The 125,222-nt window shown below is 37.0% G+C and overlaps 5 protein-coding genes and 1 non-coding gene across 6 annotated transcripts; 3 read left to right on the top strand and 3 right to left on the bottom strand.

Moving 5' to 3' along the window:
- Nucleotides 1-28,135: 28,135 nt before the first annotated feature.
- On the bottom strand, nucleotides 28,136-28,242 carry LOC133301216 (small nucleolar RNA R71). Its single transcript, XR_009750153.1, has one exon. It is a non-coding gene; the product is annotated as a small nucleolar RNA R71 (small nucleolar RNA).
- Nucleotides 28,243-41,739: 13,497 nt separating this feature from the next.
- On the bottom strand, nucleotides 41,740-55,912 carry LOC133301214 (uncharacterized). Its single transcript, XM_061500836.1, has 10 exons — nucleotides 55,263-55,912; nucleotides 52,034-52,111; nucleotides 51,232-51,273; nucleotides 51,062-51,164; nucleotides 45,514-45,581; nucleotides 45,382-45,426; nucleotides 45,170-45,277; nucleotides 44,983-45,070; nucleotides 42,974-43,020; nucleotides 41,740-42,039 (listed from the first exon to the last, which is right to left on the bottom strand). Exons 1-10 carry the CDS (start codon nucleotides 55,866-55,868, stop codon nucleotides 41,962-41,964), a joined length of 1,263 nt encoding a protein of 420 aa, XP_061356820.1. The 5' UTR covers nucleotides 55,869-55,912; the 3' UTR covers nucleotides 41,740-41,961.
- Nucleotides 55,913-60,624: 4,712 nt separating this feature from the next.
- On the bottom strand, nucleotides 60,625-68,459 carry LOC133301210 (sec1 family domain-containing protein MIP3). Its single transcript, XM_061500831.1, has 7 exons — nucleotides 68,296-68,459; nucleotides 66,409-66,552; nucleotides 64,536-64,685; nucleotides 63,325-63,813; nucleotides 61,272-62,816; nucleotides 61,043-61,111; nucleotides 60,625-60,824 (listed from the first exon to the last, which is right to left on the bottom strand). The coding sequence occupies exons 1-7, from the start codon at nucleotides 68,341-68,343 to the stop codon at nucleotides 60,696-60,698; spliced, it is 2,574 nt and encodes an 857-aa protein (XP_061356815.1). The 5' UTR covers nucleotides 68,344-68,459; the 3' UTR covers nucleotides 60,625-60,695.
- Nucleotides 68,460-100,675: 32,216 nt separating this feature from the next.
- Nucleotides 100,676-105,690, top strand: LOC133301207 (uncharacterized). The gene is made up of 5 exons (XM_061500829.1): nucleotides 100,676-100,725; nucleotides 102,535-102,634; nucleotides 103,865-103,933; nucleotides 104,481-105,280; nucleotides 105,360-105,690. Exons 1-5 carry the CDS (start codon nucleotides 100,676-100,678, stop codon nucleotides 105,688-105,690), a joined length of 1,350 nt encoding a protein of 449 aa, XP_061356813.1.
- Nucleotides 105,691-105,706: 16 nt separating this feature from the next.
- Nucleotides 105,707-106,751, top strand: LOC133301208 (uncharacterized). The gene is made up of 2 exons (XM_061500830.1): nucleotides 105,707-106,058; nucleotides 106,198-106,751. Exons 1-2 carry the CDS (start codon nucleotides 105,707-105,709, stop codon nucleotides 106,749-106,751), a joined length of 906 nt encoding a protein of 301 aa, XP_061356814.1.
- A 7,149-nt stretch (nucleotides 106,752-113,900) lies between these two features.
- Nucleotides 113,901-115,362, top strand: LOC133301215 (phospholipase A1-IIdelta). The gene has a single exon (XM_061500837.1). The coding sequence runs from the start codon at nucleotides 113,929-113,931 to the stop codon at nucleotides 115,189-115,191; it is 1,263 nt and encodes a 420-aa protein (XP_061356821.1). The 5' UTR covers nucleotides 113,901-113,928; the 3' UTR covers nucleotides 115,192-115,362.
- Nucleotides 115,363-125,222: the final 9,860 nt, after the last annotated feature.

Consider the following 125,222-nt stretch of genomic DNA (forward strand, 5'->3'; position numbering starts at 1 on the left):
TTTATGGACCCTAGTTTAGTTAAGTTAAACCTCCGTAATAATTATCTAAGTCAGAATCAATGGGATTAAAGGCTTATGGCTTTGTGAGAAGCCTAAAGACATGAAACGTAAAGGATAACATGTCGTTGTATCTTGAATTATTAGGATATGAATATTGATATAATTGTTGGTCTAAAACATATTGTGAGTGTTGTTTGTGGACCTTGGACTTGGTTGGACTCTGATTGGATAATTAGCTTGCGAGGTAAGCTTTCGTATCCTCGGTATAGCCATTGTTGGTTCCACCATGCCCCATGGGGGAATAGTTTATATGCATGATGTGCTTTCATGTATCGATTTTTGAAATGTTGTTGAGCTATTTTGTGCAAGTTCCTTATGATATGCATGTGTTGTTCCACCTAGACGGTAAGCCTGTGTATGTAGGAGACATACCATAGGGTGATTCTGTGGGTGGGTTCAAGTGGTGTCTTGCACTGATTGTAGGTAATAGACGTATGTAAACCCTACATTTCTCTGGCCAGTAGATTATTTGACACATATGACATGATTATTCTGCTGCATTGCACTAATTTTGGAACTTATATTGTCTTACTATTTTTAGAACTTATATTGCACATGTAAGTGAGCTTAGGGTGGAGAAATCCTTGAGGACCTCTTGTCTTACTGAGATTTCTGTTTTGAGATCTCACCCCACGTTTGGGGCACATTTTCAGGTTCAGGTAACTCGGGGGTTGATACCTCGGGCGGCAGAAGGCCGGAGCTTAGTTTACTGTTGCATGCTGATTATACTGCTATGATTGGATGCCGATTATGTTTAATTGCCTTTATATGATTATTGAGCTGAGACTTTGTTGGGCTTTGTTGCCTTATTTAGTGAGCATGGGGGTTGTCCATGCCACATTTTTTTGACTTTGTTGATTTAGTTCGAGTTGTATAATTGTATCAGGATTATGGTCCGGACTATGTGTTGTAGCTCCGTGATTTAGATACTCACAATTATTTATATATTGAGGTATTTCAGTTAGTTGTTTTATTGCAATTTACATACAGGCAATGTTTTGAAAACGGATTAAGTAATCAACTTGGTTAATAATGATGACGTCATAATTAAAAAGAAAAAGTTATTTTCGCATTTTAATTAAGCGTAGCTTAATACGATGATATGATAACAAATCGGGTATACACGGGTTGTTACAATTTATGGTATCAAAGCACTTTCTAGGGAAAAGCCTGTATTTATTGCAATGACTTAGGATGTATTTCTGTGTGTCTTGTCTTGTGTGTTTTCTCTGTTGGGTTTTGCTATGATGATGCATTTGTGACCACATTGTGTGGGCCTGATCAACTCATTCTTTGTGTAACTTGTGCAGAGTCATGGTAATGCCAAGGAGAAACCGTGAGACGACTGAAGGTCAACCCGACTCGGTCCAGACTGCATTAGCTGAGATGCAAGCGGCTAGACTAGCCGATCAGGAGGCCGCAAGATTGGGCAACCTGGCAATGATGGACGTCGTTCGAGAGGCGAACCGGAAAGCCACAGAAGATGTTCTTGAGGCGAACCGGCTGGCAAACATGACCATGATGAGGGTCATGTTGGAGGAGATGAAGGCTGGCCGCAATGAGGGTCAGTTCCCTCTGCCACCTCCTCCTCCACCACTGTCACCGCCTTCACCCAGTCATCAGGACGATAGTCAGAGTCACATTAAGGGTACCCGTCATCTTACTGGGATGATGCAACCCTACCTTGAGCATGTTGAGGACCGTGACGTGATTGACCGCCGGCTGAATGCTTTCCGCAAGCATAAGTCACCTTCTTTTGATGGATCTTATGATCTTATTGCTGCTGCGAGATGGCTCCAGTCATTGGATTAGATCTTCCGAGTTATGCAGTGCACCGATCCGCAGAAGCTGATGTTTGCCACCTAAATACTGGAGGGCGGCGCTAATGAGTGGTGGACGAACACCTCTCACGTCTATGATATGCAGGGTCATGTGATTACATGGCCATTCTTTGAGGATTGCTTTCTGGGTAGATACTTTCCCTATGATGCGCAGGAGAGGAAGCAGGGAGAGTTTGACCGTCTGGTGCAAGGATCGATGTTAATTAACGAGTACTTGACCAAGTTCAATGAACTGGTCAAGTTTGCACATTTTCAGATTGCTATGTCGACCCCTACATTCTTGGCTTCTAAGTTCCGCAGGGGACTTAATGAGGAGATTGCAGATCGTATTGTTGGTGCTGCGTCTAGAGACTTTGGTACACTAGTACAGCAGTGTAGGGACATTGAGGGTGTCTGTATCGTGAGCAAGGCCAAAAGGGCCAAAGTTGATGAGGTTAAGGGAACTGGTAGTTCCACTTCCTGGAAGGAAAGGTAGTTTGCTGGTAAAGGGAAATGGAAGCAGTTAGCTGCTAGGCAGGCGCCTAGCCAGTTCAAGAGGACTTCTACTCAGGGGAGTTCAGCTAGACCTCCTACTCCCAGATGCTCGGGATGCGGGAAATTCCATGTGGGGCCGTGTGCTTCCTGCGAGTTGATCTGTTTTCAGTATGGCAAGGTGGGCCACTACTCCAGAGATTGTCCGTCATCGACGGCGAGAGCTGTAGCAGTTCAGGCAGCGCCACTGTAGATGATACCTACTGCACCTACAGCGGCACCTATAGTGCCACCTACCACCGGTCGTGTTTACACCTTGGATCGGCAGCAGTCGGATAGAGCTCCGAACCTTGTCAGAGGTACTGTGTCTATTGGTGGTTCTACTGTTGTTGTATTATTTGATTTTGGGGCTACGCATTCTTTCATTGCAATCTCGATTGCTGTGGGGCTTGAGTTGCCCAGTGCTGTGCTTTCTCCACCGTTGCGGGTGACTACCGCCACCGGAGAAAGGTGTGATACCTCCACTATACATCGAGATGTCGTGTTTCAGTGGGATGGCCGTGATTTTTCGGTGGATTTGATAGGATTGCCGATGGCTAATTTGGAGATCATCCTTGGTATGGATTGGTTGTCTAAGAATTGTGTGATGATTGATTGTTGTGCAAAGCGCGTGGTGATGTCTCCGTGTGATTTCACAGCCAGTTCCTCGCCTTATATTTCAGTGCTGCAGGCTGGGAGAGCCTTGAGAGCAGGGGCATTCAGATATGTCATGTTGGGAGGTTTGGTGAGTGGGACACAGAAGGACATTACTGGCATTCCTGTGGTGAAGAAATTCCTCGAGGTGTTTCCTTAGGAGATTCCTGAGTTTCCACCACAGCGGGAGATAGAGTTCTCCATTGATTTGTTGCCTGGTGTGGGGCTTATTTCATTAGCTCCATATCGGATGTCTCCATCGGAGTTGGCAGAGCTGAAGAAGCATATTGAGGATCTTTCAGCGAAAGACTTCATCCGACCAAGTGTGTCTCCATGGGGAGCACCGGTCATCTTTGTGAAAAAGAAAGATGAGACTATGCGGTTGTGCACCGACTACAAACAGCTGAACAAGGTGACAATCAAGAACAAGTATCCCCTTCCTCGTATTGATGATCTGTTGGATCAACTTAAGGGTGCTTGGTGTACTCGAAGATTGATCTCTGGTCCGGATACCATCAGATTCGGGTGAAGCCGAAGAATGTCCCTAAGACCGCGTTTGGTTCGAGATACGGTCATTATAAGTATTTGGTGATCCCGTTTGGACTCACCAATGCACCCGTAGTGTTCATGGATTACATGAATCGGATTTTCCAACCGTATTTGGATCAGTTTGTGATCGTCTTCATTGATGATATTTTGATTTACTCCAAGATGGAGGAGGAGCATGCGGAGCACTTGAGCACTTGAGGATGGTGTTGCAAGTGCTGAAGGAGAAAAAGATTTATGCTAAGCCTTCGAAATGTGAGTTTTGGCTCAAGTCAGTAAAGTTTCTTGGGCATGTGATTTATGTTGAAGGAGTTGCAGTGGACCCGAACAAGATTGAGGCAGTGTTAGATTGGGAGAGGCCCAAGACGGTTACTGAAGTAAGGAGTTTCTTGGGTTTGGCTGGGTACTACAGGAGGTTCATTAAGGGATTCTCCACACTGGTTCTACCATTGACTCGCCTAACCCGGAAGGAGACTCCGTTTGTGTGGACTCACGACTGTGAGGAGTGCTTCCAGGAGTTTAAGAGAGACTGACGACTGCACCTGTGTTGGTCCTTCCTGATCCTGCTGAGGAGGTTAAGCTATATTGCGACGCCTCCGGAAAGGGGCTGGGTTGTGTGTTGATGCAGTTGGGCAAAGTGATTGCTTATGCTTCGAGGCAGTTGAAGCCTCATGAGGAGAACTACCCGACTCATGATTTGGAGTTGGCTGCGATTGTTTTCACTTTCAAGATTTGGAGGCATTATCTGTATGGCATGAAGTTTGCCGTGTTCAGTGAACACAAGAGTCTGAAGTACCTTTTCGATTAGAAGGAGATGAACATGAGATAAAGGAGATGGATGGAGTTTCTGAAGGATTACGACTTTGAGTTGAAGTACCATCCTGGCAAGGCCAATGTGGTAGCTGATGCTTTGAGTCAGAAATCTGTGAGTCTATCCACTTTGACGATGGGTGACTATGATATAATTGAGAAGTTTCGAGATCTGATGGTGACCTCTTTGTTTGGGGGTGCACTTGAGTGTCGAGAATGAGCTTATGGAAAAGATCAAGGAGGCACAAGTGCAGAGAGAGTGCCTTGATGATGTGAAGAACCAGGACGGTGTGTATTGGAACGAGGATGGTTTGTTGACTTTCCAGAAGAGGATTTTGATTCCTCGAGGTCCTTTAACTGATGAGGTGATGACAGAGGCTCATAAGGGCCAGTTTACTGTCCACCCTGGTGCTACCAAGATGTATCAAGACTTGAAAAGAAATTACTGGTGGCCGAGCAGGAAGAAGGACATAGTTGTTTTTGTGTCCAAGTGTTTGATTTGCCATAAGGTGAAGATTGAACACCAGAAGTCGTCTGGTAAGCTTCGACCTCTTGAGATACCACAGTGGAAGTGGGAGAGCATTTCCATGGACTTCGTAGTGGGATTGCCTAAGATTCAGGTTGGGTCATTATGGACAGATTGACGAAGTCTGCCCATTTTTTCTGATAAAGGTGAGCTTCACTACAGAGCAGTTGGCCAAGCTTTATGTTCGCGAGATCGTGAGACTTCACGAGGAGCCCGAGAGTATCATCAGTGATAGGGACCCGAAGTTCATATCTCGGTTCTGGGAGGCGCTGCAGGGAGATTTTGGTACTCATAGTAGATTGAGTACAACCTATCACCTTCAGACTGACGGACAGACTGAGCGAACCATCCAGACCTTAGAGGACATGTTGAGGGCTTGCACTTTGGAGCAGGGTTCAGCATGAGATAGATACCTGCCATTGGTTGAGTTTTCGTACAACAACAGTTTCCATGCTAGCCTGGGCATGGCATCCTACGAGGCGTTGTATGGTAGGAGGTGTCGGACTCCTACCTGTTGGTCTGAGGTTGGAGAAAAGGAGTTGTTTGGCCTGGATTTCGTCCAAGATACCACCCAGCAGATCCAGTTGATCAGAGAAAAGCTGAAGCAGGCGCAGAATCGCCAGAAGAGTTACTATGATGTTAAGCATCGACCCCTGGAGTTCAGTGAGGGTGAGTACGTGTTTGTGAGACTATCACCTGTCACCGGTGTTGGTCGGGTCCTCAGAGTGAGGAAGCTTAGCTCGAGATTCATTGGGCCATACCAGATCCTTGGTAGAGTAGGACCTGTTGCCTACCGGCTTGCCTTACCTCCGAAATTGGCCAACATCCACGACGTGTTTCACGTCTCTCAGCTTCGAAAGTGTATAGCAGATCCTTCGCACGTAGAGCAACCGAATGATGTGAAAGTTCGAGAGAACTTGAAAACTCTCGTTGAACCACTCAAGATTCTCGATCGAGACGAGAAGAAACTTAGGAGTAAGATCATTCTGATGGTCAAAGTGCAATGGATAGGAAGAACTCCTGAGGAGTGTACTTGGGAGGGAGAGGACGAGCTTCTCCGGCAATACCCCGAGTTTTAGGACATGTATGTTTCTAATTTTTCGAACAAAATTCTTAAAAGGTGGGGTGAATGTAAGAACCTGCACCGTTAATTTAGGAAAATAATTAATTAATTATGAGATTAATAAGATAATTTTATAATTGACCCTAATAATTATGAGAAGGCTTAATTAATTATAGTAAGTGATTAATACTGTTGAAAGTCTCCTTTCTGATGAAAAGTGCAGATATCAGTTCTGCTTCACGGTATAAATGCGTACCGATGAAGTATCCTGAAAAATTATGAAAAGTGTGTATATGTTACTAGAATAATATATAGGACTAGTATAACAAGTTTCAAGTCAAAATAATGAGAATTGGTGTCAGAACTGATACTGGCTACGTAAAAGCGCATACCGGAAAAGTGCTACGAAAAATAAGATAAAAATATGACAAATCTTAGAAAAATGGCTAGGTTCAGAATCCAAAGTTTTGGATTAAAAAGATAAGCGTAGCTATTAGAGCTAATACAGTGTTATTAAAATTAATACACCTATAAATAGAGGTGGCATATGATCCTGTTAGTATATGGATGTCCTAGAGACAATCTTTTAATTAGATTAGGACATATGTGGACCTTTGTATTGTCGTAAATAAATAAAAGCACTATTTATCCTGTTTCATATTTTGTCTCAATATTACTGTTAATATTTTATATTAGTAACTGGATAAACCCCTTAGAATAAAATAGGTATCTCTTGAGCATCTGTGAAGAGATCACGATCATGAGGATTCAAGAAAACTGGATATTTATTCCTAATTTTATGTTCCTAGTCTAGAGACACTGAGAATGGGGATCAGTGATCTCGCGTAAGACTAGCACGACTTATCTACTTGTATTCGGATGCAAGGTAAAGACCTCATGAGCTACAGATATGGAGATGTATTTGCTAAAGTCGTGCGTGGATCTATAAGGGTATAGCTCGCACAGAACAGACCCACAAAAGAGACTCTATGAGGAAATCTCACAGAGAGTATCATTAGAGTAGTCTCTTTATATTTGGGTATGTCTTTCCTTATATCAGAAGTTATTACCTAGACTGTGTTCTAGAAGGTATGCTTTGACTGTATACCTCGTCTGCCTGAAACATGGAGACTCATAGGTATATTGTTGGGCTTGTCCTGAAAGAGCACAGGGCTAGGGTGATAAGCTGAAGGAATTCGTCAAATCTCTGTGAGAGATTAGGTTATCTGTAAATCGGAGAAATTGGGATGACATTTATAAGGACTCAGGAATCTATGCATAGTAAAAGAGATCATGAGATGATCTGCCTTTAGAGTCAGTAAATTGAAGATTCCCTATTTCGAATAAAGCTTACCCTAAACCGCAAGGGTTGATACGCTTCCTTACCCTAGGTTTTGTGGGAAGGTAATCGAGACGAAAAGAAATACATACGACAACCAAATATGTGTAATAGGATGATCAAGTCATTAATCTAACTAGCTCTGGGGCAACAAAGCATTGCTAGTGCTCTGTGTTGTCATTAAATGGGTTGTGGGCTTGTTGGGCCCGAGCTCATTTATGTCAGTGGCTATGTTGGACCTAATAGGTCACACACTAACACCTTATTGTCATGATGATCTAGCATTAAAGGTATTGGGCCTAATAATGGTTGTTAGCCCAAGATGAAGTTTGGAAGCCCACCTAAGAGGGAGAGGGCGCATGGTATGGTTAATGGGCTTGGATGGTCCAAGACATTACTAATCAATTTAATTGGTTAAATTAATTATCAAATATTTAAATTTTGAATTTGAAATTTGAATTTTGAAATTTAAATTTTGAATTTGAATTTTGAATTTTGAAATTCGAATTTTGAATTTGAAATTTGAAATTTGAAATTTGAAATTTGAATTTTGAATTTTGAATTTGAATTTTGAATTTTGAATTTGAAATTTGAATTTGAATTTGAAATTTGAATTTTGAATTTGAATTTAGAATTTAAATGTTTGAACATTTGAATTTAAATGTTTGAATTCGAATTTGAATTGGCTATGAAAAGTTGTTTCATAATAAAAGGATAAGATGAGATCTTGTTGGAACAAATTCCTTGTATCAAGAGAAGATCTTTGGAGATCTCCAAAGGCTGATTTGGGGCGCCATTTTGGTGGGAGATGATTGTCATCTTGTCAAACCAACAAGCTCCAATCAAATTTGGATGTTGAGAGAATCAGTGAGCTAGTTGGTTCAAACTTGAATGCAACAACTCAAATGTATCTAGACCCTTTTTGGGCTGAATAGGGGCACATGAATTGGTGGTCATATGATGACCATTGGTTCAAAATTTTTGACTAGATAAAGACCTAGTCTTATGAGGATTCAAAGGGGAGGTTGTTGGGATTTTTGAATTGCAACAACTCCACCTTTGTCTCACTCACTTGTGCGCCACTTTCATTATAAGTAAAGTAAAAAATGTGATTTGATACACTAATTCTCTCCCTCTTGTGCGCCTAGTTGGTGAGTTCCTCCTTAAGGTTTTTCAAAAGAACCTAGTCAATTCTTCCATATACCATTCCCACTCTTGTGAAGTTTTCATGCTGGAGACTTCACTCTTCTAAACATATATACCTAGCCTCCTTCTTCACCTATTGAGCGCATAGCAAGCCTCTCTGTGGTGGTCAATGGGGGCTTTCAAGAAAGCATTCTTGTATCTTGACGTGGGTGGTGTGGATCAACGTTAGAGGGTTTGAACCCTTCAAACCTAACACTGATCGTCTTGGAGTTTGAACTCACAAACAAAGGTAACATCACATGCCATAAAGCATGATTCTTGATTGCATGTGTAATTCCGCATATGAAAAATTTTGTTTTTCCCTCTCACATGCTACGGCCTTCAAGGTCACTTTACTATCAAATCCTAGGTTTATTCTTGTGCCTTCTTCGTGAGAATTCTGACCCCCTTTGGCTGCTGAACCTCTCCTTCACCATTTCATATTTTTCATCTCCAAAGAAACCATTTTTCCTCTAGTTTCCTTCACCAAAATGCCTTGGGTGGTTGAGAGCAAGCTTTGTGTGCATGTGATGTCACTCCATTTATGAGTTTCAACCACTGTTTGGGAAGGGAGAAAGCTGACTTCTTGGCTAAGTGAAGAGGGAGTCATTCATTTGGTTGTGGGAGATCCAAGTGGTAACCTTTGTGAAGAAAACCAAGTCTTGTGTGCCATTTTTGTGTCCTTGTGTGGTCTGAACTTTGAGGCTGGTGAGAGAGCTCCAAGAACACCATTTGTTTGCGGTTTTGAACCTTGGGTATGTTCCTTACCTTGATCATGAGTTTTCCTTGCTTAAAGGTGGAGTCTTGGCATGTAAAATGAGTTGAATAGGTAACCAACATGAACATGAACCTAATAGGGTATAAAAATGCATGTTTGGACGTATTAATGGGTTAAAAATGCAACCTTGAAGTGTTATCTTAGCGAAATGCAGGAACTGCATTCTGTCGTAAAATATTCGGATATGGGATTTGTGATATCCGGATATGAATATCCAGATATGCTCCCGACAAATATCCGGATATTCTGGGAATTTCGAGACAGTGATTGTTCTGTTCATACAGAACTGTATTTGGGATTTGTGGACCCTAGTTTGGTTAAGTTAAACCTCTGTAATAATTATCTAAGTCAAAATCAATGGGATTAAGGGCTTATGGCTTTGTGAGAAGCCTAAAGACATGAAACGTAAAGGATAACGTGTCGTTGTGTCTTGAATTATTAGGATATGAATATTGATATAATTGTTGGTCTAAAACAGATTGTGAGTGCTGTTTGTGGACCTTAGACTTGGTTGGACTCTGATTGGATAGTTAGCTTGATAGGTAAGCTTTTGTGTCCTCGGTATAGCCATTGTTGGTTGCACCATGCCCCATTGGGGAATAGTTTATATGCATGATGTGTTTTCATGTATTGATTTTTGAAATGCTGTTGATGCAAGTGCCTTATGATATGCATGTGTTGTTCAACCTAGACGGTAAGCCTGTGTATGTAGGAGACATACCATAGGATGATTCTGTGGGTGGGTGCAAGTGGTTTCTTGCACTGATTGTAGGTAATAGACGTATGTAAACCCTGCATTTCTCTGGCCAGTAGAATATTTGACACACATGACATGATTATTCTGTTGCATTGCACTAATTTTGGAACTTATATTGTCTTACTGTTTTTAGAACTTATATTGCACATGTAAGTGAGCTTGGGATGGAGAAATCCTTGAGGACCTCTTGTCTTACTGATATTTCTGTTTAGAGATCTCACCCCACGTTTGGGGCACATTTTCAGGTTCAGGTAACTCGGGGGTTGATACCTCGGGCGGCAGGAGGCCGAAGCTTAGTTGACTGTTGCATGCTGATTATACTGCTCTGATTGGATGCTGATTATGTTTAATTGCCTTTATATGATTATTGAGCTGAGACTTTGTTGGGCTTTGTTTCCTTATTTGGTGAGCATGGGGTTTGTCCTTGTCACATTGTTTTGACTTTGTTAATTTAGATTTGAGTTGTATAATTGTATCAGGATTATGGTCCGAACTACGTGTTGTAGCTCCGTGATTTAGATACTCACAGTTATTTATATATTGAGGTAATTCAGTTAGTTGTTTTATTGCAATTTACATACAGGAAATATTTTGAAAACGAATTAAGTAATCAAATTGGTTAATAATGATGATGTAATAATTGAAAAGAAAACGTTATTTCCGTATTTTAATTAAGCGTAGCTTAATACGATGATATGATAACAAATCGGGTATACACGGGATGTTACAGAAGTGGTTGGAGGTGTATGTTGGTAATATAGTATAACATGTTCATGCATTATTGTATGTTTAGTGGTACATAGGATGTATCGTGTCTCTGACCAGTAGACTATTACCTTCGAGCATTATGGACTTCCACTGGATAGGTCTCTATGAGGGAGTTCCAGTTGACCTGGAGTCATGGTGTGTCATCCGTTGAGGAGCACACTAGGAAAATCTCGAATATATATGGATGGAGGGTGCCTTGGTTGATGTTCTGGGAACACTTCCTTGGATTGGAACCTGTACGCTATATGCCGAGGCCAATAGGTCGGATGTTGCGTGCGGGGTATTGGCATCGACCATTCCAGCTTCATCGTATTTTATTCCCTATGCTTCCCTACTTCACTAAATCCTTTGCTTTATCCTATTTTGAATGTTGTAGTGTATTATTGATATACATCTGAGTGAGCCATTGGGCGGAGTAATCTCTAGAACCTCTGGGTTACTGAGATATATTCGTATATCTCACCCCGTTTTGGGAAATTTATTTCAGGTAGTGGCAGTGGTACCGTAGCGGCGGGAAAGAGGCCCGTAGGATGAGTATGGTATCTGGAGTTTATTTTGCATTTTGTGGCCAATGGGCCTAGGCTAGACTTAGGACATGAACAATGTATGTGAGCTAGGATTATTCATTTTGTCCTCTCTTTTTATGTCACATTTTGTCTAAGTTTAGTCAACATTCTCATGATTTATTTTGGAGGTTATTATGTTGTATATTGGTTATGCTTTATTTGAGGTTATTGTAATATTTGTAATGAAGCATTGTTAATTTGTAATATTGAGATCTTGTGTAATATTGAAGCATGCTATATGATGAAAGGGCAATAGGCCTATTCTAGGAGATGATTTATGTTTTATGTCAAAAGAATGCAGCAGCGTCGTTCCTTGCTTCTTCAATCTTCCATGTCATCATTCCTTGCAGATTTTGACAGCAGTCAGGAAAGAACAACGAAATTGTGTCTTCTTCATCATTGTCTTCAAGCAGGCAGCAGGTGCTCTTGCTTCTTCACCTTCTTCGCTGACATCTCATATTCTCTCTCCCCAATGTTTCGAAAAAACAAGGTAACATTTTATTTATAGAGTTCTCTATTCTTTGTGCCTAACTGCCTATCGTCATTTAACCATTTTTTTTAATTTGGAACTAATGACTAAATGGAATTGCATTTTTATCTTGGGCATGAGCTATCGCATAATTTGTGTTGTTGTAATCTGCAATCGCAACTTGAAGTCAAAATAATTTTTTTAATTCGGCTTTAAACACACTTTAACTTTATTAATCGAAACTTTGTAGATTTTCTTTTCATAATATTTGTTAATTGCAATTACTGTAATAATTAACAGATTAGATTTTAAATTATCCTACTTCTACCTTTTTTATTTTATTTTCTTTAGTGTTTGGACTTAAATTTGTGATGACTAATGTATTGGTGTGTTTTGGATATATATATATATATATATATATATATATATATATATATATATATATATATATATATATATATATCCATTTTTTGTGCAGTTAATGCAGATAAGTTATCTGCTTTGAGCCCAAAATGACGTAGTTTTAGGACGAAAATCAAGGTATTTTTGTAATGTTAATTTATTTCAGGGTTATAATAGTCTTTTTAATTATAATTTTTTGATATTTCAACACCAAAACGACATCATTTTGCGAGTAAAAGCAGATAACTTATATGCAGTAACTGCAGAAATATTTTTTTGTGTGTGTGTGTGTGTGTGTGTGTATATATATATATATGAGATTGTGGTTTGTCCTTTAACATGACACCATCAAATTTCCTACACACACAATATTTTGTGGGACCAGCACTTTTAAAAACAAAAAAAAATTAAAAAAGTTAAGGCACGCAAAACGAATCTCTATAACATTACACAATCATTTTTCCTACAATATAACTCTTATAAAACCCTATATATATATTGGATTTTTTTTGGTAAGTAGTAAACTCTTACGTTTCGTTTACGTTTCATGATTTTACATTTTTGCTCACCGCTACCGTTTCTACGTAGACTCAGAATCCTGTATTTTTACTGAAAATTCTCTGTAATTGCACTTTATCTGAAAAGTGACTAAACCTCATTAATTAGATTTCTGATCTAATTAATCTCTTTTAAATATAACAAAAATCTTAATTTCTCATTTTATTGGTTCGGGTTGTTATAGGAGCCATCACCAGGTTTAGAGTAAATACTATTTTTAGTCCCTAACAAAAAATACGGTCCCCACTTTAGTCCCTTACAAAAATAAATTAGTCAGTTAGTCCCTAACAAATTCAAAGTGGACCCATTTAGTTGAAATCGTGGTCCCTCACAAATTCAAAAAAGACCCATATTAGTCCCTCAAAAGGACTAAAATGGGTCCACCTTGAATTCGTTAGGGACTAACTGACTAATTTTTTTTTGTAAGGGACTAAAGTGGAGACCGTATTTTTTTGTTAGGGATCAAAAATGGTCTTTACTCCCAGCTTTATTTTAGATTAGGAAAAATTGGAAAATCATTTGCTTTGTAAATTGGTTTTTGAAAATGATCAAGGTTTGGGAATCTCTTATGCATGAAGAGGGTGGAGAATAAACCCCACAACACCCTTAGCATATCCATCACAAGATGGTTACCTTAGATTAATTGCATGAATTTTATTTTACCTTTTAATTTAAACTGTAGTGTGAATTAACAAATAAAATACAAGATCAGGACACCAGAACTGAAAGATCCGCTCAATCTTTTTTCGTCACATCTCCATCAAAGGAGTATTGGCTTTATTTCGGAGATACGTTTGAAGATGGTCGGCCTCTGAAGCATCTATGCTCAAGTAAATCTCGGTATCCACATGGCAAAAAGAGAACCTTCCTTCTTTCTCCACAACATCATCTACCGCCGAAGGGAATACCAGAGTACAAAAAGCATAACATTATCATCCACCTCTGTTATCCAACAATCAACACTCATTAGTTAGAACACATTGGAGCAGGCAAGTAAGCTCACCCAGAAGACCAGCGACTTTGACAAAGTTGCATTACCACACTCCATACCGTGAAGAATGCTCCTCAAAACACTACCACTCATCTTACCTTACCGTCCTTCAGCAAGAACAAGAACCCATCGAATTGTGATGTTAACTTTCTACCCCTTCAGGAAAGAGAAAGTTCATGAGGTACCATGGTACAGCAAAAATACTGATAAGCTTTCATGCCGAGAAACTCTAGCCTTTCTGATTAGTTAGTCAACAGCCTTCAAGCCTTCAACCGATCAGCTTCTCAACACAAAGCCAACAATATCGAGCTAACTATGGAATGTGAATAACAGGTCCTCTAATGGTGTTTCTCTCAAACACTTCAAACACACAAGGAGTTCTCTGAATATACCTCTTTGTATATCTTTTTAACATTCAAGCCTTACTTTCAAATGATTTACATGGTGCTATTTAAAAGCAATAGCAAATAACTAGAAATACTAATGACTAACTTAGGAAATCTAAACACATTAATGACTACTTCTTAGAAACTTTAAACTCATTAATGTCCACTAACAAATTCCTAAGGGACACACCTCTTCACCACAAAACCTTTCATTTTCTATTTACTTTTATTCAAATAAAGTTTAAAACCCAACAAAACTCCTCCTTAAACTTTAATATCTCTACCATCCTTCATTCCCATCTTTTTCTTGCAATTTTCAAACAACAACGTCGGCAGGGGCTTTGTAAAAATATCTCCAACTTGATCTCGGCTTGCAACATGAGTGAGCTCTACTTTTCCTTCTTTGACTTGATCTCGGATGAAATGAAACCTGACATCAATATGCTTACTCCTCTCATGATTGACCGGGTTCTTCGCTAACTCGATTGCAGACTTGTTGTCAACTCGGATTTCGGTTGCGCCGACTTGCCCTTGCTCCAGCTTGCTTAGTAAATTCCTTAGCCATATTGCATGGCAAACACACCAAGATGCCGCAACATACTCAGCTTCACATGTAGACAGGGTCACAATGGGTTCCTTCTTTGACACCCACGTGAAAGCCGTGTTTCCCATGAAAAACACATAGCCAGCCGTGCTCTTTCTATCATCAACATCTCCGCACCAATCACTGTCTGAATAACCCGTCAACTTGTATTTGTCCGTCTTTGAGTAATGAAGTCCTTGAGAGATTGTTTCCTTCACATATCTCAGAATTCTCTCAGCCGCCTTCCAATGAGTGTACCCAGGGTCTTCCATAAATCGACTTATGATCCCAACACTCAGACACAGATCTGGCCTCGTACAAGTCAAGTACCTCAGACTTCCAACTAAACTCCGGTAGTAACTCGGATCAACTCTCTCTCCTCCATCATACTTCGAAAGTTTCAACCCGGGTTCCATTGGCGTTGAAACCGGGTTGCAGTCACTCATTTTAAACTTCTCTAAAATTCCTTTTGCATAGGCTTCCTGAGAGACGAAGATCCCGGATTTGTCTTGTCTGACCTCCAGACCAAGAAAATACCTCATCAGACCGAGATCCGTTATCTCGAATTCTTCCGTCATTTTCTTCTTAAAATCTTGAATCATCCCTTCATCATTACCCAAGAAAATCAGATCATCAACATATAGAGCAACAAGTAAAATTTTACCTTCCTTCTTCTTTACATAGAGAGCATGTTCATATGGACACTGCTCAAATCCATCCTTTTTGAAGTAATTGTCAATTCTTGTGTTCCAGGCTCTTGGGGCCTGCTTCAATCCATACAAGGCTTTCTTCAGTCTCAACACTTTTCTTTCTTCTCCGGCTTTCATGAATCCCGGAGGTTGTTCCAGATATACCTCCTCTTCGAGTACTCCATTTAAGAATGCCGACTTCACATCCATCTGATAGATCGGCCATCCGAATTGGGTTGCTTGAGAGATCAACAGCCTGATTGTCTCCATTCTTGCTACGGGTGCGAACACCTCGTCATAATCAATGCCAGCCTTCTGCCTATACCCTTTCGCCACTAGCCGGGCTTTGTATCTTTCGATCTCCCCCTTAGCGTTCATTTTCTTCTTGTAGACCCATTTCACACCATTGGGCCGACTTCCTCTGGGCAGCTCGGCTAACTCCCACGTCTTGTTCTTTTCTATCGCCTTTATTTCCTCCTCCATGGTTGATTGCCATTTCTCATCTCGGATTGCTTCTTCAAAACTTACTTCTTCAGAATCTGCCAACAGACATACCAAGTGTGCTTCACTGGTGGAATCATACAAATCTTGTAGACTCCTCAATCTCGGTTGTCTCTACTCTTCATCACTATCTGAGTCAATCGGATTCTCAGGAATCCGGGTCGAAGGTTGTCCGACCTCAATTGATTTTAATCCGGGTTCCACATTGACCCCGGATGGACTACTCCAGTCCCATCCATCTTCCTCATTCACTTTTACATCTCGGCTCACCAACACCTTTTTATTGACGGGGTCCAGCAACTTGTACCCCTTCGTCTTCTCATCATAGCCAATAAACACATACTTCTTACTTTTATCTTCTAGCTTTGTCCTCAATTGATCCGGTATGTGTGCATACGCAACACTACCAAAAATCTTGAAATGAGCCACTGATGGCTTTAGACCACTCCATGCTTCTTGTGGAGTTTTATCATTCACACTTGAGTGCGGACATCGGTTTTGCACGTACACAGCACATTGCACGGCTTCTCCCCAGAACTCCTTTGGCATGTTCTTCGTTTTCAGCATAGATCGGACCATATCCAGGATAGTCCGGTTCTTTCTCTCAGCTACTCCATTCTGCTGGGGCGAGTACGGAGCGGTCAGGAATCGCCTTATCCCATGTTCTTCACAATACTTCTTGAAAGCTGTTGACAAGTACTCCCCACCTCGGTCTGAGCGGACCGACTTGATGTATCTTTCGGTACCATTCTCTATCATTGTTTTAAAATTCCTGAATGCCTCTAGCACCTCGGATTTTTCCTTCAAAAAATACACCCAAGTCTTTCGACTGAAATCATCAATAAAGGTTACAAAATACTTCTTACCACTGAAAGACCCCGGAGTAATGGGTCCACACAGGTCGGTATGTATCAACTCCAGAGGCTGCCTAGCTCGGTATCTTGTCATCCTTTGGAACGGGCTTCTCGCATGTTTTCCCAATACGCAGTCCTCGCAAAATCTTCCTTCTGAATTAATCTTCGGTAGTCCCACTACCATGTCCTTCTTCATCATCTCGGTCAGACCACCATAATGAAGGTGTCCAAACCGTCTATGCCACAAGTCCATCTTATCTTCTACCCCGGCTTGAAGACAACCGACCTCCATGCTCCTTAGACTTAGCTTGTACATTCTGTTCTTTTCCATCTGAACTCGGGCTATCAGACGCCCTTGTTTGTCTTTCAACAGTAGAACTCGGTCTGTCATTAGAACCGAGTAACCCTTCTCCATCAGCTGTCCAATGCTCAATATGTTACTTTTGAGCTCGGGCACGTAATACACGTCCCGGATTGTACCAACTCGTCAATCCATTTGCAAGAAACAAATCGTACCTCGGCCCTTTACTTCAATTTTGGACGCGTCTCCAAAAGAGACATGTCCGGCTTCCACCGTCTTCAACTCCTTAAACAAGTGTTTGTAACCACACATGTGATTACTGGCACCGGTATCCAAATACCACTCCGTCTCATTCTTTGAACTGGTTTCACCATGGGCTAGCATAAGAACTCCTCCATCTCCTTCTACAGCGAGGTTTGAAACCTCGTCAACTCTTCTTTCATCTCGGCAATCCTTAGCGAAATGCCCAACTCGGCCACAGTTGTAACACTTGTCCGAGTTGCAATCTCTTGAGTAATGGCCATACTTGCCACACTTGTAACATTCCACATTTGTTTGATTTGACCACCGGCCTCTTCCACCTCGGCCACGTCCTCTTCCTCTCTGACTCGACTCAGCTCTTTCTTCATTTCTCACCTCATGACCTCGGCCACGACCACCTCGGCCATTTCCACGTCCAGCTCGTCCACAACCTCTACCTCAGACATTTTGAGAATAGAGCGCCTTCTCATCTTTAATGGTTGCTTTTGTCTGGAGTGCTTGCTCCAGCGACTCCTCCTTTTTCATCTTCTTGCGCTGCTCATGCGCCTCAAGGGAACCTGCTAGCTCTTCAACAGAAAGCGTAGCCAAGTCCTTCGACTCCTCAATTGCACATACCACGTTTTCGAAGTCGTCTGTCAACGACCGGAGAATCTTTTCAACAACTCTAGTCTCAGATAATTCCTCACCATTCTGCTTTAACTGATTCACCACGGCTTGAACGCGGGTGATGAACTCGGATACACCCTTTGAATCTTTCATCTTCATGCCTTCCAACTCACCACGTAGAGTTTGAAGTCGGGCCTGCTTTACTCGATCAGCACCTTTATAGACATTTTCCAAGATGTCCCATGCTTCCTTAGACGTCGTTGCTCCTGCTATCTTCTCAAATCCAGACTCGTCTACAGCTCGGAAAAGCGTGTATAAGGCTGACTTGTCCTTAGCACGCGTCTCTTTCAACGCCTTGGTTTGAGCTGCTGTAAATCCTGCAGTGGTTGCAGGTTCAGCAAAACCGTCCTGAACAACATCCCAAGCATCCTGGGATCCGAGCAACGCCTTCATCTGGATACTCCAATTCACGTAATTCGCCTTTGTCAGGCGGGGCAATGACATACTGGAAGTGCTCACACTCTCCATAACTCAAGCTCTGATACCAATTTGTGAATCACAGGTCCTCTAATGGTGTTTCTCTCAAACACTTCAAACACACAAGGAGTTCTCTGAATATACCTCTTTGTATATCTTTTTAACATTCAAGCCTTACTTTCAAATTATTTACATGGTGCTATTTAAAAGCAATAGCAAATAACTAGAAATACTAATGACTAACTTAGGAAATCTAAACACATTAATGACTACTTCTTAGAAACTTTAAACTCATTAATGTCCACTAACAAATTCCTAAGGGACACACTTCTTCACCACAAAATCTTTCATTTTCTATTTACTTTTATTCAAATAAAGTTTAAAACCCAACATGGAAGGCTTGGACCACCCAACATATGATCCCACGTGATTGTATTCCCCTTATGTCTCCAACATTTCACTGGTCGGCTACTGCAATAAGGAGCTGCATCAGCCAATATAGCTGCTCTTTGGGCAGCCACCAATCCACCATGGATCGAACTGAAGTCGAACAATCGTACAATCTCTTCGTAGAAACTGAGCGCCCTTTAGGGCACCAATATTTCTCCCTCCTCCTCGGCAATGGAATCCAGTTGCTTGTTATCAACATCCAAAGATAATTAATGACAAATCAGAAATCAGAGACACATTGCTTAAAGATTTCAACCACCTTAACTGCACAAGAGGCCAGATCTAACAACACACACGTCTTACCGGTCGGTCACAACGGTGAAGCTTTCCTCAAAGCATCATGCCAGTCACCTCTTAGATTGGAACATAATGTCGGTCGCCTCTCAAATCATAGTGCCATGACGTTCATCTTTTAGATGTACCTAGAAGAAGATGATCTCCAAGTCATACATGTCTGTCCAAAGAGAACCAACTCGCCAGTCAGATGAGAAGAAACCCAATGACAAAGTTGCATCCTACCTCCCTGTTTCTTTAATGTTTTCTTCACTCTTCGTTTTGCTTCAAAGTTTCCCGATCAAAGTTTCAATACTCCTCGTTCATTCAAACATTAAAGAATAACAAATAGAGCCCACTTCTTCAGTACCTTTTGAAGCACGTTGAACTTCTCTTACCTTGTGAAACATTATCAAGATAGAACATCCTTTTCTTTCTCCATTTAATGATGTGGGGTCGGCCACTTTTTGGTCTAAGAAGTTAATTTCAAGTCTTGAAATCCTAATAGAAAGCTACTCAAATTGGTGTCTTGAAATACATGCACATCTAAAGTTGATATTTCAAAGTTTAGAAATCAAAACTATTGGACAAGTGGTCTCAAACTGAAGAGGAGGGGTGAATTGAGTTTTAAATTCTTCACTTTCTTTCTTGAAAACGAATTTCTTGAGTTTATATGATTTGACACAAGTAAAGTTTGAAGAATAGAAATTAGTACAAGCAAATAATAAGCAAAGTATGAATTTAAATATGCTCAAGTATTCTAACAATGCTTATGTAAAGAGATAAGGAGTTAGAGAGATTGCAAACAAGATATATCCTGATTCGGTCACTACCACCGTGACCTACATCTAGATTGAAGCCACTCGATCAACTTTCGACTAATGGTCAAGCTTCAAGGGTGCTTGACAAACCACTACAACCTTGAGAAATTTTGGTTATTCTTACACTTTCACTCACTTTCTTAGGCTATGAGCGACATTTTCACTAGGGTCTCACTACTCTCAACTCAAATAAACAGAAGGAGATTGTTTAGAAATGGATTTGTACTCTTAAATTATAGATTATACAAGTTGAAGCTTATGGGTATTGATCAATGACACAAGAATGAAGCTCAAAGGAGTTTTATGATCAATATGAGTAAGAACAAGTAATGAATGTGTTTTATTCAATAAGAATAAACAAGAATGATTGCAAAATCAATGGAATAGTAATTCTTGGTGTTCTGAATCATAATAAATGAGTTTATATAGGTGTTGGCATGAAACTAGCCGTTTATAGCCGTTGGAATGTTTACTGCCCAGTAACTATTCGAATACTTTTCGTGAGGTATTCGAATATTTCATCAAGTAATCGAATACTTTTCTTAAGGTATTCGAATACTTTGTTCATAGTACAAGTATTCCAATACAGTCAAGAAAGTATTTGAATACTTTCTTGACAGAACTTAAGTATTACAGTTGTTTGAGTTGTAAAGCATCTTGACTTGCCTCTAATCACTTTTAGTGCAATTCCTTGACTTGTTGAAATTGTTTTGAGGTTACGAAATATGTCAAGGGTCTTTTTCATGAATTATTTAAAAACTTTCAAGTGATTAGTGTCATGGATAATGCATGCATAGATTTAAATATCCTTTGAGCTCATTTATGCATCATTAATCATTTACCTTTACATTTAGATCTAAGCCCCAAGGATATACTGCAATCTTGATCATGTGTGTTGAATGATTTGCTTCCTTGGACTTTTTTATTGTTGCAAGTTGTATTATCTTTTAAGTCGCTTATAAGCTTGTTTCTTATCTTCAAAACTCTTATATAATTGAACTCTTCATTTTGAGTTCATTGGTTTCACAAAAACAAATGTCATGTAGTCAAAGCAAATCAACATTTCAAGGTTCCTAGTATTTTTCGTGGGCTCTACCTCCAAACAAAGTAAACTTTAAAGAAAGTTCAATGTAGGACCCACCATCAATCAAACCGAATGTTAAAATCGTCAAAAGGATGGAGCTTCAGACAACATAGGCATGCATGTTTGACGAAAAATACTTTCACGCCTAACACATTTACTTCTAATTCAACTGGAAAGCTAAGCATGAGATAACTGAGGGCCCACTCAAGAATTAATGCTAATTGGATCTCCTATTGCGTATATGATCAATTGACTTATTTTTACTTCCAATCGCTACAACCATAACAGGTTACTTCCTAACTGAAAGACGACGCACTCGGCCTACTATTTAACATGTGCTCCGCCTTGAGCTCCCTGCGAATGAATTAAAATCTGAGTCCCCCTGTGAATCTCAGAATCCGCTGAATCAACCTCAACATTTTAAAGTTTACTTACAATGTCTTAGAGCTATGCCCGATACTCCTAACGATCGGTGATGCCCATATCTTCTTAGTAACATGATTCACAGAGTTCGACCGCACAGAAGTGATGATAGACCAAAGCATCAGTGGCAGTAGCTGCTAATCAGGAAAGATGTGTAAATTCCCCAGGCAATGTTTCCACATTTAATATCAATCAGAGGTGCAATCCTCGCCCAAGCAACATGAAGCATGCTGATCCTCAAAATAGAAATTCACTTTTTCATTTCATTTATAATAAGATAAAAGAACATGGATCCCAGTAAAAAAAATTAATATTTTCACTTCTTCAACATACCCACGCGACAGTCTGACAATCTACCCGAGAAACCAAACTAGGTCCTACAAACTTGTTGAAACGCTTACCACCGATCCGGAGAAAATATGTGTCACCATCGATTCGAGTGTTGAATTATCTAGTTCACGTGGAGCACAATCATTTAATGTCGGTCAACAAACTTTTACACGACCAGGAAGATAACAACCAACTAGAAATCGACCAGGAAGAGAATGAAGAGAGCAACCAACTAGCAACCGACCAGGAAGAGAGTAACCAACCAGCACCAACCAGCAAGAGAGCAATAGATAACAATCAATTAGAAATGACCAAGGAGAAACAACCAATCGGTCAACAATCGATCAGGAGGGGCCCACCAACAACCTTCTTCTTTAGCGTTCACATACAAAACTCTTTCATGCGTCAGAATACCCTTTGGCATTCACATACCAACTTTCTAAACATCTAATGGAAGAAAACTCTCTTTCACGCAACTCTCTGGCTTTCACATGCCCTCTTTGGCGTTCACGTACGCACTTCAAGAATCAACTGGCTAGAACCAGAAACAAGCACCCACCACTCCCAACAGAATAGAATCCTTCAGACAGTAGAGAATCAAAAAAAAAGGAGAATCTGAAGAACAACATACCCGGTCGAATTTATGTCAATCAGTCAGACTCTGCAAATTTCTCAATGATCGACTCATGCACAAGTTGCAGCTCGTGGAATGTCAAAAATTCTTATCGGTCGCAATTAGTTTCAAGTCTGCAATTGGTTGCCAACTTGCCGACCAGAAAAGCATCACCCTCGTCAACGCGTACAACTTCCATAGCTCTGCCATGACCAACGACATGAGAGCACAGGGCATCACTTCCTTAGGATATTCTTCAAAAGCCCACCTCTACCGATCAAAAAACTAGAAACACGTGCTACACAACCATCTTCCAGTTGGATGTCAGTTCAGACCGCCATGGACTTTTCGGTCATCAAGCCGCACAACCATGTTTCGATCATCTTTCAACCCAAAACACCATCTCCTGTTGCTTTTTGCTTCAGAACACCACCAGTACCGATCAGCATGGTTATGATTGACTCGTCATCTCCTCCCCTCTTGTCGTTTTTAATAAAATATTTAATGTCAAGTTCTATGGCATAAAGAAGGCTACAAAGGCTCCCCATTTTAAAACCATCAACAAGATTTAAAGTCACAAGGCACCTAAAGTGAATGACTGGCAATTTGCTTTTATTTCATCCACATACTTTTGGTGGTGGACCCCACGATGAGCACCTTCAAGCAGGCAGAATGATCAACATTTACCAAATTATTTAAATTTGTCCAACCAACATTTACACGCCACACTTCATGTAACATTCTAATTGTCGATGTTCATTTTTGACATTCAATGAGGATATTTCTTCACTAGCACATGCATGATTATCATTGAGTATTTTATACTTCATCCTTACTTACAACGCTTTTTTGAGCATCCTTACAATTAACGGACATAAAGTCCACTCGCAAGTTTGCTATTCCCATAATTCACAGGTGGCTGTATAAATCCCAAATGAAGGTCGGGACAGTTCTTATCCCCGGTAAACAATAAAGGCCAAGACGGTTCTCACCCCCGGTATACAATGAAGACTTAAATGGTTTCCACCCCCGATGTACAATGAAGGTCGTGCTGGTTCTCGCCCCCGGTAAAAGTCCTAGATGGTTGGCATCTGGCCAACGTCCCATCTAGGCACATTTTTATTATCATTTAAATGCTTATATATTAGTTATTGCAGGCTCAAAATTTGAGCAACTGGACATCAAAGACCCAAGAAAGACATCAGACTTGTAGTAGAGCCAATAAAGGAATTCCTCAAGAAAAATCTGACCAATCGGCATGCGTGATAACTTGATAGAGACCCATAAACCTTTCGCCTTGCAGACCCCTGAATTTTAAAGACTTGTGTGACTTCTCCAAATACACTTTGTTGGTAGGCCACCAAACATTATTGCATTCTCAGTGGTGGGCCCTTGAAATTTGAAGACAATACCACAGTAACTTCTCAAAATACTATAATATTATAGCTTGTGAAGTGGTGGGTCCGTAGAAATTGCCTTCATCTAAATGTATTCTAGTAAATTACTCTGACCTCTATTCATATGGTGGTGGGTCTGTGGTGAGCATTTTTTCTAAGAAATGAAATGGTAATATAGATTATCTAAGCACTTGGCGAGGGGTTTACGGCAAGACAACTTTACTCTAGTACCGTCGCCAAAATGAACTCCTGCTTCCATCATCTCTTCAAAAGTTATGTTCCAATATTTTTTTGTCATTTATCTCCACATTTTTTTGAAAAAAAAAAAAAAAAAAAGACCCATTTATTATATAGAAAATATATCACGATTTGCTATTATTTTTCATCGAATCACATGAATAGCTTTAGCAAAAATGGAATTTCTGTTCTTTTTACTGAATCACATGAAATTTTATCCAATAAACATAAGCTCTCCCTGAAAAGGAGGTGATCCAGCCACACCTCCCAGTACGGATTGGTCAAATCTAGTAAGTCTTTTCTTTCTTATAAAGAAAAGTGTCTCTCAAAAATTCTATAGAAATTGATATATCATATATAAATATAAAAGTATATATTCTGAGCACCATTATCGACGGGGGCAGTCCTCGCTTATTGTGATGGGCGATCAACTTTTCACAAAGCCAAAACAATTAAGGGCTTAGTCGGTCAACACAACAGCAAAGCCAATAATAGAAGTTCAAACTTAAAGCACTCAAATCTTGCAGACAAACTGGAAAATTCATACTTGAAAGCAACAAGATAAATAAAACATGAAGGCCGACGCATTATTGATCGGTTAAATTATTATATCTTGCTTGGAACACTACACACTACGAATAGCCGACCTAAGTTCTAGTACATCTTGGCACCCTGACTGCACAAGTTACCAAGCAGGGGGGCCTTATGTAACACCCCGTGTATACCCGGTTTGTTAACATGTCATCGTATTAAGCCACGCTTAATTAAAAATGCAGAATATCTTTTTTCTTTTCAATTATGACGTCATTATCATTACCAAGTTGAATTACTTAATTCATTTCAAAACATTGCCTATATGTAAATTGCAAAGTACAGCTAACTGAAACACCTCATTAATTAAATAACTGAAAGTGAGTCTCTAGTCACGGAACTACAACACGTAGACCGGACAGATCCTGATAGTTTGTACAACTCAAATAAACTTAAACATCGCCAAATCAATGTGGCATGAACAATCCTCATGCTCACCAAATAAATAGCATACACATCAAGTCTCAATACTGTTAGTATATAGGTGTCCTAGAGACAATCTGTTTTATCATATGAACACCTTTTTCTATTTAGTATTTCATGATTAATAAATATGAGCAAACTTTATCTTTATCATATTTATGTCTCACCAATATTTTATTGTTAATATGCGTTTAAAGATAAAGACCCTAGGAATAGAATAGGTGTTCACTCGGGGATCTATGATAGGGATCATGATCATGAGGACTCGAGGACACTGAATGTCTATTACCTAAAATATGTTCCTGGTCTTGAATCACTAAGAAAGGGTATTGGTGATTTCAATAAGACTAGTACAACATCATCTACTTGTATGGAGATACACGGTAGGGACCTCATGGAATGCAGGCATGGTGATGCCTTAGCTGATGTCGTGGGTGGATCTGTTGGAGAACAGATAGCACTAAACTGACCCGCTTAGAGACTCCACAAGGATTCATTATGGAGAGTATCATTGGATTTGTAAAGTCTCTGAACGTTTGGTAGTGCGGATCGTCCTAGACTTAAGGATGTCATCGAATACTATGTCCTAGAGTTATACTTTGACTGTACAACTCTATCCGCCTGAAAATGGGGAGAACAGTGTACTCTTGGGTATAACTCCAATACATAAGTATAGATGGACATGCCGAAAGGACTCACAATCCCCTATAAGGGATTAGTCGTTCACAAAGACCGGTAGGGCTGAGATGACTTCTAATTGACTCGGGAATCTATGCATAGTAAGAGATCATGAAGAGTCATGATCTGTCTTAGAGTCAATAGAAGAAGATTCCTAGTTCCTGTGAAATATTATATTTAGTCAATAAAGATAGATGATACTCTATCCTTGCTCTCGACTAAATGTGAATGACGATGTGAGGGATAATGTTGGCACGGTGATATGCGTTCAGCATATAAGGAAATCTAAACCAAAAAGAGAAAGAATGTTGATTAAATCTTAAGCAAAAAGGGCAATAATCACTGTTGATTTGTCAAAATCTTAATCAGAGATTGCATACTGATTTTGTGTTGATTTCGTAGCAAAAACAGACAAATTGGAGCTAAAGAGGAAAAGCTAAACTGAAGGTTCACGCTCACAACGTGGGTATGACGCTCATAGCGTGAAGGGAGCCCTTTCAGGCAGAAGTTACCACGCTACTGGCGTGGGAACCACGCGAGTTCCCACACCAGTAGTGCCAGAGATCAAATTCAGGCAGAAGCTAACACGCTAGTAGCGCCACTCAAAAAGCCCACGCTTGCAGCGTGGAAACCACGCTAGTTGCGCGGTGCTCCAGGATTATAAAGAAAAACTCCCACGCTCACAGCGTGGTAACCACGCTAGTGGCGTGGGAGGTGCGGACAATCAGCATTAAATCCTTTTTAAATCAGAGACAATATTACAGTGAGATGCGGAAAAGATTAGATCAAGATTCTCCACCAGGTCAAAGACTCTATAAATAGAGACTCGGACCTCAAGAGAAAAACACACTTTTGCACAGAGAGGAAGACGGAGGCAGAACGCAGAGCAAGCTTCTTCTCCAATTTTCTGGTTTTATTATTTTATTTTATGAATTCTTTTCAATTTTTAGAATTGTCAGACATGAATATGTCTGGCTAGTTTTTAATATTGTGGTAAGGGTCACAACCCTTGATGTGAACCCCTTGTAGTTTGGTTAAATTTATATTTAATTATTTCAAATTGCATTTATTTTATCCTGTTCTTCATCTTTTAATTCTTTTAAAATTGATCACTCTATTAGGATTGCGAGGGTTAGGGTTTTCAATAAGAATATTGGGATTTTAGTTCCTGACAAGGGTAAAATAACAGTTCATGTATGCACTAGGGATAGGCTACATGAACTGCAAACGTGGAAAATTCACTGGGCTAAAAGATTAACTTGAAAAAGGATTTCTAAGGGATTAGGATTCTAATAGGGTTAATAAGGTTAAGATCACTAAGGGATTAGGGCTTAACTAATTAATTATAGATGGTGAATTGTTTGATCAATTGGGTAATTAAATATAAATATTAATCAAGATTACAAGGTAGGGATCGGAAAGGTGTTGGAGTACTTTACTGCAATAGTTTTTTCTTTATATTTTTCTCAAACTCTCAACCTTTTACTTTAAGCTCTCAAACTTCTTTTTGAATTGTTCACGAAATATTGAATAGTTCACAATTGTCACAACACAATTACTTCACAAATCAACTTTTGTTCATCCAATTAAGAAAGGAATAGTTAAATTTAAATCTGGTGCCTCAATCCTCGTGGGATGATATTCTTACTCACTTTTTATTACTTGGTACGATCGGTGCACTTGCCGATTTTACGCAACAAGTTTTTGGCGCCGTTGCCGGGGATTGACTACGCCTAATTTATTTTTAACTTTTGAATTTCTTTATTGGATTTTATTTTGTTACTAATCTTTTTGCTACAATTTATGCGAGGTAAAGTAAATCGAGACACTTTACAGTTTGATCCAGAAATAGAGAAAACTGCAAAGAAGAACCGAAAGCTAGCCAAGCAAAGAAAGCAGGAAGAATTCTCGAGTTCAGAACCAAAAGCAGAACCCGAGATGGCCGCAAATAATCAACCACCTCCTACTGAGGAATTGATGGAGTCAATCTTGGCTCCCATGTTTACACGGCCGAATTCAAGCATCATCAGACCACCAGTCAACGCCAATAATTTTGACATTCAGCCAGCACTGATAAACTTGGTTGAGAAAAATCCATTTGGCGGAGAAGACTATGAAGACCCCCATGATTTCATGGACAGATTTCTGAGAATCTGTGATACAACCAAGCATAATAGGGTGTTCGACGATGCAATTAGACTCAGACTATTCCTTTTTGCTATAACAGGGAAAGCTCTGAGATGGTTGGATAGGCAAGCTCCCAATAGCATCACAACGTGGGATGATTTGGCTGCTAAATTCTTTGCAGAGCACTTCTCTAGGGAGAAATACAACAAGTTGGTGAATGAGATCACCAACTTCACTCAACATCCGGGAGAAACTTTATGTGCAGCTTGGACCAGGTTCCAAGAATTGATCAGGAAGTGTCCCCAGTACGACTTGCCGGACGGAAAGAAGGCCAGAGTTTTCTATAATGGAATGACGCCGGAATCCAGGATGGTGGTCAATGGTGCAGCTGGAGGAACCATAGCAAGGAAGACAGCAGCTGAAACTTTAGAGTTAATCGACAACATGGCAAGAGCTGATAATGCTTCAATGAAAGTTTAACCAGTTCAACCGAAGAAAGGACTTCTACAACTGGGGAGCAATGATGCTTCATTAGCGGAGCAAAAGGTGATTTTACAACAGTTGGCTAGTATGAATGCCAAGCTCGACAAGATGCAGATCTCAATATCCAAAGTTAATGCATTTAACTGTGAGCACTGCACGGAGCCACATGAGACTAATGAGTGCCCTACATTCAATGGAGCTGAACCATTCCAAGTCAATGGAGTGTGGTATGATCCAAGGCCACCACAGGATACCCAAAGTTACCAGAGAAATCAGAATGGAGGCCAAGGGAACAACTTTCAAAGGAGGAATCAAGGGAGCGGCTTGGATTATAAATCCAACAACTATCTGCAACCTCCTCCTCTGCCACAAAAAGAGCCATCCGAATTGGAGAAAGTGATGATACAACTGGCCAAAACTACTAATGATATCATAATTGAGACAAGAGCCTACCAAAAGAACCAGGATGCTTCCATCCGAAACTTGGAGAGTCAAATAGGCCAGTTGTCTAGGCAGTTGGCTGAGAGAAGTCAAGGAACAATCCCTAGTGATACCATTGTGAATCCAAGGGAGCACTGCAATGCCATCACTACTAAAAGTGAGAAGCTAGAAAAAGAGAAAGTTGAAGTTTCTACATACAAGAATGACCACATCCAAGAAGGCAAAGAAAAAGCAAAAGAGCAACCTCCTGCAGTTCAAAAGAAGCAATGAGATTTCTCTCATTTTGAGAAACCTCCATATCCTATGAAGCTCAAACAACATGAACAAAGGAAGCAATTTTCTACATTTTTAGATATTTTTAAGAAATTGCAAATTAACATTCCTTTTACAAAAGCTCTGGAGCAAATGCCTTCGTATACCAAATTCTTGAAGGAGATATTATCTAAGAAGCGAAAGCTCACAGAGGATGAACCTGTCACTTTAACAGAGAAGTGCAGTGTAATCCTGCAGAAAAACATGCCTCCAAAGTTGAAGGATCCAGGAAGCTTCAGTATTCCATGCACCATTGACAAGACAACTATAGAGAGAGTCTTATGTGATCTCGGTGCCAGCGTTAATGTGATGCCATTAACCCTGATGAAGAAGCTGGGAATTGATGAAGTCAAGCCAACTAGGATGAATGTTCAACTGGTTGACCGCTCAACAAAGCAAGCATATGGTATTGTGGAAGATGTGCTAGTCAAGGTAGACAAATTTCTAATTCCTGTTGATTTTGTCATCCTTGACATTGATGAAGATGCCAGTGTGCCTATGATCTTTGGGAGGCCATTCTTAGCAACCTCAGGAGCGTTAATCGATGTACCTAAGGGTGAATTAATAATGCGCGTGGATGGAGAGCAAGCAATATTCAAGGTATTCATAAATGAAGCTCTTCCATTGCCTTCTTCTCAACCTAAGAATCAAGTCAATTACATTGCGGAGAAAAAGGATGAGGAAGGGAAAAAGAAAGAAGTCCATCAGCAGCATAAAGAAAGCAAGCCAAAGGTTAAGATGGAAAAGCCCAAGAGTAAGGAAAAGCATGTGAACACTAAGTTCAAAGTTCCTGAGAACCCTCATCCTTATCCACATGCATATGATCATAAAAGGAAACAATACTGGAACAAGAAGATTGGGTCATCAATGGTAGCATGCTTCCAACCACCATAAATCAAAAGGGGTACATCAGGCTCGTGACGTTAAACAAGCGCTAATTGGGAGGCAACACAATAGTTGTTTTTATATTTTTATTTTATTTTCTTAGGATAGTTTAATTTTTAATAAGTCAAGTAAGTGGTGAATTAGTGACTATATGGAAAAATTTTAAATCTGGGAATTGACGCTGTCAGCGTCAACTTGGCGCTAGTGGCGCCACAAGACTGAAAAGAGACAATGAGTTTCGCGCTCACAGCGTGAACTCCACGCTGTCAGCTTCACTGATCAAAAAGTTCCAGTGAGCTCCGCGCTCACAGCGTGAACTCCACGCTTTCAGCGCCAATGTCCTCACTATTTATCTTGACTTTAGTATTTTCGTTTTGCTGTTTTGAGATTATGGTTTGATTATTTCCTCCTTTTACATACTGAGTTTATTCTGTTTTGACTGTTTAACATGTGTGTGTGTGTGTGTGTGTGTGTGTTCCATCTGGCAGATTTAGTCCTTCGACTAGTATAGTTTGTTGTTGAGGACAGCTACGTTCTAAATCTGGGAATTATCGCATACTGTATGCGAGGCTTGTTAAATACTGCGGAACTGCACCACGGAAAGGACGTCTAAACAGAAATTTTTCTGAAAAAGGGGAGATATTTTAACCTTCAATTTTTTTTTTATTTTTTTTTGCTGTTTTTAGTTAGATTCAATTTTTAAAGAAAAAGAGAAAATTTTTAGAAAATTCCTAAACAAGCAGTCCCAAAGTGTTCTAAGCTTACGCAGTAAGTAATTAGATTGAGTTAGATGAAGCATGATATCTGTGAGCAATTAATTGTTTTAATCTGAGAATGATGACTGCTCGTTTTTATAACTGTTTTGGTGAAATTTTTGATAATGCTTGATGTGAAACTTTGAATTGAGATTCTAGTTTGAATTATAACTGTGAGGATTTGAGCCTAAACAGAATTTTTTTTTAGAGAGGCCTCATTGTAGTAGTTTCTAGAACTTGAACTGTTTCTCTGGCTTGCATGCATTACTGATATGATAAGGGCATTCTTATTCTTGTTAACTTAGAGCCAAACAGCATACCCGTAAAAATTTCCATTGTTAAGCCCTTTTGAGCCTTAAACCAGTTCATTCAAACCTGATGAAAATTACTTAATCTTGTTCCTCTTGACACACCTTGAAGAGATTGAATGCTGATCAAAGAAGAAAAGTTAAAGTACTTCTCAAAGGAGAAGTTAAGTAGCTGAACAAGGAAAAGAAGAAAATTTGCAGCTCAAAAGAGAAAAGAAAGAAAACATCTGCAAACAAGGAAAGAAAAGGGTAGCGAAAAAAGGGAAAGAATCCCAAGTCTGTAAGATGAGGCAAAGCCCAGAAAAGAAGGAAGTATTGTTAAAATCAGTGTTTCAATCTCTCCAATCAGCTTCTGACCAAAAGATTCTCACCCCCAAACCAGGCCAAGTTACAACCTATCAAAGACCTTTTGATCAGTCTGTGCATGTCAAATGGATTCCTTAATCTTAGGAATTGAGAATAAGTTCAAGCCTATGGAATTACTACTACACTGATGGATAAGTGTGAAACCCTCAAACACTGAGCGTGATGAGAGTACATTTAAACTGTGAGGAATGTCAAGTTAGGATTTCAATTCTTGATATAACTGAAAAGCATTGTTGGAAGTTTTAAACAGAGAGTTATACATGCATAGCAGTCTCAATTCTTAAGATGTTGTGTTTCATGTTTTCACAGAATTATTTTTTGCTGATAACTTTAATCTATTACATTGCTGAGGACATCAAAGTTCAAATCTGGGAATTGTTTGATATGCATTCAGCATATGGGTAAATCTAAGCCAAAAAGAGAAAGAATATTGATTAAATCTTAAGCAAAAAGGCAATAATGACTGTTGATCTGTTAAAATCTCAATCAGAGATTGCACAACTGATTTTGTGTTTATTTTGTAGGAAAAACAAACAAACTGGAGCTAAAAAGGAAAATGCAAAAAAAAAACTGAAGCCCACGCTGAGAGCGTGGGAATGACGTTGATAGCTTGAAAGGAGATTTTCACACAAAAACTACCATGTTACTAGTGTGGGACTGACGCTAGTAGCGCCATACTTTCCATAAATCCACGCTTGCAGCGTGGTAACCACGCTAGTTGCGTGGTGCTCCGGTATTGTGAACAAAACTCCCTCGCTAGTAGCGTGGGAGGTGCGGAAATTCAATATTAAATCTGATCAGTATCAGCAAAAGATTAAAAGAAAGTTTTAAATGAAGATTCAATCAAGATTTCTACACTAGGTCAAAAACTCTATAAATAGAGATTCAGACCTCAAGAGGAGGAGAACTTTTGCACAGAGAGGAAGACGGAGGAAGAACGCAGAGCAAGCTTCTTCTTTAATTTTCTGGTTTTATTATTTTATTTTATGGATTCCTTTGAATATTTTAAATTGTCATACATGAATATGTCTGGCTAGTTCGTATTATTGTGGTAAGGGTCACAACCCTTGATGTGAACCCCTTGTAGTTTGGTTAAATTTATATTTAATTATTTCAAATTGCATTTATTTTATCATGTTCTTCATCTTTTAATTCTTTTAGAATTGATCACTCTATTAGAATTGCGAGGGTTAGGGTTTTCAATAGGAATATTGGGATTCTAGTTCCTGACAAGGGTAAAATAACAGTTCATGTATGCACTAGGGATAGGCTACATGAACTGCAAACGTGAAAAATTCACTGGGTTAAGAGATTAACTTGAAAAAGGATTTCTAAAGGATTAGGATTCTAATAGGGTTAATAAAGTTAAGATCACTAAGGGATTAGGGCTTAACTAATTAATTATATATGGTGAATTGTTTGATCAATTGGGTAATTAAATATAAATATTAATCAAGATTACAAGGTAGGGATCGAAAAGGTGTTGGCGTCCTTTACTGCAATAGCTTCTTTTAATATTTTTCTCAAATCTCAACCTTTTACTTTAAAGTTTTCAAACTTCTCTTTGAATTGTTCACGAAATATTGAATAGTTCATAATTGTCACAATACAATTATTTTAAAAACCTCTTTTTGTTAATCCAATAAGAAAAGAATAGTTAAATTAAATTTGGTGCCTCAATCCTCGTGAGACGATATTCTTACTCACTTTTTATTATTTAGTACGATCGGTGCACTTACCGAGTTCGCAACAATAAATAAGATTAAAAAGAAGTAACAACATATACATGTGACCGACAATAAACATCCCCAATTTTAGAGACCCGTAATTTATTTATCTCAACGCAACACAAACGCTTCAAGTGTTTGGTGCCTTCTTGCAAATAGAAAATGTTAAAAAATAAAATAAAATTTGATTTTAGCCTAAGATAATTTTATTAATTTAATCCATGAAAATTTCGTTGTATCTTTTTTCTTCGGCGGACATAACGAATCTAGTAGTGAACATGTTACGTGTATTAACCAAAGGTAACAAAGGCATCCTTTATGATTTGTTTCTTTCATGGTTTGAGGACCCTTGAGGTGATCTATTGAGCAAACATTTAAACGTTTAATAATTAATCTACAAGATAAAACTTAAAAGTACGTAAATATAATATTCTGCTACATATGATTTTAGACATTTTTGTTTAACTTTTTCCCCCTCTATTTATTTTATTGATTATTATTATTTTTTAATTAGAGTAATGATTGCTGCTACTTTACACGTCAGTACTATTCTAGTTTCATTGTCTGCCAAAACGTAGAGAGAGACCCTTAGCAGCCAAAAAAAACTTCTATAAACAAAGCGAAGAGTACTTTTAATAATACCCTTTTAGGGAGAACCCATGCCGTAAACAGTTTGACCAGCTTTTAATATGTGTATGCAAGTTGCATGTTAAGAGATGTGACAACTTTTTTTCGTATTTTTGTTTTTTTATAATGAGACTTTATTATGGTTTAGAGGCATTAATCGGTATTTAACTATTTTTTTTTTTAGGTGAGGAGTATTTAACTAATTTAAATTAGGAAGGGAAGATAAATAGGGGCAGAAAAGAAATTAAAAAAGCTTCATTAATAAATATTGAATACCCTATTAAAAACTTATAAACAAATAATTTAAAGGAAAAATATTTCTTCAATGAAAATAAAGTTATATTCAGTAAACCTAAAATAATATTATTTTTGAATAAAAAATAAAAAAATAAAAATTAATATAACATTGAAATAAATTAAAATTATAAAAATATATTTTTCTCAATCCAAAACGACATTATTTTAAATTCACTGAAAATAAGTTATCTTCATTGACTAAAAATATGCTAAACCCATAATTTAACTATAGAAAATAGGCTAAAGGATAACATACATTTAATTTCTTCCCTCGTGAATAAATACAATATTGATAAATTTATCAAAATTAGAATTTATACAGTTGAATCGAACCTTCGCCTTGGGTTCAATATTCAATTTTTCCTTTTTAATAAACGGTATAATATCATTTTAAATTCTTAATAAAATTATTGATATTCTCTGACTCTATATGAATATGTGCCTCACTAAATAAAAACTTTTACTTATTGAAAAAAATACATCCAAAAATCTCAATATTTAAATTGTACGTATATAGTATGTGGATCCAACTTGATCAGATTGAATTGGTTTAGTCAAACACGTATTTGTCTTAAACAGTTGGCTCTTTGATCATTTATTTGATGAGAAGTGACACTATCAAACTTCGTTGAAATTAGCCATGAGCCGACAAAGGTATGGATGGAAATTGAATTATTTGAACTTTGTGTCATGTATATGATTTGACAAATAATTGGTTGCAATGTTTTTTTCCAAAAAATAAATAAATAAATAATTTGCAACCCACGTTTTTAGTGGTATTTTTCTTTTGGGTACATTCGTTTTTAGTGGTATTAATAAAAAGGAGTAATTACTTGGATAAGGATTGCTCATGGTTGTGACTTCCATGCATGCCTGGGATAACGGGATTGGTTTGGCTAAGAGGATCTATTCGAATAGCAAAGTAATGCCTTCGAAAACTTGGTTTGATTGAAAAAAGAAAGTGAACCGTTAAAATCAGAGAACCGTGGATAATTCAGCATTGATGAATATGTTAAATAAAACATGTTCAAGAAATAATTAAACTCCATTTTTTGGGCGAACTTTTAACTTAGTTAACCTGAATTTTGTGGATCTCATTAATTATTAGAAGATTAAGTGCCTGTTTGGATCTCATTTAATTAAAAGCTCTTTTTTTTAAGCTCTTATCTGTTTTTCTTGAACTGTGTGCTTTTTTTTAAAATGAAGAGTGATAAAAATAGAGAGAGACAATTTTCTTGAAATATGTGTTTTTAAGTAATTTTTAAGCTAAATTTTTTTTATGTAATTTTCAAACAGCTTTTAGTTTCTTTTTTTAAGCTCTCTTTTTTAGCTTTAGCTTATAAGTAACTTCTAACTTAAAAATAAGAGAATTCAAACAGGCTCTAAATGTAAACTTAATATGTATTCTCTAATTCGAATTTTTTTTTTTTGATAAACACTAATTCGAATTGTGAATATATAACCCTGTTAAAATTTGTTGGAAGAATTTCATTGTCTTTATAATCTTGTCGGACTCAAATCAAATTAATTGAATAATCGATAGATTTATGAAAAAAATTAAAAATAAATAATAATTCATATCTAACATTTTTTTAGCAATTCATATCTAACATTTTTTTAGCATTTTGTGGGAAGTTTCAATTCTAACAACAAAGTTAACGGTTTATGAATAATATATAGCATGGTACATAGCCAAGTAAGCAGGTATTTGTTGTGCTAATTGTGAGTTTATAATAATAGATTGTCGACATTATTTAGGGCCTGTTTGGATCCTATTATTTTTAAGCTAGAAGCTACTTATAAGTTAAAGTTAAAAAAAGAGAGCTTAAAAAAAGAAGCTAAAAGCTGTTTGGAAATTACATAAAAAACTTAGCTTAAAAATTACTTAAAAACACATATTTCAAAAAAATTATCTCTCTCTTCATCTTTATCACTATTCATTTTAAAAAAAATCACACAATTCAAGAAAAACAAATAAGAGCTTAAAAAAAAGCTCCTCTTAGGAGCTTTTAATTTTCAGCTTTTTTCTTCATTATAAAAAGAAGAGCTTTTCATTATAAGAGCTTTTCTCAAAACCTGTTTGGCCTAGCTTATGCTTATAAGTAACTTCTAACTTAAAAAAAAGAGGATCCAAACATGCACTTAATTTTACTCATTTATAAAGGGTTTCAAGTGTTTGCACTGGAAACAAAAATTTCAATTTTATGAACAAAGGAATATAGTAAAAGGACAATTTTTTTTTTTTATATAGCTAACTAATTTTTCGTATTTCTCTCTCTCTTTTGTGGGGCAATTGAGTGTTTAAATATACTTTTCTCATTTGTGACCACTTTGATTTTGTAAACGAATCAGTATAATGCATTTCTAGAGTTTGGTATAGCAACTTGCTCCAATCATGTTAGACAGTAACATCTTATAGAATATATAGTCTTTCTTTGAGAAAAACGACATAATATTCATTCTTGTTTGAAGTTGTTAAAATGATTTAAACTTCTATATCATGCCATGACAATGACTTGGGCCAAACAAATATGAAGTTGTCGGTGGCCGAATGTGAGAAAAAGTAATATATAGTTGAAACTTGAAACATGGATTCCCAATTACTTCCTTGAATTAGAAGTGGGGTTCAATATTTAAGATTCTCATATATTTTCATGAAATTTCATCGCTCATATTTGCATATATTTATCCAAACATTGTAGTTATTACCCCCATGGTCATGATATGTTAAGTACGAAGGTGTAATAGTCTCCTTCAGTTTTTTCAAAAAAATGGCGATAAATAATTATTTCACTTAAAAACTTAAGTTATTAAGTAAGGGGTTTTAATAATTTTATATTATACTTCTTTAACATACACCAACCAAGAAAGTCGATGGAAATAATATATTGTAAATTTAAATCATTAAATACGACACTAGCAAGAACGTTGTTGAATTGGTTTCTTTACAAAAATTTCTTTTCCGTATGCCTTGAGGAATACACTCGTTGAATTTTTTACCATAATGATTAGCAAAGTAACATAATGGCTAAAAAAACTAAGATGCATGGGATCACTACTCCAACTTCGACTAAATTTTACTATCGACAAAAATTAATTTTTTGACATAATCCTCATGAAACTCTTAAAATTTTAAACGACTGGGCAAATAGTGTACTCAACTCAATCTTAACTGCAATGGTTGTGTTAGCCCATGATCCATACTATCATTGAAAATGTTTTAAAAATTAAAAATAATTAAATCTTACTAACTTTAATAGGTTATAAATTTATTATATTTTTCCATATATATATATATATATATATATATATATGGAAAAAGTGCTTATCATTTTAAATGACAGAAAGTTATGTCATTTTAAGAGAGATACAGACACAGAAAATTTGAATTTTAAATTAAAAAAAAACCACTCACTTTCTCTCTCCCATGATTTCCGTTTTTCTGTGTCTATCTCTCTCCTAAAATGACAAACACCAAACCCTATATATATATATATATATAGTAATTAAACGAAGAAAACACGTATAAAAGTATTTTGTTTTTTTAAGTCTTTAAAGTTGTCTGGCCGAATTCGCATACCATAGTTTTAATATATATATATATATATATATATATATATATATATATATATATATATATAGTAATTAAACGAAGAAAACACGTATAAAAGTATTTTGTTTTTTTAAGTCTTTAAAGTTGTCTGGCCGAATTCGCATACCATAGTTTTAATAAGTAATTCGGTCTAGACTTGCATATGAACAAATCTCCCAAAATAAAATTGGACCCAACTTGCGAGGTTGAACAACTCAATTCATAACTTTTGACTAGATATAAATAGGCTAGAATAGGCTTTAATCATATTTATATAAAATATGTTGAATCTGGTTTATTTTATAGTTTATGAACGTGATATGGATTAAATTATAGGCTTCTTCTTTTGAAAAATAAAATAAAAGATATGACTAGATCTATCAGCCTATGTCTTGGACCTACTAAAAATAATAATTGTACCCAAAAAAATATCATTATTATTTTATTATTTAAAATTGTCAAATCAACATCAACAACACCTTTATCCCAAATTAATTGAGATCGGTAGTACATGAACTCAAATAAAAGATGTGAAAGGGTTGAAAAAAGATAAATAAAAAATAAAAAATAAAAAATAATAATTATAATAAAAATAAATAAAATAGTAATAATATATATATAAGTGAAAAAAAGAAGGGGGAAAGAAGAAAGGGGGCAGATGAAGAGGAAAAATGACTAAAAAGGGATCATCTGGAACATAGGAATAACAACGGGTCTAACCCTCTACTATGCATATATATTTTCTCCATTTCGTTCTAAGGCACAGCATCTGCCAATCTATATCCCAATCCATTAAGTCTTGCTTTACTACCTTTCCCCAAGTAAGTTTCGGTCTACCTCTACCTTTCTTTGTGTTGAGCTCTTGGTAACAAACTTTTGTTCTTACGGGAGCATCCATGGGGCCTTCTCATTACATGCCTAAACTACCACAATCTATGTTCTCTCATATTTTCATCCACCGGTAGTACACCTACCTTTCGTCGAATATCTTCATTTCTCATCTTATCCATCATCGTATAACCAAACATCCACCTTAACATCCTCATCTCTGCTACTCCCATTTTATGCTTATTTTGCCTATGTGCTGGCCAACATTCAGCTCCATATAGCGTTGTAGGTTTTACTGCTATTCTATAGAATTTTTCTTTTAACTTAAGGGGGATTTTGTGGTCACACAAAAACCCAGATGCACTACATCATTTCATCCACCCTGCTCTGATTCTATGATTTACATCCTCATTGATCTCTCCACCTTTTTGCAAAATGGATCCCAGGTATCTAAAATCATATTTCTTGGGTACTTCTTGATCAAGTAGGTGCACGGGATCTTGGTCTTCATCTCTTGATAGAGAAAACCTCACACTTCATATACTCAGTCCTGCTCTGACTTAACGTGAATCCTTTAGAGTCCAATGTGCTTCTCCACAATTCAAGTTTTTTATTAACACCGTCTTTGTTCTCATCAATAAGCACAATATCATCTGCAAAAAGCATACACTATGGCACTTCCTCTTGAATATTTTTGTTAGTTCATCCATAACTAAGGCAAAGAGATAAGGACCTAAAGCCAAACCTTGGTGTACACCTACCGAGATAGGAAAATAACTTGATATTCCGTTACAAGCTTTCACACAAGTAGTCGCCCCATCATACATATCCTTGATTGCCTTTACATACTTTGATGGTACTTTTTTCTTCTCCATAACCCACCATAAAACATTCCTTGGAACCCTATCATATTCTTTCTCAAGATCTATGAAGATCATATGTAAGTCCTTCTTCTTTTCTCGATATCTTTCCATTAATTGTCGCATCAAGAAAATGGCTTCCATGGTACATCTTCCTGGCATAAATCCAAATTGATTTACAGAAACCTTGGTGTCTCTTCTAAAACGATGTTCAATAACTCTCTCCCACAACTTCATAGTATGGCTCATTAGCTTAATGTCTCTATAGTTAGAACAATTCTATATATCTCCCTTGTTTTTGTAAATAAGCATAATCATAGTTTTCCTTCATGCATCAGACATCTTTTCTTTTGAAGAATCTTATTGAAAAGGTTGGTCAATCATTCTATTGCCACATCCCTCAGGCCTTTTCACACTTCAATAGGGACACCATCAGGTCGCAAGGCTTTATTAGTCTTCATCCTCTTTAAAGCCTCCTTAACTTCCTGTGTATTAATTCTGCGCGCAAATCTTCTATTCAAATCATCATAAGCATCCTCCAAGTCCACCTCGCTTTTATCGTCATCCCCATTAAACAGCTTGTTAAAAATAATATGACATATATTGACCTTTAAACTTAGGGTTTTATAAGAGTTATGTTGTAGGAAAAGTGATTGTGTTATGTTATAGAGATTCGTTTTGCGTGCCGAAGTTTTTTTTTTTTTTTGCTGCGGGCCCCACAAAATGTTGTGTGTGTAGGAAAATTTTTGTGGTCATGTTAAATGATAGATGATAAACCCTTAAACTTATAGGTTAGGCCAGGACTTATTTAAAAAAAAAAAAAAAACTTTAACCCCATGTTCAATTTTTTACGAAACATATTAATCCAGATCTAACCCACCATAGATTGGGCTGCAAGCCCCCGTAGACAATTGACCTAATTATACCATTTCTTTCGACTATTTTAATAATTTTATAAATTATCACCAAACACGTCGATTGAAGAATCTAAAATTATAATTCATATCAGTTACTTCAAGTTCACAAACATATGTTTCTCTTTTTATTTTGGATTTAATATTAAGTAAATCGAATGTATAAATATTAAACATACACATAAATTACAAAAATATTTTAGCTATATTTGTATTTATATGTAATCACCATCAAAATCAACGCATTCTAATTTTAAATATCAAACAATAATCACATATAAATGAACCGACATGTTCCACTTGTTAGACATTTTTTCTTCACATGCATTATAAAGTCAATGACATAAATATGTCATAATTTCTTTTTTAATTTTTTTTTTCATCAACCAATGTAGTCCTTCGTGAAACGATGTCATTTTTGAGTAGTGCCAAGTTTTGGGTTTCTACTTCTTTTCGTGGAGGTGCCTTAACTAGGGAAGACACGTAAAAGGATGATATAGCAAGGCAATAAAAGGGTGATAGATGTGGTGCGTTGTGGTTATAGCAGCATGCTATCCGGGTTGCAGGGTAATAGAGGTTTTGACTTTGGGCGTGGTTTCATTTGGTAATTGGCATGGGTTTTGATTATTAGTGATTGTTGTTTGTAGCTTTGGATGATGTTCTCTATTGAGGTTATGTCTTGGCAACTTACGTCTCATTTCATGAAGTATTGAAATATTACATCTGCCAGATAATGTTGATTCTTTTTTTCTTCTTTTGAGTTAACTCAATTCTATTTATTTTTTTGAGACGAGTTTCATTCCCCTCCCCCCACTCCGATGCAGGACAGATCAGAGATGAAGATATTTAAATATCTCCTGAAAATGATATGTAAAGATCAAACCAAGTTCTTTTCCTTTCAACTTACTCCGCTCGTTTGCTATCAAATGAGCTACCACCATTTGATAGAAAATGTGAATTCTTAGATATATAGAATGAGGCATCAAAACAAATAAGTATTCCATACTTTTTGCGAATAAACATGAAAATATCCATTTAATGAAAGTATAAAGTGAAATTACCATGCGTATCAAACTCAATCTCAAACCAAACATAAGTGTGTGGTTTATTATCAATACAAGGAGATATATATGAGCTTAAGAAAAAGAAATATCCCGCCTCCGGGGCCCAGATCATTTAAAGGGGGGCACGAAAATGCATAGGATGAAATTTCATGTAATGCTGTAAATTCACTTCTAAGATTTCAAAAAAAAAAAAAAAAAAAGAGAGAGAGAGAGAGAGAGAGAATTATTCCAGTGTAATGGAGTGAATAAAATAAACAAGCATCGGTGTATAAAATCAATTTACACAAAGGGTTAAATCCAGATAATCAAAGGGTTAGCTCAATATTACTTTAAAAGAATACATTCAGGATGCCATATTTTCTCACTGTTGCAATAAGGATCATACTACACCAGAGGGCAACCAGAAAGTTCGTTAAGCTCACAAAAATGTCAAATATCAATAACTTATTGCCACATATATCACAAAACAAACATTACAAAATCAATGGTAATAAACCAAAAAACTACGGCAACAAATGTTTATCAAAACTTGAATTCATGTTGAAAGCCCACAAGTGCTCCTTATCCACATGATTCATACCAGATGCACTTTCGTGTAGTTATCTGCTGCTTTGGATAACGATTGTATTGATACAGGTAATCCCGGGCCCATCTGCATCAATACGATAGCACTGAATAACTTAAAAGAAAGAAAACAGGCACAGGAATTTGACAATGTGCAAGATATATTATTTTGCACCCTGAAAAGATATTTGTATTCTGTAAAACGCTAACAATATTGCAAATATTAGTAGCCTACACAGTGAATAATACAAATTTTATTTGAAAACCAAAAGAAAAAAAGACTCATTTTTTCTGAAGATGAACCTGAACATCATTAACATATTGATTATATTAAAATTGAAAAATTTACACTTACATGATTCTTCTTTAAAGATTCATGAATTTATTCTGAAATTTAGGATTGTAGGGAGGAGAGTTAATTCTATTTGCTAATGTATGGTCCTTGAAAAATATCCGAGATACTCAATGCACAAGGTGGCTAGAAGAAAAATCCATACCAGTCACTTCCTCAAATTTCATGGTTCCTCACTGGAAGCAAGTTTGACTTGACGGGTGATGTCAAGATGACACCACAACAAAGGTGCATCAAATATCCACAGATATAAAAAAGGCCAAAACATGCTGGAGAATACTATCTAATTCTAACAAATCCTTTAATTATCCTCCACCGTAGGTCATTTCCAACAGAAGTCCTTCTTTCTAATATTTTCCTCTTTTATGTCATAATGAAAAATAAAATTCCTCTACGAATCACTCCGCAAATAAAATCCCTGTTTTAAATTAATTATTACCAGCAAACTGTTTACGGATGTTCCACCATTTCAAAATTCAAAGTGCATTACTGTCTTCCTGTTTCCAGATGGGAAGGAGGGGGGATTTTTTATGCACATTCAATTTTATAATTTTAATTTTATTTCAGTAACATTAATATAAAATGCAAGAATGAAACGGTTACTTTTCAACCTTAAATCAATAAAATTAAGATAAAAGAATGAAACAAAGAATGAGATGCAAGGGCTTACCGTGCTGCATATATGGACAGACAGCACATACCCAGCATATTTGGACGCTGGACAGCAAAGAAGACAAATATAAGATAGTAGAAATGATCTTTGCAAATAAAATCGGTAATCATGACACACCATGTTAAAACAGAAATTCAGCACCCCAAATAGCATCTCTAAAGCCTTTATCCCAAATAGGATTCTGTGTGACAAAAATTAAAAGTTTAATACAACACAGGATACACTAGATCAAGAAGGCATAAGATTAAAGATAAAATTATCTCAATATTTTGGTTTAATTTTGACTTACTGGATGATTTTCTTATTCCAAAACCTTACTATATCCTTGTTATTTACGCTCACTAGCCTTATTTGAATTGATACTTTATTTAGTTTTTAATTTACAGTCCTAGAGGTATTTTACTTATTTTTGTATTTCCTTGGACTGGATTGCATATGGAATGGAGTTCATGCCACCTAGGAGTTATTGTAAGTTGAAATGCTTTCTCTTAGACAGACTATCAGACATACAATTTATGAGAGTATATTCTCTCTTCTAGATTGTGTGATGTAATCAAACCTTAGCAAGTTCTTTTCTTTTTCTCAATCTCTACCGTTTCTTTTAATTTTATCTGCCTAAATCAAATATTTTAGGGACAATAAAAAAAATTTACCCGATCAAAACCTTAGCTGATTCTTTCATCAATCTGTCTCCCCCAAACTCCAATTTTGCAGGTACTGCTCACAGTACCCAAACAGCCACAAACCTAAAACCCAGCTATTGTCTGCAAATCTGAATTACCATCAACCCAATGAACCATCAATCATCTTATTTTTTACCATTATGCCAACCCAGAAAGCTCTATTTCTGATATGTTAAATCCTGAAACTTTGTCGGTCCTAAATATGTAAGAATCAATCAAGGTCCTCGAAGGATACCATATGGTTCATGAAAATTCTAAAACTTTGTTAACTTGTTAGCCAATTTTTTATTATACTTATAGAAGTACTTGATATGTGTAACATGAGTTACAGCATAAATTTGCAGTTATCAATATTATTGCAAGGGTTTTCGTTGCTTCATGCCTTCATGGTAAATCACAAGGTTCTGCGCCAGAATACCTAGCCCATATTGTTTTTACATTTCATCCCTACATCACATTTAGCAATTTTACCAAACTGATTTACTTGCTAGCAGTACTTGCTATTCCTAAAATGAGTTACAAACTCACAACTTAAATATTTAGTTATCAATAGTATTCCTAGGAATTTCCTAGCTTCCAATCCTTACTGTTTTTACACTTCTGCCATCTATCAAATGTAGCACTAGTAACCAAATGATCTCGGTAGCTGACAAGAATCTAGGAAAATGATAGGCTCAAGCTATACGAGTCACTTATAAAGATAATGTCAACCTCAGTGCAAAGGATGAGTCTCAATTTTAAACATGTCAAAATTGTATGTCATCTCAATCTTAAAATATCACTTACATAGACCACATCAGTGTTCCACATAAAATCAAGTCACGCCTTACATTATAATAACAGGGAAAAACCACCATAACTGTATACATAATATTTAGGCAGTACAATTAATTGTAACAGTTGAATATTTATAGCATGGAACTTAAATTTGCTGAATTCTGTAAGACAAAATAATGCAGTTTTGAAAAGAAAAAAAATAGAGGCCCCCAATCAAAGTTTTGATATGTTCACTCCCAGCTCTGGAGTCTTAAAAGGTTTAAGACCCAAGTTTCAAGCATGCTTAGTAATCTTAGAAGCCAGATTGGGGCACTTGCTAATCAAAGCCTTAAACACTTGTAAGCAACTATTGGCAGGAAACATGTCTGTTTTTCTCACCTATGTACTAGGGAAATATCTCTACAACATTAAGATTTTCCTCTGTCAGGAGGGGGTGGTATCAGTTCTGATCGGACATTTCATCTTTTCTTTTATCAAAACAAGATAGATAGAGGAGAGAGAGAGAGAGAGAGAGAAAGAAAGCATAGGGATATATGTGCTACTTACTCTTCTTTAAGCCAGCAGGCTTTGCAAGTAATAGAGAATTCATAAATGCACCAATGTTCTCCCGTAAAGAGTCTTCTGTGTAGCTTACCTGTGGATATTATTGTAAGCATACCAGGACATCTCATGCAACACACTTATTCCTTTTGTAACGAAGTCTATAAGGAGTTGGAAGAGAACATGAGATTACCTTTCCAACTCCCACATGCACAATTGCTTTACTCTCCATTTTAAATTCAACGCGACCCCGTCTTAGCTCTTTCAACTGCCCAGCAATATCACTAGTCAGAGTACCTAGCTGTAAAATATATTAGTACAACCAAATAAGACTTTAATACAATCCACTTATGCCCTGTATTTCAAAAAAGAAAATAAAATGTCAATACACATTGAGAAACTAACTTTCTTGTCTGGCATTAGTCTGCGCTTTCTAAGATATTGAGCTATCTGCATAACAGTTCATATCAGCCTTAGAATAAGAAATCACTAATTTAGATGATTCTACAAGTAAAAGACCATTGAAATTCAAAAGACCTTTCCAAGATGAGGAGCCATTCCAGGAGTTGAGAAGCACTTATCAACTTTGAGCTTATTATTACCACCTATAAGAGTATAAGCCCTTTTAGACATGAATAACACTGTTCGGTGACACTTAAAATGTCTCTTAACTTAAACACATAATGAAGAAATCCAAAGTCACACATTTGCCTAAATGAGAACATACTAGTTTAGATGTGTGCAGAGACAGGAAAGCAGAAAAATAGATACATATAAGCTAGCATATACCACAAAGAGAGCATGCACGTACAGAGAGAGATGAATATAGCATCTAACAAAATAAGAAAGCAAGCATAGAACCAACAAGAGACAATATGCTCTGCAACTGCACATTTCACTTCACAAACATAGGATGGAAAAAAGCTATCAATACTGTTAGAAATAATATTAATTTATTATTATTAGAATAGTCTAGATTGTGGACTTGGCCCATTAGGTCATCCCATTAGGTCTTTTAGTCTCTATAAATAGAGAGCCTCCTTGTACAGACTTATACACTTCAATATACAATATATTTCAGATTCAATTTGGTATCAGAGCTCTCGATCTGAGGGCTCTGCTTCCGCATATATATCTTTTCCTTTCTTTTTACTGCCGTGCATCATACCGGCAAACCTTTTTACCGCCGTGCATCATACCGGCAACCTTTTTCAACCCTCCAAACATTGTTAGACCCTTTTTCGATCTCAGATCGTCATCCTCCTTCATTATTTGACCGGAAAACACTGTTCACATCGCCAGAAACACTGTTCCGTCACTATTCATCACTGTTCCGGCCACCTTTCCGGCGAGAAACCACGCGATCAGGATCCCCTCACGCCGGCGACCATTTCTGTCCAAGACCCGTCCCAAACGGCCGCCGCACGGGCCTCCACGCGCCACCACAGCCGTCTGCGCGTGGGCCTCACGCGCCACCTCTCTCCGGCGCGTGTGCACTGTTCCGGCCACCTTTTCCGGCCAAACCAAGGCAGACAGGCTCGCCTCTGCCTCCTCCTTCCAGATCCGGTGCCCGTTCGTTGTGGGTCTCTTCCGTTCGAGGGTTTCCAGTGCAAAAGTCGCTACTTTGTTCCTTTTTCGCGTGAATTTTACAGTTTTTTGGTTGTCTGATCGCTGTTCCTGATGGAAGGAACCAGTAAACATTCTTCCGGCATCATTTCAAGTGCTATTCCATCTATCACAACTCTGAAATTGACCGGATCTGCCACTTACAAGACCTGGTCTACCTCCGTTAAGATCTGGTTTACCGGTCAAGGCCATGACAAACATCTCACCACTAAGAAGACTGATATTTCCAAAGATGACTGAATGGGAGAAAGTTGATGCTCAGCTCCTCAGTATTCTTTGGCAATCCATTGATTCATCTCTTCTCAATATTTTCACTCCCTTTGAGACCTGCTATGATGTGTGGATGGAAGCCAAAAACCTCTACACCAATGATATTCAGCAACTTTATTCCATTGTCTCCCAGATGATGGATTTGCGCAAATCACCCGAAGCTCGTATGGAAGTTTATGTTGGTAAGATTCGTTCTTTGATGCAGGAATTTTTGGCTATGTTACCTCATGCTGCGAATGCTACAGTGTACAGGACGCAAGTGGAGCGTCTCTTTACGATTGTGACTCTCTCTGGTCTCCCTGACGGATTAGAAAGTGTTCGTGAGAACATTCTAACCAGTACTGAGATTCCCAGCATATCCCAGACCTTTCAGCGCCTTCTGAATCTTCAAGATAAGGTGGCCCCCGCACACGTGCCAGCTACTGACTCTACTGCTCTCTTGTCTGATTCTGCTGCTTTAGTCTCTCGTGGTAATTGGAACAATGGTGGACGCGGTCGTGGCCGCGGACAAGGCGGTCGCGGGCCCATGACATCATATGGCCCAGGCGGGCACGGACAGACAATGTCGTATGGACAGGGTGGCCGAGGACAAAGGCCTCGGTGTAATTATTGCCAAAATCTGGGCCACATTGAAGAACGTTGTTATAGAAAGTACCTCACTTGAAGCCACCACATATGAACTTTGCTCAAACAGATGTTGTGCCGCCCTCTACCGGATCAGTGACTATTTCCGCTGCAGACTATGAGACCCTTCTCCAGAAGAGTTCTTCTCAGCCACCTGCTCCAGATACTGGTAATCATGTTGCTTGTTTTTCTCAATCGTCTCTTGGACCCTGGATAATAGACTCAGGTGCTACTGATCATCTTTGTGGTAATAAGGATCTTTTTACTTCCCTTACCTTTTCTAATAATCTTCCCTCTGTTACTCTTGCTGATGGCACCAAGGCTCCTGCTCGTGGCATTGGGCAAACCAACTCCCTTCTTGACTTTAACCTCTGTTTATTACATCCCTGGCATTCCTTTTAATTTAATTTCTGTTAGTCAATAGACTCATTCTCTTTCTTGCTCTATCACCTTTTCTAAACAGTCTTTTTCTATGCAGGATCCGGGTATGAGGAAGACGATTGGAGCGGGCGGTGAGTCACGAGGTCTCTACTATCTGCATGCACCCTCTGCTCCAGTTGCATGCTCTCTCACAGAGTCTCCTGAGCTTCTCCATAGCCGTCTGGGTCATCCAAGTCTCTCGAAGCTTCAGCATATGGTTCCTTTTTTGTCAGGTCTTAAGTCTTTGAATTGTCAGTCTTGTCAACAGGGAAAGCATACTCGCTCTTCCTTTGCTAGTAGACTCAATAAGAGAGTTGCTGCTCCCTTTTCTATTGTTCATTCTGATATTTGGGTCCGAGTCGGACTATGTCAGTTTTGGGTTTTCAGTATTTTGTAACCTTTATTGATAATTTCTCCCGTTGCACTTGGGTTTATTTAATGAAAAATCGTTCTGAGTTATTTTCAATTTATCAAAAGTTTTGTGCAGAAATAAAAACTCAATTTGGTGCTTCTATTCAAATCTTGCGCAGTGATAATGCAAAAGAGTATGTGTCTCTTGAATTTTCTAAATTTCTGGATACACATGGGACGATACACCAGACTACCTGTCCCCACACTCCACAACAAAATGGAGTCGCTGAACGTAAAAATAGACATCTAGTTGAAACTGCACGTACTCTTCTCATTCATATGAACGTCCCACTCCGTTTTTGGGCAGATGCTATTATCACCTCATGTTTCCTTATCAACCGCATGCCCTCTTCTGTGCTAAATAATGATGTTCCCCACAGTATTTTGTTTTCCGGAGCACCTTCTTATCCTCTGCCTTTACATATTTTTGGCTGTACTTGTTTTGTTCATGATCTTACTCCAGGTAAAGACAAGTTGACATCCCAGGCCTTCAAATGTATTTTCCTTGGGTATACCCGTTTTCAAAAAGGGTATCGTTGCTATTCTCCTGATCTCAAGCGTTATATCGTTTCTACTGATGTCACTTTCCTTGATCAGCAGCCTTTTCACTCTACTCCGTCTCCAGTGTCACAAGTTGATCAGGTCCTTCCTGTTCCTTTTCTTGACTTGTCTTTACCAGCTGCAGGTGACCCTATTCCAGAGGAGCAACCAATTACCTCCATACCTGCAGATCGTCCTCTCCTCACATACCAGCGTCGTCAGCCTGCACCTCCTCTGACTTTGCCTCTTGATGACTCATCGCCCTTTCACGTCGGCTCTTCTCCTCCGGATCCTCCATCAGAGACTCCTCCCATTGCCCTTCGGAAAGGTATTCGATCCACTCGAAATCCTCATCCCCTTTATTCTTTCTTGAGTTATGACAGACTTTCTTCACAACATTTTACTTTTGTTTCTAGTCTCTCTTCTGTTTCCATCCCTAAAACCACAAGTGAAGCACTATCTCATCCAGAGTGGCGCCAGGCGATGCTTGATGAAATGCAGGCACTTCACTCCAATGGCACTTGGGATCTTGTTCGTGCTCTTCCCGGGAAGTCTGTTGTTGGTTGTCGATGGGTGTTCACAGTTAAAGTTGGTCCTGATGGCACTATTGATCGCCTTAAAGCTCGCTTAGTGGCCAAGGGATACACACAGATCTTTGGTCTTGATTATGGGGATACCTTTTCTCCTGTTGCTAAGATGGCTTCTGTTCGCCTGTTTCTTGCCCTTGCCGCCATTCATTACTGGCCTCTTCTCCAACTTGATATTAAGAATGCTTTTCTACATGGTGACTTGCAGGAGGAAGTTTATATGGAGCAACCACCAGGTTTTGTTGCTCAGGGGGAGAGTTCTGGAATGACATGTAAACTTCGGAAATATTTATATGGCCTGAAGCAATCTCCTCGGGCCTGGTTTAGCCGCTTTAGTTCAGTTGTTGAATCCTTTGGCTTAATCAGAAGCAAAGCCGATCATTCTGTCTTTTACCGGCATAGCTCTTCTGGCCAGTGCGTTTATCTCCTGGTCTATGTTGATGACATTATCATTACAGGCAGTGATCAGACCGGGATTGATCAGTTGAAAGAGCATTTATTCAATCAATTTCAGACCAAAGATCTTGGCAGACTTCGATATTTCTTGGGGATCGAAGTTGCACAGTCTAGGCGGGGCATTTCCATCTGTCAGAGGAAGTATGCACTGGATATCCTAGATGAGACTGGCATGTTAGGCTGTAAACCCATTGATACACCTATGGATCCCAATGTTAAGTTATTACCAGGACAGGGGGAGCCACTGCCAGATCCTAGTCGCTATCGCCGACTAGTTGGAAAATTGAATTATCTTACTGTGACAAGGCCAGATATCTCCTTCGCAGTGAGTGTTGCAAGACAATTTCTTGATTCTCCCTGTGACTCCCATTGGGATGCAGTTATTAGAATTCTCCGATATATTAAAAAGGCGTCAGGAAGAGGTTTATTATATACAAATAAAGGGAGTTCAGAGATCTCTAGTTATTCAGATGCTGACTGGGCAGGTTCTCCTTCAGATAGACGATCCACCTCAGGGTATTGTGTTCTCTTCGGAGGAAATTTGATCTCTTGGAAGAGTAAGAAGCAAACTGTGGTCGCCAGATCCAGTGCGGAGGCAGAATATCGGGCAATGGCAAATGCAACCTGTGAGCTCATCTGGCTGAGACAATTGCTGAAGGAACTCCATCTCTGTGAACAAAGGCCTATGAAGCTCATTTGTGACAACCAAGCCGCTTTGCTTATATCCTCTAACCCAGTCTTTCATGAGAGGACCAAGCATATAAAAATTGACTGTCATTTTGTTAGAGAAAAGATCCAGTCAAGGGAGATCGAGACAGCATTTGTCAATTCCAATGATCAACTTGCGGATGTATTCACTAAAGCTCTTAGAGGTCCCCGAATAGATCATATTTGTAACAAGCTGGGAGCTTTTGATATATACGCACCAACTTGAGGGGGAGTGTTAGAAATAATATTAATTTATTAATATTCGAATAGTCTAGAATAGTCTAGATTGTGGGCTTGGCCCATTAGGTCATCCCATTAGGTCTTTTAGTCTCTATAAATAGAGAGCCTCCTTGTACAGACTTATACACTTGAATATACAATATATTTCAGATTCAATTAATACTATTAATAAAATGACAAGGAGAAAGTGATCAGTTCATTACTAGCAATCTCCTCAATAAGCTCTTTACCACCAACTATATCCGCTCCTGCAGCTTTAGCTTCCTCTGCCTCTGCCCCTTCCGCAAAAACAGCCACACTAACGGCCTGCAAGATATGAATAATTAGATGACAAAACTACCATTGTATCGATTGCTTAACACTCGTAAGTTACCTTAGGAGCACCATGAGGTAGAATCACAGTACCACGAACTGCCTGCCAGAGTTGGAACCGTTATCTTCTAAAGCAAAGGATTACATATAACACCTTTAACCAAAAAAGAAAAAGAAAGAAAAGAAAAACAAAACAGCATATAACAATGATATGAGATGTATAAGCACAAAAAAGTTCACAGGATACAAAATTATGAAAATTTTGTAGATCCTGTTTGATCGCAGTCTTCAAAGAAAATTTCCAAAATAATTCATTCAACATAACAATAAATTTAAAGCATCCAATGCTTAGATCATTCAAAAAGGCAAAGTCAGTCGAAGACATTTTCAGATATCTATCAAAAACATGTCCTAAGCAAAGCTAATGTTATACAGCTCAGCAGTTTCAGAAAAGAGCATAGAGTTCCACGTTTGCTGAGTATTATTAAACTAAAGGACCCCTTTCTCTAACTATCAATTCAAAGAATATATAAAGATATAGGATAGGTGATTTGAGGTTTAGGGTTTAGAGCCATTATAGACAGGGCAAAGTCTTCTAGCACACGGCTTTTATATACATGAGAACCTAGTTGTTTAGTCAGTAGACAGTAGCAAGAACTAGTGGATATTAATCTTAAAAGAGCATGTCTCACAAGTTTTAAGAGGATAACTTGTAGTATGAAAGCCAAACCCTACAGTACTTAAGTCAATAGGTCAAATTTAAAATTTACATGGTATTCAAAGAATCACTCAAGCACATAGATACACAAACAAACAAACGCATGCAAAACAGGGAAAAGGAAAAAAAAAATATTGACATATACCAGTTCTGTTCGCTTTGAATCAATACCCAATCTCACATGTGCTTCAACGCTTTCATCAAACTTCGCCTTGGCGTTGGCCTGAACAATATGTAACAATATTATATGACAGTAACTGAAGGATCATTTCAGGTAAAACATGAAGAAGATTATTGCTAAAGGATGCGGAGTACCCCCTAACCACTCAGGCACCAAAACTTCGGTATAATATAAGTGAATGTATGAAAAATTTATGAATCACTAAAACATTTGGAACTCTAAAGACCAAAACACACACAAACATTCAAATTGTTTCTGACTTTTAGCTATACTAAGCATTCGTTAATTAGCACTATTTGTTATAGAGAAAATGTTTCAGGTCAGCCAGAGTGAATGGGTAATAGTTTGAGAGGTAACCTAGGTAAGTGAAAGAAAACAGAGAAGAGAAAGAGAAAATGTGTAAGAAAATTCTGAGGTACTTCATTAACTAGTCTGAATGAAGGGTACACATAAATTTATAGACAAAGGTGTCTATGAGTAGCTTATAGCAGAAGCTATAACAGATAACAGATCTGCTCTGACAGCTAAGTACATAACTTAATGTCTAACTGAATCATTAACCATCTAACAACCTAACCAATTAGCAATGATAGTATTACTAACTGAGACTCAGAGGCTGTGAGTGACAGTCACAGTAAACTGTACTGTGGAGAGTCCACTCTCTTACAAAGGGACATGCCAGTAGAGTTGTTTCAATTAATGAATATTTGAATTCAAAACTCGACAGGTGAAGCAGCTTCAGGAAACATCTATAACCCATATAAAAATTGAATTCAAAATTGTAATGACCGGGTATTCACAACAATCCACCATTATATTACACCCATCACACTTAAAAAAGGACAAATCCTGATGCACAAGATCCCTCACTTTTTGTTACGATCTCATTTGCATGGTATGGGATTTGGAGTCCCACGTTGGTTGTATGGGCAACTAATGTGGGGTTTATAAGGCCTTGGGCACTCCCACCCTTTGAGCTAGCTTTTGGGGTGGAGCACCTCAAGGTTCTTATCAAATGGTATCAGAGCCTTCCACTATGCCTCCCGGTTGCAATCGAGCGGAGCGGGTGGTGACGCCGACATTGCAGTGTTCGCCCGGGTCTAGTAAAAGACTAGCGCAAAGCCAGCCCGCGTGGGCGCCGGGACTGCAGAGCGTGGTGGAATGTTATGATCCCATTTGTAAGGTATGGGACTTGGAATCCCACATTGGTTGTATGGGCAACTAATGTGGGGTTTATAAGGCCTAGAGCACTCTCACCCTTTGAGCTAGCTTTTGGGGTGGTGCGCCTCAAGGTTCTTATCACTTTTCTACCCTTATATTTTTGTAGAGAGGCTATCTCATGAACTCGAACCCAAAGGTGCAATTTTACCACTGCTAGAAGGCTAATTCTCTACCAAATGATGATAGCTCAGTTGGTGCATGGAAGCTGAGCAGGTGGGGGTGAGAATATGTGTTCGATCCTCTCAGGATCACATTTGGGAAGGGTTTAAAGCCTTAATCCTGGACTCATCCCGAATCGGACTAGTCTCTAAATGATGAACAGATGGAATATTTCCAAAAAAAGAAAAAGAAAAAGAAAGGCTAACCCTCTAACTAATTACTTCATTCTACTGATAAAAAAAAATGAGTAACAGAACTCAACCACCACTGAATTTATAGAAAGAAAATTGGAACATAAATTTCGAATTACTACCTAATAACCACATTGCAACAAGCACACAAACCATAATTTGAAATATCAGACCTTAACTTGGCGAAAGTGAAAGGTGGTCAGCCAGAGTGAATGGGTAATAGTTTGAGAGGTAACCTAGGTAAGTGAAAGAAAACAGAGAAGAGAAAGAGAAAATGTGTAAGAAAATTCTGAGGTACTTCATTAACTAGTCTGAATGAAGGGTACACATAAATTTATAGACAAAGGTGTCTATGAGTAGCTTATAGCAGAAGCTATAACAGATAACAGATCTGCTCTGACAGCTAAGTACATAACTTAATGTCTAACTGAATCATTAACCATCTAACAACCTAACCAATTAGCAATGATAGTATTACTAACTGAGACTCAGAGGCTGTGAGTGACAGTCACAGTAAACTGTACTGTGGAGAGTCCACTCTCTTACAAAGGGACATGCCAGTAGAGTTGTTTCAATTAATGAATATTTGAATTCAAAACTCGACAGGTGAAGCAGCTTCAGGAAACATCTATAACCCATATAAAAATTGAATTCAAAATTGTAATGACCGGGTATTCACAACAATCCACCATTATATTACACCCATCACACTTAAAAAAGGACAAATCCTGATGCACAAGATCCCTCACTTTTTGTTACGATCTCATTTGCATGGTATGGGATTTGGAGTCCCACGTTGGTTGTATGAGCAACTAATGTGGGGTTTATAAGGCCTTGGGCACTCCCACCCTTTGAGCTAGCTTTTGGGGTGGAGCACCTCAAGGTTCTTATCAAATGGTATCAGAGCCTTCCACTATGCCTCCCGGTTGCAATCGAGCGGAGCGGGTGGTGACGCCGACATTGCAGTGTTCGCCCGGGTCTAGTAAAAGACTAGCGCAAAGCCAGCCCGCGTGGGCGCCGGGACTGCAGAGCGTGGTGGAATGTTATGATCCCATTTGTAAGGTATGGGACTTGGAATCCCACATTGGTTGTATGGGCAACTAATGTGGGGTTTATAAGGCCTAGAGCACTCTCACCCTTAGAGCTAGCTTTTGGGGTGGTGCGCCTCAAGGTTCTTATCACTTTTCTACCCTTATATTTTTGTAGAGAGGCTATCTCATGAACTCGAACCCAAAGGTGCAATTTTACCACTGCTAGAAGGCTAATTCTCTACCAAATGATGATAGCTCAGTTGGTGCATGGAAGCTGAGCAGATGGGGGTGAGAATATGTGTTCGATCCTCTCAGGATCACATTTGGGAAGGGTTTAAAGCCTTAATCCTGGACTCATCCCGAATCGGACTAGTCTCTAAATGATGAACAGATGGAATATTTCCAAAAAAAGAAAAGAAAAAGAAAGGCTAACCCTCTAACTAATTACTTCATTCTACTGATAAAAAAAAATGAGTAACAGAACTCAACCACCACTGAATTTATAGAAAGAAAATTGGAACATAAATTTCGAATTACTACCTAATAACCACATTGCAACAAGCACACAAACCATAATTTGAAATATCAGACCTTAACTTGGCGAATAGCCTCGGTCAAATCAAAGAGAGGTGGCTTCTCATTTTGCTTTGGCTTGATCAGCATTGGAAAAGGGACCTTCATCTTTTCCTCTTCCACAGCTCTCACCATCCTCATCCTCAACTGATCCTCCGCCTCAATCCTCCTCCTCTCTTTCTCCATTTCCACATTCACCTTCTCTTCCGCCGCCGGAGCGGCCTTATCCTCGGGGAGCGGCGCCACCCTTAGGGGATACGACACCGGCGTTATCGACGGGGAATCCTTCACGTACCGAGCTTCTTCCCGGGTCCAGGCCCGCCCCGATTCCGGGCCGTCCGCCGGCTGAGGAGGCAGTGGCTGCTGCTGGCGGAGGGACTGAGCTGTTTCGGAGGGTTCGGTGACCGGAGGCCGTGGCGGCGGGTCTTTGGGTTTGACTGGGTAAGAAACGGGTTGGATTGGAACCGATTCGAAGGGTGTCCTCGTTGGAGGGTTTGAGTCTGATTCGGAAGAAGAAAAGGATCTGTTGTGAGAGGTGAGAGAAAGAGGAGAGTGGAATTGTGAAGGGTTTTTAGTGAGGCAATGGCGGCGAGCTTGGGAGAGGAGAAGCCTCAGTGTCGCCATGGGAGAGTGTGAAAGAGAGACAGAAGAGGTGGGTTTTGGAGGGGTTTGGGGATGCACAGTGGTTCGGTTTTTTTTTTGTAAAACCAGGAATAAGAAAAGTGAGTTTTGTTCGGTCTGATTATCAATTGAATAAATATGTAATTTGATTATTATCATCAGAAAAATTTACCACTTTTATAATTAATTTAATTATTTTTGATTTTCGTCAATCTAGTAGTTATAATTTATTAAAAATTAATAATATTTATTGAGTCATACTTATTAATTAATTATTAATTTCAATAAATTATAGCCATTAAATTTTCAAAAATTAACAATGATTAAATTGGTTACGAGAATAATATACATTTTTTGTGATAAATAAACCGTCGCGATATGTGATTTGTGTTCTTTTAATTCTTAAAAAATTTCTTTTATATAAATGTATGTCAAAAATTACCAATTTACTAATAAGTTCGTTTTTTCTGAAACTGTCAACTTATTAATAAGTTCACTTTCTGTGTAAGTTTGATTTAGAAGAAAATAAAATACTTTTTTCCTTTTATATTTTATTATCGGTTCATCGATTACTCTACCGATCCATTGGAACTGGGTAGAATTACAAGACAATAAAATTCTCTTTAGCAAATTTTAACACTAATTAAGTTGGAACAAATAATTTATGCCAATTGATCCATGTAGTTGATGGTAAAAACGCTTTCTTTCATTACTAAATTAGTTCAACCTAAAAAAAAATAAAAATTAACCGAAGGTACAAAGCAAAACTCTTAATTTTTTTGCTATCCGTTAATCAGGAGATAAAATTCTGTAGAGAAAATATAAGTAATTTATCCATTAAACTCAGGTCAAACAAGTATTGCGTTATTCTACTTATGTTGTCTCTCAAAATGCATCAAACACAACCATTAGCTTGCTAATAAGTTTATTTTTTAAGGTATAGGTTATTATGTCTACTTTTATCTACATCTCTCAACATCGTTGGATTACAATCTTATCTAACGGTTCAAATTCAAAAGATAAATAAACCCTTTTTACTCCTCTCTCTCTGACTCCACCCTTTCTCTTTGACTCCACCCTTATTCTCTTCTCCCCTGCTTGTGATGAAGAAGATGTACTTGCAAAGATCTCTCCCGTGGGCATTGACATCTTTCACTCACATTATTGCCACAGCTAAGGTCTTTCTTTCCGACAATCCCGAATCTATCTTCTCCACTCTCAAATAACATATCTGTCCTTGTTAATGTCATTTTTCCACTTTCAATTCTCAATTTCTCTATTTGCCTCTATTTTTTTCCTAGTTCATTGTAATTTTTTTCTCTCTCTATAATTTTTTTTGGGGTTTGTCTTTGCAGTATAACTTTTTTTTTTTGACAAAGTGAACCCAAAACTCTGAACCTCTCTCGGGAAGTCAATCTATCTTTCGGGAAGTTAATCTATGATGAATGGCCAAACTCAGGAATGTTGTATTCTTCACATCACCGAACTAGATCTCATACATAAGCTGCAACTTAAGGGTTAAATTTTTTGAGTAACTCAACAAAACAAAAAACTTTCAGCTTGCAAGTGCTTATCTAGACAAACATATATTGTCTCCATTGAATAAAATATAAAAGGACTTTGGCACCTACTTTCAGCTTTCAGCTTTCAAGAACTTAATTATATATTTATTCTTATCAATTCAATTATAAGTTCAAATCATAATTAACTAAGCACCTACTTTATAGTTAACCGCTTAAACCGTTTCCTCCATAACGATTTTAACCATACATGGAAATTTATTCAAGCAATTTGCTAAGTAATTATCACGATTTGTCCAATTTTCATAATGTATTGCTAACAGTGGTGGAGCCACGTTGAGACCAATTGGAGCCTTGACATTGGCTGATTTTCGAAAAAAGTATAGATTTTCTTTAAATATTATGGTACAGTCTTGGTACTGGCTGAGTTTTCAAAAATAATACAGCTTTGGCACTGGCTGAGTTTTTTTAGCATGAGCTAAAATTATTTCTTGACTCTGCCACTAACGACTAATTTGTATAATTTTAGTTTCATTTCCTTCATGTACATTATTTCTAAAGGTATGCATGACAATCACTCTGTTTGTTGGCACTGTTTCTAAAAATTAGGACTATTTTTTAAAGGTTTTTAAGATTATAAGCGTCATATAGAAGGTTTAAAAATTATGGTTGTTTAAGAAGTGTCATTTGAAAAGATGAGGGCTAAGGACACAATATTCAACAATGATATTAAACTTGACCAGCATATTGGGTTATTGTGTTATCGCCTATGTAGCACCGATACCAACACGGGACACGTGACACGATACGACACGACACTCCGACACGTTAATTCTAAAAAATATTAGGTTTCGACACGTTAGGACACGTTTTGATATTAAATAATATTTTTAATTTATGTAGTGTATATTATATTTAATATTCAATAATTTAACAAAAAAAATCTAAAATTATAATATTCATAAATTTTGCAAAAAAACATAAGATATCCCAAATATTTATATTAAACTCAATAAAATAGTAATCCTAATCCAACGAATATAATAGTTGGAACTAAAAACTCAACGCAACGCAACCTTTAAATCTTTTTTTGAATTTCTATAACGCGTGTTGGAGTGTCGGGGAGTGTCGGAGTGTCCGAGAGTGTCGGACACGACACGTCAAGATTTTTGAAGTGTCGGTGCTTCATAGGTTATCGCGTCACTGATTCAATCGATAGGTTACTGGCCAAACTAGTTGACCTGAGTAAGTACATGTAAATCTATGTTTTATGGGATATGTTATTCTGTCTACCTTTGCCTACCTCTCTCAATATCGTTAGATTATAATCTCATCAAACGGTAGAGATTTGTGGGATAAGATAAACTCTTTTAACCCTTTCTTTCTTCTCAACGTTTCCCACCCTTTTACCCAGCAGAAGCATTTTTATCAGTAGCATCAAAATCGAGTGAGGGTCCAAAAGAAGAGTTGGATTCTAAAGCTATCAGGTGTCATCTTGCGGTGTTTACATGGATGAATCTGTTGCCCCTACAACAAGAATCGCACAATTTAAACGAATTTATTGAGTATGAGATCGCAGCAACTCGACCTATACACAACATCCTCACAATTCATACAACTTCAATTGAAACAATAAAATGGATCTAATTAAATTAAATTAAGGTTGTGGATTGGTATAGTAATGGATTTGCAATGTGGAACCTGCAAATAGGTGTGGGGTTTTCATAAAATAAGAAAATAGTATTTTTAGTAGAGTGGAGACGGTCACTTCCATTCAGATTCCATCGCTAAATCCAAATCCCATAAAGAAAAGGATAAATGGATCTTTGTCGGTGTGGTGTTGATGTCTGAGGTCAAGGAAGTTACGAGTTCATCGACGTTCGCCATTTGGATGGGAGAGCAGGGAAAGGTTAGGAGGCGGTGGAAGAGAGAAAAAGGTAAAAGAATTTGTTTTATCCCGTAATTCTCCATCATTAGATGAAATTATAATTTAACGATGGTGGATGAAATTTGTTTTATAATTAAAAATCCAATGTAGAATTTGAAAGTCTTTTCACACCAGTTTCCATAAAAAAAAATTGTTAAATTTATTATGTATTTTACACATCAAATCATATAAGAAGTTGTAAACCAGTTTTGATTCAAGATACACTAATGCTACGCAGACAATTTCTAGTATAATTATCTTGACTAGATAAATTCACAATTGAGAATTTGGAATTTTTAAAATGAATATTTTAATAATATTTTATTAAAAACTCACCTGATTTTTTATGATTCAAGACAAGACACACCAAAAAAATATTTTATTAAGGACTTGATTTTTAAAATGAAATTAAAAACAATGAAAAGCATGAACACACGTAGTCCTCACCAATGAAGTGGAGCTTGTAAAGAGTGCAAAGAAAGTGACAAAGCTAGAACAAGGATGAGGCTAAATAGATATTATTGTGGTTGAAAACAATCCCCTAGAATGCAAGAAGGAGATACCCAAGCTCGGAGCTAATGACCTTAAGAAGTAAAAAAAAGATGAGAATCAAAGATCGGAAAAGGTAAGTGTTAGAGAAAATAGTGAAACCGGCAATTGCAAGTAAAGGTTTCATTTGGGAAGAGTTATGATTTTTAAAAATTGTGAACAATTTTTATTATTTGATTTTTTTAAAAATAATGCTTGACAGGCGACAGCCAATTTTTTGGTGACATGAACAAGTCACCGATTTTGATAAAAACTGATCGGTTCAAACCGGTTTTCACCATATCTGATACATAACCGGTCTATTACTAGGCTTAAATCAATTAGATCATCGGTTCACCGAGTTTCGGGTCAACCCGAACAATTCAAGCTGAGTTTAATAACACTGATATTCAGTCCTGTTTGGTTAAGGGTTATTTATTGTTGGATGGATTTCTCATCCTGGATTTCATAGTCTTATCCTGAATTAAAAGCACGTATCAACCATATGTCCACAGTGTCCCATGCTGTAACAATGAAAACACTAGCAAGACACGAATTGTGTCAAAGGTGTACTAGTATTGAAACTGTACCAGACACCCAATGCTTGCCCTTCTGCTATATCCATGCTTCCTTGAAGGGTAATTCATCCAAGTTCTTCAACTTTGATTTATATTTTTAGAAAGCCAACTTAGACTATAAAAGAAAATTATTATTTTCTCTCTATTTTCCTTATGTAAAGAAAGAAAATAAATTTTGAACTGCCTATATAACAGTTGAAACCTTACAACATACAGGATTTGGGAAAACCAAATTCAATTTGATTTCTGTCCCCCACTTTTCATAATGATGAAAGAATTAAATGTAACTCGAGTCCCCTAGCAGTAAATTGAGCATGTCATCAGGAGTAAGAAGAGTTGTTCCACCAACAAGTAACTCTATATCAGGTCTTCCGCTTTCAGCCAATGCCTCATGAGCTTCACGCACCTATGTTACACAGAAGTTGAAAAATTGTGTCATTTTACTTTCCCATGCTAACAAAGGATCATGATTTAAATTAAACACAGAGGGGGTATAAAGAAAAAGGAGAACCGGCATGTCATCTTTTAGAAAACATTTGTCATGTTTATAAAACTTTCATGCCAATACGATGGCCATCCTGTTAATAGAGGTATAAAGAAGATCAAGACATTCAAGAATTTCACCTCGACTCCGTTAATGCCCCCAATAACAAACACCAAAATGACATTTTGATCGGCAAGACTTGGTTTGGCCTGCAACAATTGTATTGATAGGATGCATAGAAGGAAGAAAGGAGGGAAAAAAGAAAAGAATGATTAGCATGTTTGAAGAACTGGACTACTAAGGCAATAGTCCTGTATAGGTTAAGAAACCATAATCATCGTACCAACAAAAAAAAGAAACCATAATCACCTGACCAAGGCCAAATCTTCCAAACCCACTCTTAAACAGTCGCCCCACAGTGGAAGAATGATATTCTAACCCAGGCACATCGTATTTGCCCAGCACCCTTGTTAATAGCTTATAAAGTAATCCTTTTCCCATATAGGTATCCTCACCGAAATGGCCTTCAACGGTCAATGATCCAACCCTCAGTGGTATATTCTTTCTTTTCATATTAGATAACTTATGAAGAAATTTGAAAAGGTTATCCACCCTATCACGCAACTCCAACTTCAGTTGCATGTCACCATACACTTGTTCGATTTTATTGTCATCATCACCATCTTCATCGCCCCATTTGCCCCACTGATCATCATCAAAATCATCAATCTCTAGTTTTGAAGGTTCTTCAGCAGCTTCTTCTGATTTTAACTTGCTTACATTAGTTTCAAGCTCTTCCCTTAGTCCATCTAGAAACTTGAGATTTGCTACTGATGGATTTTCAAGAAGAGCATCTACAACGGCTTCTTTTAACAAATGTTCCTCTTGCCAAGAAAATGGCCCATCAGAACCAGATGTTGGAAAATTCTCACCAGCCAATATATATCCAACGATCATCAACAGCAAAGCATCTAGGAAAGAAAGTACACCCTTTGAGATCTCCCTATTTCCTTTATTTGCGTGTGATCCCAACAGAGCACTTTTATTGATGAGATCACCAATTTGAGCAGCAAGACTTTGACTGGTTTCACCAGAACTTACACTCAGAATTTTCTCCGCACTGCTAAATGCATCCCATTTGGCAAAATTTGATTCCTCAAGGGCTAATAACGTGGCTGCAGCTAATTGGATAATTCCTTTGTTCCTTAACAAAGATGATTGGCTCCTGGATAATGCTTTGATCATAGCTTGCAACTCTAGCTTTGTAACAAGACCTGGACGAGATTTCACATTCACAGTAACATTTTCCCTGCGCAGAGTTTCTTGTAGCCATTTCTTTACCAGTAAGGCCCCATCTTTTGTTCTTCTATCTAGTATAGCTTCCAACAACGGCATTCCACGAAAATTCTCAGAGGAGACAAAAGACCCAGTAAGTATCTCTATGTCAGAGTTACTAGGCTTGTCATGAATTTTCTGACTAGGATTAATCAAGCCTGTAATCTGAGAATCACAATTACCAGAATTCCACCCACTCAAAAAAGCTTCAACACATTCTAAAAGCCGAAAATTGTCTAGTTGCCTATCTTCCTCATTAAGGATCTTTGCAAGTGGTATCTGAACATCTAAAGGAGCACGCTGCATGTTGGAAGAACCAAGTTTGAGTTGGTTTCCTGAACCTTTACCTTGGGCATGGGAAGTTGTTCTATTTCTACGAGGCACAGAAGAAAACATACGATCAATAAGTGAGTCCCCATGACAGCAAGGAGTGAGGAGATCGAGTGTGCGATCAATGAGCAATAGCCCTGCTGATCGTTTTCGGCGGCCTACGTCATAAAGACTTGACATGTCTGTCAAAAATTTTCCAACAGTTTTTGATATATCCCCAAGGGAGAAAATTTCCATTTTCAAGTCCATCTACATCATCAACACAAGAATTGATGGTCAAAGTAACAGATTGGAGGAGAAACAACAAACAAAACGAAAGTTACTGTCATTGTAATGGAAAAATTAGCTATACTCTTAATACAACGAAAACATTTTCCCCAGTAAGTGGAATTGGCTACATGGATCAAACAACACCATTTTGTTCTATCAAATATCAAATTTCAAAAAGGACATCTAGAGCATGGTCTATTTTAATGGGCAACACTATTAACAAGATAGTATTACTCAAGTAATTTTTTTTCAAAATGGCGTTGTGTGTACCCAAGTAAGATGGTATGATGCTGGTCTGCCGCTGTTCTATCACAAATCTTTATGATTTAATGTACAAGATTGAAACAGAGAGACAGGCCAGACTTTTAGCAGAATTGTATACAGTATGTAATACAGGAATCCTGGGAAATAAAAATAAAAAAAATCTGAAATCGAGTCGCCAGAAGTATGCACACATTTCAGCAAAAGAATGCATGTCACTTGTTACCTTGGCCGCCAATTGGTAGAGAAAGTGTGCAGTAAGAGTTGCCCCTGGAGGTACATCATCAGCATCAGAAAGCACGCCAGTACTCAAGGGAGGCAAACCAGGACTAATGGAATCTTCATGTTCAGCTGATAAATATGCTTCAGCCACCAATCCTTCTGAAGGTAGAACAAATACTCTTGGTGAAATGGGGCAAAAAATCATGGGAAAATGATGAACAGAAACTGCCAATTTCAGCACTGCATCTTCAATGTAGTCTAATGGATTGTGTTCATAAAAATCTCTTCCACTTGAACTAGCTTCAAGATGAGGAACATCCTCTTTGGTAGAAGGAAACTGTGGACGTCCTCCATCTTCAAAGTTAAGTTTTGCCTGTCCAGATTTTGTTCCAGATTTCTTAATTAGTTCTTCATAATCTTGAACCAATAAGGATTCATATTCATGATATGCATCTGGTCCCAGAGGTGAATCAGGAAATGCTGAGTGAGCTATCTGCATTTTAACTAGCATTAGAAAATCCAAAACAAAAGGATAAAATGAAGGGAAATCTAGAAGGAAATAGGTATTGGAACAAGATTACTTTAAAATCACTACCACAATATCATATTTATAGATAAAATATTTTCACCCATATATTGATCATTGCCGATAAATAATGACTTCATGTCTTTACTCTGTAAAAGATAACCCCTATTATCCAGAGTGACATAATTTTAGGAGAACTGAAATTATTAATAATAATTTAAATAAGCTACCTCAACTGCTGATGATCTTATTGTCATATTCAGATGACTTTTACATGTCTAATAGAACTAGAGACAGCCCAAACTATTATAAAATGGCTTGTCAATTCTGTTGCTACCGTAACAACAACAATTCTTTATATAAAAAAAACTATGAAACCAACTTTACTTCAAGCCAATTGCATATAAAATTAACCTTTTTTCTACAAAACACTTTGCTTTCATCAAGATCAATTAATACAAAAATATGTACTAAGACTTGTAAATAGATAGCAGCCAAATTATTACAGCAGAAATAAAAAATAAAAATAAAAATGAGACATTCAAATCCATAGGTAAAACCACATTTTTTCAGTAGTGAGGTAAAACCAACACAAAATTTACAAAACAAGGAACGATGATGCCACAAAATATACAACCAAGCAAGGAAATTAAAAAGACATGAGACAAGCAGTAATCATAAATAAGCACCTCTGAGATAGATGTAAATATAATGCAATGATGAACAACTTGATGTGTGCTCAGGCAGCGTAAAATATACCGATGTGCATCACTTAGTAGACGCGATGTGATAACTACAAGCTTCCCCGCAGGATCAGAACGTGAGTTCCAATCAACAACCTAGACAAGGGACCATTAATAAAAGTAGATCATCATAAATGTTGCCTGCCTAAAAGTAATCATAGATTATCATAGTACAAACATATTTTGAACACACAAAATTCTGAGCCAGCACATGAAAAGCACTTATAAATATATCATGCCAACGGCACACCTGGATTTATACAGCATCAACTATAATTTTACTATGCAAAAGGATGGAGGGGCATTATCTGTAAGCATTAAAACTTTCAACTTTTGTAAGTTCAAAGAAGTGAATTTCAGGAGATTAAAATAATAGTGAAAATAATAATATCTTGTCTAATGAATGGGATCTGAAGAGGAAAGATAAAATATGACCTTCCATATTTTGGCATGAAGAAAGTTCACATCTTTTACAGAGACAAACAGCTATCATGCATCATACTCGGTCTATTCACTCACAGAACGAAAACACTACAGCCATACCAAGGGACTATATGTTAGCTATAATTTTGCAGTCTTAGAAGACTACATTTCACGTTATATGAAGGAATTACAATTTTTTATGAAATAGAAGAAAATATTAGTAAAAGAAAGTAGAGAATGTAATCTGGAGCAGTATAAGGAATCAAAATAGCTCAAAGCTTTAAACATGCAACAGAGCAATCCAATCTCTTTATATATCATTAATAGAAAGACCCTCAAAGCAACCGTGAAATGAGCACCAAAGAGAGGCCACAAATATGCTCTTATCCCATATCAGATGTAACGGTAAATAGACATCTTCAAAAATACAGGCATTTCTCTCCAAACAAATACACCATAGCCATTGAGCTGCCAAAGCAATGCTTCTGGACACCAAATTACCAAGGCTTGATCCACCCTTTAATCTTGGGCTTCCAACAAACCTCCCAACTGATGAGATGGTCTCTGCTGCTTTGCTGAGCCATACGAACATAAGACCAAAGAAAGTACCTCAAAATTTTCTCCAACCTTTCAGTGACTCCCACAGGTATCAAAGAGAGGGAAAGGTAATGAAGGGGAATACTGGACAAACAGGTTTGAGTAAGAGTAATCCAACCACTCAAAGAGAATAGGCATGCTTCCAACTATCCAAGCACTTGGAGATCTTCAGACCACTGTATCCCAAAAGGACTTGCCAGTGGCATGCAGGAATTACAATATTGACAATAGGATATTGGCATACTCCTTATAACAAGGAGAAGTTCAAAGGATAATATAAAAATTCAAGTTGAGAAAGTCTCAGAAGATTTATTAGCCAACTCAGTGAGTATCAGTTATCTAATGATTACATAAAGGAATTCAGAATTTTTGGTTTAATAATATTTTCAGTTCCATATATAAAAATTTAAAGATTCAAACAAAAGTTCTAAACCTCACATATAATAATAATTACTACTAGATCAATTACAAATATCCATTATCGGACTACTCTTGAACTTGACTGAAGCTTATATACGTCAATGTCATCTATCTATTCACTGATATAACATATTTAGCAATTACTGGGCTTCAGACTTTGGCTAGAGGAAGTCTCCATAAAGTGCAAATCCGAGACTCTGATCACCAACAAATATCATTCCATATCGTAGCATGTGATATAATCATTCTAAAACAGGAAAATAGTAACATCCTCAATTTTCTAATAAACAAATGCTAGCCTTTCAATGAAAATTAAATCTTGGTAGCTTACTGTAAGCACAGAAAGACAACTTGGGGAAAATATGCAACTACTACTTACCAAATCAAGTGCACACATGTTTTCCAAACTGCATATAGCTCGTGCTCCAAGATCTAGAAGTACAGGATATGCCCCGATAAATTGGAAACTCTCCGTAGATCCAGCATCTAAATAAACAATAGCACCTTCAATATGCTCTGATATCTGAAAAAGACATAGCATGATTAACATTCATGAAATAGTCAAATTAAAAAGGATCGCATAGTTACAGCTGTAACAAGTATAAATAAGTAATATTCACAGGAGAAAATTCAAATTCATGGGTGCAGCATAAGATGCATAACTTCAACCATATTAGCCCCCCACTATGTCAAAATATGGATAGCTTTATTTAGTGTTTAAGAGAAGATAATTAAATAAAACTACGCGGTGATAAATACAAAAGATTGAGCTTAAAATTTAGGGGGGGGGGGGGGGGGGGGGGGGGAACGACCCTCTGTATGCAGTCATCAATAGAGCAAAGGATGCCAACAAGTTCAAGTTAATCAAAGGAAAACAAAGTTTAATCACGTTATAGTATCTTTAAACCAAACAAAGAAATGCACATGAAGGAATAAAAATTTGATAAGAGGAAATCAATTTAAAAAATAGTAAGGATCTAGCAACAGTATGGGATGAATACCATTACAAAAACCGTTGAGGGCATTTAAGCATCTAATATCAATAAGCTGCCTGTTGCAATTCACAGTAATTTCCTTTATTTCTTTAATTCTTTTTTTATCTTTCCTTTGGTGATTGCTGACCACAACATTTGCAACCAAAAAACTACAGTAAGAAACCATTGTCAAAAAACAATGGTAATGGAAATTAGCCTGAATTGTAACTGCAAGACCAATGCAAGTTCCGTAGTTTGATGTTAAATATGAAAAATATATATATATATATATATATATATATATATATATATATATATAGACTTGGATGAAGCACAAGAGCAATGCATTGTAGGTTGTAAAGAACCAATTCAACCCAAAAGCTTAAGCTGTTGGGTGAGGCTATATTAATGATTTTTTATATATCTCAACACACCCCCTCACACGAAAGCCCACTGGGCTTGAAGGGTGGACAATGCACAGGCCCACCTACCTGTGCGAAGAAAGAAATTTCACTTGAAAGAAAGTGGGGGGCGGTGAAGATCGAAGACGGGACACGAGGCTCTGATACCATGTAAAGAACCAATTCAACCCAAAAGCTTAAGTTGTTGGGTGAGGCTATATTAATGGTTTTTTATATATCTCAACATAGGTGCTATATTCCCTGGAGCTATACAAACATACCCAAGATCACCTCTAACAATCTCAATATACAGTTAGTTCTGCAAAAACTTCTTGCCTTTTGGACTTCAAATTCTCACTAAGGTCCATCCAAACACCTCCAAAATTCACACCAGAACTCTAAGGCCAAAAATAATTTCTTAAACCACATTAAGTAGGACCTGATATAGCTCTGATCATAAGCAAACCATGGCTCTTCATCTAAAAATGGTTTCTTAAGTTTTAATATTGGTTTCCTGGGACACTAATATAGACCCAAGACTCATTCAATCACTCCCATTGTTGAATTTGGCCAGTAAAGTAGTAACTGAACATCGTGAAGTGGAATATAGCTAACTTTCCAGTAACAACAATACATGCATCAAAGCCCTTATTTCAATATTCCTTTATAATACCTATATCCAATCGATTCTTAATTTTCAGTCCAAATATAAAACTAGCTTTAAATAGTTGAAGTTTAGTAAATATTCCCAAAATAAATAATTATCATGAAAAGAGAATATCAAAATTCTATTATTCATTCTGCGAAAGCAAAAACAGACATAATGTTAAACTTAAATTGAACATTCTAATTCAAAAGGCTTGGTTGTTAAGGTTGGAGGCCTTTTGGTACCTGTCTAATGGAATCGATGCAAGATTTGATAACATCAACCGAAGCCATTTCTTCTTCTCCTTTTCCGCTTCAGCGGAAAACAACAAACCGAGTGAGTTCCTTTGAACGCAAATCCAACACTCCGAGCATGCGAACGTTACCGTTTAATTGAGCTAAAATTTCATTCGTTCGCAACAAATCGAGTTTGGAACTGAGAGCAAACGGATTAGAACTTAGAAGCTCGTACTTAGGGGATTAGGATTTTAAAAGAGTTTTATAAATTTTAAAAGATTATTTTACAAAATTTTATAAGATTGAATTTCAAAGCATTTTAATAAAATTTATAAGATTTAAAAAATTATATGAATTTTTAACAAACATTTAAGATTATAAAATTCAATAAAAAATAAAAAAAATGCAATGATATTAATAAAAAAATAAAATTTAATATAATTTTTTCAATTAGTAAAATATAATATAATTTTTAACAAATAATTAAAAATTTTAAGCAACGACTCTCTACGTACATAAAGTTATTCTAAACTCCACGCATCGCATTAGCATTTTCTGCTCTTGGGTTTGACCAACGGGTTAAAAATTATCTTTTTTTCATTTGGTATCACAGCTATGCATATATAATTATAAAATTCAATTTTTTAATTAGTAAAATAATTCTAAAGTTGCATATAGAACCTAAAGTTCATGATAAAATTTCGTTTGAAATTTTTTGCAATTAATCTTGAAAATTTGGGAATTTTTCTTCTACGTGATGAGAGTTTTATAACCATATATCATATGCATGTTTTCATTGAGTATTCTAAGAAAATTTTGAATATGAAATTTTGGATTTTATTTCATGAAAGTTCAGAAAATTACTTAAATTATTGTCAATCGATACATTGAAACCTTAAATTACTTCGGCTTTTGAAAAACAAGTTTTTATTATCTATTTACACAAAATTGTTTGAAATCGTTTCTTTTAGCGAAGGAATTTCGTTCATGAATGTATTGTTACGAAATATAGGGTTCATATTATGAAAATTTCAGTTTTTCTTTAAATTGATATTGTAAAATGAAAATTGGTTCGAGGGTTTTAGTTCCCCTATTATTTCCCCACTGCTCTATATTGTTTTTAATACAAAAAAGGTAAATACCACTTTTGGTCCTCAGTAAATTTCACGATACCCGCTTTAGTCCCTAGCAATTAAAAAGGTTATTCATGGTCCCTAAGAAATTCAAAATAGACCTATTTAGTTGAAAAGTGGTCCCTCACAAATTCAAAGTAGACCTATTTTAGTCCTTTTGACCCATATTAGTCCCTCAAAAGGACTAAAATGGGTCTACTTTGAATTTTTTAGGACCATGAATAGCTTTTTTATTTGCTAAGGACTAAAGCGGACATCATAAAATTTGATGAGAACCAAAAATAGTATTTACTCATACAAAAATAACACATTTTTGTGCCAAAAAAAATCGTGACTCATAGCTTGAATAATCATCTTTTAAACTTTCAAAAGCTCTCAAAAATTGCTAAAATATCTACATAATCTTGTTGGTTTGTTATTTTTGTGTTGTTTTATGAAAAAAAAAATCGCTCAAAAATCTATTTTTAAGCTTTTGAAGAAACTCCAATGGCAGAACTCGGTTTCGAGCGGGTCAACCAGTCGAAGGAAGAAGAAGACACTACAATAAAAAAAATCTCAAGAATATATCCTCTTTATATTTCTCACTAAAAAGTCTCGTAAAATTCACACCAATAAAAAATAGATTAAAATCGTCAGATTTTTGAATACCTCACGATTATTTTTCCTTTGTTTAAAATCCTGATTTAATCCCAAATGATTTGAACGAACTCTAAAGTAATCTTTTAAAATTCTAATTGAATATCAATATATATTTTTTGAACCAAAAAATCCATTAATTTTTTTTAAAATTTCAGTCCAATACACTCTCTTACTACCGGAAATTGCGATTAGAGGCGGATCTTACACCCTTCTTCCATCTCTGTTTCAATTCCCTTCCCGTTTTCTTTATCTTTTTTTTTTTATTTCGATAATTTTGTAATTAAGGTATTTTTATTACAAAAATTTAAAATAATATTTTAATAAATAATAAGGTAGGTTATATTTATAAAAAAATTTCCTATAACCTTATTTGTTATCCTTAGATTAAGATTAAATAAAACTCTCATCCAATATTATTTTTGTAATTATAAATTTATTTTGATCAAATTATAAAACTCTCCTAGAATCAGTTATTCCCTTATGGTATCATTTACCCCCATATGGTTTTTTTTTTTTTTTTTTTTTGATAACAATATGGTTTTTTTTCATTTAGTCTATCTTCTAACTCTTTTAAAAATTAAATTAAATTGTCTATTTTATCCTTATAAAAAGAAGAAAAAAAAAATTATCATTTTAAATGACACAACTTTATGTCATTTTTAATGAAACTACGTTGTTTTTATGTGTTTTTACATTCTGTCTCATCCACTTTCTTTTCTTCCTAATTTTATAAAAAAGTAAAAATATAGAAAATACAAAAAAAATACCAAAATGACATAGTCTCATTAAAAATGACACAAAGTTATGTTATTTAAAATGACAAACACTTTTTCCTAAAAAGATAATTGTAAAGATAAGAATTTCATATTGTAATGTTGTTGTGTTTTTTCATCAAACTCTGTTTTCTAAAATTTATACCAAATTGTCACACACACACACAAAAATCATCTTAACAATGTTGAGAGAAAAATTACAATTAAAGTTGCAAATTAGCAACTAAATTTGACCTTCCAATAAGACAATATTCACAACATTGTTTGTAAAAATGAACACTTAGAAATATCATTTTTTTCTTACAAATTCATATATCTATAATAAAACTGACTTGTCTTGAATTTGATAAATGTATTAATATCTTAAAAGGTAAGATATTCATACTATCACTTTTTTTACTACTATCCATTATAACTATGTAATCCGCAAACATTTTAAATAATCCATATTGGGAGGAAGGAACTTGTCTATGCCGATGAAAGTTAACTACTAGATAAAATCCCAAAGCCCAAAGGGCCCTTCAAAACCACTACTAGCCAAAATATATGATTTAGAAATAATAGCTCCATTGAACAATGAAGAAGTAGTCCATCTTGTAGAAGAAACACTCCAAGCATGGGAAAGAATGAGGCAAGGTACCATGAGACTAATGAGGATGTACAGTGATATAGTGGCGGAGCCACCTTGAGGCCAGCCAGTGCCTTGGCACTGGAATGGTTTTCAAAAATCATATACCATTGTAATCTTGGCGGGGGTAAACGAGAGAAACTCCATGGGCACTGGCTTTCTGGAACCTCGACATCAGCAAACTTGTTGAAGACTTCTTCCCCGAACCTATCAGCTCCTCCACACCACCGGTCGCCACCAAAGAGGACCAAGAGGTCCTTATCTAGTTCCCTGGACTGGTATCAGAGATTTCTCTTATGAGTTCCAACATGATTTCCGGCGCTGTCCATCTTCTTTGCGGTGGCAACAAATGCAGAAACCTTAAATACACCCAAGTCGCCCTACTCACAACAAAATTTCCAACAAAGCGTCCGATTTTATGCACCAAGCTCCAAGATTTTGAGGAGCCCCCAAAGTTGTTCCCTAATTGAACAACCCAAAGTTTGCTAAAGTGGGTTTGTGTGAATCAGAAGAAAGATGAAAATTTTGAGTACTTTGAGCTTCATTGTGGATTGTGCTCACTTTGGCCATTTCACTTTCCCTTAAAGTTTTTAACTTTTCACTATGTTCCCCCTCTCTGGCAAAAAAATTAAAATATTACACTTTTAATAATTAATTACGAATTAGTAACATTTTGGAAACTATTTTTGAATTTATTGCAGTCATTCTTGCCCAAATTAGGCGTGACTCCTAAGGCATTAACGCCTAAATTAGGTGTGACTCGTCTGGTGTTGACACGTGACACAAAAAATTAAAAGTTTAACCGTAAAACTTTATAAGGCCATAACTTTTGACTCGGGTATCCGAATGAGGTAATTCTTTTTTTGTGAGAGATAAAATATATCAAATGAGATGTCATTGCGTAGATCTCAAAAAGTTATGTGGAATCAAAAAAGGAATTACCTCATTCGGATACCCGAGTCAAAAGTTATGGCTTTCCAAAGTTTTACAGTTCATAAGTTGACTTTTTGCCACGTGTCAACACGAGATGATTCACGCCTAAATTAGGCGTTGTTAAATGGCATCAAACATTCGTTGTTGATTCCATTGATGAAGTGTATGTTATATACACAAAGATACAAAAGAGGTTGTTGTAACGTATTGCAACGTATCAGCAAAATAATAACAAAGGTTGTTGCTACGTATCAGTAAACTAATAACAACTAAGCTAATCCTAAGTTGGTGCAACAATCCGATAAGAACCTAGCAACTAGGTACAGAAATAATCCTAACAAATACAAGATAAGATACATATCACAACAGCCAATAATATTAGGAATCTTCTGCTCTAACACTCCCCCTCAAGTTAGAGCATGAAGATTTGAAATGCCCAACTTGGGAAGAAAAGTAAGGAAAGAAGCTTGACCAAGAGCTTTGGTGAAAATATCAGCCCGCTGCAACTGGGATCGAATAAAATGGGTTTGAATTGTCTTGGCCATTAAATGCTCCCGTACAAAATGACAATCAATTTCGATGTGCTTAGTTCATTCATGAAAGACAGGATTGGCTGCGATATGTAACGCAGATTGATTATCACAATACAGATCCATTGGTGTAGCATGAGAAACATTTAAAGAAGCAAGAAACGCCTTGAGCTATATTAATTCTGCCATTGCCGCAGCCATTGAGCGGTATTCACCTTCTGCTGATGAACGGGATACAGTGATTTGTTTCTTTGTCTTCCATGAAATTGGAGAGGTGCCAAGCATAATGAAAAAACCAGAAATGGAACGTCAGGTCAAAGGACAGCTTGCCCAGTCTGAGTCACAAAAGGCATGAATTTGGAGATCACTGTGGGAAGAAAGAAAAATTCCTTGACCAGGATTCATTTTAATGTATCTGAGGACCCGAATGGTTGCTTCATAATGTGCCTCCTTAGGTGCCTGCATAAATTGAGAGAGGATGTGGACTGCATAACTCAAATCTGGACGAGTGATAATGAGATAGACCAGCTTACCAATTATGCGTCTATATCTAGCGGGATCAGTATACTCGGGTCCATCATCCAAAGCTAGGCAATGATTTTGCTTAATTGGAAAGGTTACTGGACGACAATTCAACAAGCCAGTTTCATGGAGAATATCCAATGCATATTTACGCTGACATAGAAAAATGCCATCTTTGTTACGGGCAATTTCGATCCCCAAAAAATATTTTAAATCACCCAAATCTTTAATTCTGAAGCATTTATTTAGATAATTTTTCACTTTGGCACAAGCATCAGAGTCATTTCCTGCTAGGACAATATCATCAACATAGATCAACAAAGCCAAAAATGTTGATCCATGCTTAAATGTGAACAGAGTGTGATCTGCCTGAGATTGAACAAAACCATAGTCCAAAAGAGACGAGCTTAACTTGGCAAACCAATTGCGAGGAGATTGTTGGAGACCATATAAAGAACGTTGCAATCGACATACCTTGCTTCCTTGACCCTTAGTAAAACCTGGTGGTATTCACATGTACACTTCTTCATCCAAATCACCATTAAGAAACGCGTTCTGCACATCCATTTGATGTAGATGCCAGCCTTTTGCAGCAACAACCGAGAGGAAGGTTCTGACACTAACCATTTTTCCCACTGGAGCATATGTCTCATTAAAATCTTCACCCTGAACTTGGTGATTTCCAGTTATCACTAAACGTGCCTTGTATCGTTCAATTTTCCCATTGGAGAGATACTTTATTTTGTACACCCACTTGCATGGGAGTGCATGTTTACCCATAGGCAGATCAGTAATCTTCCACGTTTGGTTTTCTTCAAGAGCTTGGATTTCTTGCGCCATTGCCTTACGCCATTCATGTTTGGTTACTGCTTCTTTGAAAGATCTTGGCTCAGTACCTGCGTCTATTGCAGCAAAAAAATTGTGATGGTTTTGGCAGAAACGATTAGCAGTCACATAATTAACTATATGATAGTGCATACCTAAGGGAAGACTGGAGTGATTGACCTGAAAAGCATGTGTATGTGTTTCAACTAGATTGCACTTATAATCATTCAAATATGGTGGTGCTCTTCGTGTTCGTGAGGAACGAATTAAATTTTCAGGAGCAGTGATTGGTGCAACTTCGGTAGTGACCTGAGCTTCATCTTCTTGTGCACAGACATCAACCGCAGGAGCTGGGAGCAACTCAGGTGCTTGGTCATGATTGGGAGACGATGCTGCTATTGTTCTGGTTGATGGTTCAACACACCCCCTGTCGTCGAGGCCAACTGCAGGTGGAAGAGTGCTCGAAGAAGGAGAGTCAGTGTCCGATGGAATAAAGGAAGGCAAGGTTGAAGCGGAAGGGATTACATCGGTGCTGGCAAAAGGAAATTCTGCTTCATGAAATGTTACATCGCGGGAGACAAAGACTTCATCAGTTTGCATGTCATAAACCCTCCAACCCTTCTTACCATATGGATAGCCAAGGAACATACACCTGCGTGACCTGGAGCTGAATTTGTCCGATGGCTTCGGTTGAGTGGAGGCATAGCACAGGCAGACGAATACCTTTAAGTGATCATAGGCAGGGACGCAACCATATAATATCTCATGTGGAGTTTTTCCATGAAGGATTTTAGTGGGAGTCCTGTTGATAATTTGCGCTGCAGTCATGACACTATCTCCCCAAAAATGAATTGGTAAATTAGCCTGAAACATAAGAGCACGTGAAACATTGAGAATATGTCTATGCTTTCGTTCGACACAACCATTTTGTTGTGGTGTGTAAGCGCATGAGGTCTGATGGATGATGCCATTTTCAATAAATAAGTCTTGTAACTTTTTGGATGTAAACTCAGTGCCATTATCGGATCGAACACATTGAACCTTGGTGCCAAATTGAGTGTTCACCATGAGAATGAATTTGCATAAAATTGCATATGTTTCACTCTTTTCACTCATTAAATTAACCCAAACAGCACGACTACAATCATCAACAATAGTGAGGAAATAATGCGCACCAGAAAGAGACGAGGTTCTATAAGGACCCCAAGTATCACAATGAATGAGTTCAAATATTTTATTGCTTTTACGTTCATGAACAAGAAATATAGAAAGAGTTTGCTTTGCACGGTGACACACATCACATGCATTATTGCTTACATTACGAAAATTAACAAAACTAGAAATTAGAGACACTGCATCATGAGAAGCATGACCCAAACGTTGATGCCATAATGCATACGTATCATATGAACGAGCAGCAAACACAGCAGCTTGAGTGGGACGAAACACATACACACCATCTCTTTGATCACCCAATCCAATCTCCATCCTTAGCTTGCGGTCCTGCACAATGCAATTTTCACCAGTAAATACAACGTTCACATTATGTTCTCTAGATAATGCAGATACAGAAATGAGATTGCATGTTAATTGTGGCACAAAGAGGACATTAGATAAAGAGAACGAGTGAGCAAGAAATATAGTTCCTTGCTTGATAGCATATGTAACATGTCCATTAGGTAATCCCACGGCCAAAGGTGCAATATTTTGAACATCATGAAGCAAAGCAAAAGTTCCTGTCATATGACGTGAAGCACCGCTATCAATAAGCTAATTACAATGAACGAGCAGTGAGGGCTTGTCCACTGAGGGCTAAGGTTTGTCAACTAAGGACAGCAATTATGTTACCACTTATGGTGTCAAAACTGAAAAAGCATTGGTTTGCGCTAATGGTTCCACGGTTTGAGCCACATTGGCAGTGAGTTGTTTTGCTGAGAAGCCACCGTGGGAATGATTTCTGTTACCTCCAAAATTCCTATCATGTGAAGCGTTCCTGTCTCCACCAAAATGTCCAAAACGACCGCGGCCTCTCCCCTGCCACCGCTGCGATCAGTAGCAAAACCACAACTACGATCAGCAGGGAAGCGATCAGCAGGATAACCTATGATCTTCCAGCAACGAGAGGCATCATGATTTGTCATTCCACAATGAACGCAAGGAGGGAGCTCCATTGGTTTGTCAGGTGCTGGAGTTTGAGAGACAAAGCCAATTACATCAACGTTGGCATTCTGATTACGTGTTATCGTGCGGTCAGTTTCTTCCTGGGTCACGAGGGCATACACCTTGTTCGTTGTAGGCAATGGAGATTGATTAAGAATTTGAGAATGCAAGTTCCCATAAATGGACTCATCCAGCCCCATCAGGAACGTGTATACACGATCATGTTTGCGTGCTTCCTCAATGTCTTTTGTGTAAAGGCAATCAGCAGCACACGCACAAGAAAAAAAAGTCTTGCTGCTCTGGAGTTCGTCCCACACGGCGCGCAGCTGCATGTAATAATCTCCATTGGTGCTGCCCTTTTGTCTGATGGTCGTCAGATTAACCTTCAGTTGGTATTGGCGCGAAAAATTCTCCACAGCGTAACGTTCCTTCAGGTCGTCCTAGCGTTCCTTTGCTTTGTCAAAACACTTTATGAACGGTTGTAACTTGGGATCAATGGTGTTGTGAATCCAACCATTGATCATAGAATTACATATTTCCCATGCACGCCATTCGTCTGTCTGCGTTTTCTCAGGCTTCTTCAAAGAGCCATCAACAAATACAAGCTTATTCTTCGCTTTGAGGGCATTCTTCATCAGTTTTGCCCAGTTTTCACAATTCGATTCTCCTCATAGAATAACCGTTGTGAGAAGAATGCCTGGGCTATCTGAACCTGCCAAATAAAATGGTGAACTAGGGACCGAAGGCTTCGAACCACTACTGGCTTCATGTGCCATATTGAACAAGTACAGCAAAGCTGTCAAACACAATGATATGCAGAAGTATGAATGGATCGCTCTGATACCATGTTAAATGGCATCAAACATTCGTTGTTGATTCCATTGATGAAGTGTATGTTATATACACAAAGATACAAAAGAGGTTGTTGCAACGTATTGCAACGTATCAGCAAAATAATAACAAAGGTTGTTGCTACGTATCAGTAAACTAATAACACTAAGCTAATCCTAAGTTGGTGCAACAATCCGATAAGATCCTAGCAACTAGGTACAAAAATAATCCTAACAAATACAAGATAAGATACATATCACAACAGCCAATAATATTAGGAATCTTCTGCTCTAACAGGCGTGAATGCCTTAGGAGTCACGCCTAATTTGGCCGTGAATAGTCACGCCTAATTTGAGCGTGAATGATTGCAATAAATTTGAAAATAGTTTCCAAACTGCTACCAATTCGTAATTAATTATTAAAAGTATAATATTTTAATTTTTTTGCCCCCCTCTCTGTGGCTATCTGCAATTATTTTGTGAGGATTAGTTTGGGATTGGTGAAATGAGTGGTTGTTGGATTTACTGATTATACACATAAGTTTAATTTTATATTTTAAATAAAACCTATTTATTATATAAATAAATTATTATTAAATTTCTTAACATCATTGCCTTTGAGAGTTGTGCTCTGTTAGCTCCCACCCTGGCCTCTCTGATGCCTTGAGTATTTTTTTTCTCACTTCATGTATTAAATTTTTTTTTGGCACTGTCTCATTTTTTTAGCTGGCTCCGCCACTGCAGTGATAGGGTATATGGATATTGCCCTGAAATTCATGTTGGTCTCAATAAGCACCAAGCTCAACCACGGCCAAATTATGTTGTCTGGGTTGATATGGTGTATATGGCCCGAGTGGTTGTCAAATATAGTGTGCGATCTTCAAAAATATGAAAATGTTGAAGACAAGGGTATTTTTGTCTTAAATTTAACCAATATGTTTAATTGTTATAATAAAAAGGTGTAAAAGGGTTAATCGCTTTAATTTAGAGTGCAGATTATCTTTTTTAAAGAGCACTTAAATAGAGGGAGTTTTTATGTAATTTGCCAAAAAAATAGTAAATATAATTTCTCTCATTATATCACTTAAATATATTCAAAACATGAAATCAAAGGTTTAAATTAAAAAAAATTAATAACTAAATCATACTTCCATGTATCAAATTATAATATTATTTATTAAAAAAATATATACACTTTACACTGTTTGGAATGTTTTTCAGAATTCTTAAATATTTGTTAATTAAATACATGTATTGTATTGTTTCAAATCTATTAAATTGTTCTTTATTCAAAATATTTTGTATTTTTTGAAGCTTCAAAGTCAATATTATGTGTATTTGCAATTAGTCATTAATGATTGATTATAAAATGCTCATTAAATAAAATGGATGGAATATTATGCTTGTAATTTTTTTTACCTACTTCTTTCTAATACTATTAAATTATAATATTAAGTTTCGATCGACTTTTACCATCTCTGTTTTCTCCCATAGTTGGTTGAGATTATAATCTAACGGTGTTAGAGATAAGTAGATATAATAAATACGAAAATAGGTAGGTATAATATTATATTCCAAATAAAATATATTTTTATTTTTCAAAAATAAAAATATTTTGAAGTGAATTTATTAATTTTATAAGGAATGGAATATTATAACTACCTTTTATCATGTTTATATTATCTCCTCCTCTCTGGCACTAGTTGATCAAGATCTCAACCAATCGTGAGAGGAGAAATAAATGACGAAGGTTGATTGAGATTGTAATGCAACGTGTTGCATAAAAATAATTAAAATAGATATGAAAAAAAGTTAGGCCTAAAATCTTATGCGATTAACAAATTTCATAACTTTTCGGGGGAAAAAAATTAATCATGATAATACGTGCATTTTCTTCTAGAAAAAGTAATATGGAAACTAATAATCAATGTACTTCATATGGGAGGTTCAACAAGTTTCCAATACTAGTAAACAAGGAAGCACCAACAAGTTCCAACATGCTGCTAATGTTTTGGGATATATTGACTATTTCGACATGCGATTTTGACCATGTCCGATGCGGTTAAAAGGCAAAAATGTAAAATTTTAGAATTTCTTATAAATTTAAAATAGTTTTAAAAAAAGAAAAATTAAAAGAAAAACAGACAGACAAATAGTTACGAACATCGTGACGGCAATGAAGAATAAATCTTAGGTGCTACTGTTGCATTTAGATTCAGTGCATCCCATCAATGAGTATTACACATCAGAGGAGAGAGAAAGAATTTGGCAGAAAAAAGAGAATTTTGGCGTAATATTTTTATTGATGGGATATACTAAATTTTTGGTACAACAGTAGCACCAAAGATCTATTCGGCAACGAGGGTGCAAGGGGCGAAAGAGTGGTCGAAGAGCCTAGTGAAGAAGAAGATGGCTACAAGCCTACAACGATGAGCAAGGATCTGATCTGGTGTGCAAGCACCGAGTCTGGTAGTGGTGAGAATGAGGTGTCGTTGGCATTGATCTCGATTTGTTGCTCACGCTCCACATGAAGGTTGTTATGGTGAAAGAGAAGAAGGGTGCAGAATAGACTACACACCGTTTTGCTTCTCTGATACACTGCTGTGGGAACTGGTTTATTGGTAAGAAATATGCCCTTTCTTTTCTTTTAAAAATGCAATAAATAGTAGCAAGAAAGTTATGATACAATAAGACGAATTGGAAAGAATTAATATCTATTTTATATATTGAATGAACAATTTAATGGTAAATATTGTTCAAAAAATTAATATAGTGATACGTTAATCGTTGAAACTTGAAAATAATAATATAAGAGTTTATTCGTTTCTTTTTTGAATTCATCTTCTGGAACTTCAAAATAATGTCATTTGAGATTTTATTTCTTAGTATACCAATCAAAATTATCCCTTTGAAGTGAATCAATCCTCAGGTATCCCTTTAACAATATTAGTTACTCAAGGATGAAAATCTAAATAAGTGAAAATGTAAAGACCGGATCAAAAACCAAACGGATAAAAAACATAAGAATATTTGATTGGTTATATGGAGATTCTATTATTTTTGCTTTATATTTATATTATGAAATTTGAATATTCGATTGGTTATATGACTTACTATGAACCGCTATATGTATTAAATATAAATCATATTATATATATTAAAATTATTATTTAATATAAAAAATGTTATAACGTGTTGAAATATGACATTTTTTAAAATTAACGTGTCGGCGTGTCGTATCGTATTGTGTGTCATGTGTCGGTGCAACATAGCTAGTAAATAACGAGGGATTCAAAATATGTCCAATTATAGAGGGAAATTGAAATATGATGAAGTTATGACATGGGTCACAGACAAATTATCCGGATGAAAATCTAAAGCCCACTCTTGCAAGCTCCGTCTTGAACTCCATGCCCATTTTTCATATGCCTGTAGCATTTGGTACAGGAAAAATATTTTTTTATCCGAGAATCACGATTACTGGGAATATAGTGGGAAAGTAAGTTTTTTCAGAAATGTTAATAAAAAGTTGTCTGGTAGGCCAAAAAATTACCAGGAATATTGGATAAAGATTAATGATTGTATATTTGGTTGATTATGAAATATTACTGGGAATATGGGGTTATTTTTGTAAACTAACCCCTCGTATTTTTTACTTTTGCACGATTTACATTGATCTAGGTTTGGTATATCCACCTTCACTGAAAGAGGAATTTTTTCCGCCCTAGGCTTTCTTCAACATCTCTCCAAACACTTCATACGTTGCCTCTGGTTGAGGTCTCACGAGCAGAGTTTTTATTTCAAATGTTGTCTCTATGATAACACTTGCTTGTGTTTCAGATGAAAAGGAATTGAGATGAGAGGGAACAAGAGAGTGCAGTTGCACACACTGTTCATAGTGAGAAGGACAACAAGGACGAAGCCATAGCATTGACAAAAGGTTCAAGTCTGTGTCTTCGTATTTGTTTTTAAACGTGGCCTTTCTGACCAATTTGCTATCTGTTGGGTGCGTTGTATATCTCTCGTGTTGGTTCCCTGTACATTCGTCTGGAATTGTTGAGGTAAGGATCCCTTCAAGTCTTATATTTTTTTATGTTTTTCATATGTGGTGCATTACTTCAGCTGCACTATTCGTTGCATGCCCTATGTCATGTACAAAGTCTGTTGCTTTTAGATTTATGAGGCGAGTTTACTACCTGGGTTCTATATTGAGTATTTATTTTTTAATTTTCATTTTGGCTTTTCATCGTTGTGGGTATGGGGAAAAACACTCACGAAGTTTGCTATGAATGAAAGGCTTTTGATTGCAGTTGTAGTGGAATGTTTTGGAGTGTCGTGTGTTTATACAATTTTTCATGTCATTCCTTGTTGTAGGGGGAATATTCATTGTTTGCAAGCGACAGGAACTTTGATCTAAGGTAGCATGGGTGGAGATCGGTCTGGCATAAGTGGGTGTGAAAGTGTATTTTCCATGCATTCTTCATCTTTGTCTGAATCGAATGTGAAGATGTGCCACTGTGGAAATAGGGCCGTGTTGCGAAAGTCTTAGACAACAAGGAATCCAGGAAGGAAGTTCCTTGGATGTCCTAACTTCAAAACAAGTGAGAATTGTAATTTCTTTGAGTGGGTTGATGAACCCACATGCTCTAACTGCATTAAAAGGACAAATTGTTGGAAGCACTAGTGATTTTGCTAATTGTACATCAAATTCTACTTGGTATTTTTGCTATACAAGAAATAAAAATGTTGTTGAGTTGTAATTTAATGGTTTTGGGTTTTTTGTGCATTACCAAGTTGTAATGGTATGTAGGGTAATAATTTTGTGAACGTTAATGATGTAAAATATGTTCGTAGCATAACTCTATTGTAAAGGCCTTTCTTCTGTGGGATTATGTCATATATATATGCTAAAATCATAGTTCTGGTTGTTGTTTCTCCTCTTACCTATCTTCATGAACAATGTGATAGGCAAATCATTTATAACTTTGAGTTCTGTTATGTATTCAAAATTTGACTGAGAACAAGGTGATGGTGAGCACATGAGTGATAACATAATATTTTATGACCACTATGATGATGCAAAAGACATTTTTCAGACATTAATACGTGGCAGGTTCCTATATGATAAGAATGGCCGAATAATATTGGAAGTAAAATAATATTTAATACTTGTGTGAAGAAATAAAATCCCAAATTTGAGTTATTCCATTTATGTTAGTCATTGCTTGGCATCTAACTGGGCAAGCAGGTTAGGTTTCTCCACTTCTGTTCTGTTATAATGAAAATTGTGTTTTTCTGAATCTTTGTGATGTTTGCTCTTCTTTTGGTTGCGTAGTTGGGTTTTTTCTTTTGCTGAGCATTCTGTGACAAGTCTCTGGAGCTTGTTGACTTTGTTCATGTGTTAGTCTTTCTCGTGATTTTTCTTTTTCTGTAATATTACTCCACTTTTCTCTCTCTATATTTCTCTGTTAATAGCACTGATTCTGATGATTTTTTCACCTTATTGACTTTTTATTTGATCAACGGTGGAGTATCTGTTTCTTTTTCATTGTTTCTCAATATGTATAGATTGTTTTGGAATTTTGTTTAAGCTGTGTTCATCCTTGATAAGTTATTATAAGTTTTTTGTTTGCATCCTAAAAGGGACTGGATAAGAGAATGAAGATAGAGTTTGATTCAAAGTCTATGCTGAACCTCACAAGATGTCTGGAGCTTCATCTGCAACACCTACTAGTGGTCAAAGGCTCTCTATATTTGCTCATAAATCTGGATTTGTCATCCTTAAAAACAAATTATCAGGGTCTTTGGGCCCCGTTTTCTAAGGAGCCAAAAAACATAGGGTAACTGGAGCCATCAATGAAGAAAGTTGAAAACAAATTGAAAAAGGATCCAAATAGGGACCTGATCTGACATGGGATGCGGCTGTCAGGAGGGGAAAGGCTTTAGCTTTGCAAGTGCTTTCAAGAATCCTTTCAAACAATACTCTATTATCATTTCTACTGCTATATACTTTTTTGTTTTCTTATTATTCTATCATCATTTCCCTGAAAATATTCAATTAGAAGCTATTACAATTCTCTTATAAGTTGGATGTTATTGTGTGCATCTGTGTGAATAATTTGCATAGGTTCTTGTTTCCAAGGTGTCAATAAGTGATACTGTTGTTTATGTTGTTGCACACATTTCGTAGATTTGAGTTGGTCAAATCACCAAGCTGTTGGAATCAAAAATATTGGAGGTTGGAAGCACTCATAACTTGCCATTAGTGGCTGAGCATCCAGATCAAAGCATGTCTGACCCTCAAAGTAACAGCAAGGTTAATAGCAATCTTTCTTTTGCTATTTATTACTTGTTAGCTTTTTGAACGCTGTGCATTTTGTTGGGTTCTATTGCAGTCTATCAAGGAAAATGCATCCATTCCCAAGATTGTGACTTTGGTCCTTCTTACAATCAATCAGAGGAAACACATTTGTTCCCTAAAATGAAGACAACTTCGCGCAAGTGCGCGCATCAATTAATAAAGGGGAGTGTTTAAGTCCCAGATTATCGTTTCCATAGAGAAAATATTGCTAACTGATACCTCAGGCTACATTAAAGAATAAAAGAATGGTTAACGATATTGAATTGTTCTGGCCAGTCATTCCCAATTATCACAACGACATCCCATCATGACAAAAGGTTCATATCAACATCAAACAATTTCTCACATTGTTATGTATTTTAAGTTCCCCTCTTTTTTGAAAGGGGGAACGACAAGTTAAAGGAAAAGTATAGTTGGTATGAGTGTGTATAAAGTATAATTTTGTGTATGTATGAAGAAAATAAATTATAAAATAAAGGCGAGAAAGTTTAGGGATTAACACTTGTGACATGGTGGTGGAACGATAAAAGAAAAAGAAGGGATCCACTGATCTCCTATTAAACCTTAATGTAATCTCGTCTCAAGACCTCGACCATTGGATTTGTTCAGGTCTCTACAATGCTAACTCTGATTCCTCAACTCATGGGCTAAAATAGTATACGGGTCCCTATATTCCTATGGCGACTTCGTTCTCAATGATGACTCAGCACAGAACCTTCGTGAATGAGGTGGCCCCTTATTCTTAAAGCGGCTAGTGAGAGTGTTACTACACAACTCACCTTCCTCCTATTATTCAGCTGTCTGAAATCCTTTCCTTTGAAAGTTCCTTTCTCAGTCATGTTCAAGGTCAGTTGATACAAAATGTTAAAATACTTAAACAATAGAAATCCAAGAGGTTTTAGTACAAAAGTTTTGAAGACAAAGGTATAATAGTTTCACATTTTTTCCATTCCAAAAGGAGTTAGTTGGTGATTAAAGTCATAGCTGAAAATATAACAAAGTCTTGCCTTTGTCTTCGTTTGATCTTCTATTTATAGGCTAGAGAGGTAGGGGCATTCTTATGATTAGTTCTGATCGTTCCTTGCACCATAGGATTGGGGGCTTGCCCTCTTTTCTTGATCAGACACATGCAATTGATTGGGTAGAGATTAGGGTTGAGTTGTCTTGCGTTGTTGTCTTTCCAAGGAAGATCTTTTGACATTTGTAGGTGTTCAACGTGTTTGTCCGTATATCTGTCCTTGTGTGTGCTAGTCGGCTCTGCAGCGTATGTCTTTGCCTGCTTTTGTTATGTACGTTTTGTCCTGATATGCTTTTTCAGAGTTGACTGCAAAAAGTAAAAGCATGTTTTGTCTGTTTTATGTGGGAGTGTTGGTGTATATACATAAAGCCTCTAAAAATTTGGTTAAGTTGTTTCTCAACGCCACCTGGTCAAAATAAGACTATATATCCTTAGGCAAATTCATTTCTCTGTAATGCCAAGTTGGTTGACATCTAATCCAAACTAGAAGTGTGTTCACATGGGTATGCTTTTAAATCTACTGGAACAATCAATTTATAGGGGAATATGACTTTTATCATACACACTTAATAGTTGATACAAGATAGCCCCTTGTTTATTAGAGGAGGTTAAATTACAACCATTTCTTTTATCATTTATTAAAATTAAATCAACCGTAATTAAAAGACTTAAAATACCAAACTAATTTTTTAACTATATTGACCCTACATGAGTCAAACACATGGTAAAACCTTGTATTTTATTTGTTTAATTAAAATACAAACCAAAGCTAGTGTATAAATGAAGGGCTTCTCTTTTCTTATATTACATGAAATAACATCTCTCATGCTATAGACACAATAAGGAGTAGGTCCCACCACTTGTTAAAAAAAAAAAAGATAACACGAATTTCGATGTCTCACAATATGAGAAAACAATATCCAACAACATGAGAAAATGATTTCCCATAAATGAATGAAGAATGGAGAAAACAAGGACCCAGTCAAAGGGAAAATCAACAAAAGTTCCCAACTAAAATGAAATCAAAAGAACTTAAGTGCACACACTGAGTAAACAAATAGATTATGCATCAAACTGTTGTACATTTTATTTGAAGAAATCAAAAATGAAAGTACATAATTAGTGCTGAAAATCCTCTGCTTCATTTTATTGATTTAACTCCAAACCTAATGTGTAGACCTCTGAAAGACTTGTAAAACCTCATGGTTTTGAATCAAGCCCAGAAATCACACATTCGATTAAAAAGGGGCAAAATAAAATATAAATAAAAATTAAAAAACCCAATTTATGCAAGCAGAGAACAAACCTATATGTGATATAAGAAAAAGGATCAAATGAAAAATAGCGTGAAAAATAGCGAGGGAAAGATCAATGGAATGGAAAGGAAATAAAAAGAAGAAAAAGTTCCCGCTAATTAGCGATGAAGAACAAAAACAGTGTAAGAATTAAAGGGTGAATAATGACTGACCTGAAAATGAATTCGATGAGTGTCGTAGTGATGGATAACTCACTAAGTTGATTTATACACAGCTTCCCTTCCGAAAAAAAAAAAACATATTTCAAAAACTCAGATCACAAACTCAGAACTCTAATGACTAAATACAAATGGGGACAAACCATCATGTCATTTTGATATAAAGAGCACAAAATGCCATACTACAAAAATTCACAAAAAAATGAAATAAGAGAGCCAAGGAAGAGAACTAACCGTGGAAAACAGCACAGAGCAAATTGATTTGTTGATGAACCACACAAAACAAAGTAAGGAACAAAGCACATAAGCTTACTGAGAACCAAGCAAAGCAACACAAGAGGAAATTGACTTGTTTCACATACAGCAAACCTAGGGTTGCTGGGTATTTTTGCCTCACAAATTGGTTTTGATTTTCCCTTGCTGTGTGGGATTTGTAAAATACCATAGATGGGAGTTTGTTACGGGAGAAATTTATTTTTATCTAGGAACAAAATATTACTGGAAAATGGTGAGAAATTTTTTTCCGGATAAGTTACAAAAAGATGTTTGGTTGACCAAATTTTTTCCGAATTAATTTGATTAAGTTCTCTGAGTCGTTGATTGTAAAATAGTAGTAGGAATGTAAAATAACCCCACCGTTACTTTTTTATTCAATTAGAGCTGTGAACGTTATTAACAACAGATAAGACACAGATCTGGATACCAAACGTGAGCCACCTTGATCTGGGTACTTCAGATGGCGCCATTGGGAAGCCGTTGTTGCCTTCGTTCACAGAGACAACAAAGTTCTACACACAAACATTGTTGGACCTTCTCACTTATGGTTTTTGTCATCAATGCGAGTCTCTTCTCAACGCTCGAATTCAAAGCCTTCGCAAAAGAAACTAAATTTATTCTCTTTCTCTCTATTTGATCCCATTTTCTCTGTGTAGAGAGTTGACTCGTTGTCCTCCATCCATCCTCTTTTTTTTTCTCTTTTAAATTTTGCCAGCTTTAATCTTGTTAGTTTCTTTGTACATGCAGCTACCAGGTCATTTCACCAACTCGATTTGTTCCCAGATCTACAATCACACAGGGATATTTTGGTCTAATATTCGCCGTTCCTTTTTCACATCCTCGGACAAAAAATTATTTCACCTAATCAATGGACTTCCTGAGCTTGTTGTCGTACCTAACTTCACACACAACAGCAAACAACCGGGAAATAGTTTTACTCGGGAAGCTTTGCCTTTTTTGGTTACCAAACGTCGCATAAACTTTGCCCAATTTTGCTTTCCCAGGTTACTAAATATTATTCGGGTACCAAACGCCCCCACGTGTCATGTTTGGTACAAGGTAACAAATTTTTTTTTACTGTACATCTTTGTTTTCTGGTATTCTCATTTATACGGAACAGTGACCAAAGTGTCACGTTTGGACAAAAAAATTACCAGACTGCCACGTCAACAGTAAATTTTGTCAAAATGCCATGCGGCATAATTCGCTACACAGTGTAGCGAAATATGCCACGTCAGAACGCACAGAACCAAAAATGCCACATGTCAAATTTTGCAAAATTCGCTACATAGGGTAGCGAATTTTGCAAAATTTGACATGTGGCATTTTTGGTTCTGACATGGCATATTTCGCTACACCGTGTAGCGAATTACTTGCATGCATAATTCGCTACACTGTGTAACGAATTATGTCGCGTGGCATTTTGGCAAAATATACTGTTGGCGTGGCAGTCTGGTAATTTTTTTGTCCAAACGTGAAAAAATGGTCACTCTCTCCATTTATACACAAATTTCTCATTTCAAATTACCAATATATAAGATTTCCAATGTAACTTCCCCCGCAATCTAAAATATTCCCTTGTTCCAAAACATCCTATGGCGTTTGGTTCAAGCTTTCTGTGAAGTTCCTAGTCATCCATATTTGGCATTGTGAGTTGTCTGCATTTAGTACAAGAGAACCAAAAATATACCCATAAAAGAGGTTGCCCAGCCATTGACAAACGCTTGCAAAAAAGGAAGAAAATTACTGTGTGATTTGACCACTTTCAATGTGGTATTTCCATAAAACCAGCTAAATGACAAAAAGTGGATGACAATTGTGACCAAACTACCCCGTACTACATCTAAGCAAAGTGATGCACAACTACCCCAACATCTGTGAAAAATATCAAAGGTTATTTTCGTAATTAATACCAATTTTCCTATCAATATTTTATTTTCAATCAAACATAAACTCAGATGATTTAACTTAATTTTCTCAATAATATTTTGCTTAACCAAATAACTTTTTTTAAACTTTCCTTCTAAACTTACTTTCCCATCGTTTTCCTAATAATTATATTTCCATAGTTAAAAATATTTTCTCCTCTACCAAACACCCCCGTTTGCTCGGAAATCGCAAAATTTCAAAGAAACCTTATTTAGGGCCATGGTGACCAAACAAAGAAGGTTCATCTTGTTTCTTAGGACAGAATTTGCCAACCCAAAAAACTGCGTGGGTCTTAGTGTAAGTCTGTGAGACCTCTCAATCTTATGAATAATTCTTGTCTTAGGAATATTTGTTCGAAATTAATAGCTGGATCTAATCATCTTTGAGCGCAAGTCCTAAAAACAAATACAACAATTATTGGAATGTTGGGATCCAATGCTCAACTTCGGATTCCCCTCTCTAGAAGTATCTTATATTTACCTTTAGCCAAAACTTATACGGTTCTGGCTTGATAATTGGCTATATCATAGCATTATTCTTCCCAATTAAAATGGTATGCCACCAAACTTGCATTTCGTAACACACATTATGGATACAACCTCTTTAAAGCCGAACATATATGATTGATTGAAATGTAATATAAAAATTATAGATTGGGTTTTAACAATAAGTTGTTAAGTTGAAATTGATACTTAACATGGTTTTAGAATCTTTGTGACTACGAGTCACAAGTTCGATCTTTATTGTCTCATCTTCTAATAGAATTAAATCAGCACAAGGTAAGGGTGTTAATTCAGGTTGATACGAAATAAATTTGACAAGATATTAATACATTAATACGAACATGACACAAATTTTTATTCATATTGTTAAAGAATAGTATAAATCATTACAAGACCCTCATTTAACACCTTAAAATTTTGGGTTGAAATAGTTCTTTACACGTATCAAAACCTTCAACACGAACACGACCCGCAAATTCTGCAGGTTGACACGACACAACACGATACGATATGATACGGATAACATGCAAATTCAAATTTATGAGTTCCTGACACCAACACGAATCACTTTTTGTACGGGTTAACACGACACAATACGACACAAATTGGTCAAAATGGTAAATGGCTAAAAAATATGGGACAAATGCGCGTTAGCGTATCGACACGCGACACGACATAAATTTTTACTTGCTATATTTTGCCAACATAAACACAACATGAATTTAAATATGGATTAACCCGAACAAAAAAATTTATATCATGTTCCTGTCGTGTCCGCGTCTCAGATCAAGAATTGACACCCTTAGCACATGATAGAACTACAAAATTGGAATTATAGAGCCTGAGGAGGTATGTCAGTTGCTTTACAATATGATATCTAATGTATTGAAGGTTGGAACAATCTTGTTAGTTGGTAGATAGTTATTTTTTTTCCCCTTATGGTCCTAAAAATAAAGAATTTATTAAACATAAATTTAGGATTTACTCTTAAAAGAAAGGAAAATACTTGGCTTGTGGTACAGGTACCACAAGCTATTGTCTTTCCTATCCGTTTTCCTACAATTTTGACAATCAATATCAGACAACGCTATTATACCAACTATTCACCAAATTTTTATATATTTTTATATATATATATATATATATATATATATATATATATATATAGGGGCATGTTATTTTTACAAACTTTTTTGTTTACAAACTCTTACAAACTATACTAAGTACGACCGGTCGTACTTTAATCATGCAGTGTACGACCGGTCGTACTTAGTGTAATTTGTAAAAAAAGTTTGTAAACGGATCCTATCCCACATATATATATATATGATAAAATTATTTCTGCAGTTGCTTTACGTACCACAACGAGAGGTGTATAATATTCTTCGCATTTAATGTTTTCACCTTTTGTATGGTTATGATTCTCCACAATTAATAATTTCACGTATATTTAATTGTTACACGTACAACAGCTGCAGAAATATATATCCTATATATATGGACTTATCATTTCTCAAGCTGCTTAAGATAATCTTATCTCCGACTAGTAAATCATAACCGTACAAAGATGGACCAATGGTAATAAAGGAAGAGAAAGAAAAAGGAAATCATAACCATTTAAAGATGAATCAATTAATATAAGGAAATAAATAAATAAAACGACGTAGTTTTGGTGTAGCCGGAAATAAACTTATCTCAAGCTGGTTGAGAAATGTTTTTCCATATATATATATGTCATCGTCTTATGTTAGATGATAATTAATAATATTAATTACTATATGATACACCCTAATCACTAGTTAATCGCCACATATAACACATATTAATCATTAAATCTTTAGATGCTGATCTCAAGTAAAAAAGGTTATGCAAAATTCAGTGTACAAAATCATGTCATTGTCTTTGCAGTCGTGATAAACTTTTTCAAAATTTAAGGTATGATATCCTTTTCATTTATGGACCATAAATTAAAGTTCTATTCAAGTGATGATGAAATCATTTATGTCTTAATCTTGACGTAGAAAAATTCTTAAAAAGAGTAATGTTATTCGACAGATTAACACTTGAATAGAATTTTTTTTAAGAATTTTTCTAGAGGGAAACCATTAATTTTTCTAGAGGGATTTAAAAAAAAAATAGCATATAATTTGTAAGATAATCACAAAATATGATTATATGAAATTAGAACATTAAACTTACTTGTTGAATACATTAATCTTGATATCTCAAAGGTTGACATACTTAATCCGGTATTTATGCAAAGTTTGAAGGATTAAGATCTTCCTTTACAATTTATTTCACTCCTTGTTCATAACTGTCGACAGGGCAACTTGTAGAACTAATGTTTTCCAACATAAGAGATCTATATTAACCATAATCTCATTCCAATTATAGCTCTATGAGTTAGGCTTATGTTGCTATCCACACTAATTAATATTACAAATATTCAAAAATAAATAAAAGAATCACTTAATTAAGCGTGCCTATTACCCCAAATTGTATCATGATTTAACCTATTTTTATTAAAATAAGAAAAAAATACAATTGATCGATTGCGCCTGATCACAATAATTATTATAAAAAATCTAACAAATTATATTTTTAATTATTATATAAAATCATGTCATTGTTTGCAGTCATATTAAACTTTCTTATCTCTAGTAGTGTACACTGTACTTTTCATTTATGGCCCATAAATTAAAGTTCTACCACTAGCTTGTTGACACTAACGAAATCATGGGCGAGTAAAAAAGTCCAAAACTCACTAATTCACTTTTTGTGCAAAATAGAACATATTCAAGTCTTACGTATTATAGTGCATGTTATTAGAAATCGATCCCTTACTTTATAGGGGTTTGTATTTGTCATTTAACATGACACAACAAATTTTTCTACACACATAATATTTTGTGGAGCCCACACTTTTTGAAGAAAAAAGAAAAACAGAAATTACGACACGCAAAACGAATCTCTATAACATTACCCAATCACTTTTCCTATAACATAACTCTTATAAAATCTTACTTTATATTATTAAATGGTTATATTACTCTCATGAGGAGAGTAATTCTCTCATGTTGTAGAGATAGCCATATGATGCTATTCACCATTTCTTAAAAACATAAAAAATAAAAATAAGAGGGGTACGACAATTTATGAGTTTGTAGGGAAAAAAATTACTTTCCTATTAAAGGATAGTAATATAACCCTTTTTAAATATGTATCACCATGTGAGTTGTTATTCCATCTCAACAACTTCACAATTTATAATATAATACAAATGAAATAAAATAGAGAAATGGAGGCTATGTAGCACCGATACGACACGCGACACTCCGACACATCAATCCTAAAAAATTATGAATTTCGACACGTTGGGACACGTTTTAATATTAAATAATATTTTTAATTTATATAGTGTATATTTCATTTAAGATTTAATAATTTAACAAAAGAATGAAACTAAATTAATAATATCCATCAACACATTATAAAGATGGAAGCTTTAATAAAAAATAAGAACTGAGATGAGAGAGAGATATAATATCAGATAGAGAGATCAAATCATATTAGAGAGATATTAGAGAGAATGAGATACAACAAGAGCATAATAGGAATTGACAACAATGAATGACGCTAAGATGATATCTTATCTACTTAAGGAGAAAAAAAGACAAAAAAATAAAATTGATATGATCATGTGGAAGCTTTATTAATATATTTTGATTTTTTTTAAAAATAATTTTTTTTAAAAAAAATTTTAAAAAAAAATTACGAAAATACCATTTGACCGTGTCGGAATGGTCAACGTGTCGGAAAAAGTTGACCGCGTGTCCGACACCGTGTCGGAGCATGTCGGACACGACTCTTCCTGTTTTTACAAGTGTACGTGCTTCCTTGAATGGACGTGGGACGATAATTTATCTAATTTATCCCTTCCTATGATGCTCCAAACTTTACTCATTTAAAAAATTGGGAAGAAGAAAAAAAAACTCTTGGGCAGACATTATGATGAATGGTGGGTTAACCACCACAATAATTTCACAAAACAAACCATATCTTATTGATAACTCAATGATATTTTTTAATCTCTTTATCTCTTCCCATCACATGGGATTTTTTAATATACTCCAGGACCATCATAGTCCTTTCACTTAAAAATTAACACTTAAACAAATTTTTTTTCCCTCACCTCTTTCTCCTCAACTTTTTCGTTCTTTCTTTCACCTCCTCCCCACCAAATCTTTTTTGCTCCACAGAAATATGGCTCCACCACACAAACACTTCCTCCACTCACCACATCACATGGTGACTTCATCCAAGCCACATACGACGCCTTTATCAACGACCAAAACTCCTTCTATTGTGGTTCAAGCCGCTACGACAAAACCCTCTTCTTCCATAAGGTCGTGGTAGACAACCCCACACACAAACAAGATTTCTTTCCTTGAATTAGGAAAATGGTGGACCTGGAATTTTTTATGGTGGGGTAAAAAAGAAAATTAATATTATAAATAAAAGTACTTATAATAAATATGAACTTAAAATAAAAAACTTAAAAAATATTTATATAAAAATCGAGTGCAATTCACTTAATTCTTACTCTATATTTTTTCATATTTATACTCTTCTATAATTGAATTTATTGTAAAATTAAAACAAAAAATTATTTTTCAATACGTGTAAAACATTATAAACATAAGTAAACGAGTTACAAAAATTTCTCTATATGAGCTAATAATTATTTTTTCACTATTCTTTTCAAAAAATAAATATGAAATTAAGGAAACTAACAAGATGAGTGAAAAATATCCACGATACTATATTACTAAGCATTGAAATTACTGCATTACTGTTTCACATTAAGAAGTTATGAATCTAGTCAATGATAGTGTCAAACGATTGAAAAATATCAAGATGTATATTTTTTTATCATTTTGTTTTTTTCAAAACATAAATTGCTTTCCTTTAATTCCAAATAGAACAAGTTAAGATTAGAAACACAGCCAAAATTCCTTACCTTGTCGCCGACTACAGATTACAGACTAGTATCTGTTGATTTATGATGCAAGGACCAAGAGAAAATGGTTTCTTAAGCAAAGGAAACAATAAATTTACCACACTTCTATTCAAAGAAAAAAGAAATAGAGAGAAACAAAAGCCATAGAATGAGAGAAACAATGGCTAGTTGGCTGAGAGATAGAATTTTCTTTAATTTTTTTTTTTAATTTGAAAGAGAAGTTAACTTTTAATCCTAATAGTCTATCAATATTATCAAAATATCATATTATATATATATATATATATATATATATATATATATATATATATATTAATAAAATAATTTAAAATTTATGGAGGGGTGATGACTAATCCTAGCCTCTCCTTAGGTCTGCCTATAAGTGCTATAGTAGCCTTATTGTTAAAAGATGGAGACATTTTAGCAAGTAAATTTATTTTCTTCTAGTAACAACAAATTAAAAGAATTATAATTCACTTTATCATCTGATTAAATTTTCTTTTTTGGTAAGTTGATGGATAAAAATCAACAGCACAAGCTAACAAAAAGAAATATAATGAGTTTTACAAACAAATGCTAAATAAGTGTCAAACAAAAGACCAATTCTAGGGGTGGGGAATTAAAAATACACAAATCATCAGTATCAGCATTCATAAGGGGGAAGTTGGCATAATAGTTTGCACAAAAATTGCCTTCTCTATATGTATACACCAGTTGAACTCTTTAGTCCTTGGTAAACCATGCCCGTATAGGAAACATCGGATGGGACTCACGAACTGCTCCACCATTATTAGTGAGCGAAGTAATTGCTGTTGTAGAATCACTTTCAACTATTAACCTTCTTCAACCTTCATCCCAAGCTAGCTCCAACCCCTTGAGGATACCCCAAACCTCCGTACGTACTAATTGCATTACAGACACCAATTATGTAGGAGAAGCCTTTAGGCCAATGTCCAGCTGCATTCCTCATGTCATCCCCACAAGCTGGGGTACCCTTAAATGCCCCACCCGTATTAAATTTAATCCAATTATCATGTGGAGGTTTCCAACAGACGAAAATATCTAAATGAGACTTACAGAGATGAAGCCTGCTGGTTCTATAAAATACCTTATGACTCTCTCGAACTTGGCTGCTACTGTTATTTCTTTATAGTGCTGATCAGTAACTATTTCGCCATGGTAATTTTCATTCCTCCACTTCCAAGCAAGTCAGCATGTGGTAGCAAAAATAGAGCACCAAGGAATGTCACCTGCAAACTTGTTGAGCCGAGACAAATTGTTCTTCAGCCAATCTAACAGGTTATCATAAAAGAAAATATCTTGCATGTTGATTGGCACTAAAGCTCTCCACAACCTTCTAATATTTCTACAATCTCTTAAAAGATGTAAATAAAAGTGCTGAGGTGAGCTTTTGTGGGAAGCTTACTGTGAGTCATTTTCCATAAGAAAAGCTTGATCACTTGAGGACCTTCCCATTTCCAAATTTTCCTCCAGAGGTTGAATTATATGCTTGCTTTTCTGTGCTACCACATAACAGCCCATAAATACCTTTAACTGATACTTCTGGAGCATTATTCAGATCCCAGTGCATATGATCAAGACCATCCTATGGATCAGGGGTAAAATGCTTCGACTATGTAGCAGGATGTCCATTGGCAGTCACCTAGAAAGGTAACTCACATCCCAAAACCCCTAGTTGTCCAAATAATCAGTCAGTCTTTTATCAGCTTCCACCCAAGGATTTGGTGTACTGGATCTATCCATCAGCCTACCCATGTTATGTATCCAATTAACTTTCCAAAATTTGATGTTGTTGTCGTTCCCGATTTCCCAAATGAGATAATCTTCAAGTTTTTTCCAAACCCAACAAATGTATTTCCTAAGCCTAGAGCCACCCATTTTGCTTATAAATATATCAAAAACCCCTCTCTTCCCACCATATTTCGCATGCAGAATTTGAACCCATAGCTCCTTTGGTTAAGAGAAAATCACCTAAGCAAGTTTCCCACAAGGGCTTCATTCATTAGGGAGAGTTTTTTCAAACCCATACCTCCAACATCTTTTGGTTTAGTGAGAGTATTTCATCCAATGAGGTGCAACTTCCTTTTGTCATCCTTGTACCTCCATAAAAAAACATCTTTGTAGTTTCTCAAGTTCAAGACACATTGAAAGAGGAATTTTATCACATTGCATATGAAAGAAATTGGTTTGCAGAACAGATTGGGTGAGGGTGATTCTACCCGCTTGGGATAGACATTTAGCTTGCCACCCACTAAGCTTATTCTAGACTTTCTCCACAATATTTGTATATGCTCCTTTAGAGACTCTATTATGCTTCATCCACACTCCTAGGTGTCTGCCCATATTTCTCACCCTTTTCAACTTTTAGAGAATCAATTACATTTGAAAGTTATATTATTTTACAAGCTCATTGTTACTAAATTCTACATATAACAATTGTTCTTATCATGTGTTCCTCCCTATATTTTAATTTTTTTATTTTATATATAAAATAATATTTTTCAATAATATTAAGTTATCATTACTAATAGTTAGCTCGTTCCTCAAAAATATTTATAATAGTTAATATATTTTATTAGTCTTAATAATACTTATAATTTAAAATCTTATTTTCACTGCTATGTCTAGGTTGGAGGTGCCTGTGGTCCTAGCTCATCCTCTCGAGATAACTCCATGAAAACCTCGATAATATGACCAATCTCGTCGCGAACCCAATCCAAACTGTACCTCGGGAACTCCTCAACAGTGGTCGCGTAGTATAGCATCTTCAGCCCATCAATCTATAACTCACAACATAAATGTCATACGAAAAATAATAATGTATAATGAACTCATAATATAATAATTGGCACTATAAACACATAAGTCGTACCATGCGTTCTATCTTCACAGCCCTCCTCGAATTGTATCGTTTGCCTCTAAGCCTGTCCCACTCCATGTACCCATGGTTCGGTGACATCAGATCGTGCAATGTATCGAGCACCACTATCTGCTACTCCCTAAGCTCCCATCTATGTATAAATGGCCTAAGCTTACGCGTCTAGTTTTTATCTTTTTACCTCATGCAACGTATGATCATGGACACCTTTAAGCTTTCTAAGAACATCTAGTATCGGATAATCTCGTCTAAACTATCGCTACATCTATGTGGTTGGCAACACTCAACTGTGTGGAAACAAATGACCGGTGTCATGACCAACCACAAATACTGCTCATGAGGAGATACACCCAACAATACATAATCGATGTATGGTTGCCAAACCAACTACACAAAAAAGAGAACACACAATTAATCTATATTACTAGACGTAATCACATTTTGAAATATTGAAATTATATAACATACCTCATCCCTACATGATGTGTCAAGGGTTTCCCGATAATGCATAATCTCGTGTGGTTTATGTAAGAACCCGCACCGCTAATTAAGGAAATTAATTAAATAATTATGAGATAATTTCATAATTGACCCTAATAATTATTATGAGGCTTTAATAATTATGGTAAGTGGGTAATAATGTTGAAAGTCGCTTTTCTGACGAAAAGTGCAGATACCAGTTCTGCTAGTCGATATAAATGCGTACCGATAAAGTATCCCGAAAAATTATAATAAGTGAATGAATATTCCTAGAATAATATGTAGGACTTGTAAAATGAGTTTCAAGTTAAAATAATGAGAACTGGTGTCAGAACTGATACTGGCTATGGAAAAGCGTGTACCGGAAAGATGCTGCGAAAAATATAAGAAAAATATGATAATTCTTGTAAAATTGAGTAGGTTAAGAATCTTGAGTTTGGGATTAAAATGCTAAGCGTAGCAATTAACGATAATATTGTGTTATTAATTCATAAGTGGCTTTATATAGGCTTGTTGGCACAAAACCCTAGGCCATGCTATTGCTGTGAGGCTTTGTGGCTGCTGATCAGACTCTTCTTCTTGTCACCGTCAACTTCTCTTAGAACCTCCAAAGTAACCACCTTTCTCTACCTTTTCTTCATCAAAACTCTTTGGTTGTGTGTGATGGACACTTGTGAGTGGGAGAGGAGCTTGTGTTCTGGGTTTAGAGGCTGCTAGAGAGGTGGTGAGGGGCTTAGTTGGTGTGTTTCCTTAGTGTGAGCCTTTGTTTATGCCATTGGAGGCTCCAAGAAGCCATTTTTTATGAGAAGGAACCTTGGTAGTGTGCCATTTTCGTTCTCTTTGCAAGTCTGTACCCTAGGAGCTGAAGAGTGAGCTCCAAGAGCTTTCTTTCCACTGTTTTGAGTTGTTGGCAAGCTCCATCAACCTTGACCTTGTGTTTCCTTGGTTAAAAATGTAACCCTGATGCATGTAATGGATTAGAGTTGATAACCTAATGTTGGGTAATGCTAAACACACCTACAAATGCGTGTTTAAGCTTCTGTAATCGGTAAAAATGGAACCTTGGAAGTAGTATTTTGCGAAATGCAGAATCTGAGTTCTGCCGCGAAATATCTGGATATTGTGTTGGAAATATTCGGATATTGATATCCGGATATGGGGATCTGAATATCCGGATATGGATATCCGGATATTGGCTGTGAGATATCCGGATATTGATATTCGGATATGCCCCCGACAGATATCCATATATTATGGGATTTCGAAGAACAGTAGCTGCACTGTTCATACAGTAGGCTATTGGAGGTTTGTGAACCCTAGATTGATGAAGTTGAACTTCTGTAATAAATGAACTAAGTCAGAGTCAAGTGATTAAGGGCTTATGGTTTGGTAAGAAGCCTTAAGACGTAAAGCGTAAAAGGAAAGGCGTTGTCTTTATGTTGTATGCTTGTAGAGTTGAATATTGATATACTATTGGTCCATAACAGATTGTGATTCTGCTGTGTTTGGACTTTGAACTTGTGGACTCTTGGATTGGATAGTTAGCTTAAGAAGGTAAGCTTTTATGTCCTCAGTTTAGCCATTGTGTAGTTCCATCATACTCCATGGGGGAATGGTTATATGCATGCTGTGTTACATGATTTAATATATTGAAATGCTTTTGAGCTGATATGTGCAATGGTTTATAATATGCATGTGGTGTTCCACCTATACGGTAAGCTTGAATATGTGGTACATACAAGATGGTGAGACTGGGTAGAGGTGCAAGCGATGTTCCTTGTACTATAATTATGGATAATAGACGTATTCCTGCATTCTCTGGCCAGTAGATTATTGTATTGACACACATGACATGATTATCTACTGCATTGCACTATTTTGAAAATGATATTGTTAAACTGTTTTGGAACTTATATTGCACATCTAAGTGAGCTTGGGGTGGAAGATCCTTGAGGATCCCTTGCCTTACTGAGATTTCTTGTTTAGAGATCTCACCCCACGTTTGGGGAATGCTTATTTCAGGTTCAGGTAGTATAGGGACTGATGCCTCTGGCGGCAGGAGGCCAGAGCTTAGTTGATGATTATTGCTGTTATATTTATGCTGGCATGACTGGATTGGATGCTGTTTATGTTTTCTGATTTATGATTATTGAGTTAAGACTTATGTTGGGCTTTGTTGCCTTATTTGGGTGAGCATGGGAGTTGTCCATGCCACTATATTGTTAGTACTTTTAGCTTGAGTTGTATAAACTGCTAGTTGGTCCGGTCTACGTGTTGTAGTTCCGTGACTAGAGACATACTTATGTTATTTTAATTAATGAGGTATTTCAGTTAGCTGTCTTTTACAATCTACACACAGGAAATGTTTTATTAATTAATTTATTAAGCAAGTTGATAATGATAATGACGTCATAATTGAAAAGAAAAAGATATTCCGCATTTTTGATTAAGCGCAGCTTAATACGATAACATGATAACATTACCGGATATATACGGGGTGTTACAGTTTGAACGTTGTAAAACATTAAACCTGATTTCCAAATTAAACATATAAATTAACTACAATACTTGTAAAAGAAAATGAAACGTTCAATATATAAAGATACATACTGGCATCCATAGTGCATCCCACGCTGGGGAGGAGAAGGAGGAACGAGGAGCAATAGGTGGAAATCTGATCCACGCCCAGATTTGAAGAAGAATGTGGCACCCACCCATGTCTGATCTGTTTGGGTCTGTACACTCGTACAACTACCTAAACAAATGCACAAGAACTGCAGATCCCCATCTATATCGCCTAATCTCCTTAAACCCCCCTCCGAGCAATGGAAATAATCTACATCCAATATTGCTACCTCCTGATCTGTCGCATAGGATCCAGCACCCACACATACGCGCAATGTGCGCCCTCATGAAAAAAAATATCACGCTCATGATCCCCAGCAACCTGACCCCAATGAGTATATAACCGATCAAAGTACGAAATTCGTATATCACCGCCAGTATGGAGCTCACTGGCCAAAGGCCTAGCACCAAAAACTGCCGAGCAATCCTCTAATGTAGATCCGGTAACTACTTGCCTGTCAGTAGGAATTCCCAATATAGTCGTCACATCCTGCAAGGTGATAATCATATCGCCCTGTGTCATGTGAAATGTATGTGTCTCTGGTCTCCACCTCTCGACTAAAGCACTGATAAGGGCAGTATCAATATGAAATACATAAGACAATTATCACATCAATTCACTTATTTAGAATGATTATAATCAAGCACAATATAATACCATAAACCCTAAAATACACCTGAATATGTTGCATGCGTGCGACATGTATAAATCTGGCTGTGTGAGGTAACAAGCGACCACGAAATATCGTTGGGAGCTGGCCCCCCTTGCATTTTACTGCGTCGAGTCTTAAGCGAATGAACATGCTCATCATTCCACACGCGTTGTGAAACATGCGAGCTCTGAGTCCTCCTCCGGAGTACCTCCCACCTGTACGGCCCAGGTATGACATACATGCTGGGATCGGTAGGCTCGGCCTCATTATCAAATGACCGAGGAGACTTCGATATTGCCTAGTATAAGATTTTAAATTAATTAAAGAGTAAATACCCTTTTTGGTCCTCAGCAAATTTCACGAAGCCCGTTTTAGTCCCTAGCAAATAAAAAGGCCCATCATGGTCCTTAAAAAATTCAAAATGGACCCATTTTAATCCTTTTGAGGACTAATATGGCTCTTTTTTGAATTTGTGAGGGACCACGATTTCAACTAAATGGGTCCATTTTGAATTTCTTAGGGACCACGATGGACCTTTTTATTTTCTAGGGACTAAAAAGGGCTTCGTGAAATTTGCTGAGGACCAAAAAGGCTATTTACTCTTAATTAAATTATAAATAATATTTTTACTAACATATGCATATATAATAATTCCAAATAATTGTTCTAGGTCACTAATCATAACCTAAGTCACTATCAATTTTCTAAGTCACACAAATATTTCTTAAGAAACTACCAAATTAATTCCCAAGTCACTAATAAATTTCTAGGTCACGAACAGTTTTCTAAGTCACTAACATATTCCTAATTCACTAAAAAATTCCTAGGTCGCTAACAATTTAATATGTCACTAGTAATATATATATATATATATATATATATATATATATATATATATATATTGTTATAACTGAAACATATAGAAAGCAGATATTAAAACTTACTTTACGGATGGAGCTTTGCTGCGCAGTTCCCTGAAGAAGAGAGAGCTAGAGCACCTAGAGAGAAGTTAGAAAGAGGGAGTGAAATGGTAAAAAGTGAAAAAGAGGGGGTATATATAGGCTAACTAGCTCACGCCTAGCTTAGGCGTGAGTGGTCATGCCAAAATGGGGCGTGAAGCCCGTGAAACTCACGCCTGAGTTAGGCGTGACTGGTCATGCCCAATCAGGGCATGACATCTTGCAATATTTTCATAAATAGTATGAAAATAGCTATATATTCGTAATTATTTATTAAAATTGCAATATTTTAATATTTTGCCCCTATATATAGCAAAATCATTTTGTTTTACATTGCGGTGTTAGCTAATCATAAAGCAATGTCATAAGAAGTACTAAAACACTATATAGTGAAAAAAGAAAAAAGAAATCTAGGTATAAACCACAATAAAATATAGATGCATTAGATACAAGTAGGGTGAAAGTGGGCTAGGCTGGGCCGAGCTTTGTCCCGAAAAGCTCAAGCATATGCCAAAAAATTTCAATTTGATCTGGCCCGATAGCATAGTATGAGCCTAACTGTTAGCTTGGTCTGGCCTGGCGTGTTAGCCTATTAATTTTTAACTTTCAAGCAGAACATGAATCAACTTCACAAAATACTCATATTTTGTTGTTAAAAAAATCACAATTTCAACGTTCAAACAAAATCATGAATCATAACAACCACTTTATCACAATCTGCATTTAAGGCACTTTCAGAAGCAAGATGCTGAAACTAAATACCATATATTTCATTAGATCCAACAAATCAATCCATACTAAGTAAATTAAAATAATTGCATGAATTCAACAAATGTATCATGATGCTTGTAGTAGCCAAAAACTTCTCGTCATCTTCTCTCCCCTGCAAATACAATTCCAATGTTACATAAGTTGGCAAACTGTTTGTACATGTAGAAAACAAAAAACAAGATTAAAGAATAGAAAGAAAAAAAGATTATAAACAAAAAACAGTTTTATACCTTTTGTTTTTTCTTCAAACCATACTTATTACGTAGTCAATCTCCACTATATATTAAAGCTTGGATGGTATATTCAGTCAAGCTAGAACAATAGCATCAATAACTCTTCTTCCAGAACTAAATGTTGATTTTGATGCTACTGTAGAGATTGGTACAGATCTTATGCCACTCCCAAAGGTAGTATTGGTGGGAGATCGAGCATAAGTCCTTCCACCACCTACTCAGCTCACATGCACCAACTGAACTATCATCATTTTGTACCACCATGAATAATATTATTTTATTTTATTTAAAATAAATAATAAGATATAGACCGGCCTGTAGGATTATAGGTCCGACATGTAAAAAGAAGCCTATGGTTTGTTTTCTAAATAGACTTTTTTAAAAGTTCGGGTTGGACTATATATAATAGACCGAGCCTGGCCTGATATAGGCTAAGCCGTAGGCCTCTGAAGACTAGTCCGACCCACTTTCACCCTTAGTTGCCACCTCTGAAACACGGACACGCAATTTTGGGGAAAAAATGCGTGTCCGACAAGTTTCCGACACGGACACGTTCGGACACGCGTCCGACATGCAGTAGACTTTTTGGGACACGTTGACTAGGGGGACACGTGAATTTGACCAAATCCGACACGTAGTCAACGTATGTGGACACGTTTTGGGACACATTTTGACATTTGTTTTGTAAAAATAAAATAAAATTACAATTAAAATAAAAATAAAAAATATTTAATAAAATTTAAAAAGTCTAGAATTGGAACCCTATCGTTTATTCCTTTCTCCCTTTCTCGTTTGTTGACGGCTTGACGCTGGAAGTGGAGGCTATTGCTGGTCGTTCTCATCTCCGGTGAGTCTCTTTCAATTCTCAAATCTCCGGTCATCTTCTCTGTCGTCTACATCTCCCGTGGAAGTTGTGTTTACTTTAGTTATATTTATTTAGTTTTCCTTTTTTAGTTATTCGAGAGTCTTTGTGGATTTGTAACTCTTCAATCATGAAAATGGAGTTCTCTCCTCTTCTTCCCGAAGGTAGTAAGCCTGCTTCAGCTTGAACAACACCCTTCATGGCTTGAAAATTCTTTATGTAGACTTTCAGTTTTAGGCCCCTGAAGTTATTGCTTAGGTTTTTTTTATTTATTAAATGACTGAATTAATGCTTGGGTATTTTTTTTTTAACGACATAAGTACATAACTCTCTTTGTTGTTACTTTATGGTAACTGGTAACCGTGGGGTGGACTGAATTAATGTTTGGGTTTTTTTTTATTAAATGACATAATTATTGCTTGAGGTTTTTTTTAACGACATAACTCTCTTTGCTGTTACTTAGTTTGTGTTAAACTGTTAACCGTGGGGGTGGACTGAATTAATGCTTGGGTATTTTTTTTATTAACTTTTATCCTAAACAGCTTTCAACTAGTAACTCTTATGGTGCATCTGGGAAGCATTTAGGCAGAGGATTTTATTCTTTATTCTTTGTAAGTTATGCATAAGGCTACTCAAGCAATTTTTGCCCTGTTCGTGGATATTTATAGTATCTATTCAACATATGCAGCTTTAAGTTAGGAATTTCACTTAATGTAGGTTTAACGTTACATGTATTGTCTACAATCTACATAATGTTTTGAGCCATTCAATTCAACGGGGAACTGTGTTTGGGGAATTTATGACACATGGATCGTCTCTTGGATTCTGTCATGCCATCGTGTCTTAGCCTCTAAGGTTAGACAATTTAGAACCAAAGCTTTTGTTTTTTCTACTTGAGATCTTTCCATGTTCGATTTTTTTAACTCCATAATTCCTTTATTTCCAAACCTGCTAAACTCAAAACCACTCGTTCATGATTTATTAATAAGGGTCGAAAACATCAATACATTGAAATCACTTTCTGAATATGCTGATCACAGCCTCGAAAAGCCCCAACTTCAATCCTTGGTTGCATTTTTTGTAGTCCCTCAACTGAACATCTATTATTGTAAACAGACCTGCACTATATCTGATGTTTTTTGTTTGACACAGTTATAGAATTACAAGATGGATCATTCAAGTTCTGCCTCTGCCAGTGCCAGTAATAGTGCCACTGCTGCTACTAGTGCTTCTGATGCCAATGAATTATTAGATAAACCCTTATGGAAATATGTTACCAAAATAGATGCTATAGTGGAAGGAGGAGGAAATTTATCTTGGATGTGCGACTTTTGTAAAAAAAATTATAAAAGTTCATATACCAGAGTGAGAGCTCATTTGTTGAAACTATCAGGTAAAGGAATTGGGAAATGCTTAATGGTGCAAAATAGAGATCTGATAGAGATGGAGAAATTAGAACAAGAAGCTGACAACAGAAAGCAATCTAATGCACCCAGAAATGTACCTTTACCTCCTTCTAGCTCTTCCACGTGCCCAAAAAAAAGAAAAACTACAGGTTCTCTTGAGATGGCATTTAATGTTGGGGAGCGAGAAGAATTAAATTATCTGATTGCTAGAATGTTTTATTCAGCAGGATTGCCATTCAATTTGGCAAAGAACCCTTACTTCCAAGCTTCGTATACTTATGCAGCAAATCATAATATTGGAGGTTATTTGCCACCGGGATATAACTCACTGCGAACCACTCTGTTGCAAAAGGAGAAAGAAAATATTGATAAGTTGTGTGAACCTATTCGAGAGTCTTGGACTCATAAAGGGGTGAGTATTGTAAGTGATGGGTGGAGTGATTCACAAAGGAGGCCACTCATTAATTTCATGGCAGTATCTAATGGTAAAGCAATGTTTTTAACATCAGTTGATTGCTCAGGGGAGATTAAGGATAAAAATTTCATTTTCAGGTTGTTTGTTTGAACTTTTGTATTCTATTTAAGTGTTTATTTGCTAGAGGGAGACTAATGATAAAAATTTCATTTTCAGGTTGCTAAAGGAAGTTATTCAAGAAGTAGGAGAGACAAATGTGGTTCAAGTAATCACAGATAATGCTGCAAATTGTAAGGGAGCATGGCAACTTATTGAGCAGGAATTCCCAACTATTACTTGGACACCGTGTGTTGTTCACACATTGAATTTGGCTGTGAAAAATATTTGTGCTGCAAAGAATGTGGAGAGCAATCAAATAACGTTTGAGGAATGTAGCTGGATTTCTGATATTGTAGGTGATGTTGCTGCAATAAAGCATTTCATTATGAATCATTCTATGAGATTGGCCATCTTTAATGAGTTTGTGAAAGTTGCTTTCTATTGCTGATACTCGTTTTGCTTCGATGATTGTGATGCTGAAGAGATTCAAGTTAATAAAGAGCGGACTCCAAAATATGGTGATAAGTGAAAAATGGAATATTTATAGAGATGATAATCTTGGGAGGGCCAGACATGTGAAGGAAAAATTATTGGATGATTGTTTTTGGGATTCAATTGATTACATATTTTCCTTCACTGCTCCTATTTATGATATGATCAGAGCTTGTGACACTGATAGAGCTTGTCTTCACTTGATATATGATATGTGGGATGCAATGATTGTGAAAGTGAAGAAAGCTATATACCATAAAGAGGGGAAGAGGATGGAAGAGAGCTCCTCTTTTTATGATGTGGTGCATCGCATTCTTGTGGATCGTTGGACAAAAAACTCAACTCCACTACACTGTTTGGCACATGCTTTGAATCCTAAGTAAGTTTTTAAATATGATTCAGTTTAAATTAATACTCTTGATATAATTTGACAACTTGTTGATTTTTTTTGCTTCTCTCTTAGATTCTAGTCGAGTTCCTCCACACATGGATTTAGAGCTTACTCAAGAGCGACAAAAATGTTTAAGGAGATTCTTTCCTAGCATGGAGGACCGAAGCCGGATTAGTTTGGAGTATGCAGATTTTATTAGCAATAGTGGAACCTTTGGCGATTTTGATGCCATCAATACTCAATACACTATGGATCCGAAATCTTGGTGGCTACTTTATGGTACCTTTACACCGATGCTTCAAAAAATAGCATTGAGACTTGTGCAACAACCCTCCTCTTCATCATGTGCTGAATGCAATTGGAGTACTTATTCTTTTGTGCATTCCATCAAGAGGAATAAAATCACTCCAAAACGTGCTGAAGACTTGGTTTATGTGCATAGCAATCTTCGACTCTTATCAAGAAAGACTCCTAGTTATGCACAAGGAGCAAATCAAATGTGGGATATTGCTGGTGATACATTCGATTCACTTGATGATATTGGAGATCTTCAATTTGCTAGCCTTTCACTTGATGAGCCAAAGATAGAGGCCATGATTATTCAAGATGGAGATGAAAATAATTGAACTGTGTGTAATCATAAGTAAAATAATTTTTCTACACTCTTGGGATGTTCTATTATTATTTTTTAATATTTATGTTATGAAATTTGAATATTTGATTAGTATGAGTTATTATGAGTTGCTATATGTATTAAATGTAAATTATATTATATATATTAAAAATATTATTTAATATCAAAACGTGTCCCAACGTGTCCAAATTTAGCATTTTTTAGAATTAACATGTCGAAGTGTCGTGTCGTGTCCCGTGTCCCGTGTCCGTGTCCGTGCATCATAGGTTGCCACCCACTAAGCTTATTCGAGACTTTTTCTGGGAATGTTGAGTTAATTCTACTGATGCTATAAAAAAATAAAAATATCATATATCAGATGATATTTTCATTTGAGAATCTCATGTGTAAAATGGAATGATGGGAAAAAAATTTCCTGAGACTATTTTCAATTTTCTCATATCAAATATTGGAAATAAATTTATCCTATCCCATTTTTTTAAGATTTCTAGAAAAATTCTCATACCAAACAACGCTTAATAAAAAAAAATAGAAGGTAAAAGAATCACAATCCTTCGTCAATCTAACACTAATAGTCCATCATGCATTAGTTGACCCTGACCCACTAAATTATTTTCCTCCTAATTTCAAAAAAATAAAAATAAAATAAAACTCAACCTGCATCACCCAAATCAAAAGTACCAAAGGCATTTGCGGTAGGTTTCACAAATTACGTCAAAAGAGTCATTCCTGTCGCAAAAGTCCAACTCAGTTTTCATTCGTTCACGAGCTCCTTCAATCAGAAGCAAAGCATATCGTTGTTTCCATTCAAGACGACGACCGCCAATAGCTGGTTTTTTTCTATTGAGATAAATTACATGAATCTATTCATCATCAATGTCTCCACCTTTTTTAAAAGATTACCCTTAACCCTGATAACCCCTTAACCATGCCGCTTTTCCATCTCGACCAAGCACCAAACTGTCTGGCAATGGGATGTTATTTTAGATTATATTTTTTTAAATGAGTGACCCGATTTCTTGTGAACCAACTGGGTCGACAATGATTTTTTTGAAAAATCAATTGAGGGAAACTGGTTCCTAAAGACATGGTCGGTTCATGGCTTTCTGAGTTGACCGGACTATTTCAAGGCAATTTTTATAACACTATATATATATATATATATATATATATATATATATATATATATATATAGATAAAATTATTTCTGCAGCCGCTTTATATACAGCAACTACAGGTGTATGGTTATGATTTCTCACATTTAATGCTTTCATCCTTTGTATGGTTATGATTCCTCGCATTTAATGCTCTCAAGTATATATATGGCAAGTATTTGATTGCTGCACGTACAACAACTGCAGAAATGTAAACCCTATATATATATATATATATATATATATATATATATAGGGTTCTCTTTTTCTACAGTCAATGTAGATAATTTATCTACAGTAAGTCCAAAACGACGTCGTTTTGAGGCGAAAATCAAGGTATTTTTGTAATTATAACTTATTTCAGGGTTATAATAGTCTTTTTCATTATAATTTTTTAATTTTTCAACCTAAAACGACATCGTTTTGAGAGCGAATGTAGATAACTTATCTACATTTACTTTACAAACATTAAAGCCATATATATATATATATATATATATAAGATCTGGATCCTCTCATGTGAAAATTCACATGAACATGTCATGTGGAGAATCATAACCATACAAAGGTGGATCAATGGTAATAAAGGAGGAGAGAGAAAAAAATGTTAAAATAGATAGTTACTCATAACCGTTGATTTACCTTTGTATGGTTGTGATCTTCCCACATGACCATATCATGTTTTTTTTTTTCCACATGAGAGGATCCATTTCCATATATATATATATATATATATATATATATATATATATATATATATATATATATATGATAAAATCATTTCCACAACTGCTTTACGTACAACAATGACAGATGTATGGTTATGATTCTCCACATTTAATGTTTTCATCCTTTGTATGATTATGATTCCCTGTATTTAATGCTTTCAAGTATATATACGGCAAGTATTTGATTGTTGTACGTACAACAGCGGCAGAAATGTAAACTCCTATATATATATATATATAATCTACTTTCGTTTACAATTTCTTACAACCATATCTTAACCGTTGATTTCCGTCAATCAACGATTATTATTTTCGTAAATTAAACTTATTAATTAATTATTAAATCACAATAAAAGATAATCGTTGATTGGTGAAAATTAACTGTTAAAATATAATTGTAAGAAGTTGTAAACGAAGATAGGTTCTAAGTATAATCTTCCTCATACATATATATATATATATGGTAAAATCATTTCTGCAGCCGCTTAACATACAACAATGACAGATGTATAGTTATAATTCTCCACATTTAATGCTTTTATTCTTTATATGGTTATGATTTCCCACATTTAATGCTTTCAAGTATATATATGGCAAGTATTTGATTGCTACTCGTACAGCAACTGCAGAAATGTAAATCCATATATATATATATATATATATATATATATATATATATATATATATATATATATATTGGGCTTATCGTGTCTGAAGCTGCTTGAGATAATCTTATCTCTGGCTAGTAAATCATAACCTATGATGCACGGACACGGGACACGACACACTGACACATTAATTTTGAAAAATGTCATATTTCGACACGTTGGGACACGTTTTGATATTAAATAAAAAATTTAATATATAATATAATTTATATTTAATACATAAGAGTCCATAATAAGTTATATAACCAATCAAATATTTAAATTTCATAATATAAATATAAATATAAATAATTTTTCGTACTTTGTTAGTTTTTCATGTCAAATTTCATAAGAGCAAAAAATTAATTTACAAATTATTTCTTTTATATTTAGTTAACAAAATAAAATTAAGATTTAAAAAAAAAAAACGTGTCCGAGCGTGTCCCAACGTTGACCGCGTGTCGGAAAAAGTTGACTGCGTGTCGAAAAATGTGTCGGAACGTGTCGGAGAGTTGACCACGTGTCCTCAAATGTTGACCGCGTGTCCGTGTCGGACACGTGTCCGACACGCAATTTTTTTTAAAAGTAACGTGTCCGTGCTTTGGAGATCATAACTATACAAAGATGGATCAATGGTGATAAAGGAAGAGAGAGAAAAAGAGAATCATAACCCTTCAAAGGTGAATCAATTAATATAAATAAGGGAATAACATCTGTCATTTTAAAGGATATAAGCTTATATCATTTTAGATCTTAATCGTTGATTTCCGTCTATCAACGGTTATAATTTATTGGATTAAAATTATTAATTAATTAATAATAAATTTGGCCCATTAAGTTTGACCCAATAGATTATAATCGTTGATGGACGAAAATCACCAGTTAGGATCTAAAATGATATAAGTTTATATCCTTTAAAATGATAGATGTTTTTCCTTATAAATAAATAAATAAAACGACATAATTTTGAGTAGCCGAAAATAAACTTATCTCAAACTGCTTGAGAAATATTATATATATATATATATATATATATATATATATATATATAAAGGGAATTATCTTCTCCTATTGTGGGAAGGCAAATGGTCTAAAACCGGAAAGACAATAAATTTAGATAATAAAAAATGTGGGAAGAGTAGGAATATGTGTGCAAATTTTTTATCTTTGGAGACCTTTCGGCTCGAATACAGGCATGATTTTTAAAGGACTGCACGGTGTACATACGTCACACATTCAAGGAAGGTGAACTCTGTGTCACCGTGCGGACTTGGAGTTGCTTTCCAACTATCCCCTAAATCAAGTGGATGCTGAAGATTTCTATAGCTTCCCTTCCCCAATCCCCCCGTGTTATTTTTTAGTCATTGTTTCGGGGTTTACCTTCTTCTTTTTTTAATAAATTATCGATATTCAATTGTCAATGGGTGCTGATTAATTCGATTTATCAAATTTCTAACACAGTTACATATACTAGTTTCAAACACGAAATAATTAGTTAAGTTGAATCAATGTCGCGACAGTTAATTCATGTAGTTGGAGGTTATCCCTTTTCTTTAAAATTTTTTGTGAAGAACTTATATTATGTGGTGATTAATAATACTAATGACCATATAATATGTATTCTCATATTGATCACTAATTAAACACCACATACATTACATACAAATCATTAATTATTTAAACATTCATCACGGGTAAAAAACGGTATGTAAAATTCACAACAATTATCATTTTAGTTATGATACAAAATCATGTCGTTGTCTCTAGAGTCATGATGAACTTTCACATCTAATATGGACCTTTTCATTTACGAAAAAATCTAATATACTATCGTTATATTTATATTCATCAGTAGAAGTATAACATATTAGTTGATATACTTTTTGAAGAGAGAGAAAAATAATTTTAATATTATAATTATGTATTTTTAAAGTACATAATTTACAATTTCATTTTGAAAGAAAATCATATCCAATACTTAATGCAATGGTAGTACCAAAAATATTCTCTTCATTTACGGCCTATAAATTAAAATTCTATACACTAGTGATGATGAAATGATTTATGTCTTGATTAAAAAAAAATACATTTATGTCTTAATCTTTAAAAAATTCTTAAAAGAGCAATGTTATTCGGCAGGAAGTCATTTTAATTTTCAGAAATAGTAAGTGTAGAATTACCTTTTTAGTTATTATTCAAAACCATGTCATTGTCTATGCGGTCATGATAAGCTTTCTTATCTTTTCGAGTGTATTCTCTTCTGTCCTTTTTATTTGTGGCCCATAAATTAAAGTTCATCCTCTAGTGCCCACCGAAAAAACAGTTCATCCACTAGTGATAATGAAATCATTTATGGGCTTTTCGACAGAATTAGGTCGTTTTCCAAAAAAAATTGATTGAATTAAACTCTAGTCAAATTTATTATCAGACAAATGTTGAGAGATGTGATATTTGACATACCGCGCCTAAACATGATAGTCTACATGTCGCGTATAGTATTGACAAGAGACATAATATCTGACATATTATGTCTAAACGTAATTGTCGCACTATCATGTTTAGTGTAACAATAAACATAAAATACAATTTTATATACCACATGGATAAATTACATTAAACACATTAGATAGACTAACACGTTTAAATATGGCATATCAAGTGTCACGTCTCTTGTCAATACTAAATGTGGCAGGTAGATTACCACATCTAGACGCAATAGCCAGATGCCACGTCTCTCTGTTTTAATCTGGTAATAAGTTTGATCAAAAATTTAATCTGATCAAACTTTTTGAAAAACTAACTAATACTGTCAAAAACCATCATTTATTAGAAGACAATCTTGACACTACTGAAATCAAAGGCATTAATACAGAATACAATTCATTCAAGTCTTAGGTGTTATTAGAACTGTCTTACTTTATATTATTAAATACGTATTACCAACTATAAGTCATTCCCAACTGTACCGTCCCATACCAGCACATGCTCTGGAATCTCTCTCTTTCGGGTGCTGATTCGATTCATTCATGTACCCCGTCGCTGGAAGCCTGCCAAGAGCCGCTCCTTATCCATGCCCTTTCGCACCGGCGATCACTTCTTGCCCTCGTCAGTGCCCGAGAAGTTACATGCCCACCAGCTTCCGCCAAGTTCGTCCTCGAACCACACCGTACTGGAAGAGATGCCCTGCTTTGATACCACTTGTAACGCCCGGCCGCTTCAAGAATCAATGACTATCCCCACATACTAACACGAGACTTTTCAGTGTGTTTTTTCTCACTCGCAAACTTCCTGGGAAAACTTTCAAGGAGGTCACCCATCCCAGAATTGCTCCAAGTCAAGCACGCTTAACTATGGAGTTCTTTCGTTCCGGGCTACCGAAAAGAAGATGCATCTTGTTAGTATAGGTAATACCAATTAATTCTTATAAGTCATTCCCAACTGTACCGCCCATACCAGCACAGGCTCTGGAATCCCTCTCTTTCGGGTGCTGATTCGATTCATTCATGTACCCCCGTCGCTGGAAGCCTGCCAAGAGCCGCTCCTTATCCATGCCCTTTCGCACCGGCGATCACTTCCTTCCTTCGTCAGTGTCCGAGAAGTTACATGCCCACCAGCTTCCGCCAGGTTCGTCCTCGAACCACACCGTACTGGAAGAGAGGCCCTGCTTTGATATCACGTGTAACGCTCGGTCGCTTCAAGAATCAATGACTATCCCCACATACTAACACGAGACTTTGTAGTGTGCTTTTTCCTCACTCGCACACTTCCTGGGAAAACTTTCCAGGAGGTCACCCATCCCAGAATTGCTCCAAGTCAAGCACACTTAACTATGGAGTTTTTTCGTTCCGGGCTACCGAAAAGAAGATGCATCTTGTTAGTATAGGTAGTATCAATTAATTCTTATAAGTCATTCTCAACTGTACCGTCCCATTCCAGCACAGGTTCTGGAATCCATCTCTTTCAGGTGCTGATTCGGTTCATTCATGTACCCCGTCGCTAGAAGCCTCCCAAGAGCTGCTCCTTGTCCATGCCCTTTCGCACCGGCGATCACTTCCTGCCCTCGTCAGCGCCCAAGATGTTACAATCTACATTGAAATGACATGTGTCACATTCTCTTAATTTATTATTCTGCAAATTGCTCAAATATTGAAGCTAAAAATTAATTATTGCAGAAGAGTATACTACTAATAAATAAAATTACAAAAAGAAAAATCAAAACGAGTTCTACATTTTTTTTGACAAAATAAAATTAATTTTGATTTTTTTTTACAAAATGCATGACCTAACTGGGTCATGAGTTACTAGTTTTGGCCGCATTTTGACCAAATCTAATACATGGCCGAGTTACTAGTTTTGGCCGAATTTTGACCAAATCTAATACGTGACTGATTCAATACTTAATTCGAACCGATCTGATGATTAATTTGCCGAATTTCGGGTCGACCCATCTGACCTCCAACCTTTACTCATTTAAAAAATTGAAAAAAAAAAAACTTTTGGCCACTGATCGGAATGATGAATGGTAGGTCAACCACTACAATAATTTCACAAAACAACCGTACTTTATGTCATAAATTTCTCTTTCTCTTTTATCTCTTCCCACCACAAACACTTTCCCTTCACTCACCACAGACATTCTAATGGCAACAACCGAAGAAACCGAACCAACATGGCCACAACTTTTGGGAAGCAACAACTGGGAAGGGCTCTTGAACCCTCTTAACCTCAACCTCCGAAACCTTATTCTCCGTTGTGGTGACTTCATCCAAGCCACCTACGACGCCTTTATCAACGACCAAAACTCCATCTATTGCGGTTCAAGCCGCTTCGGCAAAACCTCCTTCTTCCACAAGGTCATGCTCGAAAACCCAACACACTACACCGTCACCTCATTCCTCTACGCCACCGCACGTGTCTCCGTCCCAGAAGCCTTCGTCCTCCACTCGTTGTCACGTGAGTCATGGGACCGCGAGTCCAACTGGATCGGCTACATCGCCGTCACCTCCGACGAAGTCACCGAAGCTTTAGGCCGCCGTGAAATTTACGTCGCGTGGCGCGGCACAACCAGAGATTTCGAATGGATCAACGTGCTTGGTGCTGCTCCTGAATCAGCAAAAGGGTTATTGAGTACTAAAAGCCTCAACGAGTTCAACAAGGGTAACGGTAATAGTAATAACAGTAGTAGCAGCGATGATGATGAGGATGATGAGAGAATGCCAAAAGTGATGAGGGGATGGTTAACAATCTACACCTCAGATGACCCAAAATCTTCTTTTACGAAAACAAGTGCGAGAACACAGGTTTTGAACAAGGTGAAGGGTTTGTTAGAGGTTTACAAGGATGAGAATCCTAGTGTGGTGTTAGTGGGGCATAGTCTTGGTGCGAGTTTATCAATTTTGTGTGCTTTTGATTTGGTGGAAAATGGGGTCATTGATGTTCCTGTTGCTGCTATTGTATTTGGGTCTCCTCAAGTGGGGAACAAGGCTTTCAATGAGAGGTTAAACAAATTTCATAATTTGAATGTTTTGCATGTGAGGAATAAGATTGATTTAATACCACATTATCCGGGGAGGTTATTGGGGTATAAATATACGGGTGTGGAGTTGGAGATTGATACAAGAAAATCGCCGAGTTTGAAGCATTCGACGAAAACGGATGATTTGCATAACTTGCAGGGTATGTTGCATGTGGTGGCAGGGTGGAATGGGGCTGATGGGGAATTTGAGATGAAGGTGAAGAGAAGCTTGGCTTTGGTGAATAAATCGTGTGATTTCTTGAAGGATGAATGTCACGTGCCTGGGTCATGGTGGGTGGAGAAGAATAAAGGTATGGTGCGTAGGGATGATGGTGAGTGGGTTTTGGATGATCCCGATGATGAGGACCTCCCTGTGCCTGAAGATTGATTGGGTGGGAGATCACGGTATCATGCTTTATTTTTATTTTTATTTTGTCCGTTGTGTTTGTAACTCTTTTTTATTCTCTGTATCTCTGTATGTGACTCGAATAATAAACATTTGCATCGTTTGGAAGGTTTTTTTTTTTTTTTGTTACAGTTATTGTATTTTAGGGATCTAACGTTTGAGTTTTATAAGAGTTATGTTATAGGAAGAATAATTGTGTTATGTTATAGAGATTCGTTTTGTGTACTGTAGTTTTTTTTCTTCAAAACTGATTCCACAAAATGTTGTGTGTAGGAAACTTTGTGTAGTCATGTTAAATGATAAATGCAAAGCCCTTAATGTTTTTCTTATAAATTAAAAATAAAATCATTTTCTTAAGAGTGGATAAGTTTATTTTTTTTCATTTTTTTTTCATTTTTTGATATAAATTCCCCGATTCATTGATTATCAACTAATCCAATTCGAGTAATATTAGACCATTAATGGAGGCAGCTCTTCTGATATCATTTTCCCGGTTCCAAAACTCGAACTTAAAACTTTTAGTTAAAGGAGATAAGTTTCTTATTATTGATAACACTCTTTTTTCACATGGCCCACCAGCCAGGTGTTTAGCACTAGTTAATAAGTTATGCCCTGGATGACGAGTGAGATTATTCTTTTCTTTCTTGTCTCTCTTCATATTGCTCCATCTGCTCAAATATGTCATTCATGAGATAATTTATCTTCACCTTGTGGAAGAATACAAAAAGATTTTTTAAGCAAAATTAACCGCAACATTAATCAAACAATCCTGACACAAATATATTTTCTCAATTATCTGCAAATGGAAGAAAATATTTGTCATTGTGTTATTTTAAGTGAAACTATTTTGTTTTGGTGCATGTTTAGTAAATTTTTATATTCTTTTCTCCATAAAATGAGGAGGATTGAGAAATTGAGAGTTTTGTAGCGGAGAAAGAAAATAAAAAATCATCAAAACACAATAATTTTATTTATTATTTAAAATGATAAATATTTTTTTTTTAAAATTAAATATGCCTTTTTTATGGAGCACAAGGATGCAGTCAATTCATTCCTTAAGTCACGGATTCAATGATTTCAATGGATTTTCAAACAATATTACCCCAAGAAAATGGGTGGGGTGGAGGTGGGGGTGGTTCCTAATTTTTTGTTCTCCAACTAAGTGTTATTAAATGTGACTTGAATCGGTTGGGTCGACCCAAAATCTGATAAACCGGTCATCTTATTAATTCGAGTCAAGTATCAGACTTGTTATATATCAGGTAAAAATTGATTCGAACTGGTCAGATTTTATCAAAATCAATGATCCGGTCGGGTCATCAAAACCGCCAGGTTATGCTTTTTTATATTAAAAAAAATCAAAAATCAAAGTTGTCTCATTTTGTCTTAAAAAAGTGTGGAACTCCTTTCAAATTTTTTGTAGTTTTGTTTGCTTGTATACTCTCCTAAAGTGATCTTAAATTTAAGCTTCAAAGACTTAATTTGTGAAACAGTAGATTAAGAGAAGGTGACATGTTGATTCCTTACAAATTTCTTTTTATAGGAAGAGTTGTTTGTAAATGCCTTATAATTATTAAACATAGTTAGTTGATTATTAAACATAGTTAGTTGATGATATTTGGTAGAGAAATTATATGTGATTACCTGATACTTAATTTTTTTTTCATTATTTATTTTTTTTACAATATATTATATGTGGTTACCATATATGACTTTCTTTCATCCCTACAAAAACCTATATATATTTGAAGCGTTGCATAATAACATTTTACATGCATTTGAGTATTTTTATGTATAAAATATAGGTTTCTTGTACTAACTCGGGTCATGCGGTTCAACTGATGGGACACCAGTTGAACGAGTGACCCAATAACCTAATACCCTACTCGGGTCTAGAACATTGGTCCAAATACTACCTCCTTCCACATCATGAAATCATTTAAAAAAAATCAAAATTCAAAGTTTTCTCATCTTGTTTTAAAAAAATTTGAAACTCCTTTAATTTTTTTTTGCACTCGGTGCATATTTTATCAAATATAAAAAAGTACCATATTCGACTACCCAAAAAAAAGTAACATATTCGTGTCTTTATATGACTATTTCCTCTTTCATTCCTTTTTCTGCTTTTTGGTAAGAAAGCACCTACTTCCATAATAAAAATGTGTTTGGGAATCAGACGGTATATTCTTTTTAGGTATATCTATTTCTATTATAAAAATATAGAGATAACTGATAAGGCTCTAAATTTATAAAATTATAGAGATAACTGATAAGGCTCTTTTTAGGTAAATTTTTATAAAAATTTGGTGTTGCAACAAATTTTGACTCGAATACGGGCATGATTTTTAAAGGACTGCACGGTGCATATACGTCACACATTCAAGGAAGGTGAACTCTGTGACACCGTGCGGACTTGGAGTTGCTTTCCAACTATCCCCTAAATCAAGTGGATGCTGAAGATTTCTATAGCTTCCCCAATCCCCCCGTGTTATTTTTTAGTCATTGTTTCGGGTTACCTTTTTTTATTTATTTAATAAATTATCGATATCCAATTATCAATGGGTGCCAAGTAATTTGGTTTATCAAATTTTTAGCACAGTTATATATACTGGTTTCAAACTCGAGATAATTAGATAAGCTGAATCAATATTGCCAGTTAATTTATGTATTTGGTGATTAACCTTTTTCTTTAAAAAAAATTGTGAAGAACTTATATTTGTGGTGATTAAAAATATTAATTACCATATAATATATGGGGAAATAATTTCTATATTTATTGCAGAACTTAGAGAGAGAGAGAGAAATCATATTTTAATGAGAGAGAAAAACATAATGATAGAGAAATGAAAATTTGTGTCTGAGGCAGAAACATGATTTCCACATTAAATGCATAAATCATTTCCCCATAATATACATTATCATATTGACTACTAATTAAACACCACATACTAATCATTAATTATTTAAACATTCATCACGGGTAAAAAATGGTATGTAAAATTCACTAGAATTATCTTTTAGTTATGATACAAAATCATGTCATTGTCTCTAGAGTCATGATAAGTTTTACCATCGGTTCTGGATGGCCCGAGTACTGGGGTGGCCCAACTACACGGGCCCAACCCTTAGCTGGCCCAATCACTCAAGCCCAGCCTCAGCCTTGCTCCACGTCAGCCCTTAGGGCTGACATGGACCCCCTCAACCCCCAACGTAGCAGCAGGCCCAAGGCATACACCAAAATGTCTCATCTTGGAACGCTAACCGTTGAAGGCGACTACGACAGACACCACAAAGGGAAACTCCCCCTTTGCCCGGCGCTGACACCGCCAGAGTGCAGAGGGCGCAGCACTGCCACAATGGCAGCGCCAGCACGCCTAACACTGCATCATGGGAGTAAATCCCAAGGAGAGAGTTGACCTCTCCCTCACCAACCCGCACCATTTTCCTTATAAATAGCCCTCCTGGGCACACCTTACAGGTATCTTTTATGTACTGTTGTTATGCCCATTTACTTCCAAGTCATACTCCTGTTATTAATCTGCCATTGCTATTAGCTTGCTTGCCTCTTGGAACTATACCTTCTAGTCTGGTCTTTACCTCGCCTAGTGGTATAATCCATATAGCAACGTTACCCTAAAGGGTACACAGTGGGCTCACAGAACCTAACGGTACATTGGCGCCGTCTGTGGGAAACTATAAACTTCTATTCCCATTCTCCTACCAAAGATCCACAAGACGTGTTTTACGTTTTGGTAACAAACATGGTTGTCACAACCAGAAGAGCAGAACAAACCAGGGTCGTTACTCCTGACGGTCATGTACAAACAATACATTCAAACTCCCCGCCATCGATGCATTCAGCCCCAGCCGAGAGACCCCCCGGCGAGATGCTCCAGCCAGTACTACAATCCGTCGGTCCACAAATGCAAGCAGTCGAACCCAGGATAGCACAGTTGAACTATCACGCACCTATGCGTGAAAAGCAAGGAGAAAACTTGATACAAGACCAACCCCCGCCCCCAGGAGTTCGTTTTGGAATGCCTCTTCACACTTTTGCCCCACCAGTCATTCCCGTCCCACGAGCCCATCGTCCACTACCAGCCCAAAGTCTACCAGTAGCCACGCACAACGATTACCGAGCACCGATGGTCACCCCATTCCCTATGGGTCCATACACCCCTTTCCCTCAGCTTTACCCAACTGGTTTTCCTTTCCATGGTTACGCTGCCCAACCCCAGAATCCGACCGTTCCACTGCACCAAGTGTCCTATCAAAACCAGGGTCAACAACCGTATGCCGCCCAACAACCTTTCAATCACGCCCCAGCCCTCTCCTACTCCGTTGAAGCCCCTCAACCGCAAACAGACCGGCCCCCCGAAACAACAACCTACGAGTCACGCCAGCTCATACATCAGGGCGCAACAAACCCCTGACTGATATCCTCCGGTTAACTCCCATACCCCTTGGTTTCAAAGGACCCTCCAATATCACCACATATGTCGGAGATGCCGATCCTTTTGAATGGATCCTGAAGTTTGAGGCGACCATGACTCTTCATGGTGAAACCGACCTCCTCATGTGCAGGACCTTCCCCACGCTACTTGGGGGGCGAGCCTTAACATGGTACACCACTCTACCGACTGGGAGTATCGCTTCATGGGATGAGTTGGCGAGCAAGTTTCAGTCTCACTTTGCAACCAGTCGCCCTGTGCCGAAATCTGTCCACTCTCTAGAAAAGTACGCCAACAGCAAGGCGAGTCCCTCAGGTCCTTTTTAGACCGCTTTGATAAGGAGGCCCTACAAGTGGTGGGCCTGGACCCAAAAGTACAGGTACATATACTTCTTTCGGGTTTGCGGCAGGGTGCGTTCGCGTACGAGCTCGCCCGCCACGAGATCACTGACCTGGAAGAAGTCAAGAGGGTGGCCCAGGAGTACATGCGAATCGAAGAGTAAAAAGGAAGTCGAGTCGATGACGCCCACGGTCAAGAAAAGGCACTCAGGAAACAAAAGAACCAAATGGAAGAAAGTAAGAAAGGAAACAAACCAGCCAAATATTCAAACCGCCCTTCTGGGCGTGATACATCAGGTCGTCAGACACACGCCGTCCTACAAACGGAGTATAAGGAAGAATCCAAGAACACCCAACAGTCTCAGAACCCGCCTAAAGAAAACATCATGTACTGCAAGTTCCATCGCAGCAATGGTCATAACACTGAGCAATGCAGGCACCTCAAAGACGAAATCGATGAACTCATCAAAAGCGGAGTGCAGAGGCGAGGAGGAGACAGATCACGCCCTTCGGGAGCAGGGAGGCGATATCGGGAGCGCAACAAATCGCCTGAAAGAAGGAGAACGCGTCAATCTGGATCCAGACCCTCCTACAATCGTGACAGGAGAGAAGATTCCCCCAGGAATCACAGAGCGCAAGCAAGTCCAAACCGCAGAGGAAGGCGTGAAGAAGTAGACGAAGATTCAGTCGCGGTGAAGCACGGAGTGATAAACATGATTTCAGGCGGACTGAGCGGAGGAGGAGAGACTGCGAACGCCAGAAAGAAATACTTGAAGTAGTGCCTGGCGGTCGCTGGCAAAGTGATCAGCAAAGCAAAGCACAGTCCTGGTCCAACAAGGCCTCAAATTATTTGGGATGCCAGCGATTTAGGCGATGTCCTCCCAGGACATGACGATCCGCTCGTCATTCAAGCTATAATCGCCAACTTCGGCGTTAATCGCATTTTTATTGACCACGGCAGCTCAGCCGACATTTTGTTTTTACCATGCTTTAAAGCGTTAGGGTTCACTGTTGATAGTTTAACTCCTGTTACAAGTGAACTCTCAGGTTTCAATGCTACCACCACAAAGCCACTGGGAGTGATTACCTTGCGGCTTTCCCTTGGAACACCACCCACCTCACGATCCGCAGACATCCAGTTTTTGGTGCTCGACACCCCATCAGCTTACAACGCCATTCTTGGTAGAAGGATGTTTGCTGCCTTCGAGGCAAGCATTTCACACCCTCACTTGGCAATAAAGTTCGTTGCCCGGGACAACAAAGTCGCCACAGTGCGAGGAGACCAGACGATAGCCCGAAGCTGCTACAACATATCCTTACGGCCAATGGCCAAAGCTAGTTTCAACGATGAAAGGGCGCTCAAGTAGGAGATGACGTCGCCAGCAGAAAGAAATCCAGGCGAGAAGACAAAGGAGCGTGACCAATGTTTTTTGGTAGAATTTGATGCCAGAGACGATCCGCGCGTGGAACATGACAGACCCACGCCTGATGGAGCGTTGGAACATGTTGTCTTAGGAGATGTGGATCATCAAACAACAACCATCGGGGCCACCATCGACCCAGAGATGAAATGCAAGTTAATCAAGTTGCTTAAGGAAAACAAAGATTTGTTTGCATGGAAGCCCTCTGACATGCCGGGTATCAATCCAGACGTTTGCTGCCACCGTTTGTCGGTGGATCCCAAAGCCAAGCCAGTCGCCCAGAAAAAGAGGAAATTCGGTCCCGACCGCCAGAGGGTGATTGATGAAGAAGTCAAAACGCTCCACGCCGCCGGGTTCATCAGGGAAATCAAGTACACAACTTGGTTATCCAACCCAGTATTGGTTAAAAAGCCAAACGGCGCATGGCGAATGTGCGTTGACTACACCGACCTAAACAAAGTCTTTCCAAAGGATGCTTACCCTTTTCCTAGCATCGATCAGTTGGTTGACAACGCGTCCGGATTCAAAATGCTATCATTCATGGACGCATACTCTGGTTATAATCAGATTCCACTTCTTAAAGAAGAACAAGACAAAATGGCGTTCATCACTCAGAACGCCAATTACTGTTATACAATGATGCCCTTCGGTCTAAAAAATGTTAGGGCCACTTACCAAAGGATGATGAATGAAGTATTCAGAGACCTGATTGGCAATTGCATCGAAGTATACATCGATGACATGATCGCTAAATCAAGAACGTCGGAACAACATTTGGTCGATCTACAAGGTGTTTTTGAAAGACTCAGAAAATTCAATATGTGCTTGAATCCAAGCAAATGCGCCTTCGGAGTTCCCGTGGGCAAATTCCTAGGCTTTATGCTCACTGAGAGAGGCATTGAGGTCAATCCTGAAAAGTGCAAGGCGGTGATTGAAATGCGATGCCCGCAAACAATCAAGGAAGTTCAGCAACTCACAGAAAGGTTAGTAGCTCTCACTCGTTTTTTGGCCAATTCGGCTCACAAATCGCTCCCTCTTTTTGGCTTACTCAAAAAAGGAACCGCCTTTCGGTGGTCGGAAGAATATGAGAACGCCTTCCAGGAATTCAAAAGGGCGCTCTCTTGCCCACCAGTGCTCGCCAAACCAGACGATGGAGAAATGCTTTATTTGTATCTTGCCGTAGGTACCGAGGCGATCAGTGCAGCCCTTGTCAAAGAATCAAAGGAAGGACAAAAGCCAGTCTATTTCATCAGCAAGGTTCTACAAGGAGCAGAGCTTCGATACCAACAGGTGGAAAAGGTAGCTTTAACGCTTATCTTTGCCGCACGGCGTTTAAGACCATACTTCCAATGCCATCCAATCACCGTCCGGACCAACCAACCAATTCGCCAAGTCCTGCACAAGCCAGACTTGGCTGGAAGAATGATGTCGTGGGCGATCGAGTTGTCCGAGTATCAGATCACCTATGAGCCTAGAACTGCCATCAAAGGTCAAGCACTCACTGACTTCATTGCAGAAATGACGCAACTTTCCCCGCCCAGGAACCAAGCCATGGGAACACCGTTATCAGAAGTGTGGAAACTATACGTAGATGGCTCGTCAAACGCCAAAGGCTCCGGTGCTGGGATGATAATAGAAAATCCGGATGGCGTGGCTATCGAACATTCTTTATCGTTTGAATTCAACACCACAAATAACCAAGAAGAATATGAGGCCATGATAGCTGGTCTGATCCAAGCAAAGGAAATGGGGGCCAACCGCCTCAGAGTCTTTAGCGACTCCCAGCTGGTGACATTTCAGATCTTCGGCGAGTACCAGACCAAAGGACCACTGATGTGCAAATACTTAAAAAAAGTCAGAGAGCTAATCGGAAGTTTTGAGAGTGTTGAGGTGGAACATATCCAGCGTACTGAAAATACCCGGGCAGACATTTTGTCCAAACTGGCAAGCACTAAAAGCCCAGGCAACAACCGTTCTATAGTCCAGCAGAGTATGCCAAACCCGTGCGTAGTCATGTGTATCTCAGAGCAAGCCCCTGGAGCCACTGAAGAAACCTGGATCACGCCCATTGTCAATTATTTAGCTGAAGGGGCCGTACCTCCCAACCAAAAAGATGCTAGAAAGATAATTCGTAGAAGCGCCCACTTCTGCATAGTACAAGGGCGGTTGTACAAGCGAGGACTCTCAACCCCACTCCTGAAATGTTTGAATCCCACTGATGTTCCATACGTGTTAGAAGAAATCCATGAAGGAATCAACGACCATCACATGGGCGGTCACTCACTAGCAAAGAAGGCGTTGAGAGCTGGATTTTATTGGCCAACTATGGAACGTGACGCCCACGAACACGTCAAAAAATGCAAAAAATGTCAGAGGTTCGCCGACATACATAGAGCGCCGCCAGAAGAGTTAACATCAATCACCACACCATGGCCTTTCTACAAGTGGGGCATCGACATTCTGGGCCCTTTCCCTATGGCAGCTGGGCGAGTTCAGTGGCTGATGGTCGCTATCGAAAATTTTACCAAGTGGGTAGAAGCAGAACCCTTGGCGACTATAACCTCTCAAAAAGCAAGACGGTTCTTCTGGAGAAGCATCGTTTACCGTTTCGGCATTCCCGGGGAGGTTATCACGGATAACGCTACTCAATTTACCGATGCCAAGTTCCGCGAATTATGAGCAGCCTGCACATACGACACCACTTTGCTGTCGTAGAACACCCACAATCCAACGGTTTGGTTGAATCAGCCAATAAAATGCTGGGAAAAGGAATTAAAAAGAAGCTTGAAACACACAAAGGGGCATGGATTGACAATCTTGACAACGTCCTGTGGGGGTATAGGACAACCGCCCAGTCATCCACAAAAGAAACTCCGTTTAGGCTGACTTACGGCACTGAAGCCATGATCCTAGTAGAAATCGGTGAACCCTCCTGGTGGCGAGAGCACGTAACCGAGATCGACAACACCCAGAATTTGAAAGAAACATTAGACCTGCTAGACGAACTCAGAAGGTCTGCCGCCGAGTCTGATCTCCATTCTAAAGAAAAATCAGCTACTTACTACAATAAGAAGGTCATCCCCAGGAGTTTCCAAGAAAAAGATTTGGTGCTTCGAAGAGCAGACGTTGGAAATAAAAACGCTCGCGAAGGAAAGCTCGCCCCAACATGGGAAGGACCTTACAGGGTAACCAACAAATTAGGTCATGGAGCCTACTACCTAGAAACACTAGAAGGAAAGGCGCTACCAAGGGCTTGGAACGCCGATAAGCTCAAAATGTATTATAGTTAAGTTATCATGTAACAACTCCTGCACTCTTTTCCTTTCCTAGGCTTTTATCCCATAGGGTTTTGCTGGGAAAGGTTTTTAACGAGGCAGAGTTTTGAGCTTCAATAAAGATCGCCAATTCAATTTAACACTATCAAATGTGACTACGGGACAGTTCTCACCCCCGCCATAGTTGGTCTGGGACGGTTCTCACCCCCAGCCAACGCCAACCTACGGGACGGTTCTCACCCCCGTCATAGTTGGTCTGGGAGGGTCCTCACCCCCAGCCAACGCCCAACTACGGGACGGTTCTCACCCCGTCGTAGTTGGTCTGGGATGGTTCTCACCCCCAGCCAACGCCCAACTACGGGACGGTTCTCACCCCCGCCATAGTTGGTCTAGAAGGGTCCTCACCCCCAGCCAACGGTCGTACAATCAGGCTTAATTCACAGGAAAAGAGGCAAGGAAAGTAAAGCGGTTCTTTAGACAAAGCGTGAAAAATGACAAAAGTAAAGGAAATCCACTCGTTGATATTAA

The sequence above is a fragment of the Gastrolobium bilobum genome, unplaced genomic scaffold, assembly GCF_033153095.1.
Source record: "Gastrolobium bilobum isolate Gb01-03AN ecotype WA unplaced genomic scaffold, APGP_CSIRO_Gbil_v1 utg68148, whole genome shotgun sequence".
In the NCBI taxonomy this organism is placed as follows: Eukaryota; Viridiplantae; Streptophyta; class Magnoliopsida; order Fabales; family Fabaceae; genus Gastrolobium; species Gastrolobium bilobum.

Excerpts from the sequence above, each read along its gene's own strand:
- LOC133301214 (XM_061500836.1), bottom strand. The coding sequence starts at position 55,868 with ATGGCGACACTGAGGCTTCTCCTCTCCCAAGCTCGCCGCCATTGCCTC. Across the intron at positions 51,274-52,033 it reads ATTCAAAGCGAACAGAACTG|GCAGTTCGTGGTACTGTGAT; the intron begins GTATATGTCAAT and ends CAACTCTGGCAG. Across the intron at positions 45,427-45,513 it reads TGGCTCCTCATCTTGGAAAG|ATAGCTCAATATCTTAGAAA; the intron begins GTCTTTTGAATT and ends ACTGTTATGCAG.
- LOC133301210 (XM_061500831.1), bottom strand. The coding sequence starts at position 68,343 with ATGGCTTCGGTTGATGTTATCAAATCTTGCATCGATTCCATTAGACAG. Across the intron at positions 66,553-68,295 it reads GCATCGATTCCATTAGACAG|ATATCAGAGCATATTGAAGG; the intron begins GTACCAAAAGGC and ends TGTCTTTTTCAG. Across the intron at positions 64,686-66,408 it reads ACATGTGTGCACTTGATTTG|GTTGTTGATTGGAACTCACG; the intron begins GTAAGTAGTAGT and ends TCCCTTGTCTAG.
- LOC133301207 (XM_061500829.1), top strand. The coding sequence starts at position 100,676 with ATGCGAGCTCTGAGTCCTCCTCCGGAGTACCTCCCACCTGTACGGCCC. Across the intron at positions 100,726-102,534 it reads CTCCCACCTGTACGGCCCAG|TCAAGCTAGAACAATAGCAT; the intron begins GTATGACATACA and ends TGGTATATTCAG. Across the intron at positions 102,635-103,864 it reads ATCTTATGCCACTCCCAAAG|CTTTCAACTAGTAACTCTTA; the intron begins GTAGTATTGGTG and ends TATCCTAAACAG.
- LOC133301208 (XM_061500830.1), top strand. The coding sequence starts at position 105,707 with ATGATTGTGATGCTGAAGAGATTCAAGTTAATAAAGAGCGGACTCCAA. Across the intron at positions 106,059-106,197 it reads GCATCGCATTCTTGTGGATC|ATTCTAGTCGAGTTCCTCCA; the intron begins GTTGGACAAAAA and ends CTTCTCTCTTAG.
- LOC133301215 (XM_061500837.1), top strand. The coding sequence starts at position 113,929 with ATGGCAACAACCGAAGAAACCGAACCAACATGGCCACAACTTTTGGGA.